The sequence below is a fragment of the Ammospiza caudacuta genome, chromosome 31 (assembly GCF_027887145.1).
Source record: "Ammospiza caudacuta isolate bAmmCau1 chromosome 31, bAmmCau1.pri, whole genome shotgun sequence".
Taxonomy (NCBI): domain Eukaryota; kingdom Metazoa; phylum Chordata; class Aves; order Passeriformes; family Passerellidae; genus Ammospiza; species Ammospiza caudacuta.
This window is the reverse complement of record NC_080623.1, coordinates 4845117-4984205: the sequence shown is the minus strand read 5'-3', so window position 1 is coordinate 4984205 and position 139089 is coordinate 4845117. Positions and strand designations below refer to the sequence as shown.

Here is a 139089-nt window from a genome sequence, read left to right as displayed (position 1 = left end):
AGCCCAGCCCGTTCCGGCGCGGCCGCAAGAAGCGCGTGCCCCACTGTGACCCCCATAACTCCCATTCTGACCCCATAACTCCCTTTTTTTTACCATTTTAACCCAGTTTTTCCCCATTTCCTCACTCCCCAGACGTGGTCCCGCTGCAGCCGGAGCCCAGCCCGTTCCGGCGCGGCCGCAAGAAGCGCGTGCCGTACACGAAGCCGCAGCTGAAGGAGCTGGAGCGCGAGTTCGCCGCCAGCCGCTTCATCACCAAGGAGAAGCGGCGGCGCATCGCGGGCGCCACCAGCCTGAGCGAGCGCCAGGTCACCATCTGGTTCCAGAACCGCCGCGTCAAGGAGAAGAAGGTGCAGGGCAAGGCGCGGCCCGCGCACCTGCGGGACACCTGAGCGGGACGGGGCGCGGAGGAACGGGGGAGAAACGGGCGGAAGGTTCAGCGTCGGACGTCGGACTCTGGGGCGGCGAGAATTGCCGGAATGTGGAAAACAAAGGGTTAAAAATGCAGTATTTATCCTCGGACTTTGGGGCGGCCAGAATCGCCGAAATATTGGGAAAAATAATCAGTTTTCAATGGGTGTAAAATTCAGCGTCGGACGTCGGACTCTGGGGCGGCGAGAATTGCCGAAATATGGAAGACAAAGGGTTAAAAATTCGATATTTATCCTTGGACTTTGGGGCGGCCAGAATCGCCGAAATATGGAAGACAAAGGGTTAAAAATTCGATATTTATCCTTGGACTTTGGGGCGGCCAGAATCGCCGAAATATGGAAGACAAAGGGTTAAAAATTCGATATTTATCCTTGGACTTTGGGGCGGCCAGAATCGCCGAAATATGGAAGACAAAGGGTTAAAAATTCGATATTTATCCTCGGACTTTGGGGCGGCGAGAATTGCCGAAATATGGAAGACAAAGGGTTAAAAATTCGACGTTTATCCTTGGACTTTGGGGCGGCGAGAATTGCCGAAATATGGAAGACAAAGGGTTAAAAATTCGATATTTATCCTTGGACTTTGGGGCGGCCAGAATCGCCGAAATATGGGGAAAAAAAATCAGTTTTCAATGGGTGGAAAATTCAATATTTGTCATCGCGCCCTCAGGACTTTGGGGTGGCCAGAATCGCCAAAATATGGGGGAAAAAAATCGATTTTCAGTGGGTGGAAAATTCAATATTTATCGTCGTGACGGTGGAACACTGAGGTGGCCACAATTGCCAAAATATGGGAAAAAAAGGGGTTAAAAATTTGTTATTTATCATCGTGCCCGCAGGACTTTGGGGCGGCCATAATCACCAAAATATGGGACAAAAAATTGGTGGAAAATTCAATATTTATCCTTGGACTTTGGGGCGGCCAGAATCGCCAAAATATGGATTAAAAAAGGGTTAAAAATTCAATATTTATCCTTGGACTTTGGGGCGGACGGAATCACCAAAAACAAGGAAAAAAAAATCGATTTTCAATGGGTGGAAAATTCGATATTTATCATCGTGCCACAAGGACTTTAGGCTGGCCAGAATTGCCAAAAAAGGAACCAAAAAAGCATCAAGAATTTGGTATTTATCCTCGTGCTGGCGGGACTTTGGGGTGGCCGAAATCCCCGAGAAAAGGAGAAAAAAGTGTTAAAATTGAATATTTGTCCTCGTGCCGGAGGGACTTTGGGGTGGAGAAAACCCCGAAAAAGGAAAAAATCCCAGTGTAAAATTCAATATTTATCCTTGTGCTGGGGGACTTTGGGGTGGAGAAAACCCCGAAAAAAGCCGAAAATCCCGAAAAAAGCCCCAAAACCGAAGGCAGAAGAGCAAAACTCGGTATTTATTTATCCCGGTGCCCGCGGGGAATTTAAGGAGAAAAATCCCAAAAAAAGGAAAATTCCGACCCCGAAACTCCGAAATCCCAGCGCGGGATTCGGGGGGAAAAATCGGAATTTTGGGCTGAGAGTGGAAATTCCCGATTCTCCCGCTTTTTTTTTTTTTTTTTTTTTTTTTTTTTGCCGTTATTTCTGTGGCAAAAAAAAAAAAAAAAAAAAAGTGAAAAAACTCCCAAAAATCGCCCAAAAAATCCCCAAATTTTCCCCAGGGCGGCGTCGGCTCCGCTTGTTTGAGGATGGAAAAATCAGAATTTTTAGGGATGGAAAAATCCAATTTTTTAAGGATGGAAAAATCGGGAATGGGGAAAAATCCCCAGCGAGGTTTGGGGTCGGATTTGGGGGATTTTTGTGGATTTTTTGTGAATTTTGGGGTTCTCCCCCGCGGGTTCGGACGGGGAAATTGGGAATTTCCGGCCGGATTTTGGGTTTTTTTGGGGGGAAATTTGGATTTTTTGGGGTTGTGCTGTCGCTGTCAGCTCGTGGTGTCCGCCTTGTACCGATCCTTGGAAATAAATCGCTTTTTTTGGTCGTTGTTTTGTCTGGAAGACAAAAAAAAAAAAAAAAGAGAAAAATATTTCTGTTTGTGCGGCTTTTTCAGCACCCGGAGGGAATTCCTGGGAAAAATGGGGAAAAAATGGAAAAAAAGCAGGAAACTGGAGGGAAAAAAACAGGAAAATTAGATTTAAAAAAACAGGAAAATGAGGGGGGAAAAGCAAGAAAATGGGGGGGGGAAAGGAGAAAAATTGGGGAAAAAAGGAGAAAAAAAGGGAAAATTAAAGGACGGGAAGGGCAGAAAATAAATGCGAGGGGGTTGAAGTGAGAGCTTCAAAATGGGATTTTTATTGCGTTTAATTTCTATTTATTTCATTTTTCTTGAGGGTATTTTATTAAATTAATTTTTATTTGGTCTGGTTTTATTTGATCTATTTTTATTTAGTCTAATTACGTCTATTTTAGTCTATTTTAATCTATTTTGGTATATTTTTATTTAGTCTTTTTTTTATTTAGTCTATTTTTGGTGCATTTTTAATTGAATCTCTTTCTAGGTAAGATATTTTCATTGAATTTAATTTAATTAACCTATTTTAATTCAATATATTTGTGTTCGACCGCGTTTTTATTTCACGTGTTTTGATTTCATCACCTTTAATGTGTTTTTATTTCATGTGTTTTTATTTCATTGCGTTCTTGCCCAATTTAAATTTTATTGGATTTTTTTATCTCTTTATTTTTTCCTCCCTAAACTCCCCCGAGGGGAGGGAAAAATGCCCAGAAATTGTTTAAAATCCCGATTTTTTTTTGGCTTTAATTTGCCCGAAATGCAGCAAAAATCGAGTGCGGAATCGGGATGGAAATGGGGGGAAAAATCGGAATTTTAGAGGCTGCAAAAGCGCTCGTGAGGGTGGCAAAATATTCAATTTATTGTATATTTAATATCAGTTTATTACCGATTTTACATCTATTTAATATTTATTTCTGTGTTCCTTCCAGGCGCGTGGATCTCACCCCCAATATTCCATTTTTTTTTTTAGGATTTCGGGGCGGATTTTTCCTTTTTTTTTAGGATTTTGCCATTTTTTCTGCATTTTGCAGCTGTCAATATTCGGGTTTGGGTGTGGGAGAGCCGGGGTTTCCATAATTCAGAATTTTGGGGGTTTTATTTTGGTTTTTTTTTTTCCCTTAAATCCCGCCCGAAATAGAAATTTCCATCAGGGTTCGGTGGAAACTTCCAGAAATATTTGGGTTAAACAGAGACATTCGTAGGAGAAGGAGAGGAATCGGTGAATTTATAGAAATAGACGATTAAAACAATTTAAAATGGGGCAATTTGGGAATGGGGAAAAATTTCTGATTTTCTTCCAAGGGTGGGAAACGGAGCTCGGGCTTGGGACGGAAAATGGGAAATTTTGGGCTCAAGTTTTGGCATTTTGGGCTCAAGTTTTGGCATTTTCAGGATCATTTTGGGTCAGTTCCGGTTCCATTTTTGGTCAATTCTGATCTCAGTTTTTGTCACTCCTGGGTTCATTTTTTGGTCACTTTTGGGTTCATTTTTGTCACTTTTTGCCTCAGTTTTGGTCACTCTGGGCTTTGATTTTTATCAAATTTGGCTCAATTTTTGGTCCATTTGGATTAAACTTTTGGGGTAATTTCTGGTCAATTCGGCTTTAATTTTCGGTCACTTTTGTGATCATTTTTTATCAGTTCCAGTTTAATTTTTTGGTCACTTTTGGGTTCGTTTTTTGTCACTTCTGGGTCAATTTTCGGCCATTTCGGGTTCATTTTTTGTCATTTTCAGGTCGATTTTTCCTCCTGCGCCTCCTTTTCCTTCTCTTGGCCGAACTTTCATTCCCGAGCCTCCAAAAACCGGGAAAAACCCCCAAAAATGGCAAAACAGAGAAATCCCTTTGATTTATTCCTCCTCAGGGTGATTATTTGGGGGATTTGGGTGGAAAAATTGGGGAAATCCAGGGATTCCTCCTCCTCCATTTAATCCAGATGGGAAAAAATGAATTTTTGGTTGGAAAAATCAAAATCATCCCCGAATTCTTTCCTTAATTTCCTTTTTTTGGGCGTTTTTCACCCAGTCCTTCCTCCCGCTGCTGATTTGGGATTTTTGGGGGGTTTCCCTTCATTTTTTCCCCAGAAAATTTGGATTTCTGAGCCAAACCTTGGAAATCTCCAGCTCCAATCCTCAGTGAATTCTCCCAGCCAGGAGATTCTGAGTGATTTTTTTTCATTTCTTAATCGATCTTTTGAATTTCTGATTTGGAGTTCTAGGAGGGATGTGGATTTTGGGGATAGAAATTCCCGATCCGGGGCCGAGCTGAGGGGAAAAAGGGGCAAAAGTTGGGATTTTCGGGGTCGTGACAGCGCCTGGAGGGAAGAGGGGAAAGTGAATTAGAGTTGTTTAAAATTAATTGGAATGGATTGGAATGGAAGAAAATTGAACTTAAATTCATTGCAATGGATGAAGATGGAATTTGAATTCATTGCAATGGATTGGAATGGATGAAAATGAATTGGAATGGATGAAAATGAATCGGAATTCATTGCAATGGATGAAAATTGAATTTAAATTCATTGCAATGGATTAGAATGAATGAAAATGAATTGGAATTCATTGCAATGGACGAAAATAATTCGGAATTCATTGGCGTGAATGAAAATCAATGAAAAACGGGAAGAAAACGGGAATTGGGTGGGAATTCTGTCCCCGAGTCTGTTCGGGGTTTGATTGCAAATGGGGCAAATTCAGGCAAATTCGGGTAAATCCGGGTAAATCCGGGTAAGTTCGGGTTAGTTCGGGTAAATTCAGATAGATTCGGGTAATTTGGGTAAGTTCGGGTAAGTTCAGGTTAGTTCGGGTCAATTTGGGTAAGTTCGGGTAAGTTCAGGTTAGTTCGGATCAATTTGGGTAAGTTCAGGTTAGTTCGGATCAATTTGGGTAAATTCGGGTAAGTTCGGGTTAGTTCGGATCAGTTCGGGTAAATTGGGGTAAATTCGGGTAAGTTCAGGTTAGTTCGGATCAATTCGGGTAAGTTCAGGTTAGTTCGGATCAATTTGGGTAAATTCGGGTAAGTTCGGGTTAGTTCGGATCAGTTTGGGTAAGTTTGGGTAAGTTCGGGTTATTTCGGATCAGTTCGGGTAAATTGGGGTAAATTGGGGTAATCTCTGCTAAATTCAGAGATTGGTGTGAATTGGGCTCAGCTCGGGTGAAGTGGGGTCGTTTCGGATGAGTTCGTGTGCAGTCGGGCCGTTCGGGCCGTTCGGGCCGTTCGGGCCGTTCCGGATTTTTCCCGCGTTTTCGGCCCCAAACTCGCTCCCGGGCGGCGGTGACGTCAGGGGCGGTGACGTCACGGGGGTTACCCTTGACCTTGACATCACGGGGGAGGTCCGGGGACCCCGGGCCGCGTTTGGTTTAACCCGGGTTTGGTTTAACCCGGGTTTAGTTTAACCCGGGCTCGCTTTAACCCGGGTTTAGGTTAACCCGGCCCTGGATCTCCTTTATTTTTCCTATTATTCCTTTATTTTTTCCATTATTCCTTCCTTTTCCCTGTTTTTCCTTTCTCCTATTATTTCTTTTCCCATTTATTTCCATCCCTCCTGTTTTCCCTTTCTTTATTTCCTGTCTTTTATCTCTTAATTTTTCTTTTTCCTATTATTTCCTTCCTTTTTCTATTCTTTCCCTTTTCTTTAAACCCGATTTTATTTCTATTTATTTCCTTTTCTTTTTTCTATTTTCCCTTCCTTTTTTCCCTTTCATTTTTCCCATTTTTTCTCTTTATTTTCCCCCCTTTCTTATTTCCTTTCTCTTTTCTATTTTCCCCTCATTTTTCCTTTTATTTTTCCCATTTTTTCCCTTTTTTTCTCCCTTTCTTTTTCCCATTTTTCCCATCATTTCCCCTTTTTTTCTCCCTCTTTATTCCCGCTCCCACCCCGACATTTCCCCGTTTATTTTTTTTTTCCCCAAAATCCGGTTTTTTAAGGCTCAAATCCCCCCCAGGATCGGGAATTTCTCCCATTTCAGCTCCAGGTGAGTGCAGCTCCCGTTTTTCCCGAAATCCCGCAAAAACTTGGCTTCGAAAGACCAAAAGAGAGGGGAAAGAAGGGGAAAGAAGGAAAAAAAAGGAGAAAAATAGCGGAAAAATTAAAAAGGGAAAAAAAAATTAAAAAGAGGAAAAAGGGAGAGGAAAGAAAGGGAATAAAAGGGAGAAGAAAATGAAAATAAAGAGGATTTTTTATTATTTTTGGGAGCTTTGCCAAGGAATTTTTCCCGAGGCGTTTCCAGCGCCGCTTCCCGGGGTTTTGGGTTTTGTTTTGGGTTTTGGTTTTTTTGGGTTTTGTTGGGTTTTTGGTTTTTTTCCCTTTCTTGTCTGCTCCGCCTCAAAGTGGGGAAAATTCCATTTTTTTGGGGATTTTTGGGAACCGAGCCCGGAATTGGCCGCGCCTCGGGTCCCAAAAATTCCATTTTTTTCTCCTCTTTTCCCACGAAAAATGGGATTAAAATTGATTAAAAATCGCTTTTTTTTTTGGGTTCTTTAGGTCGCGATTGGGACGGAGAATCCCGCGGGGTTTTTCAGTTTTTCGGGGGGATTTTTTAGGAATTCCAGGGAAAAAACCTCGAATTTCTGCCCTAAAAGCAGCGCTGGAGTCAAACCCGAAATTGCCTCCCCGATTTGGGGTTGGATTTTCCGCTGGCAAAAATTGAGAAAATTTGGGAAAAAAATGGGATTTTCCATTAATTTCCCTCTTTGGGACCTGAACTGGAACCGCCCGCAGAAAATTCCCATTTTTTCCATTGAATTTTATTTTATTTTATTTTATTTTATTTTATTTTATTTTATTTTATTTTATTTTATTTTATTTTATTTTATTTTATTTTATTTTATGGTCCGATCCCGGTTTCTCGGCTTTTTAATGGGATGTAATTTTATTTTTTGGGGCTCAATCCGATTTCCAGATGGAAAACTCGGGATATTTTAATCTATTTATTCCATTTTTAATCGGCGAAATTCGGGACATTTTATTTCATGTATTCCATTTTTAATTGGCGATATTCGGGATATTTTAATTCATTTATTCCATTTTTAATTCGGATTCCTCGCGCTAAAATTCCCTCTCCGGGCCGAGCCGAGCGCTGGGAATAAATTGAATTCACGGGGGAAGAAAAATCCCCAAAAATTGAAATTTTCAGCGCCAGACCCCTTTTACTGCCGGACAGTGACCTTGAACTGCGCCGCCGTTCACGGCCCGCCCGCCATCGCCTTTTCTTCGCCTTTTCTTCGCCTTTTCTTCGCCTTTTCTTCGCCATTTCCGGCGCTTCCCCCCCAAAAGCGAGCGAAAATTCAAAACAAATTCTCTTTCCAGGGACGTTTTGCCGAAAAATCGGGATTTTTTTTCGCAGCGGGGAAAAAGGAAATTTTAATTTATTTTAAATTTATCTCTTTTTTTTCTTCTTCCCCATTTTTACAATATATATATTTTTTATTTTTTTTTCCATTTATTTAAAATATATTTAAATTTTTTCCCCCATTTATTTTAAATATATTTAGCATTTATATTTAATTTTATTTGTATTTATTTTTTTGCTGATTAAATCAATTTTTAATTCTTTTTTTTTTTTTTTTTTTTTTTTTCCCGGGGTTTTTTGAGTTAAAAAAGGAATTCCAAATCCGGGGGGTTTTTCCGAGCGATTTAAGCGGGAATTGGGATTTTTTCTGTTCTTTTTTTTACAAAAGGCGTCCCCGGGGTTTTCTAAGTGATTTTTCCGAGCATTCCCAGCGCAGAAAAATGAGATTTTAATGGGAAAAATCCCCCTGGAAAGGCGGGAGCGCCGCCGAGGGGTTTTTAGACTTTATTTTATTTCCATTTCTGGCTTTATTTCGGTTTTTTATTTCCATTTCTGGCTTTATTTCGGGTTTTATTTCTGGTTCGGGAGCTCAGGCCACGCTTGGGATGTTCGGGGCTTTCGCTGCTTGGAAAATGAGGAAAAATGAGGAAAAACCACCAAAACCCCCCAAAATAATTCGCTTTTCTCGGCCCGATTCTCCCCCGCTCAACCCCGCAGCGCCGCCCCCAAAACCGCGGGTTTTAAATTGGATTTTTGACCGCAAAAACGCCCAAAGTCAGGAGTCCGAAACCCCTGAAAAATCGGGATTTTGGGGCAGAAATTCGCTTTTCCAGCAGGGAACGCAGCCCCGGGCAGGGATTTTTGGCGGAGGGGAAGAATTTCAATTTTTCTTTTCGCGCAGAAAAATAAATAAAAAATGCAGCGAACAAAAGGGAGGGAAATGATTGAAAATGATCCAGAGGCTTTTGGTTCTCGCCTCGTACCTGGAGGGGGAAAAATTCCTTGGCAGGGCTTGGAAAGCGACCAAAAAAGGGGAAAAAATTAAAAAATAAATAGAGAAAACCGCCCCAAAAAAGGGGAAAATATAAAAATTAAATAGAGAAAATCGCCCCAAAAAGGGGGGGGGGAAATAGGGGAAAAAAAAAAAAAAGAATCAAAAAGGGGGGAAAAATAAAAAAAAATAGAGAAAAACCGCCCCAAAAAAGGGAGAAAAATAAAAAAATAAATAGAGAAAAACCGCCCAAAAAGGGGGGGGAAATAAAAAAATAGAGAAAAACCGACCAGAAAAGGGGAAAAAATTAAAAAATAAATAGAGAAAAACCGCCCCAAAAAAGGGGAGAAAGATAAATAAATAGAGAAAAACCGCCCAGAAAAGGGAGTAAAATAAAAAAAAAAAATAAATAGAATAAAAGACGTCCCAAAATAGGGGAAAAAAAATAAAAATAAATAGGAGAAAAACCCAACCAAAATAGGGGGGAAATATAAATGGAAAGAAATAAGAAAGATATCGCGAAAAAATAATTTTTAAAGCCCCAAAAGAAGGGGGAAAGAGGGGCGGGCGGAGTTTTCCAGGCTGGAAAAAAGCTGGGGAAAAGCGGAATTTCGGGTTTTTCAAGCGGAATTTCGGGTTTTTCCACCTCTGCACGAAGAGAAAGCGCCCGAGGAGCCGCGCCTGATTTATTTGGGGTTTTTATTCTTTTTTGATGTTTTCTGGGGTTTTTTTTGAGGGAGTTTGGAGCCTCCAGGAGGGGAAAAACCTGAATTTATTTCGGGGGCAATGCCTGAAATGAGCAGTGGGAGGGAAACGGGAGCTGGGGCGGTTTCACCTCCCGGGGAGGATTTTGGGGAGGAAAACTCGAAATTCCGGCCGGGGGCAGGAAAAGCAAAATAAAGGTGGGGAAGGGGCAGGGAAAAAAGGATGAAAAATGGCCAAAAGGGGAAATTGCGCCCCAAAACGCCGCAGGTCCCGCTCGGAGCTTCTGCCCTGGGTTTATTTCCCGTCCCTGCATTTATTTCCCGTTTCTCCATTTGTTTTCCCGTTCCTCGATTTATTTTGGGGATTTTTTGAGTTTATTTCACGCTGGAAGGAGCCGGGATCGATTTTTATTTTTATTATTTTTTTTTCCTTGGTTTTCCAGGGAAGAAGGGAATGGAAAAAAAAATGAAAATAAATGGAATTAAATTGAATTAAATCCCCTCCGCGCCGCTGGCAGGGCGCTGGAAAATGCGGATTTTGGGGGAATTTCTGGGGGGAAAATGGGGGTGAAAAATCAGAATTTGAGGGTTTGGGCCTTGCAGGGGATAAAGGAAGGGAAATAAAAGCAATAAAATGAGGATTTGTCCCCAAAAAAGAAATCCTGGAGAGGCCGGGAAGGGGCTGGGGCAGCCCCGGAGCTGAGGGGACACGAAAATGAGGGAAAAAAGGAAATAATGATCAAAAAAATGGCAAAAAAAAGGTGAAATAATGGTAAAAACGGTCCAAAAATAACAAAAATAATAGAACAGTGATGAAAAATGATCAACGATTTTATGGGATGGACCAAAAATTATAAGAAAGGATGAAAGAATGATAAAATTATTAAAGATGACATAAATGGTAAAACAATGGCAAAAATTAACAATAAATGATTGAAAAGGAAAAAATAAAGATAAAAATGACCGAAAATGGTGTGAAACGGCCCAAAATGATAAGAAGACACAAAACGATGACAAAATTTATGAGCAAACGACAAAACAACGATAAAAATGAACAAGAAATTTGATAAAATCCGATAAAGCAATGATCAAAAATGGATCGAAAATGACCAGAAAATTACGGGAAACGACCAAAACCCGATAAAAAATGACCAGAAAGTTATTCCAAGAGGGAAGGAATGATTTGAAATGAACAGAAAAGCTGATCCAGAGCCCCAAACTGTGAATTTGTGTGACACAAAATCCGATGGCGATTTATCGGGCGACGCTTCTACCCAATCGAGGAGGCCGTTAATTAAATAATGAATGAATTAATTAATGCGCGGAGCCCGCGCCAGCGCCGATCCCCTCCCGCCCCGGAGCGGTTTTGGGGTGAAAAACGCGAAAATTGCGCTTTCAAAATGGGAATTTTGGGGGTTAAAAATGGGGATTTCGGGGTGAAAACCCCGCGAATGTGGCGGGTTAAAAATGGGATTTTGGGGGTGAAAAACGCGGATATTGCGCGTTCAAAATGGGAATTTTGGGGGTGAAAAACGCGGATATTGCGGGTTCAAAATGGGAATTTCGGGGGTGAAAAACGCGGATATTGAGGGTTAAAAATGGGGATTTTGGGGGTTCCGGCAGAGACGGAGAGGATGGAAAGGGTAAAAAAAAAAAAAGGAATTAAATTGGGGTTGGGTTTGGGGATTTTAATGGTTGGGTTTGGGAGGGCGGGGAAAAATGGGGGGAAATGGGGGGAAAAAAGGGAAAATGAGGGAAAATAGGGGAAAGGAGGGAAAATGAGGGAAAAGGAGAAAAATAGGAAGGGAAAGGAGGGGAAATGTGGGAAAAGGGAGGGAACGGGAGGAAGAAGGGAGGGAAGAGAAGGAAGAAAAAGGGAGGGAAATGGAGAGTAAAAGGAGGCGGAAAGGGAGGAATAAAGGAGAAAAAACGGAGAAATAAAGGAGAAAAAACGGAAAAAACGGAGGAATAAAGGAGAAAAAACGGAGGAATAAAGGGGAGAATTGGAAGAAAAAATTGAGAGAAAATGGAAGAAAAAAGGAGGGAAAAGGGGGAGGATAAAAAGGATGGAAATGGAGGAAAAAGACGGAAAAAAAAAAAGGAGAGAAAAGGGGACGAAGAAAGGACGAAAAGGGGAGGAAAAGGGGACGAAAGAGGAGGGGGAAAATGAAGGGAAAATGAGGAAAAAAGGGAGGAAATCGGGAGGAACTCGGCGCTGTTTTGTCTGGGCTGCCGAGGGGAGGGGACACCGGGGGGGGGGAGGGGACACCGGGGGGGGGGGGGGGGAGGGGACACCGAGGGACCCCCGGGCCGGGCGGGCCCCACGTGACGGCGGCGCCGGGGCCGATGGGCGCGGGCCGAGCCTTTTAACGGCGCTCCATGGCCGGGGCCGCGGCGGCCGCAGCAGCGCCGGAGCCCCGCTCGGGGCCGCTCTGCCCCGGCTCCGCCCGGTTCGCCCCGCTCGGGGCCGCTCTGCCCCGGCTCCGCCCGGTTCGCCCCGGTTCCCCCCGCTCCGCGGCTGCCGAACCCCATTTTGCCCCCGGTTTCCCCGGTTCACCCCGCTCCGCGGCTGCCGAACCGCGTTTTGCCCCCGGTTTTCCCCCGCTCCGGGGCTGCCGAACGCCGTTTTGCCCCCGGTGTCCCCCGGTCCCTGCGCGCTCAGGGACCGCTGAACCCCCCTCTGCCCCCGCTTTCCCCCATTTCCCTCCCTTTGCCCCGGTTTTCCCCCATTTTTCCCGGTCTCCCCGACTCTCCCCCGGTTTCCCTCCGGTCCCTCCCGGTTCTTCCCGGTCCCCCCTGACCCCCTGATTTGGCCCGGTTCCCCCGTTTTTCCCCGGTTCCCTCCACTTCCCCCGCTGCCCCCGGCGTCGCCCCGGTCCCTCCTCTTCTCCTTTTCACCCCATTTTCGCTCCGTCCCCCGCGATCCTCCCGTTTTGCCCGCTGTTCCCCCATTCCTTCCTCTTCCCTCCGGTTCCCCCTGATCCCTCCGGTGTCCCCCCGGTGTCCCCCCGGTCCCTCCTCTTCTCCCCTTTACCCCGTTTTCTCCCCGATCCTCCCGTTTTCCCCGGTGTTTCCCCGATTTTTCCCCCACCCCGTTCCCCCTGATCTCCCCGGTGTCCCTCCCCGGTGTCCCCCCGTTCCTCCCGGTCCCTCTTCTTCCCCTTCTCGCCCCATTTCCCCCGGCATTTTCCCGGTCCCTCTTCTTCCCCTTCTCGCCCCATTTTCCCGCTTTCCCCCCGCCTTTCCCCCGATCCCTCCGTTCCCTCTTCTTCTCCCTTTCAGCCCATTTTCCCCCCGGTTCCCCGCGCCGTCCCCGCCGCTCCGGGGCCGGCCCCGCGGGCCATGGGCGAGCACAACCTGCTGAACCCCGGCTTCGTGGGGCCGCTGCTCAACATCCACACGGGCGACGCCTTCTACTTCCCCAACTTCCGCGCCGCCTCCGGGGCGCAGCTCCCGGCGCTGCCGTCGCTGCCGTACCCGCGCCGCGACAACTTCGCCTCGCTGCCCGCCTGGGCCGCGCCCGCGGAGCCGTGCGCGCCCTACGCGCAGCCCTACCTGGGCTTCGGCCGCGCCTGCGAGCTCGCCCGCCCCGACGACGCCAAGTGCTGCTATCGCGACAGCGGCGACGGCGGCAAGGGCCGCGAGGGCCGGGACGCGGCGCTGCTGCCGCTGGAGCCGCCGCCGAGCGCCGGGAGCGCCCCGAACGCCGGCGGCCATTTGGGGAACAACCTGGGGAGCCTGGGGAGCCCCGGAGCGGCGTTCGGCAAGTTCGAGTTCGGCGGCGCCGAGGGCGGCGCGCAGGACGCGCAGGGGTGCCCCGGGCTGGAGGCGGACCCGGCGGCGGCGCTGATCGGGGACGGAGGGAAGGGAGACCCGGCCGGGCTGCTCTCGCCGCTGGGAGCCGGAGGGAACGGTGAGAGAGCGGGAATTGGGGTGAATTTTGGGTTTTTTGGGGCTTTTTGGGTGGGTGTTGGAATGGGTGCCCCGGGCTGGAGGCGGACCCGGCGGCGGCGCTGATGGGGGACGGAGGGAAGGGAGACCCGGCCGGGCTGCTCTCGCCGCTGGGAGCCGGAGGGAACGGTGAGAAAATGCTTTTTGGGGTGAATTTGGGTTTTTTTGGGGTTTTTGGGGGGTTTTTTTGGTGCTTTCGGTTTGTTTTTGGTGGGGACTGGAAGGGTTTGTCCCCGGGAATGAAGGGGACGCGGCCGGGCTGCTGTCACTGCTCGGAGCCAGAGCGAACGGCGAGAGAACGGGAATTTGGGGATTTTGAGGGGTTTTGGTGTTATTTCGGGGTTTGGGGTTTTTCGGGGCTGAGTTTTGGGGGTTTTGGGGTTTTTTTTTTTGGTGGGTATTGGACTGCTTTGGGAAGGGGTTCCCCGGGAATGAAGGGGACCCGGCCGGGCTCTGTCACCGCTGGGCGCCAGAGGGAACGGTGAGACTGAGGGAATTGGGGTTTTTAGGGGTGTTTTTTGGGGTGAGTTTTGGGGATTTTGGGGCTTTTTTTGGTGGCCATTGCAAGAGTTGTCCCCGGGAATGAAGGGGACCCGGCCGGGCTGCTGTCACCGCTGGGCGCCAGTGGAACTGCTGAGAGAACGGGGTTGGGGTTTTGGGGTGGGTTTGGATTTTTTGGGGAGTTTTTGGGGGTGGGTTCGGGGTTCTTTGGGGTTCTTTAGGGTTTTGGGGTCAGTTTTGGGGATTTTGGGGCGTTTTTTTTGAGGGTATTGCAAGAGTTGTCCCCTTCATTGAGGGGATGCGCGGGGCGTGTGTCGCCGTTCAGCTCGGTCTAGAGCTGGTGAGACAGCGGGATTTGGGGTTGTTTTGGGGATTTTGGGGTTTTTGGGGTGGTTTTAGGGTTTTCATTTTCCTTTGGGAGATTTTTTGGGGTTTTTTGGGAGGATTCTGGAAGGGTTCTCCCCAGGAATGAAGGGAATGGAGCAGGGCGCGTGTCGCCGCTCAACTCGGGCTGAGCTGGTGAGAAAACGGTGGTTTGGGGATTTTTTGGGGTGGTTTTTGGGGTTTTGGCGTGGTTTTGGAGTTTCTTTGGGGTTTTGGGGGTTTTTTTTAGGGTTTATTTGGGGTTATTTTGGGGTTTCAGAGGATTTTCTTGGTGGGTTTTGGAAAGGCTTTCCCCGGGAATGACGGGGGTCTGGCGGGGCTGGTGTCGCCCATGAACGCGGGGAGAGGTGCTGAGAAAATGGGATTTTGGGGTTTTTTTGGGGTATTTTTTGGATATTTTTTGGTTTTTTGGAGGGTTTTGGGTTTTTTGAGGGGTTTTAGAGGGGATTTTTGGAGGGTTTTGGGAGAGGATCTGGCGGGGCTGGTGTCACCCCTGAGTACGGGGAGAGGTGCCGAGAAAATGGGGTTTGGGTTTATTTTGGGGCATTTTGGGGGTGCTGAGAGAATAGGAATGGGGTTTTGGGTGGGTTTTGGGATTTTTTAGAGCTTTGGGGTTTTTTTTGGAGGTTTTTTTTGGGGGGGGGGTTTTTAGACGTTTTTTGGGTGGGTGCTGGAAGGATTTTCCCCAGGGACGAGGGGGACACGTCGGGGTTTGCGTCACCCCCAACGGCGGGGACAGAACGGGAATTTTGAGGGATTTTGGGGTGGATTTGGGGTTTTTGGGGATTTTGAGAGGTTTTTGGGAGGTTTTGGGGTTTTTTTAGGGGATTTAGAGGGATTTTGGGGGAGTTTTGGGATAAAAGGACGGGCTCGGTTTGGGGTCACCCCTGAAGGTGGGGAGCGCTGGCGAGAGCCTGAGATTGGGGATTTTGGGGGTTTTTTTGGGGTTTTGGGGTTTTTTAGTTTTTTTTCTGGGTTTTTGGTGTTTTATTTTTGGTTTTATGAGGGATTTGGAAGGGATTTCTGAGAATTTGGGGTTTTCTGGGGTTGGTGTCACCCTGAGCACAGGGAACCTGAAAATGGGATTTGGGATTTTCTGGGGTTATTTTGGGGGGGTTTTAGGATTTTTTGATTTTTTTTTGGTGGGTGTTGGAAGGGATTTCCCTGGGGATGAAGGGGACGGAGCGGGGCTGATGGTAGAGCCCGGAAATTGGGTTTTTTGGGGGATTTTTTGGGTTTTTTTGGGTGGTTTGGGGGTTTTTTGGGGTGGTTTCGGGGTTTTTGGAAGGATCTTCTTAGGGTGTGTCCCTGGGAATAAAGGGGACACGGCGGGGTTGGGGTCACCCCGAATGGCGGCACCGCTCAGGTCATAAAAAAGGCGGGTTTGGGTTTTTATGGCATTTTTGGGATTTCGGGGTTTTTTTTGGGGTGTTTTGGGGTGGTTTTGGTGTTTTTGAGGGTTTTTTAAGGGGATATTGGGAGGATTTTGAGGATTTTTGTTCCATGAATAAAGGGGACAAAGCGGGGCTGGGGCTTTGCAGGGTGGTCAAGTTCTGAAAATTGGAATTTTGGGGCGTTCTTGGGTTGGTTTTTGAGGTGTTTTTTTTTTTATTATTATTATTTTTATTGATTTTCAAGGGGTTTTTGGCCGCTTTTGGGAGGAATTTGGGGTTTTGTGGGGTCGGGGTCGCCCCAAATGCACAGAGCGGGGTTCGGGTCCTAAAAAGGGGGAAATTTGGGTTTTTTGGGGGGGATTTAAAGGGTTTTCCCAGGGAATTTGGGGTTCGGAGGGGTTGGTGGCACCCCTGAACCCCAACAGGGATGGTTGGGGCCTGAAAAAAGCGGATTTGGGGTTTTTGGAGGGGGTTTTGGGGTTTTTGAGGGGTTTTGGGGTTTTGGAGGGGCTTGGGGCGTTTTGGGGGTGTTTTTGAGGAATTTCGGGGTTTTTTTTTTTTGGTAGGGATTTTTTGGGGGGATTTGGAAGGGTTTGGGGATTTATGGTTTTTCTTTTTTTGGAGGGTTTTTTGAGGGATTTTTGGGGTTTTTTTTTTTGGGGGGGGTTTTTGGAGGGGATTTGGGGTTCGCTGGGGCTGCTGCCGCCCCTGGAGCCTGGAAATGGTGGCAAGGTCCTAAAACCCGAATTTTTTGGGGTTCATTTTCCCGGTTTTGGGAGAAATTCGGGGTTCGGCGGGGTCGGTGTCAGCCCTGAACCTTGGCAGCGGCGCGAAGGAGCAAAAAAGGAAAATTTGGGTTTTTTTGGGGTTTTCTGGAGGGGGTTTGGGGTATTTTAGAGGGATTTTGGGGTGTTTTAGAGAGGTTTTGGGGTGTTTTAGAGGGATTTTGGGGTGTTTTAGCGGGATTTTGGGGTGTTTTAGAGAGGTTTTGGGGTGTTTTAGAGGGATTTTGGGGTATTTTAAAGGGATTTTGGGGTGTTTTGGAGGCGTTTGGGATGGGGAATTTGGGGTTCGGCGGGGTTGGTTCCACCCTGAACCCCGACAGGGCTGGAATTGGGATTTTTTGGGGGATTTTGGGGTGTTTTGGGGTGAAATTTGGGGTTCCGGGCGCTGTGGGGTCAGGCCGCTAGGGGTAGCAGCGAAATCCCGAATGTTTGATGGGGTGCCGCCGCCGCTTTTAAGAGAAAAGCCGTAAAAAAGGAAATTTCCCATAAAAAACGCGGCCGGGGCGGCGGCGGCGGCCGGAGGGGCGGAAAAAAGGGAAAAAAACGGGAAAAAACGGGAAAATCCCCCCAAAAAAACAACATCGGGGAGAGAATTTGGGGTCACGGCGGAGGGGAAATGGGGAAAAATTGGGGAAAAATGAGATTTTGAAAGAAAAACCGACCCGGGGTTGGGGGCACGGGTGGGGAGGGGGAAAAGGGAAAAAAATAAAGAAATAATTAAAAAAAAAACCCCAAAATCAGAAGTCCCAAAGCTGGGATTTGGGGACAGTCCCCGATTTTGGGGTTTTTCTCCCCATTTTTGGGGGAATTCTGAATTTCCAGCGGCCCCGAAGCTTTGGGGACTGGGAAAAAGGGAAAAAGGGGAAAAAAAGTGGAATTTTGGAGAGAGACTTTGGGGGGGAAACGGGAAAAAAGAGGGTTTGGGGAGGATTTTAGCGGAAAAAAGGAAAATTGAACATTTCAGGGAGGTTTTTATGGAAAAGGGAGATTTTGGGGAGGTTTTTTAGGGGGAAAAGGGGAAAAGGGGCTTTTCGGGAAGGGTTTTTTTAGGGGAAAAAATTCCGGTCTTATTTTAGGGGAAAAAACAGAAATGGAGCATTTCAGGGAGGTTTTTTATGGAAAAGGGGAATTTTGGGAAGTTTTTTTTAGGGAAAAAAGGAAAATGGAGCATTTCGGGGAGGTTTTTATGGAAAGGAAACATTTCAGGGATGCTTTTTTCGCGGGAAAATGTGAATTGCAATAAGTTCTTTTAGAGAGAACAGGAACATTTCGGGGAAGTTTTTTAGCAGGAAAATGAACATTTCGGGAAGTTTTTTTTTTTTTTAGAGGGAAAATGAACATTTCGGGTAAGATTTTTAGAAGGAAAAAACCGAATATTAAGCATTTCAAGGATGCTTTTTTTAGCGTGAAAATGAACATTTCGGGAAGGTTTTTTTAGCGGCAAAATGAACATTTCAGGGAGCTTTTTTTCAGAGGGAAAAAATGACCATTTTGGGTAAGAACTTTAGAAGGAAAAATCGAATCTGAAGCATTTCAGGGACGCTTTTCTCGCGGCAAACCCTTACAGACCGTCACGGCGCCTCTTTTTTCCCCAAAAAACCGCTGAAAAAAATCGACATTTTCGGTGTGGAAAACCCATTTTTTTCGGGTAAAACCAATTTTTCGACGGGGAAAATCCCTTTTTTGACGAGGAAAACCCTTTTTTTTTTTTTTCGGGGAAAATTCCATTTTTTGACGGGGAAAACTCATTTTTTGACGGGGAAAATATTTTTTGTTTTTGGGGAAAACCCATTTTTTGGACGGGGAAGACCCATTTTTTGCCGGGGAAAACCCGTTTCTTTTCGGGGAAAATCCATTTTTTAACGCGGAAAATCCATTTTTGCCGGGGAAACCCCGGGTTTTTTCGGGGAAAATCCATTTATTAATGCGGAAAATCCATTTTTTTGCCGGGGAAAACCGTTTTTTTTTCGGGGAAGGCCGGTTTTTGCTGTGGAAAAAGCCGGGCTTTGGTGTTTCCCGCAGGCGCGCCGTGGTACCCGCTGCACACGCGGTCGCGCAAGAAGCGCAAGCCGTACTCGAAGCTGCAGCTGGCCGAGCTGGAGGGCGAGTTCCTGGTCAACGAGTTCATCACCCGCCAGCGCCGCCGCGAGCTCTCGGACCGCCTCAACCTCAGCGACCAGCAGGTCAAAATCTGGTTCCAGAACCGCCGCATGAAGAAGAAGAGGCTCCTCCTCCGCGAGCAGGCGCTCGGCTTCTTCTAGGCGCAAAAAACCCGGCGGAAAAAGCCCCAAGTTCGGCCGAGAAAAGGCCGAAATTCCGCCCGAATCGGGGTCGGGACGCGGAGGGGGAAAGGGGAAAATTGGAAAATTGAGGATTTGTCCCCCAAAAAACGACCCCGAGAGGACTCGGAGTGGTGAGGAGGAGCGCGGGGAGATGGAGATGGAAACGAGAATGAATTGTGAATGTCGAGAATGGAGAATTGGATGGAAACGAGAATGAATTGTGAATATCGGGAGTGCGGGAAATGGAGATGGAAATGAGAATGAATTGTGAATGTCGGAAATGGAGAACTGGATGGAAATGAGAATTAATTGTGAATATCGGGAATGGAGAATTGGGTGGAAATGGGAATGAATTGTGAACGTCGGGAATGGAGGAGAATTGGGTGGAAATGAGAATTAACTGTGAATATCGGGAATGGAGAATTGGGTGGAAACGAGAATGAATTGTGAATGTCGGGAGTGCGGGAAATGGAGATGGAAATGAGAATTGAGGAGGATTGGACGGAAATGAGAATTAATTGTGAATATTGGGAAATGAGGAGAATTGGAAACGGAGATGGAAATGAGAATTAATTGTAAATACTGGGAAATGAGGAGGATGGGACGGCAACGAGAATTAACTGTAAATATCGGGAATGGAGGAAATGAGGAGAATGGGATGGAGATGGAAATGAGAATGAATTGTGAATATTGAGAAATGAGGAGAATGGGATGGAAATGGAGATGAGAATGAATTGTGAATATCGGGAACGGAGGAGAATTGGAAATGGAGATGGAAATGAGAATTAATTGTAAATACTGGGAAATTAGGAGAATTGGATGGAGATGGAGATGAGAATGAATTGTGAATATCGGGAAATGAGGAGAATTAGAAATGGAGATGGAGATGAGAATGAATTGTGAATATGGGGAATGGAGGAAATGAGGAGGAGGAGGAGGAGGAAGGGGAGGTTTTGGGGAGCAGGCCCGGCTCGGGGAGGCGCGCCCGGAATTCCCGGATTTCACCCCAAAATCCCGGCCCGGGATTAAGGGAAGGGTTTGGGGTGTAAAGGGGGGAAAAGCGGCGGAAATTCGGAAATTTCTGGGGGGAAATGGAGGAAAAAGGAGGCGGCGACAGAAGGAACCGGCGATAGGGCGGAAAATGGGAATTCAAAACTGGAATGAAGGAATTTGGGGGGAAAATGGAAAAATCCAGGTGGTGCCACAAAGACTCGGTGGTTTGGGTGGAAAATGGGATTTTTTTTTGGTACAAATGAAGGAAATTGGGGGGAAATGGAGCTGGAATCCTAAAGGATCTTTAATTTGGGTGGAAAATGGGAATTTTTTTTGTTGGGATGAAGGAATTTTGGGGGAAATGGGAAAGTCGAAGTGCGGTCATGAAGAAGCTTTAATTTAGGTGGAAAATGAGGTGTATTTTTTTTTTTTTTGGGTCAAAATGAAGGAAATTGGGGGGAAATGGGGAAAATCGAGGCGGTGCCCTGAAGAATCTTTAATTGGAGTGGAAAATGAGATTTAAATCCTGATTTAAATCCCGATTTTTTGAGCTTCTCGGGGAGCAGGAATGGGATTTTTCCCATTTTTTTCTCCTCAGTTTTGGTGGAATTTTCGCTCGAGGAACGTTCGGGATTTCCGGGATTTGGGGAAGGGAATTTTGCTGCGATTTTGGGGGGAAAGAAGGCGGGAAATTGGGGGAAAAAATCGGTAAAATGGGATTTTTCAGCGGAGGAGGAGGAATTTGGGGCAATTCCATGGAAAATCGGGATTTTCCCACCGCCCGTTCACGGTCACGGCCGCGCCACCTTTATGGGCGAATCCCGAAAAAAAAAAACAAACAAACCCGGGAAAATCCAAAAAACCCCGGGAAAATCCCCAAAAAACCCCGGGAAAACCCCAAAAAAACCTTTTGGAAGGAGAATTTCCATTTTCCTGCCCCTTTTTTCCTCCTCCAGCGTCTCCTTCTCCTTTTTCCCTGTTTTCATCCATTTTTCCGATTTCCCCACTTTTTTTCCATTTTCCCCTCATTTTTCTCCCGATTTTTCCCAATTTTTCCCATTTTTCCCCTTTTTTTCCCCATTTCCCCCTCTCCGAGCCGCCTCGGGGCCGTGCAAGGAATCCCCGAGCGCCCCCAGATCCCCATTTTGGGGCCGTTTCGCGTGCAATGGGAAAATTCCATTTTCTGGGGGGGATTTTGGGGTTTTGGGGCTCCCCGAGGAGATTTTGGGGCCGTTTCGCGTCCTGGGGGCGCGGAAATCACCGGAAAAATCCAAATTTTGGTGAATTTCGGGTCCCGAACCCCTCCGGGAAGGGGAGGAGGGCGGGACCTCGGAAATTTGGGGGATTTACCCCAAAAATGCCAAAGGGAGCCGCGACCCTCGGGAAATGCAAATGAAATGAGAATGAAATGGAAATAAAGGGAGAATTGGACGGAAAACTGGAAAGAAAAGGAAAATCAAAGGGAAGAGTGAGAATGGAATGAGAATAAAGTGAAAAAGTGGAAATGAAATGGAAATGAAATGGAAATATGGAACTGAAATGGGAATGAAATGGAGTGAAAGGAAAATGAAATGGGAAAAAAAAAGGAAATTAAATGGAAAAATGAGAATGGAACGGCAAAAATGAGAATGGGGTGGAATACAGCGAATAAAATGAAATTTTAATGTGGATAAAGTGAAAATATGGAAGCGGAAGGAGAGCGAAATGGAAAAAGAAGGGAATGAATTGTAAAAAATAAAAATAAAATGTGAATAAAATGTGAATAAAGGAAATGGCGATTCCCGAGTCTCCCCCGCGGTATCGGCAGCGAAAATGCCCAAAAAATTCCCAAAAATTCCCAAAAAATGCCCCAAAATCGGGAACTTTTGCCCCATCCCGGCGTTAATGAATGCCGGCATTAATTAATGAGCGCGGTCCGTGCACAAAACTGCGGCTGCGGCAATTAACGGCGGTAATTAATGAGGGGTTCATTAATGAATGAATGCGCCGAGGGGAAGAAAGAATAAAGGAACGCAGCCCAAAGCCGCGCCGGGACCCTGTAATTTATTTTATTTTATTTTATTTTATTTTATTTTATTTTATTTTATTTTATTTTATTTTATTTTATTTTTAGTTTTGTACTTTTTTTAATATTTATTTTTTAAATTTTGAAGTTTTTAAAAATAATATTTCTATTTCTATTTTTGCTTTATTGCTAAATTATTACTTCTTTTCTTTGTTATAATTATTGTTGTTATTATTGTTATTAGCGATTAAAATGAAAAACCGCCCCTGAAACTCATCAAAAACGAGAGAAAAATCAAAATATTCGCGGGGTTTTTTTTACTTTCTAAGGGTGACAATAATTTTAAAAGGCGACGAAGTTAAATGTGCCGAGAAATTCAAAATATCGAGAGGAAAAAATGGGGGAAAATCCCCGGAAAACAGAAATTCTGGGAGATATAAATCTGGAATTCGGATTTTTTTTGGAGAAGCCTGAACGAGGGGCTGCTCTGGGGAATTTGGGATCCTTTTTCCAGCCTGAAAACTCATCCAAAATTGGGAATAATTGGAATTTTCAGAGCCTCAATTCCAGCGAGAAACCCGGCGAAGAAACGGCGAAAATGCTGGAAAAAAACGGGGAAAAAATCGGGAAAAAATCAGGGAAAAAAATTCAGGATTAAAAAATGGCTTTTTTCATTTGCTGGCTGGGCCCGGAGGAGCCGCGGGGGTTTTAATTAACGAGAATTAATTAATGAGCGAATCGGGGCATGAATGGAGGAGCCTCGTTGAGGGGAGATGGATGAAGGCCGCGGGAACCAGGCCGGGAATGGGGAGAAAACCCCCAAATTAAAGAGAAAAAGAGAAAAACCCGAAATAAAAAAGGAAAACCCGAAATAAAAGAAGAAAACCCGAAAAAAAAAACCAACAACAAAAAAACAAAAAAAAAAAACAAAAAAAAACCCCTCCAAATAATTTTTGGCTTTTTTTTATTCCCTTCCCCCCCTTTTTAATTCCCCTTTTTCTCCCTTTATTTTTTTCCTTTTCCCCCCTTTTTTATTCCCATTTTTTCCCCTCCCCATCCCCCCCTTTTCCCCTTGAATTCCCGCTCCTTTTTTCCCCATTTCCCCTTTTTTCCCCATTTCCCCTTTTCCCCTTTTCCCCTTTTCCCCTTTTCCGCTTTTCCCCTTTTTCCCCTTTTTCCCCATTTCCCCTTTTTCCCCATTTCCCCTTTTTCCTCTTTTTCCCCATTTACCCTTTTTCCCCTTTTTCCCCATTTCCCCATTTCCCCATTTCCCCATTTCCCCATTTCCCCTTTTTCCCCATTTCCCCATTTCCCCATTTCCCCATTTCCCCATTTCCCCTTTTTCCCCATTTCCCCTTTTCCCCCTTTTTCCCTTTTTCCCCTTTTCCCCCTTTTTCCCCTTTTTCCCCTTTTTCCCCTTTTTCGCCTTTTTCCCCTTTTTCCCCTTTTTCCCCTTTTTCCCCTTTTTCCCCATTTTCCCTTTTCCCCATTTCTCCCTCCCGAAGGGCTCGAGGCCTTTTGGGCTCTTTCGAATCCATTTTGGGCCTTTTTGGACCTTGAACCCATTTTTAGAGTCCTGTAGCACCTTCGAGCCATTTTGGGGATTTTTTTTTGACCTTGAATCCATTTTTGGGATTTTTTTTTGACCTTCAATCCATTTTTGAGGACTTTCATGACCTTGAATCCATTTTTGGGATTTTTTTTTTGACCTTGAATCCATTTTTGGGGATTTTTTTTTGACCTTGAATCCATTTTTGGGAATTTTTTTTTGACCTTGAATCCATTTTTGAGGACTTTTATGACCTTGGATCCATTTTTGGGATTTTTTAGCACCTTGGATCTTTTTTTGGGATTTTTTTTTTTTTTTTTGACCTTGGATCCATTTTTGAGGACTTTCATGACCTTGGGTCAATTTTTAGGGTTTTTATGGACCTCGGATCCCTTTTTGGGGTCCTACCCCGAAATTTCCCCCTCAAGTCCTCCCTTCCCTCCTTTGCCCCCCTAAACCCCAAATTCCAAACCCCAAAATTCCAAAAAACCCCAAACCCCCAAAAACCCAAAATTCCCAAACCCCCCAAATCCCCAAACCCCAAAATCTCAACCCCCAAGCCCCAAAAATCCCAAACCCCAAAAATCCCAAACCCCAAAAATCCCAAAAATCCCAAAAACCCCAAATCCCCAAACCCCAAAAATCCCAACCCCCAAAAATCCCAAAACCCCAAAAATTCCAAACCCCGAATCCCGAAACCCAAACCTCAAAAACCCAAATCCCCAAACCACAAAAATCCCAAACCCCAAAAATCCCAAACCCCCAAATCCCCAAACCCCAAAAATCCCAAACCCCAAAAAACCCCAAAACCCCAAAAACTCCAAATCCCCAAATCCCCAAAAGCCCCAAAAACTCCAAACCCCAAACCCCAAAAACTCCAAACCCCCCAAAACCCCAAAAACCCCCAAACCCCCCCAAATTCCGCTTTTCCAGGCCCATCCCCTGCCCGCTTTTATTGGGGTTTTATTGGGATTTTATTGGGATTTTTATTGGGATTTATTGGGGGGATTTGGGGGGGTTTGGGGGGTTTGGGGGATTTGGGGGATTTGGGGGATTTGGGGGATTTGGGGGGATTTGGGGGATTTGGGGGATTTGGGGGGATTTGGGCACATTTGGGGGATTTGGGCACATTTGGGGGATTTGGGGGGATTTGGGGGGTTTGGGGGGGTTTGGGGGGTTTGGGGGATTTGGGAAATTTGGGGGATTTGGGGGGTTTGGGAGGATTTTGGGGGATTTGGGCACATTTGGGGGATTTGGGGGGTTTGGGGGGATTTGGGCACATTTGGGGGATTTGGGGGATTTGGGGTATTTCGGGATTTGGGGGGATTTGGGGGGATTTTTGGGATTTTTGGGCTTTGGGCGCCTTTTCTGCCGCGTTCCGCGGCGTTTCCGCTCTCGCCCGGCCGGGCGGGCAAAGTGAAGGTCAAGTTAAGCTCGGCCCAAGCGGCGCCCGCTCCCTTTTGTCCCATTTTTTCCCCTTTTTTCCCCTTTTCCCCCCATTTTTCCCATTTCCCCACCCTTAATTTTTAATAAAACCCCAATTCCGCCCCCCCCTTTGCACCCCCAAATCCGCAGGTTCGATTTTTGAGAAGATTTTCCCCCAAAAATTCCGATTTTTTTCACCCTCCACGAGGCATTAAATCTTTTATTTTTCCCTCCTTTTTCCCCCGATTTTCGCCCTTTTCCTCCATTTTCGGGAAGATTTTTCCTCTTTTATTTTTGTCCTCCACGAGGCTTAAAATCAATTTTTTTCCTTCTTTCCCCCCATTTTTTTCCTTTCCCCCCTTTTCCCCCATTTTCCCCCATTATTTTCCCCCATTATTTCCCTTTTTCCCCCATTATTTCCCTTTTTTTCCCCATTTTTTCTCCTTTTTCCCCCATTTTTCCCCTTTTTCCCCATTTTTTCTCCCGTTTTCGCCGCCGAGGGGATGAAAACGCGGCAGGAAAATCCCAATTAAGGTCAAAAACCCGAAAACGGCGAAATTCGCTCGGTAAGAGAGGGAACGAAAGGGGGGCAGGGAGGAAAATGGGAATTTTTCCTTAAAAAGTCCGGGAAAAAGAAAATTCTAAAACAATTTGGGATTTGGGGGTGTTTGGGATCTTTGGGGGTGGGAGGGAATGGAAAAATCGGAATTTGAAGCGGATTTCGGGGGATTTCAGGGGATTTTTGGGAGATTTTTGGCTCCGGGAAAAGCGGGAAAAGCGTTTGGGTCAAATAAAGAAAATCCGGGGGAAACAAAAAGGGAAAAAATCCCCCAAATTCTCCCCAAATCCTCCTCATTCCCCTCTTCCCCGGAGCTGGTTCCACCCCAAAACCCGGAAAATGGAATTAAAATAAATAAAAATTTAAAATAAATAAAAATTTAAAATAAATACGGGGTGGGGGAGCGAAAATCGCCAAGAATGGAAATGAAATTCCCCAAACGCCCCAAAAACGAAGGCTCGGGAGGGAATTTGGGGGATTTTGCCCCAAATTTGACCCCAAATTTCGCTCCCAGGGTGGGGCCGGAGCCCGAGAATGAACAACGGGAAAATTCCAATTCTGGGGGATTTTTGTTCAATATTTTGGGGCTTTTTTTGTTTTTTTTTGGAGGGATTTTTTCCCCCCTCTTTGTTTGGATCTCTTTTCTCTTTATTTGGATTTTTTATCCTCTTTTTTTTTTTTTTTTTCGGATTTTTTTCCTTTGTTTCCCTTCTCGCCCCTCCCCGAGCACCAAAAAATGGGAAAATTTCCAATTTCCCTCCCAAAAACCCCAATTATTCCCCGATTTCACCCCCAGATTGCCTCAAAAACCCCCAAAATTTTGAGTTTTGCGGGGAATGAAGAAATTTCGGAGCCATTTCCGGCCCCGAGCCCGGGATTTGGGGGGAAAAGTGCGAATTTTATTGGGAACTCCTGGCGACCCAGCGGGGACGGGAAAATGAGAATTTGCCGCTTTTTTGACCCAAAATTTATCCCCTGAGAGGTGGAAAAAATAAACCCGCGAAGGGTTTCATAAATGGGAACCCCGAATCGCGGGAGTTTATCCCAAATAAAACCCCAAAATCGGGGAAAAAAAACCAAAACAACGAAATGAAAAACCCCAAAAACGGAAGGAAAAATAATCAAAAAATAGAAAAATAAAAAATGGATTCCTTGGGAATGAATCCCCGAGGATTTTAGGGATGAAAAATGCCCAAAAAAATCCCAAATTTAATTCCCAAATCTTCATTTTGGGGCCGTTCCTCCCTGAACTGGGGTCTCGGGTTAAAAAAATCGCATTTTTCCACCCCAAAATTCCGATTTTTCCACATTTTTACCCCCCTAAATTCCCGGTTTTTTTGGTGTTTTTTCCCCAATTTTGGCGGCGCTGCCGAAGCTTTGCCGAGGAACGGCGGGAAAATAAAAGAAAATCGGAAATCCCGAGGTTTCGAGTGGTTTTTTGGGTTTTTTTTGGGTTTTTTGGGGGGTTTTTGGGGTTTTTGGGGTTTATTTCGGGGTGAAAAGCGGCGGGATTGCGCTCGGGCTTTGTTCCCTTCCCGACCCAAAGTTTGGGAATTTCACCCCAATTTCCCCCAAATTTCGCCCCTCGGAGCGGGGCTGGGGGGCAAAAATGGGAACGGGAGGGAAAATGGGGGGAAAATGGGAAAAAATGGTGAAAAATGGGAATAAATGGGGGGAAATAATGAAAGAAATGGAAATAAAGGGTGGAAAAGCGGGAAGAAATGGCGGAAAATGAGAATAAATGGAGAAAAATGGAAATAAAGGCTGAAAAATGGAAATAAAGGCTGAAAAATGAGAATTATTTCTTCCAATTTTTGTGATTTATTTTTATTTTTAAATTATATTTTGCCTTCGTGATTTATTCCATTCTCTGATCATTGATTCCTCTCCTAATTATTTTATTTCTTTTTTTATTGTTTGTTTCACTTTGGCGTTGTTCCTTCCTTTCCTTCGTTATTTATTTCATTTAAAAAAGTCTTTATTTCATTCTTTTATTGTTTATTTCCATTTTTAAAATTCTCTGTTTCCTTTTCTCGTGATTTCATTTTTATTTCATTTATTTCCTTTTCTCGTTATTTATTTCATTTTCCATTGCCTTTATCACTCCTTTTGTATTATTTCCACTTTTTGGGTGGTTTTTAAGCCCCTACTTTTTAATATTTTTTACCTTTTAAACTTCTTTAAACACATTTTTTAAATTTTTAGCCCTTTCAACTGTTTTAAATCCATTTAAAATATATTTCCCCTTTAAACTCCCTTAAATCCAATATTTATTTTTGTTTCCTTTTTAAACTCTTAAAAACCATTTAAGATATATTTTTTTGCCCTTTAAACTCCCTTAAATCCCATTTTAACTTTTTTTTTCCTTTTAAACACCCTTAAATGTATATTTTTTTATAATTTTTTGCCTTTTAAACACCTTTAAATCCCATTTTTAATATTATTTTTCCCTTTAAACGCCCTCAAATCCGATTTTTAAAATTACTTTTGCCTCAAACTCCCTCAAATCCCATTTTTGTATGGTTTTTCCCTTTCAACACCTTTAAATCCCATTTTTAAATATGATTTTTCCCTTTAAACACCGTTAAATCCCATTTTAAAATATTGTATTTCCTTTAAACACCCTCAAATCCCAATTTTGAACATTATTTTCCCCTTTAAACTCCCTTAAATCCCATTTTAAAATATTATATTTCCTTTAAACACCCTTAAATCCCAATTTTTAACATTATTTTTCCCTTTAAACTCCCTCAAATCCCATTTTTTAACCACTTTTTCCCCTTTTCTGCCCAGCTCCCACCCCGAACAAAGAATCCTTTCTGCACCACCGCCAAAATCCCCCTGCGGCCGAATTTGGGCCGAAAAACCCAAATATTATTGAGAAAAAAAAAGAGGGAAATGGAGAAAACAAAGAAGATTTCTTGGGAAAAGTTCAAGTCCAGGCTGAGCCCGCGGCCAAAGAAAACTCGGATTTTCCTGGGCCGATTCCCGGGGGTTTTTAGGAAGGGAAAAAGCCCCGAAAATTCCGAATTTTGGGGCTTTTTTTGGGGGGGGCTAAAATCGCTTTTAAAGGGCGGGGACCGTTCGCGGTTTCTGGGGAAAAACGGGGCCGGAATTTGGGGATTTTGGGGTTTTCTGAGGGGATTTTGGGGTGTGGGGATGGGGGAAATGGGAAATTGGCTTTAATTTGGGTGCAAAGCAGGGGAAAATGGGAATTTTCTTGGATTTTGGGTGGAAAAGGGGGGGGAAAGGGAATCTTGCGTTAATTTGGGGTAGGGAAATGGGAAATTTGCATTGATTTCGGTAGGAAAATGGGAATTTTACATTAATTTGTGGTGGGCGAAGCACCCGGTGGAGGGAATGGAGAAAAATGGGAAATTCCCATTAATTTTGGGAGGGAAAAGGACGGGGGGGAAAAAAGGGAATTTTCTGCTCATTTTGAGTGGGAAAAGGGGGGGAAATGGGGAATTTTGTGGTGGGGAGCAGCCCCCGATTGTGAAAATGGGAGAAAATGGGGGGGAAAATGGGGGAAAATGGGGGGGAAAAATGGGGGCGGAAATGGGGGTGAAAAATGGAAAAAAAAGGGGAAAATGGGGGGGAATAGGGGGGAATGGGGGAAAAATGGGGGGAAAAAAGGGGAAAATGGGGGGAGAATGGGGGGGAAATGGGGGGGGGGAATGGGGTGAAAAATGGGGGAAAAATGGGGGGAAATGGGGGGGAAAATGGGGGGAAAGGGGGGGGAATGGGGGGAAAAAAAGGGGAAAAAAAGGGGAAAATGGAGGGGGAAATGGCGGGAAAATGGGGGGGGGGGGGAAATGGGGGTGAAAAATGGGGTGAGAAAATGGAATTTCCACCTTTAATCGTGCCAAAAGCTCCAAGACCCCGCGGCTCCTCCTTTCCCATCCCTGCGGCTCCAAAAACCAGAAAACCACAGATTCCCAATTTCGGAGGGTTTCATTTTATTCCCTCTGCGTTTCCCAGCCCCGATCGGGTTTTGGCCGCTCTGCCCCGTCCCCGCCGCTGCCTCCCCTTTATCCGCTCCGGGGCCGCGATCTCGGCCGGGGCTGCCGGGCCCGGAGCGCTTCGGCTTCCGGCGCTTTTGGCTTTTTCCGCTCCGCGGGGCTCTCGGGGCTCTGCCCGCGGCCACCGAGCCCGGCCCGGCCCGGGCGGCCCCGCGGTCACGTCCGGTGTCAAATTCAAGGGCTGGGCCCGGGCGGCCAAAGCCCGCCCCGAGCGCGGCCCCGAGCGCGGCCCCGAGAGGCCGAGCCGGCAGCAAGGGCGGGCCGGCAGCGCCAAAGCCGCCTGGGAACCCCGGAGAGTCCCCCTTGTGCACCCCAAAATCTGCTTTTAAGCCTCCCAAAAAACCCCCATTTTACACCCCAAAATCTGCTTTTAAACCTCCCAAAAAATCCCCATTTTACACCCCAAAATCTGCTTTTAAACCTCCCAAAAAATCCCCATTTTACACCTCAAAATCTGCTTTTAAACCTCCCAAAAAATCCCCATTTTACACCCCAAAATCTGCTTTTAAACCTCCCAAAAAATCCCCATTTTACACCCCAAAATCTGCTTTTAAACCTCCCAAAAAATCCCCTTTGTGCACCCCAAAATCTGCTTTTAAACCTCCCAAAAAATCACCCTTGTGCACCCCAAAATCTGCTTTTAAACCTCCCAAAAAATCCCCTTTGTGCACCCCAAAATCTGCTTTTAAACCTCCCAAAAAACCCCCATTTTACACCCCAAAATCTGCTTTTAAACCTCCCAAAAAAATCCCCATTTTACACCCCAAAATCTGCTTTTAAACCTCCCAAAAAATCCCCTTTGTGCACCCCAAAATCTGCTTTTAAACCTCCCAAAAAATCCCCATTTTACACCCCAAAATCTGCTTTTAAACCTCCCAAAAAATCCCCATTTTACACCCCAAAATCTGCTTTTAAACCTCCCAAAAAATCCCCATTTTACACCCCAAAATCTGCTTTTAAACCTCCAAAAAATCCCCATTTTACACCCCACAATCTGCTTTTAAACCTCCCAAAAAAATCCCCATTTTACACCCCAAAATCTGCTTTTAAACCTCCCAAAAAATCGCCATTTTACACCCCAAAATCTGCTTTTAAACCTCCCAAAAAATCCCCATTTTACACCCCAAAATCTGCTTTTAAACCTCCCAAAAAAATCCCCATTTTACACCCCAAAATCTGCTTTTAAACCTCCCAAAAAATCCCCTTTGTGCACCCCAAAATCTGCTTTTAAACCTCCCAAAAAATCCCCATTTTACACCTCAAAATCTGCTTTTAAACCTCCCAAAAAATCCCCTTTGTGCACCCCAAAATCTGCTTTTAAACCTCCCAAAAAATCCCCATTTTACACCCCAAAATCGGCTTTTAAACCTCCCAAAAAATCCCCATTTTACACCCCAAAATCTGCTTTTAAACCTCCCAAAAAATCCCCATTTTACACCCCAAAATCTGCTTTTAAACCTCCCAAAAAATCCCCATTTTACACCCCAAAATCTGCTTTTAAACCTCCCAAAAAATCCCCTTTGTGCACCCCAAAATCTGCTTTTAAACCTCCCAAAAAATCCCCTTTGTGCACCCCAAAATCTGCTTTTAAACCTCCCAAAAAATCCCCATTTTACACCCCAAAATCTGCTTTTAAACCTCCCAAAAAAATCCCCATTTTACACCCCAAAATCTGCTTTTAAACCTCCCAAAAAAATCCCCATTTTACACCCCAAAACCCGCCTTTAAACCCCGAAAAATCCCTTTTTACACCCCAAAATCTGCATTTAAACCTCCCAAAAAAATTCCTTTTTTTCCCCCCAAAACCTGCATTTAAACTCCCAAAAAATCCCTTTTTACACCCCAAAAGCTGCATTAAAAACCCCATTTTACACCCCAAAACCTGCATTTAAACCTCCCCAAAATAAATCCCTTTTCCCACCCCAAAACCCAGCTTTAAAATCCCAAATCCCCGCCCCTAAACCCCAGTTTTGCCTTTAAAGCCCTGAACTTGGCTTTGAACCTCAAAATTCCCCTTTTAGGCCTTAAAACCCCCAAATCCTCCTGTAAAATCCCACTTTGGCCTTCCAAACCCTAAATCGGCCTTGAAATCCCAAAAAAAACCTTTCACACCCCAAAACCGGCCCCGAAAACCTCCCACAGCCGCCGTTGAGACCCAAAATTGCATTGAGAATCCGCGAGTCGCCTTTTCACTCCCCAAAACGCGGCTTGAGAACCTCAAAACCCATTTTTACACCCCAAAATCCGGTTCGAAACCCCAAAAACCCATTTTAACACCCCAAAATCCTCCTTCAAACCCCAAAACCCATTTTTACACCCCAAAATCCGGTTCGAAACCCCAAAACCCATTTTAACCCCAAAACCCGCCTTCAAACCCCTAAACCCATTTTAACACCCCAAAATCCAGTTGGAAACCCCAAAACCCCATTTTAACACCCCAAAATCCGCCTTCAAACCCCTAAACCCATTTTTACACCCCAAAATCCAGCTTCGAAACCCCAAAAACCCATTTTAACACCCCAAAATCCAGTTCGAAACCCATTTTAACACCCCAAAATCCAGTTGGGAACCCCAAAAACCCATTTTAGCACCCCAAAATCCGCCTTAAAATCTCCCAAACGCGGTTTTAAACCCCAAAACTCGGCTTGAAATCCTTTTCCCTCCCAAACCCCAGAAATTCTCCCCCTCCCAATGGGGTTCTCTCCCATTTTGGGTTCATTCGGGGCTTTTTTGGGGTTATTTTGGGGTTTATTTGGGGCACTTTTTTGGGTTATTTTGGAGTTCATTTGGGGCTTTTTTGGGGGTTTGTCTGGGGCTTTTTTGGGGGTCCATTTGGGGCTTTTTTGGGGTTTATTTGGGGCTTTTTGGGGGGTCCATTTGGGGCTTTTTTTGAGATTTATTTGGGGCTTTTTTGGGGTTTATGTGGGGCTCTTTTTGGGGTTATTTTGGAGTTTATTTGGGGCTTTCTGTGGTTTATTTGGTGCTGTTTTATAGGTGTATTTGGGGCTTTTTTGCGGTTTATTTGGGACTTTTTTGGGGGTTTATTCGGGGCTTTTTTTGGGGTTTATTTGGGGCTTTTTTGGGGGTTTATTCGGGGCTTTTTTGGGGGGTTCATTTGGGGCTTTTTTTGGGGTACCAGCATTTTAGGACCGGCTCAAATTCCCCCTCCGGTTACAAGCCCGCTCTCAGAGCTTCTAAAAACCCCCAAAAATTTGAATTTTAAACCATTTTTTTCCCCCCCGTTTTAGAGGGAGATCTTCCAGGAGAGGGAACTAAAAAATAATAATTAAACCCATAAAAAATGCCCGCAGCTCCAGAGCCCGGCGTTCACATCGCCCATAAAAACCGCGCTTGAAGCCGCGCTGACACTTTCATTAAAAGTTTTGCCCCAAAACGCCGTAAAAAAGTACAAAAAACCCAAAAAATCCAAAAAACCACGGGATTGGGAACGGGGAAAAATTCCGGGATTGCGGCTGGGAGTGGCGACGTTTGATTTGTTTGGATTTCGCGTTTTATTTCCACTTTTATTGGGATTAAAAAACCTCATCCCGCCATTCCTGCGACGTTTATTTGTGTTCCCAGCCGCCCCGATCCCCTGTAAAAAATGGGGGGAAATGGGATTTCGTGGGATTTTATGGGATTTTTTTTATGGGAACGGGGAGGACAAAGCCAAAGGAAAAGGGTGGGGAAGCCCCAAATTCACGGGAATTATTTGGGGGCGGCCGCGAGCTCCGAGAATTCCCAAAAAAAAAATCCCAAAAAATTCCCCCCAAAAAAACCCCCCAAAAATTCCCCAAAATTCCCGGGATTTTTTCTCTTTAGGAATTTTCACCAGCGGGGCTCTTCCCTCTTAAAAATCAAATTTTTCCCCCATTTTCCCCCCGATGGCTGCGGAATCTGGGGATATTTGGATTTTCAGCCGCTGCCCCGCTCCCCCAGGGAGGTTTTCCCCATTTTCCCATTTTTTCCCAATTTTCCCACTTTTCCCCCAATTTTCCCACTTTTTTCCCAATTTTCCCACTTTTCCCCCAATTTCCCCACTTTTCCCCCTGGACTTCGGCGGAAAAAACCCAACCGAGGGTGGGTGGGAGAGAAATAAATGGAATTGAACTGGGGAGAGCAGGAGCACCTTGGGGGCGGCTTTGGGGTGAAATTCTCAATATTTGGGGGCGAAATTCCCATTATTGGGGTTGGATTTGTAATTTGGGGGTGAAATCCCCATTATTTAGGGGCGAAATCCTCTTTTTTTTTGGGGTGGATTTCTCATTTTATTTCGAATTTTTATCTCAGGGACTGAAGCGAACCCAAAGCAGCCGTCGAGTCTTTTCCTGCTCCTGAAATTTCCCTTTTCCCCCTTAAATTTCCTGCTGTATTTGGGACAAACCTCCCTAAAATCTTCTCCTTTTATTGGGAATTTTCATCCCCTTTCAAACCAATCCCGGCTGGGACCAATTCCGGCCCAAATTCCCATTTTTTATTCAATCCCACCCCAAATTCCCACGTTTTATTCCGTCCCATCCCAAATTCCCACGTTTTATTCCGTCCCATCCCAAATTCCCACGTTTTATTCCGTCCCATCCCAAATTCCCATTTTTTATTCAATCCCACCCCAAATTCCCATTCCAAAAACGCTGGAAATGACAAGAATGTAAAAAATAAGAATAAAAACCCGAATTTCCCGATTTTTTTTCCAGGGGGAAGGTTCAGAATTCCCAGCCCAGGTGAAATCCCGATTTATTTATCCCGAATTTCTTTATCCCGAATTATTTATCCCGAATTATCTGGGGGAATTTCGGAGACCCCCGGCCCCGCAGCAAATTCAGATTTTTCCCCTTCCCGAACGATTTTTAAAATTCAAATCCCCATTTTTTTATTAAATTTGGCCAATTCCTGGGCAAACCCTCCCAATATCCGGCCGCGCTCCGAAATTTCGATTTTTTTGGGGATAAATTCCAGCGGGACGGGGCTCACAGAGGGTTCCGGGCACGAGACAAACGACTTTAATCAAAATTCGCTTTTTTTCCTCTCTTTTTAATTTGAATTCGGGACCGGGCGCGGGCGGCGCCGCCATCGATTGGCGATAAATCGACAATAAATTGACAATAAAGCCGCGCATGAAAAATTCAACAGCGGGATAAATATTTCAGAGAAAAAGGGCGAGTTTGGAATATTGATCAGACGGAGACTAAATTCCTTTATTTTCCTGCAGAAACCGCGAAATCCGCATCGAAATTCATTCAAAATACCATTTAAAAATCATTAAAAATATAATTTAAAAATCCATTTTTAAAATTTTATTTTAAAACCATCTGAAATTTATTTTAAACTCATTTAAAAATTCACTTATAATTCAGTTTAAATTCATATAAAAATTCATTCATAAGTAATATTAAGGTCATTTAAAAATGATTTAAAATTGATGGAAACTCCGGGCCTGCTCCGCGTTCGAAGTTGGGAAATTGGCGCGCTCCGGATCGGGGATTTTTTTCCATAAAAATCACGCGGGGAACGATAATTAGCGTTTGTTAGGGGCTCGTTAATTAGCGCTAATTCCCGCGGCCGGCGGGGATTTGTAATTTCGCTGAATTTCCGTTTATTGGGGAAAAAATTCCCCCTGAAACCGCCGAGGATTTTATGGGGCCGCCTGAAGGTTCACCAGGCATGGAATAATAATAATAAATTAAATTAATCAGAGTGATTAAAAATTGATAAAAATGGGAATTTCCGGCCCTTGGAGCGGGAGGGAAAATGGGGGAAAAAAGGGGGGAAAAGGGAAAAATGGGGTGGGGAAAAGGGGGAGGGGGGAGGAAATAAAGGGGAAAAAGTGGGAAAAAAAGGGAAAATGAGGGGGAAAGGGAAGGGAGAAAAAGGGAATGAAAAAAGGGAAGGGAAAAGAGGGGAAAAAGAAGAAAAAGAAAAGAGCGAAAAGGGAGGGGAAAGATAAAAAAGGAGCGAGGAAGTGAAAGGGAAAAAGTGGAGAAAGAGGAAGAAAAAGGGGGGACAAAAAAACTGGAAAAAAGGGAAGAAAAGGAGAAAAAGGGGAAAAGAGAAAAAAGTAGCAAAAAGAGGAGAAGGAAGGAAAAGGGGAAGAAAAATGAAGGAAAAGAACAAGAAAGAGGAAAAAGGGGAAAAAAACAAAAATAAAATTGGAAGGAAAAGCGAAAGAGCGAAAAGAGAAGAAGAGAAAGGGGGAAAAGGGAAAAACCAAGAAAAAATTGAAGAAAACGAAAAAGAGCGAGAAAAGAGACAGAGAGATAAAAAAAGAGCAAAAAGGGGGAAAGAGGGGGGGAAAAAAAGAGCAAGAAAGGGGGAAAGAGGAAAAATAGAAATAAAAAATTGGAAGGAAAAGAGAAAGAGCGAGGGGAGAGAAGAAAAAAGAGTGAGAAAGGGGAAAAAAAGAGAGGAAAAAAGGAAAAAATCTGAAGAAACAGAAAAAGAGTGAGAGGAGAGACGGAGAGGGGAAAAAAAGAGCAAAAAGGGGGAAGGAAAGGGAAGGAAAGAAGGGGATAAAGAGGGGGAAAGGGCGAGAAAGGGGGAAAAGAGTAAGAAAGGGGGAAAGAGGGAAAAATGGGAAGAAAAAGAGAAAGAGCAAGAAAGGTGGAAAGAGGAGAAAATGGGAGGAAAAATAGAAAGAAAAAGAGGGAGAAATGGGGAAAGATGAAAACTGGGAGGAAAAAGAGAAAGAAAAAGAGCGAGAAAGGAGGAAGGAGGAGAAAATGAGGAGAAAAATGGGAAGAAAAAGAGCGAGAAAGGGGGGAAGATGAAAAATGGGAAGAAAAAGAGAAACAAAAAGAGCGAGAAATGGGGAAAGATGAAAACTGGGAGGAAAAAGAGAAAGAAAAAGAGCGAGAGAGGGGGAAAGGGAAAACTGGGAGGAAAAAGAGCGAGGAAGGGGGAAGGAGGAGAAAAAGAGAAACAAAAAAAAAAAGCGAGAAAGGGGGGAAGATGAAAACTGGGAGGAAAAAGAGCAACGAGAAGCGCGAGAGGAGGAGGAGGAGGAGGAGAAGGAGGAGGAGGAGGAGGAGGAGGAGGAGGGCGATAAGAGCCTCGGGAAAGGAGGGGATCCGACCCCCCGGCGCCCGCCGAGCGGGGCCGAGCGGGGCCGCGGAAGGAGCGCGGTGCCGGTGCCGGTGCCGCTACCGGTGCCGCTGCCGGTGCCGCTGCCGGTGCTCGGGCCCGGCTCTTACCCTGGCGCGGCGCCGCCAATTTCTGCGGTTCGCGATTGAATTGAATTCAATTCCCGCTCCGCGGGCATCACGTGGAGCGGCTGAGGCGGAGCGCCCGTCACCCGAGCCTCCCCAAAAATCCCCTTTCCTCTTTCTTTTCTTTTTTTTTTTTTTTTTTTTTTAATTTATTATTATTCCGCCCTCCGCGCTGCTTCGCCCCCCCTCCTCCTCAAAAACCAAAAAAAAAAAAAAAAAAGGGACAGAGAGAGAGACCCTTAAAAAAAAAAAAAAAAAACACACCAAAAAAAAAAAAAAAAAACCAAAAACGAGGAGCCCGAGGAGCGCGGCCGAATATAAAATAACAAATCCCCCCTCCCCAAAAAAAAAAGCCCCGAGCGGAGCGAGCGAGCGGCGGGGCCAGCCATGTTCAACTCCGTCAGCCTGGGCACCTTCTGCCCCTCGCAGGCGCGCAAGGAGCGCGGCCCCGGCGGCCCCGGCGGCCCCGGCGACTTCGCGGAGCGCGGCGCGAACCTGTGCGTGCCCGGCTGCGCCTACTACGTGCCCGAGCTGCCCGCGGTGCCGCCGTTCGCGCCGGGCCGGCAGCTGCCGTACCCGTACCCCGCCGTGCCCCGCGAGGTGCCCTACGCGCTGGAGCCCGCCCCGAAGTGGCCGCCCCCGCGCGGGAATTACGCGGCGTGGAGCTCCGCCGAGGAGCTGCTGCACCGCGAGTGCGTGCCGGCCGCCGAGGTGCTGATGAAGAGCGAGGGCTACCACCATCACCATCATCACCATCACCATCACCAGCAGCAGCAGCAGCAGCAGCAGCAGCAGCAGCACCAACCCGCGCCCGCGTTCTACCCCGGCAAGGGCTCGGCGCTGCCGCAGGGCTTCGAGCGCTTCCTGGAGAGCGGCGCGGCCGAGAGCGCGGACGGCGGGAGGAGCGCGGGGGGAAACGCGCACGACGAGGAGGAGGAGGAGGAGGAGGAGGAGGAGGAGGAGGAGAACGCCAAGCCCGGCTCGGGCGCGGCGGGCGCGGCGGCCAAGGAGGGAGCCAAGAGCGGCGCGCAGGGTGCGTGAAAGCGGCTTTGGCGCGGGGATGACCCGGGTTTGGCGCGGGGATGACCCGGGCTCAGGGTGGGTGAAACCGGGCTTAACGCGGGGAGAAACCGAGTCTAACGCGGGGATAAACCGAGTCTAACGCGGGGATAAACCGAGTCTAACGCGGGGATAAACCGAGTCTAACGCGGGGAGAAACCGAGTCTAACGCGGGGAGAAACCGAGTCTAACGCGGGGAGAAACCGAGTCCAACGCGGGGAGAAACCGAGTCTAACGCGGGGAGAAACCGAGTCCAACGCGGGGAGAAACCGAGTCCAACGCGGGGGTTAACGGCTTTAACGCCGGGAGCTCACGGTAGGTATAGAGCCAAGATTAACGCGGCGGGTTCGGAGGAGGTGAAACCGAGTTCAGGCTGGGTGAAACCGAGTTTAACGCGGGGATAAACCGAGTTTAACGCGGGCAGCTCAGGGTAGGTAGAGCCGGGTTTAGCGCGGGGGGTTCAGAGCGGGTTAAACCGATTTTAACGCGGGGCAGCTCAGGGTAGAGCCGGGTTTAACCCGGGGCAGCTCAGAGGCGGTAGAGCCGAGCTCAGAGTGGGATAAACCGAGCTAAAAGCAGATAGAGCCGAGTTTAACCCGGGGCAGCTCCGAGCGCGTTAAACGGAGTTTAACGCCGTGGAGCTCGGAGAAGATAAAGCCGAATTTAACGCAAAAAGCCCAGAATGGGTAGAGCCGGGTTTAACGGCGGGAGTTCAGAGCAAACGGAGCCGAGTTTAAGGCAGGAAAGCCCAGAAAATGTTAAACCGGGTTTAACCCAAGACATCCAGAGCAGACAGACCCGAGGTTATCGGTGTGGGCTCAGAGCAAACGCAGCCGAGTCTAAGGCAGGAAAACCCAGATTAGGTTAAACCGGGTTTATCGGTGTGAGCTCAGAGCAAACGGAGCCGAGTTTAAGGCAGGAAAACCCAGATTAGGTTAAACCGGGTTTATCGGTGTGGGCTCAGAGCAAACGGAGCCGAGTTTAACCCGGGGCGCCCCAGCCCGGCCGCGCTTTGCCGAGCCGCGTTTTTATGAGCACTTTTATAAGCGCGGCCGCGGTTTTACGAGAAGGCTCCGCAGCCGCTTTCTTCTTTCTCTCCCTTTTTGGTTTTGTTTTTTTTTTTTTTTTTTACGATGTCGGCAAAAAAAAAAAAAAAAAATAAAAGGGAGGGGGAAAAAATAATCAAAAAAAGCGGCGAGAGAACAGGAAAAAAAAAAAAAAAAAAGGAACGCGCCGCTTCCCCCCCGCTCCCGGCTCTCCTTAATTCATTTCTAATCAAACCTCGCCGCGAAGCCCCTGTGCCCCGGCCGGGCGAGGGGCGGCCGGGATTTGGGGCAAAAATACGAATTTCCCCGATTTTCCCGGGTTCGTCCTCCCCTCGCAGCCCGGCTTGGTCAGGACAGGATCTCCCTTCGCGCCGCCTCAAAGCGGATTTTAAATTCCATTTAAAATTCCATTTAAAATTCCATTTTTATTTTATTTTATTTTATTTTATTTTATTTTATTTGGTTTAGTTTGGTTTGGTTTCCCGCTCCCCGCGCATCCGGGAATCCAGGAAGGTTTTGGGGCGGATTTGGGGCATTTTTGGGGATGTTTTGCCTTTTGGGGTGGATTCTTGGTCTATTCTGCCTATTGATATTTGTTGGGGGCTTTTTTATCTTTTGCGATTTTTGAGGGGGGGCTCTTTTCCCTTTCGGGACGGTTTTTTGAGCTGCTCTGGCTTTAGGGATATTTTTCGGGGTTATTTTCCCTTTCGGGATTATTACGGGAGGATGTTCTGCCTTTTGCGCTATTTTTTGGGGCTGTTTTCCCTTTTGGGATGATTTTTGGGGCTGCTTTCCTTATTGGGATTTTTTTGGGGGGCTGTTTTCCCTTTTGGTTTTTTTTCCGGCTCTTTTCCCAATTGTGATTTTTTGGTGCTGTTTCCCCACTTAGGATTTTTTTGCTGTTTTCCCTTTTAGGATTTTTTGGGGGCCGTTTTCCCCATTGGGATTTTTTTCCTGTTTTTGGGATTTTTTTTTTTTTTTTTTTGCTGTTTTCCCTTTTAGGATATTTTGGTGCCGTTTCCCCATTTGTGATTTTGTTTTTTGCTGTTTTCCCTTTCAGGATTTTTTTGGGGGGGCGTTTTCGCTATTGGGATTTTTTTTGCTGTTTCCCCATTTGTGATTTTTTTTTGTTTTGTTTTGTTTTTTGCCGTTTTCCCCATCTGGGATTTTTCCGGGCCCGTTTTCCCTCTGGGCGCCTCCTCGCATCCCGAATTCCCCCCGGGCTCCCCTCGCGTGCGCGGCGAGGGCTGGAATTGATGAAAAGCTCGTGCGGCGCCGATAAGGCCGGGCTGAGCCGGGCCGGGCTGAGCCGGGCTCGGCCTCGGACCCCAAACACCCAAAGAAACCCCAAAAACCCCAAAAACCCCAAAGAAACCCCAAAGAAACTCGCCAGACCCGGCTCTGCTCAAATAACCCCAAATAAACCCCAAAGAAACCCCAAAAACCCCAAAGAAACCCCAAAACCCCCAAAGAAACCTACCAGACCAGGCTCTGCTCAAGTAACCCCAAATAAACCCAAAGAAAACCCAAATAAACCCCAAAAACCCCAAAGAAACCCACCAGACCCGGCTCTGCTCAAATAACCCCAAATAACCCCAAATAAACCCCAAATAAACCCCCAGACCCGGCTCTGCTCTCAAAAACCCCAAATAAACCCCAAAAAAACCCAAACAAACCCCAAATAAACCGAGCCTAAAACCCACGAACCCGCCTCTACTCACAAAAACCCAAATAAACCCCAAAAAACCCAAATAAACCCACCAGACCCGGCTCTGCTCAAATAACCCCAAAAAAACCCAAATAAACACAAAAAAAACCCCCAAATAAACCTCAAAAACCCCAAATAAACACCAAAAAACCCAAATTAAACCCCCCAGACCCGGCTCTGCTCAAATAACCCCCCAAAAAGCCAAATAAACCCCAAAAACCCCAAATAAACCCCAAAAACCCCAAATAAACCCCCCAGACCCGGCCTGGCTCCCAAAAACCCCAAATAAACCCAAAACCCCCCAGATAAACCCAAAAGCCCCCCGATAAATCTCCGGCCCCGGCTCTGCTCCCCAAATCCCCAAATAAACCCCAAATTAACCCTAAACCCCCCAAATAAACCCAAAACGCCCTAAATAAAGCCCAAATAAACCCAAATCCCCAAATAAACCCCAAATAAACCCAAAACGCCCCAAATAAACCCCAAATAAACCCAAAATCCCCCAAATAAACTCCAAATAAATTCCCGGCCCCAGCTCTGCTCCCCAAATCCCCAAATAAACCCCAAATAAACCCAAACCGCCCCAAATAAACCCAAAACGCCCCAAATAAACCCCAAATAAACCCAAAACCCCCAAATAAACCCAAAAGGCCCCAAATAAACCCCAAATAAACAGAAAACCCCCCAACTAAACCCCAAATAAACCCCAAACCCCCCAAATAAACCCCAAATCCCCAAATAAACCCCAAATAAACCCCAAACGCCCCAGATAAACGCCCGGCCCCGGCTGTGGTCCCCAAACCCCAAATAAACCCCAAATAAACCCAAATCCCCAGATAAACCCCAAATAAACCCCAAACCCCCAAACGCCCCCAAACGCCCCCGATGAATCCCGGCCCCGGCTGCGCCCCCCAAATCCCCAAATTAACCCCAGATAAACCCCAAACGCCCCCAAACGCCCCAGATGAATCCTGGCCCTGGCTGTGCTCCCCAAATCCCCAAATAAACCCCAAATAAACCCCAAATAAACCCCAAACCCCCAAATAAACCCCAAACGCCCCCAAACGCCCCAGATGAATCCCGGCCCCGGCTGCGCTCCACAAATTAACCCGAAATAAACCCCAAATAAACCCCAAATAAACCCAAACGCCCCCGATGAATCCCGGCCCCAGCTGTGCTCCCCAAATAAACCCCAAATAAACCCAAAACGCCCCAAATAAACCCCAAATAAACCCAAAACCCCCAAATAAACCCCAAACGCCCCAGATGAAGGCCCGGCCCCAGCTGTGCTCCCCAAATTAACCCCAAATAAACCCCAAACGCCCCCAAACGCCCCAGATGAATCCCGGCCCCGGCTGTGCTCCCCAAATCCCCAAATAAACCCCAAATAAACCCAAAATGTCCCAAATAAACCCCAAATAAACCCAAACCCCCCAAACGCGCCCGATGAATCCCGGCCCCGGCTGTGCTCCCCAAATCCCCAAATAAACCCCAAATAAACCCAAAATGTCCCAAATAAACCCCAAATAAACCCAAACCCCCCAAACGCCCCAAACGCCCCCGATGAATCCCGGCCCCGGCTGCGCCCCCCAAATAAACCCCAAATTAACCCCAAATAAACCCAAAACCCCCAAATAAACCCCAAATAAACCCAAACCCCCCAAACGCCCCAAACGCCCCAAACGCCCCCGATGAATCCCAGCCGGAGGAGTCCCCAAAGGCGCCCGGGCCGCGCCCTCCCAGGAGCCCCGACCGCAGCCGCGCCCTCCCCTTCCGTCGCTTCTTGGGGTCCTGGATCATTTCGGGGATTTTTGGTCACTTTTGGGACACTTGTTCCCTTTAGGGCAGTTACTCCTTTGCAGCTTGTTTATTATTTCAGGGTATTTATTCCGTTTTGGGAGTGTCCGTTAATTTTTGGCGTGTTTATTCCTTTTGGGGTCATTTGTGCCCTTTTGGGGTCATTTATTTCCTTTTGGGGCATCTATTCATTTGTGGGGCATTTATTCCTTTTAGGGTGATTATTCCTTTTGAGGTTGTTTATTATTTCAGGACATTTATTCATTTTTTGGGGTATATATTGATTTTTGGGGGATTTATTTCCTTTGGGGCATCTATTCATTTTTGGGGTATCCATTCCTTTTAGGGCAATTATTCCTATTGGGATTATTGGTTATTTCAGGATATTTATTCTTTTTCTGGAGTATTTATTCATTTTTTGGAGTATTTATTCCTTTTGGGATATTTATTCCCTTTGGGGTATTTACTCTTTTAAAGGTCATTTATTCCTTTTGGGGTTAATTGTTCCTTTTCGGGTTATTTATTCTTGATTCCTTTTGGGGTTTTCCGTCCTTTTTGGGATTATTGCTCCTTTCAGGATATTTATTCCTTTTTCGGGCCTCCCATTCCTTGGGTTTTTCCGGATCTTTATCCCATTTTCGGGCTACCCATCCCTCTGTTAATGACGTATTTCCTCAGGCCGTTTATCCCATTTTCGGGCCACCCACCCCTTTCTTAGTTCCTTATTTCTCAGTATATTTATCCCATTTTCGGTCCTCCCATCCCTTTCTAAATAACTTATTTTTTCACTATATTTATCCCATTTTCTGGCCACCTATTCCTTTTTTTATCACTTATTTTTTCGATATATTTGCCTCTTTATCTGGCTACTCACCCCTTTTTAAATTATCAATTTTCCCACGCTATTTATCCCATTTTTGGCCCACTCACCCCTTTAATAATTCAATTTTCCCCAGTATATTTACCCCATTTGCAGCCCAGCCAAGCCTTTAATAATTCCATTTTCCCCACGTTATTTAGGACATTTTTGGCCCTTTCACCCCTTTAATAATTCCATTTTTCCCAGTATATCTAACCCATTTTCAGCCCACCACCTCCAATTTCCCTTTAATTTCACCCCAAATTTCCCTTTTATCCCATTCCAAATTTCCCTTTAATTCCACCCCAAATCTCCCTTTTATTTCACCCCAAAATCCCTTTTATTCCACCTCACATTTCCCTTGTCTCTCACCCCACATTTCCCTTTTACCTCACCCAAAATCCCTTTAATTCCGCCCAAATATTTCCCTTTTCTCTCACCCAAAATCCCTTTAATTTCACCCTAAAATCCCTTCTATATCAGCCCAAATTTCCCTTTAATTTCACCCCAAATTCCCCTTTTACCTCGGCCAAAATCCCTTTTATCCCACCCCAATTTCCCCATTTCCCTTACCCCAATTTCCGTTTTACCTCACACCAATATTTCCCATTTACCTCACCCCAAATCTCCCTTTTTCTGTCACTCAAAACCCCTTTAATTCCACCCAAACATTTCCCTTTTTTCCCACTCCAAAATCCCCCTAATTCCACCCAAATTTCCCCATTGCCTCACCCAAACATTTCCCTTTTTTCCCACTCCAAAATCCCCCTAATTCCACCCAAATTTCCCCATTGCCTCACCCAAACATTTCCCTTTTTTCCCACCCAAATTTCCCCATTGCCTCACCCAAACATTTCCCTTTTTTCCCCACCCCAAAATCCCTCTAATTGCCCCCAAATTTCCCCATTACCTCACCCAAACATTTCCCTTTTTCCCACCCAAATTTCCCCATTGCCTCACCCAAACATTTCCCTTTTTTCCCACCCAAATTTCCCCATTGCCTCACCCAAACATTTCCCTTTTTTCCCACCCCAAAATCCCTCTAATTGCCCCCAAATTTCCCTATTACCTCACCCAAACATTTCCCTTTTTCCCACCCAAATTTCCCCATTACCCCACCCAAACATTTCCCTTTTTTCCCACCCAAATTTCCCCATTGCCTCACCCAAACATTTCCCTTTTTTCCCACCCAAATTTCCCCATTGCCTCACCCAAACATTTCCCTTTTTTCCCACCCCAAAATCCCCCTAATTGCCCCCAAATTTCCCCGTTGCCTCACCCAAAATTTCCCTTTTTCCCGCCCCAAACCGCTCTAACTGTCCCCAAACGCGTTGCAGGCGCTCCGCGGGCGCGGAAGAAGCGCTGCCCGTACTCCAAGTTCCAGATCCGCGAGCTGGAGCGCGAGTTCTTCTTCAACGTCTACATCAACAAGGAGAAGCGGCTGCAGCTGGCGCGGCTGCTGAACCTCAGCGACCGCCAGGTCAAGATCTGGTTCCAGAACCGCCGCATGAAGGAGAAAAAGCTCAGCCGGGACCGCCTGCAGTTCTTCTCGGGGAACCCCTTGTTGTGAAATCCGAAATTACCCCGAAATCACCCCAAAAACAGCCCCAAACCCAGCCCAGAACCGCCTGCAGTTCTTCTCGGGGAACCCCTTGTTGTGAACCCCAAAATATCCCGAAATCACCCCAAAAACTGCCCAGAACCGCCTGCAGTTCTTCTCGGGGAACCCCTTGTTGTGAACCCCGAAATTACCCCGAAATCACCCCAAAAACAGCCCCAAACCCAACCCAGAACCGCCTGCAGTTCTTCTCGGGGAACCCCTTGTTGTGAACCCCAAAATATCCCGAAATCACCCCAAAAACAGCCCCAAACCCAACCCAGAACCGCCTGCAGTTCTTCTCGGGGAACCCCTTGTTGTGAACCCCGAAATATCCCGAAATCACCCCAAAACCAACCCAGAACCGCCTGCAGTTCTTCTCGGGGAGCCCCTTGTTGTGAACCCCGGAATATCCCGAAATCACCCCAAAAACATCCCAGAACCGCCTGCAGTTCTTCTCGGGGAACCCCTTGTTGTGAACCCCGAAATTACCCCGAAATCACCCCAAAAACAGCCCCAAAACCAACCCAGAACCGCCTGCAGTTCTTCTCGGGGAGCCCCTTGTTGTGAACCCCGAAACAACCCCAAATAACCCCGAAATCGCCCCAAAACCGACCCCAAAGAACCCCAAAACAGCCCCAGAAGCGCCGCGGCCTCGCGGGGGACAGCGACCGCCTCGGAGCTGAGCAGTTCCCCTTTCATTCTGATTTTTTCTGATTTTATTTTGATTTTTTTCTGATTGTTCCTGATTCTATTCCGATTTTTTTTCTGATTATTTTTTCTGATTATTTTCTGATTTTTTTTTCTGAATTTTTTTTTCTCATTTTTTCTGTTTTTTTTTTTTTTTTTTTTTCTGATTTTTATGTATATTTTTTTCCTAATTTTTTCCCTGATTTTCCCTATTTATTTCTGGGTTTTTCTCCGATTTTTTTTCTGCTTTATTTCTGTTTTGTTCTTTTTTTTTTCTGTTTTTTTTTTCATTGTTTTATAATTGTTTTCTGATTTTTTCCTATTTATTTCTGGTTTTTGCTATTCTTTCCCCTGGGTTTTTAATGTGGGGTTTTTTTAGATTGTTTTCTGATTTTATTTTCTGATTTTACCGATTTTTCTGATTTTTTCCTTATTTTTCCCTATGCTCCCTGATTTTCCGTGATTTTATTTCTTATTCTCCTTATTTCTCCTTATTTTTCCATGCTTTCCCCTATTTTTCCTGTTTTTTTCCTGATTTTCCCCCTTAATTCAAGGACTTGAACTCCATGGACTTTATTTAATTTTATTTTTCCCTTTGGTTTTTTTTGCCCCCCTGGACAGTTTGTGATTCCTTTTTTTATATATATATATATAATTATTATTATATTATTTTTTATTTTATTCTCCTTCAGGCACACGGGAATTTCAACCCAAGCAGCCCGGAAATTGCCACCCCCAAAAACCCCCAAATTTGGGGGCCAAAAAGGAGCATTTCCCCCAAACCCCCAAACGCAGCATCCCTGGGGGAGAACGGCCAGGAAAATCCATTTTTGGGGCAGGAAAATCCCATTTTTGGGGTGGTAAATCCCATTTTTGGGGCAGGAAAATCCCATTTTTGTGGCGGGAAATCCCATTTTTGTGGCGGGAAATCCCATTTTTGGGGTGGTAAATCCCATTTTTGGGGCAGGAAAATCCCATTTTTGTGGCGGGAAATCCCATTTTTGGGGCGCGAGCCCCAGCTGCAGCGCTGCGCACACCAAGCCGGGCGCGGCTCCGTTTTGTGTTTTGCTTTTATTCCCATTTTCCTTCTCGGAGGAGGAGCGGAAGAAGCGAGGAAAGCTCGGGAAAAGGTGAAAAAGCTGAAAACCGGGAATTTGTGTGAATTTGTGTGAATTTGTGCGGATTTGTGCGGATTTGTGCGGATTTTGCGGATTTGTGCGTGCGTGCGGAGGGAGGCGCGGAATAAAGAGCTCTCGGCCCGTTCTCCGTCGGGTTTATTTGACATTTCAGCGCCTTTCCCCCAAAGCCGCCCGGCCGAAATCGGGAATTTCCTCCGCAGCCGGCCCCAACCCCAACCCCAACCCCAACGCTTTCTGGGGGGCCCGCTCTGCTTTTATTCCTCTTGATTTTTATACTTATTTTTCCATTTTTTATGTATTTTATTGTAATTTTTTATTATTTTTGTGTTTATTTTCTATATTTTATTTTATTTTATTCTTATTTTAATTTATTTTTGTTTTCATTTTATTTTTATTTATATACTTTTAAACATTATTTTTATTTTCATCATCTTTATTTTTAAAATTATTCTTATTCCCATTCCTATTATTATTGTCATTTTGTTATTCCTATTCCCATTATCCTTATTATTATTATTTTCTTACCTTTATTCTTATATTTTATTACTCCTAGCTTTATTCTTGTTCCTATTCCTATTCTTACTGTTATTTTTATATTTTATTATTCCTATCCTTACTCCAATTCCTATCCTTCTTCTTATTATTAATATTTTATTCTTATTTTCCTATTCTTGCTACTGCTTTTAGTATTTTATTATCATTCTTAGTCTATTATTATTATTATTATTATTATTATTATTATTATTCCTCCTATTTTTGCCCCAACTCTCCCACTCCTCCCCCATTTTAAATTATTACCCCTCACAATTAAAATAAATTTTTTTAAAATTAATTTTATTTTTTAGCCCTTTCCAGGACCTCGCTGTCTTTGAAAAAAAAAAAAGAAAAATTCAAGATACCCCAAAATAATCCAAAAATACCCCCTAAAAATACCCCCCAAAAAATTTCCAAAATACCCCCTAAAAATTCAAAATACCCCAAAATAATCCCAAAATACCCACTAAAAACACCCCCCAAAAAATTCCAAATATCCCCCAAAAATTCCAAAATACCCCCTAAAAAATCAAAATCCCCCAAAATGCCCCAAACTGCCCCAAAAGAGGCCAAAAGGGGGAAAAGCCGCGGGGCGTTCGGGGCCCAACGGCAAAGTCAAGTTGTGCGCGCAGCAAGTTCACAGGCAACGCTTCGCCTTCGCGCTTTTTGCCTTTTGCCTTTTTCTTTTTCCCTTTCCCCTTTTTCCCTTTTCCCTTTTCCCTTTTTCCCTTTTCCCTTTTCCCTTTTCCCTTTTCCTTTTTCCCTTTCCCCTTTTTCCCTTTTCCCTTTTTCCCTTTTTCCCTTTTTCCCTTTTTCCCTTTCCCCTTTTTTCCCTTTTCCCTTTTCCCTTTTTCCCTTTTTCCCTTTTCCCTTTTCCCTTTTTCCCTTTTTCCTTTTTCCTTTTTCCCTTTTCCCTTTTCCCTTTTTCCCTTTTTCCCTTTTTCCTTTTTCCCTTTTTCCTTTTTCCCTTTTTCCCTTTTCCCTTTTCCTTTTTCCCTTTTCCCTTTTCCCTTTTCCCTTTTCCCTTTTTCCCTTTTCCCTTTTCGTTGTTTTTTGTGCGCCCAGGGCGGTTTGGGCTCGGAATCGCCAATTCCGGCCCCGCCGCGCTTTTATGGACTCAGGGGTGGAGGTGGGGGGAAAAGCGAGAAAAACCCAAAAATTCCGATTTTTTCCGTTCATTCGGCGCTCCCGGAGCGTCCCCGGCTCCTTTCAGGACCCGCAGTAAAGGGGGAAAAACAACAAAAAAACCCCAAAAAACCCCAAAAATTCCGATTTATTCCGTTCATTCGGCGCTCCCGGAGCGTCCCCGGCTCCTTTCAGGACCCGCAGTAAAGGGGGAAAAACAACAAAAAAAACCCAAAAAACCCCAAAAATTCCGATTTATTCCGTTCATTCGGCGCTCCCGGAGCGTCCCCGGCTCCTTTCAGGGCCGCCGTAAAGGGGGAAAAACAACAAAAAACCCCCAAAAAAGCCCAAAAATGCGCTTTGATGGGGCCGCGTTTTATGGGGGGAAAATACGGAGGAAAAACCACAGAAATGCGGCGGGTGCGGGCCCGCGGCAATTAAATCGCAATTAAATCCTAATTAAATCCAAATAAAACCCAAATTAAATCCGGGCGAGAGCTGCGAGGGAGAGGCCTGGGCTGGTTCTGATTAAAACGGGGAAAAAAGGAATTTTATTTCTCTTCATTCCTCTTTATTCCTCTTTATTTCTCTTTGTTTTTGTCTTCATTCCTCTTTATTCTTCTTTATTTCTCTTTGTTTTTGTCTCCATTCCTCTTTATTCTTCTTTATTTCTCTTTATTTCTGCTATTTTTATTTTTTCTCCTTTTTTTTTTTTTTTTTTTTTTTTTTTTTTTTTTTTTTTTCTATTTTATTTCCCTTTGTTTCCCTTCGGTTTTGCTGCTTCTGCTGGGCCCGAAAAATTGGAAAAAAAAAAAATCAAATTTTTTTTTTGGGAAGGGAAAATGGAAACAAACACAAAGATCAGAGGCGGCTTCGCGGCCTGGGGGAAAATACCCCCCCCAAAAAAAAAAAAAAGAAAAAAAGAAGCAAAATAAAGCAAAAAAAATTTAAAAAACCAAAAGAACCAGTTTGAAAGATGGTAAAGAAGGTAGAAGGAGAGGATAAAAATTGAATAAATAAAGGTAAGGAAAACAAAGATAAATGCGGTTCTAAAAGCCGAATTAAAGCCAAAAAAAAAAAAAAGAGGAGGAAGGGTAAAAACAAAAAAGGTGTTTTTAAGAAGGAAAAAAAACCCCTCAAAATATGAATCAAAACGAGCCAAAAAAAAAAAAGGGGAGGGGAAAAATAAAATTAAAAAGGGTTAAAAATAGAAAAAAAAGCAAAATGAAACCCAAATAAAATTTAAAAATAAATGGGAGTAAAGGGGGAAGAGGCCGAAGTGGGGATTCCGCGCGCGAGCGGCGGCACAAAGGGCCCGTCTAGACACCGTAATTAGCGCGGCGCGTTAATTGCCCCGGCCCGGCCGCTTCCGCACTAAAGCCGCCCCGAGCACGATTTCACTTCATTTACTTCTGCATTTGTTTATTTTGCATTGATTTACCTCGGCATTTATTTACTTTTGCCCTTTTAGTCACGTTTTCCCCATTTCCCCCCCTTTTATTTCCATTTTTCCCCATTTCCCCCCCTTTTATTTCCATTTTCCCCCCATTTCCCCCCCTTTTATTCCGATTTTTTCCCCAAATTTTCCCCTTTTGTTTCCATTTTCCCCCTCTTATTTTAATTTTTTCCATTTCCCCCCCTTTATTCTAATTTTTGCCCGTTTTCCCCCTTTTATTCCATTTTTTTCTTTTATTTCAATTTTCTGCATTTTCCTGCTTCTATTCCCATTTTCTCCCCTTTATTCCCATTTTCCTCCATTTCCTCCCCTTTATTTTCACTGTTTCCCATTTTCCCCCTTTTATTCCTCCTTTACTCCCATTTTCCCATTTTTGTTCCCATTTCCCCCCTTTTATTCTAACTTTTCTCAATTTTTCCTTTTATTCCCATTTTCCTCCATTTCCTCCCTTTTATTTATATTTTCCCCTCCATTTTGGGTGTTATTCCCCCTTTTTCTCATTTCTTCCCCTTTTTCCCCATTTTTATTTTCTCCCCTCTCCCTCGCCAGGCCGAATTCAAAGTTGGATTTTATTTTATTTTATTTTATTTTATTTTATTTTATTTTATTTTATTTTATTTTATTTTATTTTATTTGGGGTTTTTTCCCCCAAGGAAAAGGCGCTGGCGGCCATAAAATGAAATTTATGGAGCGTGCAGGGAAAGCTCCTTAAATATTCCAGGGCAAAAAAAAAAGGAAAAAAGGGCAAAAAAAGAGGTGAAAAAAAGGAAAATCGTGATGGGGCCGAGATGCGAATTGAGGCGAGAGTAGAAAAAACCCCCCAAAATTAGAAATATTCGGATTTTCCATCCAAGTCCTGGGGATTTTGGGTGGAAAAAGAGAATTCTGCTGTCTCTGAGCTCCAACCCGCGATGAGGATGAATTAAAAATTGAGGTGAGAGTTGGATAAAATCCCCCCAGAATGAAAATATTCGGATTTTTCTGTAAAATTCGCGGGGTTTTGGGTGGAAAAACGGGAATTTCGGTGCCTTTGAACTTCAGGGAGTCAAGGGCGCCGCCTTCGAGCCCCGCCCGGGCCCAAAACTCCAAAATCCCCAAAACTCCAAAATCCCCAAAATCCCCAAAATCCCAAATCCTCTTTTTCCACCCAAAATCCCCAAATCCTCTTTGTCCTCCCCAAATCCCCAAACCCCCGAAACCCAAATCCCCAAAATCCCCAAACTCCCAATCCCCAAATTCGCTTTTCCCACCCAAAATCCCCAAACCCCCAAATCCCCAAATCCCCAAATCCCCTTTTTCCACCCCGAATCCCCAAATCCCCAAATCCCCGAATCCCCAAATCCTCTTTTTCCACCCAAAATCCCCAAATCCTCTTTTTCCTCCCCAAACCCCCAAACCCCCAAATCCCCTTTTTCCCCCCCAAATCCCCAAATTGGCTTTTCCCACCCCAAACCCCGAATCCCCTTTCCCACCCCAAACCCCAAATCCCCTTTTCCCACCCCAAACCCCGAACCCCAAATCCCCTTTTCCCACCCCGAACCCCAAATCCCCTTTCCCCCCCCAAACCCCAAATCCGCTTTTCCCACCCCAAACCCCGCACCCCAAATCCCCTTTTCCCACCCCAAAGCCCGCACCCCAAATCCGCTTTTCCCACCCCAAACCCCGCACCCCAAATCCCCTTTTCCCACCCCAAAGCCCGCACCCCAAATCCGCTTTTCCCACCCCAAACCCCGCACCCCAAATCCCCTTTTCCCACCCCAAACCCCAAATGCCCTTTTCCCCCCAAACCCCGAACCCCTTTTCCCCCCCAAACCCCAAATCCGCTTTTCCCACCCCAAACCCCGCACCCCAAATCCCCTTTTTCCCCCCAAACCCCAAATCCCCTTTTCCCACCCCGAACCCCAAATCCCCTTTTCCCACCCCAAACCCCAAATCCCCTTTTTCCCCCCCGCACCCCAAATCCGCTTTTCCCACCCCAAAGCCCGCACCCCAAATCCCCTTTTCCCACCCCAAAGCCCGCACCCCAAATCCGCTTTTCCCACCCCAAAGCCCGCACCCCAAATCCGCTTTTCCCACCCCGAACCCCGCACCCCCTTTTGCCCCCAACGCCCCCGGGCCGGGCCGGGCCGCGTCCCCCGGGCAGAACCGCGCGATTCCCCCAGGATTGGCAGCAATCGGGATTTCTGCATTTCCCGGCTTTTTTCCTGGTTCTTTGTTTATTTTTATAACTCCCGCCGAGTCCCTTCCTATTTTTGGACATTTTTCCTTTATTTCTATTTTTTGTTATTTTATTTTCAATTTTTAACCTATTTTATTTTCACTTATGTCTCTTATTATTTTTATTTTTTTCTAATTTTATTAGTATTTTTCTTATTTGAAATTCCTACTTGATATTATTTTATTATTTACTATTTATTATTTAAAATATAAATTATTTCTAATTAATATTTAATTACATTTTAATTTTTCTTATTTATTTTTCATTGTTTTCATTATTTTTAATTCCTATTCTTAGTTCCTGCATTTTGAATCCTATTTTTATAGTCGTATTTTTTATTCCTGCTTTTTATTCCCTTTTAATCCCTTTTTTCCAAACTTTTATTCCATTTTTATTCCAATTTTCGCTTCCTTCCTCCTTAATTCCTGTTTTGAACTTCTTTTATTTTATCCTCTTGTTTTTAATTCCTATTCTTATTGCCGCATTTATTTGTCTGCCCAAAAAAATTCTTTTTTCAATAAACACATAGAAAAATAGAAAATAAATAAATAAATCGAGAAATAAACAAATTATTAGAGAAATAAATAAATTAATGGATAAATCTAGAATTAAATGCATAAATATAAAAATAAATAGAGATTTGGCCTCTTGAAAATACAAAAAAACCCCAAAACAGCGCCCTAAAAATCCAAATAAAATAAATATACAGCCCAAATAAATGAAATTTAAGCCCTAAAAAAAGTGCAGAATTAGGGGGAGGCGACGCGGGGATTTTGGGGAGGAAATCGAGGTTTAAAAAGGACAAAAAATCCGAATTTTGGGGCATTTTGGCAGCAAAATGGCGGCGGGGCCGAGGCACAAAACCCCCTCGGGAATGCGGCTGGAAATCCCCCCAAAAAAACCCCAAAAACACCCAAAAAATGCGGATTTTGGGGCGGAAAAAATCCCCCGAAATTGGGATTTCATGGGGGAGGAAAAGCGGCGAAAATCGCGGAAAATTCGGATTTTTATTGGGATTTTTATTCGATTTTTATTGGGATTTTTGCCCCTCCAAGGGGGCCCCGCGGCGCCGTCTGATAAAAAATCAAAAACGGCTGCGAGGGGAGAAAAGGAGGGAGAATTCTCGGAGGGACGGAAAACACCGAAAAATAAATGTTAAAAATTAAATATCTTCGGTGAAAATCCCATTGAATCCGTCAAAGGGTAAAAAATCCCATTACTTCCTTCAAATCTGGCCAAAAATCCGATTTTTTCCACTCAAAAATTCAATTTTTCACCTTTAAGTATTCCAAATAAACTCAATTTTTCCCTTTAAATACTCCAAATGAACTCAATTTTCCCCATCGGATCTTCAAAATAAATTCAATTTTTCCCCTTCAATTCTTCCAAATAAACTCCTTTTATCCCCATCAGAAAATTCGATTTTCCTTCAAATATTAAAAACCTGTCAATTATTCCCTTCAAACCTCTAAAAATTCAATTTTGCCCCTCAAAAATTCAATATTGGCCTTGAAATGTGATATAAAAATGGATTTTTCTTTTCACGCGGGGTTGGAAAGGCCGAAATTGAATTTATTGCCATGGGCCCGCAGCGGATTCCTGAAGTTTGGGGGACAAAGGAGGGAAAATTCCATTTTCCTAAAAAATCCATTTTTTAGGATTTTCCCATTTTCATTGTGCAGCCGGAGCCTCCCGGCCCCATAAACACCGAAATAATCGGAATTTCCAGCAGCTCCCGCCCCATTTCTGCGCCTCCTTCGACAGCCAAAGAAAATCAAATTTTTATTTGTTTCTTCAACCCGAAATCGAGGGCAAAAACCGGAATTAAACGCAAAAAAAATCGGATTTTTTGGGGAATTTTTGTGGTATTATTGGGGACTTTTTTTTGGGCGGATTTTTAAAAAATATTTTTGGGGAGGGTTTGGGATTTTTTGGGGATTTTTTTGCAATTTTTTGGGGTGACTTGAGGGCATTTTAAGGGGATTTTTTAAATGGGGTTCCTTGGGATTTATTTCTTTATTTTGGGGGTTTATTTAGGATTTTTTTAATTATTATTTTTGGGATTTTGGGAGGATTTTCTGGGGTGTTTTGGGGTTTTTTTAGGGGGGATTTTTTTAGGAATTTTCTTTATTATTTTTGGGGCTTTTGGGGGAGATTTTCTGGGGTATTTTGTTTTTTTGTTTTTTTTTTAGGTTTTTTTTTTGGGTGGGATTTTTTGGGGGTGTTTAGGATTTTGGGGGGATTTTGTTTAGGATTTTCTTTATTATTTTTGGGGCTTTATGGGGGGCATTTTTTTGAGGGATTTTAATTTCTTATTTTAAATTTTTTTGGGTGATTATTTTGGGGATCTTTAATTTTGTATTCTAGTTTTTGGTTTGTTTTTTTTTTTTGGTGGGGGGGGGGGGGAATTTTCCGGGATTTTTTTTATTTTTTGCCCTTTTTGTCTGGAATTTTTTAATGTATTTTTTAAAATTTTGGGGGCTTTTTTGGGGGGATTTTTTTTGGGATTTACTTTAAATTTTTTTCTGGGTTCGACGGCAGCGTGGGGGGTAAAACAAACTCGGCAAACGCTTCCAAAGTTGGGGATTTGGGGCTGCAGGAAGGAAATTGTAAATTTTGATGGATTTCTGGCGCTGAGCCTTCGCAGCTCCTCAGCCAACAAATAAAAAAAGGCCTTGAGGCTTTTCCCCTTTTTTTATATTTTTATTTTATTATTTCAAGTTTTTTATTTTTTGGCGTCGCTGGTTTTGTTCTTCTTTCCCCCCCTCGGGCCATAAATCAGAATTATTTCCGGCCCTGGGGGGAAAAAAAAATAAAAATTGGAGGTGATGGTGAAAGGCGAGAACAAGTTCCTGGAAAGGGGGCGAAAATCGGGATAAAATCAAGGGAAAGTGGGTAAAAGTGGGGAGAAAAAGCAGAATAAAACTGGGGAATACTGGGGGGAAAAATCAGAATAAAACTGGGGAATATTGGGGGGAAAAATCAGAATAAAACAGGGGAAATTGGGGAAAAAAAATCAGAATAAAGCGGGGGAATATTGGGGGGAAAATTCAGAATAAAACTGGGGAAATTGGGGGGGGAAATCAGAATAAAATAGGGGAGGAAAAATCAGAATATACCTGGGGAATAGGGGGGGGGGGAAATTCAGAATAAATCAGGGAAATATTGGGAGGAAAAATCAGAATAAAACTGGGAAAATTAGGGGTGAAATTCAGAATAAAATAGGGGAAAAAAATCAGAATAAATCAGGGGAATTTGGGACAGGGGAACGAGAATAAAACAGGAAAATTAGGGGGAAATATCTGAATAAAATATGGAAATTTGGGGGGAAAAAATCCGAATGAAATGGGGGAAATTCGAGGGGGAAAACAGGAATTTAATGCCATTATTAATGGCGCCCATAGGAATCCTAGAATGGCATGTTTGAGGTGAAAAAATCCGAATAAAATGGGGAAATTTGGGTGGAAAATATCGAGGTTATTGTGATTATTGAAGGCGCCCAAAGGCTTCCTAGAAGGGGGAGAAAAAGGAATTTTTGCCATTAAAAATGGGAATAAAATGGGAAAATTCGGGGCAAAAATCCCCAAGGAGCGCTCGGGGAATAATTCCGGTGAAATGATGGCGTGGGGAATAGAAAAGGGGGGAAAGAGGAGCAGGAAAAGGAAAATTTTCATTTTTTGGGGATTTATTGGCCCAAAACCGTCCTGAAGTGACCCCAAATTGGGTTTCGCACTCCAAAGGGAGGAGGAAAAGCGAAATTCCCTTTTTTTTTAGGGTTTGCAGGACCAAAAACCCTGAAATGAGCCCAAAAATTGTCCCCAGTCCCAAGTGGGCGAGGAAAGGGGAAATCCTCAATTTTTAAGGCTTTTTTTGGCAAAAATCCGCCCTGAATTGGCCCAAAAGGGGGAAAATCCTCGTTTTTCCCATTTATTTTGACCCTAAACTGCCCCAAAAATTCTCCCGCATCTCCAAGGGGACGAGGAAGGGAAAAAAAATTCCAAAATTTTCGGGTTTTTTAGCCCAAAAAAGGCCGGGTTGGAATGGCCGAGAGCCCGGGCACGGCAGGGCCGCAATTCCCAGGAAATGGGGAAAAAATGGGGAAAAATAGGGAAAAAATAGGGAAAAAATGGGGGAAAAAAAAATTCCCGATTTTCCTGCGCTCCCTTCTGGGGTTTTGCTGCCGTTTTGGGGATTTTTTCCCATAATTGGAATTTTCCCCTCGGGTCCCACTCGGGCCGATGGATTTGATTCCTCTCCCCTCATTGAAATCGGATTTAATTGGATTCGGGATTATTTGGGGTTTTCAGCAATAAATCGGATTTAATTGGATTCGGGATTATTTGGGGTTTTCAGCAATTTTCCCTCTCCGGGAATTTTCCCTCCCATTTTTTCCCTCCCCCAAAAAAATGAAATCCCGAGTAAATGCCAGTAAATAATTTGATTTTTTTTGTTATTTATTCGCCACTTTGCGTCCCAAATGCGAAACGGCCTTAAAACCTCCCAGAAATGGCAAAATCCGCTCCAAAATCCGCTGTAAATGCAGATTTCTCTTTAAAATTACCTTTTCAGCGCTTTTTCCCCACCAATTTTTGAAGGAGTTTTGCTCCGGGTATTCCTGCACGAAGGAGAAAATTCAAATTATTGAAATCCGTCAAACCGGGATGAGAAAAGGGAAAAAAATGGGGAAAGCTCTGAGATAGAGAGAAAAAAAATGGGGAAAAAATTGAATTTATTGTCCAGGCTGAGAACGCGGGGAGAAATTTCGGTGTCCCAAAAACGCGCGGAAATTCTGGGGCAAAATGAAAATAAAAAATGGAAAATAAAAAGGAAAATATAAATCAAACTGACGGGGAAAAAGGAAATAAAATTAAATGGGGGGGGGGGGGGAATATGAAACCAGAGGGGAAAAAATTAATTTGAAGGAGGGGGAAATAAAATAAAAATGAAAACGGCGGGAAAAAATAAAATAAAAAGGGGAAAAATGAAAATAAAAATGAAAACGGCGGGAAAAAATAAAATTGAAGGGGGGAAATGAAAATTAAAATGAAACAGAGGGAAAAATTTAAATTAAAGGGGGAAAAGTGAAAATAAAAATGAAAGAGAGGGGAAAAATAAAATTTAAGGGGGAAAAGTTAAAAAATAAACAGGCGGGAAAAAAATAAAATTAAAGGGGTAAAAATTAAAATAAATAATAAACCAGAGGGGGGAAAATTAAAATAAAAAATAAATAGGCGGGAAAAAATAAAGAGGGAAAAAATTAAAATAAATAATAAAGCAGAGGTAAAAAACCTAAGATTAAATGGGATTGGAGGGTGAAAAAAGCGGAATAAAATGAAAATCCGGCGCTGGGCTGGAATTTCATCGCCCGTGGATGAAAGTTTGGGAAAGAGGAGGCGGAATTTGCCCGGATCCCATAAAAAGCAGCGATTCCCGAATTGAGGCCATAAAGCCGCAATTCGCTTTTTTCCCCTTTTTTGGTTTTTTTAAATCTTTTTTTCTTTTTTCCGAACCGAGGGAACCAAACGGCGCCGGGGCTTTTGGGCCGAAAACTCGGGATTTTGGTGCATTTGATGGGGGAGAATCCTTGGGATAAAATCGGGATTTTGGTGCATTTGATGGGGGAGAATCCTTGGGATAAAATCGGGATTTCGGTGCATTTGATGGGGGAGAATCCTTGGGATAAAATCGGGGTTTTGGTGCATTTGATGGGGGAGAATCCTTGGGATAAAATCGGGATTTTGGTGCATTTGATGGGGGAGCGGAACCGGGCGGGGATTTGGGGGAATCTCTGGGAAATCTCCGGGCGAAGTTTCCCAAGGAAGGCCCGGAACGTGCCCCGGAATTGCCCTGAACCGTCACAAATCGCCCCAAACGGTCAAGTTCCACTTTGCTTTAATCTCCTTTTTGTTTCTCCTTTCCCTGCATTTTATTTTCCCCCTTTGTCCTTTCCTTTTTATTATCATTTTCCCCTATTTTTTCCTGTTCTCCCGCGCTTTTTGTTGCTGTGTTTTGGGGTTTCGGGGTTTTTTTGGGTTATTTAATGAACTTTGCGTTTTCTTTTTGTTTCCCTTGGAAGTGACTCTGAACCCGCCTCTTTCTGCCCCGTCATGATCTTGAATTCCCGGCTTTTTTCCCTTTCCCCCCCCCCCCCATTTATTCCCCGTTTTCCCAATCCCCAAACGCTGCAAAAACCCAATTTTGGAGCAATAAATAAAATAAAGTTGGAGGCCACCGCCAAAAACCCCAATTCCGGCGGGTTTGGGCATCAAAATTTCGCTGGGAGATGAAAAATTCCCCAAAAAAATCCCAACTTGAGGAGCCTCGGTGGGAGGAGAAAAAAGTGCAAAAAGGCAAAAATCAGGGAGAAAAAAAAATTAACTTAAATCCGCAATTCGCTGCAGAAAGCAATGAAAACTCCGTTTGAAAACTGCAGGGAAAGAATGAAAATTAAATTAAACTAAATTAAATTAAATTAAATTAAAGCCCGCCACAACCCGGAGAGTTTCGCTTTAAAAATAAATTTTTTTCCCGAGTATTTTCGGCTGGATCGGAGAATTCCCGGAGCAAAAAGGCAGCGGCGCTTGGGCTCTCCAAATTCCGCTTTTTTGCCCCAATTCCGCCTTTTTTCCCCGTCTCTGGTGGGATTTCCCCCCCTTCCCCCCGGTGCGGTTTTATCCCAGAAATTCCAGACTTCGGGGAATGAGGGCGGATAATTAAAAAAAGCTGCTCGGGCCGGGCGAGGGGAGGCGAAGCTGCAGCGCGGCTGGGAAAGGAGGAAAAAAAAAAAAAAGAATTAAAATTCAAAATACGCACCAAAAAAAAAAAAAAGGCAGGAAAATCAAAGAAAATTCGGATTTTTCACCCTTTTTTTTTGCTCCAAAAAAATCCGAATTTGCTTCAGGGAACTGTGAGAGAAATTGGGAATTTCGGGGATTTTCCTCCAGATTTTTCTCTCCCCGATTTTTTTCCTAAAAGGGCCCAACCCCAGCGCGGCCCCAAATCCCCCCATCCCCCCCCAACCCCGCAGAACACGAAAAATTGGGGAAAAAAAATCAAATTTTGGCTCCGGGTGCGAGGGGGAGGAAGGAGCGGCCGGGGGAGGAAGGCGAAGGAGGAAGAGGAGAAGGGGGCGAGAATTAAACCCTGATTAAACCATCATTAAACTGGTTTTTTTTTTGGCCGCAAAAAGCGGATTTTCCACCGATGCACCGCAGACAGAATTAAAGAACCGAAAACCCAAACAAACAAACAAAAAAAAAGTATATGTAAACCCCAACACATATTTTTATTTTTTCACTCAAATCTCCCCCGTTCATCAGCGCTATAAAACCGCGCCGGGGGCGAATTTCGGCCGGGAAATGGATGGGAAATGAGGATTTTATGCCGGTTTTTTTGCCCGTTTTTTGCCAGGTTTTTTGCCGATCTTCGCCGGTATTTTTGCCTGGGTTTTTTTTGCCAGTTTTTTTGCCAGTTTTTTTGCCGGTTTTTTGCAGGATGCTTTGCCGGTTTTTTCCCCCCTTTTTTGCCTTTTTTTTACCGGTTTATTTGCCGGGTTTTCTGCCGATATTTTGCCGCATGTTTTGCCGGTTTTTTCCCCGGGTTTTTTGCCGGATTTTTTGCCGGGTTTTTTTTTCCTCCTTTTTTTGCCAATTTCCCCCTGTTTTTTGCCGGTATTTTTCTCGCTTCTTTTGGCCAGTTCTTGCCAGGTTTTTTTGCCGGCTTTTCACGGTATTTTTGCCGGTATTTTTGCCGTGTTTTTTCCAGGTATTTTCCCCGGTATTTTTGCCGTGTTTTTTGCCGGGTTTTTCCCGGTATTTTTCCCGGTATTTTTGCCGGTGTTTTTTCCCGGTGTTTTTGCCGGTTTTTTACCGGGTTTTTTGCCGGGTTTTTTCGGGCTTTTTGCCCGTGTTTTTGCCGGGTTTTCCCCCTCCTTTTCCGGCCAGGTTTGGCCCGTGTTTTGCCGCTGTTTCCCCGCTTTCGGGGCGCTCCCGTCGGGGCGCGGGCAGATGTCGCTGTTGCTCCACGGAGCAGCCGCGGCCGCCGGCGCCACCTTGACCCCCGTGACGCGCGCGCCGTCCGGGTCCCCAAGGCCATTTTCAATCCTCATTGGCCTCGCGTCACGTGGGGGGGCGGAAAAAAAAAAAAAAACCCACAAAAAAAACACCCCACACCAAAAAAAAAAAAAAAAAAAAAAAGAAAAGAAAAAGAAGAAGCCCAAAATTCAAAGAAATAAAAATAAATAAAAAAAAAAAAAAAAAAAAAGAGGCGGGGGGCGGCACGGCGGGGAGGGGGGCGGTGAGGGCGATGCGTGCGTAATCACCCCTCTCGATTTTTTTTTTTTATTATTTTTTTAAACTTTTTTTTTTTTTTTCATCCCTTCCCCCCCCCCTTTTTTTTTTTTTTTTTTTTTTTTTTCCTCTCTCTCTCTCTCTCTCTCTCTCTCTCTCTCTCTCCTCCTTCCCCCCCCCTCTCTAAAAAAAGATGTCAGCCCCCGGCCGGGCAATCGGCGCCGCCGCGGCTGCCGCGCAGGCAGGGCCATGTCGTGCCCGGCGCCGGGCGCGTTCCTGCCGCCGCCGCCGCCGCCGCCCGAGCCGTTCGCGCCGGGCCCGCCGCTCTTCCCGCCGCCCCGGCGCCTCCCGGCCGCGCCCGAACGCGGCGGCCCCGAACGCGAGGCCTCGCCGGGCCCCTTCCCGCCCTACCTGGAGCCCTGGGCCGAGCCCGAGGCCGCCTTCGCGCCCGAGCCGCCGCCGCCGCCCTGCGCCTTCCCCAAGGAGGAGAGCGGCTGCTGCCCGTTCGGCCGCAAACGGCCCGGAAACGCCGCCAACGCCGCGTTCTGCCGCCGGCCCGGCCCGCCGCCGCCCGAGGGAACCGACGCCGCCTTCTACCGCTACGCAGAGCTGCGGGAGAGCCCCGAAAGCGCGGAATTCCAGCCCGGCTTCCGCGGGGAGCGCCTGGAGGCGCCGCCGCTCCCTCCCCCCGGATCGCCCCGATTCCCGCAGAACTTCCCCCAAAACGCCGAGCGGGAGGTCAAGGCGGAAAAGGGCAGGGAGGAGGCGGAGAAGGAGCGGGGGAACGGCGCGGACGGAGAGAATTCCGACGGCGAGGCCAAAGGTAAGGGCGGAAAATTCCGCGTTTCTTTCAACGGCGCTTTGGGGCGGAAAGGGTTAAATTGGGGCCGGGACGCGCTCGCTGCTCCGCCGCGGAAATTGGGGCCAAAATGATGCGGATAAAATAAAAGAATTGGGGGTAAAATGATCCGGATAAAATAAAATAACTGGGGGTAAAATGATCCGGATAAAATAAAAGAATTGGGGGTAAAATGATCCGGATAAAATAAAATAACTGGGGGTAAAATGATGCGGATAAAATAAAATAACTGGGGGTAAAATGATCCGGATAAAATAAAAGAATTGGGGGTAAAATTATCCGGATAAAATAAAATAACTGGGGGTAAAATTATCCGGATAAAATAAAATAATTGGGGTAAAATGATCCGGGATGGAGGGGAAAAAAATTAAATTTGTATCCGGCCTCAAGTGGGGGTGTTCAAAAATGCAAATATTTAAATATTTGTAAATAATTGGGAGTGAAATGATCCGGATAAAATAAAAGAATTGGGGGTGAAATGATCCGGGATGGAGGGGAAAAAAATTAAATTTGTATCCGGCCTCAAGTGGGGGTGTTCAAATATATAAATATTTAAATATTTGTAAATTTGGGTTTTGGAAGGGAGAAAGCGGAGCAGAGAGCGCGGGGTGCCGGAAAATGATGGAAAATGCGAGTTTGGATGGAAATTTGGTATTTGGTGTGGGAAAAGGATGGAAATTCGTGTTCGGTGCAGAAAATGGATGGAAATTTGGTGTCTGATCCCAGAAAAAGGATGGAAATTTCGTGTTTGGTATAGAAAAAAGATGGAAATATGGTGTTTGGTGCCAGAAAGAGGATGGAAAATCGGATTTTGGTGTGAGAAAAAGGACGGAAATTTGGTGTTCGGTGGCAGAAAGAGGATGGAAAATCGGATTTTGGTGTCAGAAAAAGGATGGAAAGTCAGAGTTTGGTCGAGAAAACGGATGGAAAATCCGAGTTTGGTTGGGAAAATTATGGAAAAGGGAGTTTGTTGCAGAAAAAGGATGGAAATTTGTTGCTTGGTGTCAGAAAAAGGATAGAAATTCGGAGTTTGGTGCAGAAAAAGGATGGAAATTCGGGGTTCGGTGTCTGGAAAAGGATGAAAAATCGGAGTTTGGTGCAGAAAAAGACTGGAAATTCGGATTTTGGTGTCTGAAAAAAGGCTGGAAATTCGGATTTTGGTGTCTGAAAAAGGCTGGAAATTCGGATTTTGGTGTCTGAAAAAGGATGGAAATTCGGATTTTGGTGTCTGAAAAAGGATGGGAAATGGAGTTTGGTGTCTGAAAAAGGCTGGAAATTCGGATTTTGGTGTCTGAAAAAGGATGGAAAAGGGAGTTCGGTGTCTGAAAAAAGGCTGGAAATTCGGTGTTTGGTGTCACATAAAGGACGGAAATTCGGATTTTGTGGTCTTTGCTTTGGAACCGCGGAGATTTTTTGGGGTTTTTGGGGCTCTCGGGGCTCTCGCTGTGATTTTTCCAGGGGTGTCGAACCCCGATTTTCTCCCCCTTTTTCCAAGGGCAATTCTCCATTTCCCCCACCCGGGGCGAGGATCGGATTCCTCTGGCGCTGAGAGAAAAAAAAAAAAAAAAAAAAAAAAAAAGAGAAATAATTAAATAAAAATAATTAATTAAAAAAAAAAAAAAAGGAGAAAATAAAAAGGACGAGGAGCGGAATTGGCGGCTCCTCCCAGCGCTGGGAAGAGGCTCCGGGAGAGGGAGAAAAAATGAAAAAAATCTTTTTCCGAGGGACCGTGTTCGATCTCTCCGCGTGGCGGGCGCGGGAGCGTTCGGGCGCTGCCGAGCAGAGGCTTCGGGTCTGGGCTTTGGGATTTTCGGGGTTTTTCACCCCATTTAACCCCAAACCGAGCAAATCCAGGGGCGGGTTCGGCCAGCGGGGTTGATGGGTTTGGATTTTAGGGGGAAAAAAAAAACAAACAAAAATCTCAGGAAAATCCCGCTCGGATCTAAGCCTGGATGTGCCTGTGTTGAAGGGATTAAAAAATCCCCAAAATCCCCGGTCCCACCAAAACCTCTCCTCCCGCGCCAAAATCGGCCTCGGAGGGAGAAAAACCCCAAAATTCTCTTTTTTTCACCTCTTTATTTTGAATATTTCCTATTTCTGGTTCGGCAGCCGGAGGGGAAATGATTTTATCTGAGGGCTGGGCTGAGGCCGCGCCCAAAAAAAAAACCCCGAGAAGCGAAAAAAAAAAACAACCCAATAAAAAACCCCATCAAAACAAAGGGAAAAAAAGGCAAAGTCAAGGTTATCAAAACGCCGCAAAGCGAATCCGCCACGAAAGCGCCGGGAGAGGTTTTGGGGGGAGATAACCCAAAAATAAAAAAGGTTTTTTGTTATTTTATTATTTTGTTATTTGGGGGTTTTTTTTTGGGCTGGTTTTGTTCCGTGGGCGGAAAGGATGGGAATAGAAATACGTAAAAACAAAAAGGGACTATATAAAAATATAAAAGTGGAAATAAAAAGGGATTTCTCGGTTCGGGGGTTGGGTTGGAGGGGGATGCTCCGGGCTGGGCACATTCGGGATTTTTTGGGGTCTCTGTCCCCGAAATTTGGGGCGGATTCGAGCGATTTCTGCTCCTAAAACCCTCCCCAAGCTGCGATTTTGTTTTAATTTTGATTTATTTTTTTTTTAATAATGAAAACCCCATTTCTGGTGGAATTTTAATGTTTGGGGGGAGGGCACTTCCCCGTTTTGGGGGCACCCGAGGTCCTGAAGGGCGAACCCCGAATTTCCACGGAATTCCCCCAAAAGCGGGGCCGAGGATTTGCTGCGATTTTCGCGGGTTTTGCCCCAAATTCGGGCTCAGCCGCGTTTTCCCTCCTCACGCCCGAATTCAAGGATCCCGCGGGGTTTATTTCGGGCCAAAAGTTCCCCAAATTCCCCGATCTGCCCCAGCTGGTGCCCCGGAGGGGAGAGCTGCGAAAATTCATTTATTTCACCCCAAAATGTTCCCGCACCGCGCGGATTTCAGCCCCGGGAAGCGCCGAGAAAGAATTTGGGGTTTTTGGGGTGATCTTGGGGAGCCCGAAATTCATCAGTGACCGCAGGGGATGTTTAATTAGCGCTGGTTAATTACCGGGGGGGGGGAAGGGAGATTTTAACTCCGCGACCAGTTTATTCCATAAAAATCCTTTCATTTACCACCCAAAATGTGATTTATGTCCCCTAAACCCGGGTTGTGTACCCCAAAATCCCGATTTATCTCCTCCAAAGGTGAATATTTCCCCCGAAATCCCGATTTCTCACCCCAAAATCCCGATTTCTCTCCCCCAAATCTTGATTTATCTCCTGCAAACCCAATTCCTTTCCCCAAAATCCCGATTTCCCTCCCCAAATTCTGATTTATCTCCTCCAAACCCGACTCTTCTCCCCAAAATCCCGATTCTCCTCCCCAAATTCTGATTTGTCTCCCCTAAACTCGATTCCTTCCCCCAAAATCCCATTTCCTTCCCCAAAAACCCCATTTCCTTCCCCAAATTCAATTATTTCCCCAAAAACCCCATTTCCTTCCCAAATTCAATTATTTCCCCCCAAACCCCCATTCCTCTCCCAAAATTCTGGTTTTTTTCTCCTCCAAACCCAATTTATCCCCCTAAAATCTCATTTATCACCCCAAAATCTCATTTATCACCCCAAAACTCGATTTATCTCCCCCAAACCCAATTTATCTCCCTAAAAACTCGATTTACCCTCTTCAAAACCCATTTTTCTCCCCAAAATCGCGATTTTTCTCCCCCAAAATCACGATTTTTCTCCCCCAAAATCACGATTTTTCTCCCCAAAATCCAATTTTTCTCCCCAATCTCGGTCTCGTTTTTAACCCCCAAACCCGCCCCAGCACCGCCCCAAATCCTCCATTTAAACCCCAGTTTAGGGCCGAATAAATCTTTATTTTAACCCAAATAAACCTCGATTTAAACTCCATTTCGAACCCAATAAACCTTTATTTAAACCCGATTTTCGAGCCGGGAAAAACCCATTTTTTTAAACCCGATTTTGGGGGCGAGTAAACAAATTTTCAACCCGATTTTCGAGCAGGAAAACCCCAACATTTAACCCCATTTTCATGGCGAATAAACCTTTAGATAAACCCCAATTTCGGGCCCCATAAACCTTGATTTAAACTCGACTTTCGAGCCCCGAAAACCTTTTATTTCACCTTGATTTCCGCGCGGTCAAAGTCTTGTTTTCGCCCGAATTTCGGTGCAGTAAAAGCCATTATTTTATTTAAACCCGATTTCGGACCCTCGCGGAGCCGGACTTTATTGACGGGAAAAAGCTTTATTTGAACCCGATTTTCATGCCGAATAAAGCTTTATTTAAACTCAATTTTCTGGCGGAAAAACCCTTCCATAAACCCGATTTTCGGGCCTAATTCAGCCCCCAATTCTGTGAGTTAAACCCTCGTATCAACCCGATTTCCCGGCGGAAAAAAAAAACCCTAAATATCCCAAATTTCTCATGGATAAACCGCTTATACAAACCCCATTTTCTCGCGGAAAAAATCCCCCAAATAACCCCATTTTCTCGCGGAAAAACCCCTTTATATGAACCCCACTTTCGTGTCGAATGAACCTTATTTAAACTCGATTTTCGTGCACAATGAACCCTGATTTGAACCTGATTTTTCTCGCGGAAAAAAAACCCAAACAAATCAGCCGCTTTCTCACGGAAAAGCACCCAAACAACCCCATTTTCTCCCGGAAAAAACAAAAACAAACCCAAACAATCCCATTTTCTTGCTGCAAAACCGCATTTTCTCGAGGAGAAAAACCCCACACCCCCATTTTCTCGCAGAAGAAACCCAAACAACCCCATTTTCTCTCGGAAAACCCCAATTTTCTCGCAGTAAAAACCCAAACAACCCTATTTTCTCCGGGGAAAAAAAAAAAAAAACAAACAACCAAATAACCCCATTCTCCCTCGGAAAACCCAAATTTTCTGGCAGAAAAAAAACCCAAATAACCCCATTATCTCTCGGCAAATCCCCCCAAAAACCCCATTTTCTCCCGGAAAAAAAAAAACCCAAATATCCCCATTTTCTCTCGGAAAACTCCCATTTTCTCCTGGAACCCCGTCCCAAAAAAAAAAAATTCTGCCCGAAGACCGCCCAAACCCCCATTTTGTCTCTGATAAAAACCCCAAATAACCCCATTTTCTCCCCGAAAGAAAACCCCAAATAACCCCATTTTCTCTCTGAAAAAACCCAAATAACCCCATTTTCTCCCGGAAAGAAAACCCCAAACAACCCCATTTTCTCTCTGATAAAACCCCAAATAACCCCATTTTGTCTCTGATAAAAACCCCAATAACCCCATTTTCTCCCGGAAAAAAACTCAAATAACACATTTTCTCCCGGCAAACTCCCATTTTCTCCCGGAAAACCCCCCAAACCCCCCATTTTCTCCCGGAAAATCCCCCAAACACCCCATTTTCTCCCGGAAAGAAAACCCCAAACAACCCCATTTCCTCCCGGAAAAAACCCCAAACACACCCCATTTTCTCCCGGCAAGGAAACCCCAAATATCCCCATTTTGTCTCTGATAAAAACCCCAAACACCCCATTTTCTCCCGGAAAATCCCCCAAACCCCCCATTTTCTCCCGGAAAATCCCCCAAATAACCCCATTTTCTCTCGGAAAATCCCCCAAATAACCCCATTTTCTCCCGGCAAACTCCCATTTTCTCCCGGCAAACTCCCATTTTCTCCCGGAAAATCCCCCAAAACCCCCATTTTCTCCCGGAAAATCACCCCCAAACCCCCCATTTTCTCCCGGAAAATCCCCCAAACCCCCCATTTTCTCTCGGAAAATCCCCCAAACACCCCATTTTCTCCCGGAAAGAAAACCCCAAACAACCCCATTTCCTCCCGGAAAAAACCCCAAACACACCCCATTTTCTCCCAGCAAGGAAACCCCAAATATCCCCATTTTGTCTCTGATAAAAACCCCAAACACCCCATTTTCTCCCGGAAAATCCCCCAAACCCCCCATTTTCTCTCGGAAAATCCCCCAAATAACCCCATTTTCTCCCGGCAAACTCCCATTTTCTCCCGGCAAACTCCCATTTTCTCCCGGAAAATCCCCCAAACCCCCCATTTTCTCCCGGAAAATCACCCCCAAACCCCCCATTTTCTCCCGGAAAATCACCCCCAAACCCCCCATTTTCTCCCGGAAAATCCCCCAAACCCCCCATTTTCTCTCGGAAAATCCCCCAAATAACCCCATTTTCTCCCGGCAAACTCCCATTTTCTCCCGGAAAATCCCCCAAACCCCCCATTTTCTCCCGGAAAATCACCCCCAACCCCCCATTTTCTCCCGGAAAATCCCCCCAAACCCCCCATTTTCTCCCGGAAAATCACCCCCAAACCCCCCATTTTCTCCCGGAACACCCCCCAGACCGCCCCCATTTCCCCCCGGCAAGGACGCCCCGGTTCCCCGGGCTGTCCCCGCGCTGTCCCCGCGCTCTCCCCCGGGCTGTCCCCGCGCTGTCCCCGCGCTGTCCCCGCGTTCCCCGCGGGCGGGGCGGGTGACGGACGCGCTGTGTCTTTGGCAGCGGCGGCGGGCGCGGGCGCGGGCGGAGCGTGGCTGGCGGCGCGCAGCGGGCGCAAGAAGCGCTGCCCGTACAGCAAGCAGCAGACGCTGGAGCTGGAGAAGGAGTTCCTGTTCAACATGTACCTGAGCCGCGAGCGCCGCCTGGAGATCAGCCGCAGCATCGCGCTCACCGACCGCCAGGTCAAGATCTGGTTCCAGAACCGCCGCATGAAGCTCAAGAAGATGAACCGCGAGAGCCGCGGCCGCCAGCTCGGGCTGGGCGCCGCCTTCGGCCTCGGCTGAGCGCCCGCGGGGCCGCCGCGCCTCGGCCTGCGGCCTTTTCCAGGGCTTTTGGGGAAGTTTTTTGAATTTTTTTTTTTTTTAATTTTTGGGGTTTTATTTTTGCTGCTTATTCTGTACTTTATTGTTATTTTATTGCTTTATTCTGTTATTTTATTCTGTTATTTTCTTATTTTCTTATTTTATTTTCCTATTTTATTCTGTCATTTTATTCTGTTATTTTCTTATTTTATTCTGTTGTTTTCCCATTTTACTTTCTTATTTTCCTCTATTTTCTTATTCTCTTATTTTCCTCTCTTGCTTTCTTATTTTCTAATTTTATTCTGTTGTTTTCCTATTTTATTCTGTCATTTTATTCTATTATTTTCTTATTTTATTCTGTTATTTTCCTATTTTATTCTGTTATTTTCCTATTTGATTTCCTTATTTTAGTCTATTATTTTCCTATTTTATTTCCTTATTTTATCCTGTTATTTTCCTATTTTGATTTTCTTATTTTATTCTATTATCTTCTTATTTTATTCTATTATTTTACCTTGGTTTTTTTTTCTCATTTTATTCTGTTATTTTCATTCTGTTCCTCTCTGCTATTATTTTCTGGTTTTATTTTATTATTTCATTTCTCATTTCATTCTTTCCTTCTATTATTTCATTCTTTCATTTCATTATTTAATTTCCCTATTTCATTCTTTTATTTCGTTAATCCATTTCCTTAATTCATTATTTTAGTTTATTATTTTATCTCTTTATTTCCTGCCTTTATTTTATTTTGTTTTATTTTATTTTGTTTTGTTTTGTTTCTCTGTTATTACTTCCCTTTCTCATTTCATTTTATCATTCTATTTCATCGTTCCATTTTATTATTTTATTTTACTTTCTCTGTTAGCATTTCACTTCATTCTTTCATTTCCTTATATCATTTCCTTCTTTCATTGCAATCTTTCATTTCATTACTCCATTTAATTTTATGTCCTTATTTCGTTCTTTTATTTCGTTCTTTTATTTCGTTCTTTTATTTTATTTTATTTTTTTTATTTTATTTTTTGGGGGTTATTTTTGTTTGTTTGTTTCACTCGCGCCCGCAAAAAAAAACAACAAAAAAAAACCCGAAACGGCGAGAAATGCTCCGAACGCAAAGGACCGGGAGTGGTTTTGGGGCTCTGAGCGCCACGAGCGGACTCGGCAGCCCGGGGGAAAGGAAAGGTGGGAAATGAGACAGTGCCAAAAACAGAAACCGTGGAAATCCCGTCTTTGCCCAGGATTTAAGTTATTTCCGTGCCCACCAAGCAGAAAGACTTTGCCCTTTTCCCCAGGTGTGCTTCTGATCTTTAGGGGGGAATAAATAAATAAACCCCTCCCAAAGTTTTTCTTTTTTTTTTTTTTTCTTTTTTTTTTTCTCTCTCCCCGAATCCTAGCGTGGCTTGGTTGTTGTACAATAAAAAAAAAAAAAAAAAAAAACGGCGGAAAAAAAAAAAAAAAAAAAGCGACAAAAAAAAAAAAAAAAAAAAAAAAAAAAAGAGAAAAAATTGGATTTTCTGCGGGCGTGGGGAATTGGAGGGGAAATCTCCCGCCCGCAGCTCCTCGCAGGGAAAGCGAAATGAAATAAAAGATCAAATAAAATAGAAAATGAAATATTTGAGGGGAATGGAGAAGGAAAAAAAGGGCGGGGGGGAGGAAAGAAAAAAATTAGTTAAAAAATCAGAGTATTGGGTGGTCTGATGATGGGGGGAATTTATAAGAAAAGAGGATAAAAAGTCCATTTCTGGTGGCTGTGGTGTTCAAATACATCCTGTACGTGTTACCCTGTGCATGTATCTTCATTTTTCGGAGCCGAAATAAATTTCATACAACCGTGGACGAGTGGGTTCCTTAAAAATGCGCAAAAAAAAAAAAAGAAAAAAGGGAGAATAATTTATTTATATTTTTGAGACGGGTGGGGGGGGGGGGTTGGTGAAGAAGAGCCGCTTCATCCCCACCTCCCACCGCCACCACCTCTCTCTCTCTATATATATATATAAAGATTTTATTTTTTATTTATTTATTTTTAATTTTTTTTCCCTCCTCAAGACTCATCCCTTTTAAAGCTTCGCGGCGGCTGCGGAGGAGCGCGGCGCGGGGGGGGGGGGGGCTGGGGAGGGAGAGATCGAGAGATTTTCTTCTTTTTTTTTTTTTTTTTTTTTTTTTTTTTTTTTTTAATCCAAACGCGAGCCCCCGCCGCCGCAACGCTGATTTAAATATTATCCAGGTGACCACAATAAGTCAAGGTCATAAAACAGCGGTGTCAGGACGGCCCCGGCGAGCGCTGGAGGTGGATTTTATGATCCGCAAATATAAAATGTGCCGCGGCAGTAAAAGGCGCATTTAAAGGTGACGGTGCGGGAGGGAAGCGAGGCAGAGGCGGCGCCGCGGCCGCTCGGGATGCGCGGCTCCCTCCGCGCCGCGCAGCTTTGGGGACCCGGAGCTCCGCGCATCTTCGGGGACCCGCGGCTCCCTCCGCGCCGCGCATCTTTTGGGGACCCGGAATTCCGCGCTTGGGGATGGCGGCCGCAAGGTAGGACGGCGGGTTGCTCCCCGTTATTCCTATTTTTATTATTATTATTATTATAACTATTATTATTATTATTGTTATTATTGCGGTGGTGATTTTTTTCTTTTTCCCCCCGCCCCGCCCCGCAGCCTCCCGCGCGGTCCCTCCGCGGGGCTTCGCGCGATTTCCGCGCCGAAATTCCCCGTTTTTCACCTCATTTTTTACCCCCCCCCCCGCCCATTCTCCACTCCCCAATAACCTCCCTGCCATGGAAAGCGCGGAGGCTGCGCGGAGGGCGGAGATTGCGGCGATTTCGGGCGATTTCGGGCGCGTTCGGAGGATTCTGATGATTCTGAGGATTCGGAGCGCGGTTTGCGCGGGTGCGGAGCCCGCGCGGGTTCGGGTCCCGCTGCCCGGGCCGCGATTTTGGGCTGAATCCGCGCGGTTTCAGCGCTGGGGAGCCGCGAGAATTCCGCATTTCCGCGCCCATTTCCGCGCCCATTTCCGAGCTGATTCCCCCCAAATTCTCCGCGATCAAACCCATTCCCACCAAACACCGGCGCGCTAAACTCGCCCTTTCCGCTTGGTTTTCACCAATTTCGCCATTTCCGAGCATTTTCCGGGCATTCCCGAGCTGCGGATTTCGGGCAGGGAGAGGCGCCAGGGGGGCGAAGGGAGCCCAGCAACAAAGGGGCGAATTTCCTCCATTTCCTCCCCCCTTTTCCCCCTTTTTTCCCCTTTTTTCCCCCTTTTTCTCCCAGCCCCGTCTCCCCTCCCTCCCGCTCCTCCCCTGGCCGGGGTTGTTTTGTTTTTTTTTTTTTTGCCCTTTTCCGCCCGTTCTGACAGAAATCCGTGGATGCCAGCGCAGCTGATCTGTGGTTTAGGTAGTTTCATGTTGTTGGGATGGGCTTCGGGCTCGGCAACAAGAAACTGCCTTAATTACGTCAGTTCGTCTTCATCAAGGGCAGCACCCGCAGCTCCGCCGGGCGCCCTGAAAAAAAATAAATAAAAACCAAAATCCCCAAAATCCGCCCCAAAATCCCCGTCCCGATGGGGACGGCGACCAAACCCGCGCCGCCCCCCCCCCAGCGCGCCCCTCGCGGGGGTTTTTGCCCCTTTTTCTTTCATTTTTTGCCCCTTTTTCTTTCATTTTTTGCCCATTTTCTTTGATTTTTACCCCCTTTTCATTTGATTTTTTGCCCCTTTTTTTAATTTTATTTTTTTGCCCCTTTTTATTTGATTTTTGCCCCCCCCCCCTTTTTTTTCCCCTTTAATTTTTGGCCCCTTTTTTATTTGGGGGTTTTTGGCCCCATTTTTATTTGGGGTTTTTTTTTTGGCCCCGATTTCCCCCCTTTTGTTGCTGGGATGATGAGGACAAAAGCGGCGATTTTTGCGCTTTTCCACCCCAAAATTGTCAGCGATGACTGGCAGAGCCCCAGCGCGGGGTGATGCCTTAAAAAAATGAGACAAAAAATAAAATTATTATAAATAATAATTTTAACACTCCCCAAATTTAAATTCCCGCCCCTTTTCCTCCCTCCCTGTGGCGGCTTTTGAATCCCTAAAGTTATTTTTTTAAAAATTCAATTTTTGAGCTGGGAATGCGATTTGGGGAATTTTTTGGGGGGTTTGGCTGAGGAGGGGGCGTTGGGAGCGCTGAGTTTTGGGGGGTCGCCCCCAGAGCCCCCTTTTGCCGATAATCCCCAAAAAACCCCCCCAAAACTCGCAGGTGAAAAAGGGGGAAAAAAAGCAAAATTCGGGGGCTTTCAACTCCTGCTGCTGCCAGGGATTAAATTTAATATTCCTCCCTTTTTTTGCTCGCTTTAATCCGGATTTCCAGCAGCTCTGGATCGGGAATTCAGGAATTGAATCCTCGGGGATAAAAACGTGGAAAAAACTCAGGAATTGGGGCCGGAGGAATTCGGGAGTTTGTGCTGCAGGAGCAGAGAGGGAAAAAGCGAATTTCCCCCTTTTTCCCCCTAAAATGTGCGGTGAAAGTTGGGAAACTTGTGACGGCGCTTGAATGCTTAAAAAAGAAATGTTAAAAATGGGAAATTTGGGAGCGAAACGGAGCAAAAATCGCGCGGAAAGAGGAATCGGTGAGGTCTGACAGCGCCAAGGGGCGAAGGTGAAATTCTGAGGGGGAAATTGGCGATTTCGGGAGCCGTTCCCCGCTGGTTTTGGTGCATTTTGTGTGCGGACACCCCAAAAATGAGAATTGTGCCGCAGCCGGGGTGAGGCTGAGCGGCGCAGGTCGGAATTGAGGCGGAATTGGGAATATTTGGGGTTTTGGCTGCGGGCAGGTCGCGGGCCGGCCGGAATTGCGGCTTTTTGGTGTTTCTTTGGCTGCTGCTTGCGATTTTTTTGGTGTTTCTCCCAATTTTGGTTTCTCCCGAGGCTGCTGAGGCTGGAGTTGATTCCGATGGCGAAAATTGCGATTTTTCCCCCTCAAAAGCGGGCTGGGGGCTGTGGCCCAAAGGAGAATAAAACGAATGAATTATCGAATATCTGATTTTTATGCTCTGTTTGGTGTTAAAAATGCTCGGTTTGAAGCGCGGGGAATCGCTGATTTTGCTGGTTTGGGGTATTTTCCTCATCCTGGGTGCAAAAACCGGAATCGAACAGCGGCTAAAGAGGCAAAAGAAGCGGAAAAAAAAAAAAAAAAAAAGAAAGAAAGAAAAGAAGAAAAAAGCGACCCCACGCTGGTTTAAATTAATATTTCAACAGGAACCAGGTTGATTACTGGTAGGTTTGACCGTAATTATTTGATATTAGCGCTGCGATAATTGGATGATTTAAAGGATTCATTACATTTATGACGAGTTTCGCCTCCTCGGGATTAACAATCCGCGGATTTCTCCCCATTTTTCCTCCCAACAGCGTGAACCAGACAAAACCAATTTCTGCTCTCCGCATATTGAGATTGATTTTTATTTCCGAGCCACCCCTGGAGAGAGACAGAGAGAAAGAGGGAAATAATAATAAAAAAAAAAATAAATAAATTCCTTTTAAAGATGTAAAATACGCTCAGCAACCCCGACCCCAGAAAAGCCATAAAAAGGGAAAATCTCCCCCACTGCTTTTTAATTATGGAATTCGAGCGGGGCGGATTTACGGCCCCGAGATTTTCCTGGGATTTTTAATGGAAAACCGGGAGCGCTCGCTACTCTCCGTGGATTTTTTTTTTTAATTTTGTATTTTTTTCCTTCATTTTTGGCTCCGTTCTCCGCGTTAATTCCGCTTTCTCTGTTTTTGGCGAAATCTCCGATTTTTGGCTGATGTTTCCCGGATCCCGGCAGGTGGAACCGCAAATCCCAAATCCCGAATTTCTGTGCGGGCGAGCATCGCCCCGGGCTGCATTTCCTCCTGTCTGAGACACCCAAAAGTGATTTAAAAACCACCCAAAACCCGACCCCAAAACGAGTTAAAAGCACCCCAAAAAGCGCCGGGGTCGCGCTGGTGAATTTTGGGGATTTTTGGGGAGCTGGGCTGGATTTTGGGGGGATTTGAGCGATTCTGGTGCCTCGTTGGGGCGGATTTGGGGTGGGAAAAAAAACCCTCAAGGTTTTTATGGGGAGAGAAAAAGAGAAAAGAGGCGGAAAAAGGGGCTGGGAAATGGTGGGGAAAACGCAGGAATCGGGCAAAGGCTGCGGCGCGGAGGGACCCGCGCAGGATCCGCGCTGGGATTGGGCAAAATTGCGGGGATGTGGGGGAGAAAAAACCCTAAAAAATCATTTAAAAACCTCTAAAAAAAAAAACTTTAAAAAATCATAAACAACCTAAAATAACCCAAGGAAAAAAAATTCCTAAAACCATACAAAACCTCTTTTTAAAAACCTAAATAAAGCCTAAATAAAAACCTAAATCAACCCTAAAAAAAAAAAAAAAAAAAAACTTTAAAATCCCTAAAACAACCGGGGGAAAAAAAAAAACTTTTAAACCCTTAAAAAATATTTTTAAAAACCTTGAAAAGAAACCTGAAAAAAAAATTGAAAAAAACCTTGAAAAAAAATCTGAAAAAACCCCTAAAACAACCCCGAAAAAAACCCTTTTAAACCTTGTATAAAACCTTGAAAAAACCTTGAAAAAACCCTTGAAAAAAACCTTGAAAAAAAACTGAAAAAAACCCCTGAAAATAACCTTGAAAAAAAACTTGAAAAAAACCCTGAAAAAAACTCTGAAAAAAACCCTGAAAAAACCTTGAAAAAAAAACTGAAAAAAAAAAAAACCTGAAAATAACCTTGAAAAAAAACTTGAAAAAACCTTGAAAAAAAAAAAACTGAAAAAAAAACCTGTAAAAAAATTTGAAATAAACCTGAAAAAAAACTTGGGAAGAAAAAACTCAAAAAAAAACCTTGAAAAAAAAACTGGAAAAAAAGCCTGAAAAAAATCTTGAAAAAAAAAACTAACACCCCCCCCCCCCCCAAACCCAAAAAACCCCTAAAAACGCCTCAAAAAAGCCGATTTTTCGGCTCAGGCGGAGCCGCCTCCGCGCCCTCCCCCGCCGCTGTTTTGGGGCCGTTTTGGGGCCGTTTTGGGGCTGCTTTGGGGCTGTTTTGGGGCCGGTTTTGCGCCGTTTTGGGGCAGTTTTGGGGCTGCTTTGGGGCCGTTTTGGGGCCGTTTTGGGGCTGCTTTGGGGCCGTTTTGGGGCCGTTTTGGGGCCGGTTTTGCGCCGTTTTGGGGCAGTTTTGGGGCCGTTTTGGGGCCGTTTTGGGGCCGGTTTTGCGCCGTTTTGGGGCAGTTTTGGGGCTGTTTTGGGGCAGTTTTGGGGCTGTTTTGGCGCTGTTTTAGGGCAGTTTTGGGGCTGTTTCGGGGCTGTTTTGGGGCCGGTTTGGGGCCGGTTTTGCACCGTTTTGGGGCAGTTTCGGGGCTGCTTTGGGGCTGTTTTGCGCCGTTTCGGGGCTGCTTTGGGGCTGCTTTGGGGCTGTTTTGCGCCGTTTTGGGGGCGGTTTGGGGCAGTTTTGGGGCTGTTTTGGCGCTGTTTTGGGGCAGTTCTGGGGCTGTTTCGGGGCTGTTTTGTCTCCTTCGGGCCGGGGGGGCGCAGACAAAGCGGGGGCGCAGACAGAGCTCGCGGCCGCGGTTATCTCTGCTAATTACAGCCTGTCTGGCGCGGCTCGTAAATGAATAAACGCGGCGGCGGGAAGAGCCCAGAAATGTTTCTGCAGGCGCTCTTGGCCTCGCCTCTCTGGGTTCAGGCTTGTTCCAAGCTCGTCCTTCCGTTTATTTATTTGATTTTTTTCAATGCTGGCGGGGTTGTGATTTTAGTTTTTTTAATGGTGGCGTTGTAATTTTATTTATTTTTTTAATGGTGGCGTTGTAATTTTATTCTTTTGAATGGTGGCCTTGTAATTTTATTTATTTTTTTAATGGTAGCGTTGTAATTTTATTTTTTTAATGGTGGGGCTGTATTTTATTTTTTTTTTAATGGTGGGGTTTGCATTTTATTTATTTTAATGGTGGCGTTGTAATTTTTTTTTTTTAATGGCGGGGTTTGTATTTTATTTATTTTGATGGTGGCGTTTGTAATTTCATTATTTATTTTCTCTCTCCCCCCCCCCTTCCCTTCTCTTGACCCGCCGCACTCCAAAAAAGAAAAAAAAAAATTAAAATAAATTAAATTAATAGGGAGGCTGCGCAGAAAAACGCTGATTTTCCGCCTCTGGGTGTTGCGGAAATTTTGGGGTTTTTTTTGGGGGGGGGAAAAATTCCGGAAAAAGCCTCGGGGTGTCGGGGAATATCCGCTGAAATTTGGGGGTTTTTTTGGGGGGCAAAAGCTCCGGAAAAAGCAGCGCTGAAGCGATGCTGGGGAGCCGCTTTGGTCGCGAATCGGAATTCGCTGCGCGCCCGCGGGAGGAGCGCGGACCCGGGGGGACCCGAGCAGGTAAAAAAGCCCCGGGGCGGAATTTTCCCGGAAATTTTCCCGATTTCGGCACCTCCGAGGCGTTTCCCAGCCGCGCCGGGGGCAGGTTTGCCCTGCGGAATAAATAATTTCATTTTTCCTTTCATTCTCCTCTATTTTCCGTCGTTCTCTTTTCCCCCGAGGGCTCGAGCCGGGAGGGGAGCGCAGCCCGAGGTCCGCGGGCGGCCCCCAAATTGATGAAATTGAATTTTTCCCCCCATTTCTTCGCTCCAAAACACAACCGCGGGACAATCGAATATTCCGCAGCCTCTGGCGCATTGCGGGCGATTTTTTTTTTCTTTCTTTTTTTTTTTTTTTTCCCCTTTTTTTGGGTTTTTTTCAAGGAAGGAGGAGGAACAAAAGGGAGCGAGCGAGAACTTGGGCAGGAGGAGAGGAGAAAAGGGACGGAAAAGGGACAAAGAGAGGCAGGAAAAGCGAATTTTTGCTCGGGGTGAAGGTTGGCAAAGCTCGGGGCGGACCCGCCCTCCCCGGGCGCCGATTTGGGGCGAAAATCCCGAATTTCGGGAAAATCCGACCTTGACTGTGGGAATGGAGCGGCGGCTCCGAGCGGGGGTTTGGGGAATTTGGGGATTTTGGGATTTTTGGATTTTGGGATTTTGGGAATTTGGGAATTTTGTCCCCACCCGGAGCTCTCCGGGGGTCCCGGGGACCCTCTGGAAAAAGGGGGAAAAGGGGAAAAAGGAGAAAAAAGGAGAAAAAAGGAGAAAAGGGGGAAAAGGGGAAAAGGGGGAAAGGGAAAAAGGAGACAAAAGGAGAAAAAGGGGAAAAAGGGGGAAAAGGGGGAAAGGGAAAAAGGAGAAAAAGGGGGGGAAAGGGGAAAAAAGGAGAAAAAGGGGGAAAAGGGGAAAAAGGAGAAAAAAGGGGGAAAAGGGGGAAAGGGAAAAAGGGGAAAAAAGGGAAAAAGGGAAATCTCCGAATCTTCCCCCAAACCCGGGACGGCTGCGGCAGCCTCTGCAAAAAAAGGAGACTTTAAAAAACCCTAAAATTAGCTAAAAAGGCAAAAAATCGCCCCAAAAGCAGCGCCAGCCTGGCCACCAGAGCGTTTATTATTGTTATTTTCCTGTCCTGCCCCTCCCGCCCTTTTTTCTCCCTTTTTAATTTTAATTTTTATTTCTCTTTAATTTCAATTTCTGCTCCCTGGGGTTATATTTTTGCCCGATCCGGGCAGAATTTCTGTGAGCGGAGGAGGAAGATCCCGGCTCGGGGGAAGTTTTGAGGCTCCAGGGCAGGATCTGAGCCCCAAAAATGCGCCAGAAATGGCCAGAACGGGGCTCGGACAAAAGCCTGAATTTCCTGCGGCCGCATCTCCGCTCTCCCACCTTTTTCTTTTTATTATTATTATTATCATTATCACCATTATTTATTGTTATTATTTTATATTGGGATTTTTTTTTTTATCTCCGCCAGGAAATAATAAATCTCGGAGCCCCGGGCTGAGCGCTGTCGGAGTTTTCTCTCTTTATTTTTGATTCCAGAGCAGGGAAGGATCCGGGATTCGCCGATTTCCCCCTCAGTTCCCGGGAATCTCCCCCAAAACCGCGCGATTCCAGCCGGGAAAAGGGGAAAATTCCCGGGGCTGCCCCCCGGAACTTCGCCCCCTCCCACGGCGACGTTTTCCCCTCCTTTATTGGAAAAAAACTAAAATTTAATAGGGATTTTTATATAGATTTTTATAGGGATTTTATAGGGTATTTATATAGATTTTTATAGGGATTTTATATAGATTTTTTAGGGATTTTATAGGGTATTTATATAGATTTTATAGGGATTTCATACAGATTTTATAGGGATTTTATATAGATTTTTATATAGATTTTATAGGGGTTTTATATAGATTTTATAAGGATTTTATACAGATTTTATAGGGATTTTATGGGGAGAGGCGGAAATTTTCCTGGGGGGGTTCCCACCGTGGTGAATTTTATGGGGTTCCCCATCCTGGGGGCAAAACGCTGCCTGAAAACGCGGTTTTAACCCCAAAACGAGCTTTCCGCCAGTTTTTACCCCAAAATCGCACTTTTAAACGCCAAAATCGGCGTTTTTAGCCCCGAAATCGCCGGGTTTAACCCCAAAATCGGCGTTTTTAGCCCCGGAATCGCCGCTTTTAGCCCCGTCCGTACCCCCGCCCTCGGCGAGACCCCCGGGCGGGTTTTGGGTGGAAAAACCCCCTTTTCCGGCGGGCGCAGAAATGCCGATTTCTGCACGCGGAAATCCCGGGAAGCGGCGCCTTTGTGTGACACCGGCTCCATCCCGCGACCTTGCCGGGCTCCGCAACCGTTTCCCGAAGGGTTCCCCCCAAAATCCCCGCAGGAATCCCCCAAATTTCCCCGCAGGAACCCCCCGATTCCCCGAGGGTTTCCCGAATTCCCGGCGTTTTCCCCCAAATCCCCCGAGGGTTTCCCGTTTTTCCCCCACCCCGGGGCTCTGAATCCCTCCCCGGGCTCCCGCTCCCCTCCTTCCCCCTCTTCCTCCCGCATTCTCCTTTTGTGACGATTCCTCCCCAAAATTTCCCCCGGAACGGGAAAATCCCCGCCGCGTTTTGCCCCCACTCCCCCCGCGCGCTGCTCTCCGCGTGGAAAACGGGGGGAAATTGGAGGAAAACGGGGAAATTTGGGGTCATTTTGATGATTTTTTTGTTATTTTTTTGCCCCTCGGCCAGAGGAGGCCGGGGATTAACGGGGCTGGGGAAAGGCCGAGGAGGACCCGGAGCTTTGGGAATATTTTCAATTTTTGGGGCTCTCAGGAACCCCCGAACGCGGCCAGGGGGGAATTCTGGAGGGGGGCAGCCAGGCCAGGACGTTCTTTGGGGAGAAATCCGCAGTTTCCGCGCAGAAACTCCTGATTTTGGGTGAAAAAGGTGAAAATCCCGTTTTTCCAGCAGATCTGGGAAATCCGTTCCTTTTTTTTTTTTTTTTTTTTTTTTTTTTTTTTTGGTGTTTTCCGCAGGGTTTTTGCGCTGGGGAGGATTTTGGAAGAGTTCGGGGTAAAAATTCCTCATTTTGGGATCATTTTGGGCTCATTTCGGGCTTTTTTTCCCCCGTCCCAGCCCCTCGATTTTCCTCCGCCCTCGCGCAGCCCGGACGGGGGAAAATGGGTGAAAATCGCGGGGATTTGGGTGCGCGGGGCTCCGGCAGAGCCGCTCTGGGCGCTGACACCGGGAACACCCCCCTGGTGCTCATTTTCCCCTTTCCTCCCCAAATTTCCCCATTTCAGCGATGCAGAACGCACACACACGAAAAAAATCCTTTTTTTAAATCAAAACCTTTCTGTTGTTTTTTTAAAACAAAACGCTGAGATATGATTTTTTTAAAAAAGGATTTTTATTTTATTTTTCTTTTTTTTTTGCTTCCAAATGATTCGCCCGAATCCCTTTTTTTTGAGGGGGGGAACTGCGCTGGGCGGGAGCTCCTCACCTGTCCGTCCGTCCGTCCGTCCGTCCTCACAAAAACCAAGGTTATTCCCTCAAAACGCAGCCGGGCAGTTTTGAACTCCTCCGCTCGCTCTGGTACCAAAAATAAAATATAAAATTAAAAAAAAAAAATCACACCAGAACACAAAAAAAAAAAAATTCCAGGCGTCACCCAAAAAAAAAAAAAAAAAAAAAAAGGAAAAATAATTTAAAAAGGCAAAAATAAAAATTAAAGTTAAAATAAAAACAGAGTTCGTGTGCCCAGCACGCGCTGCCGCTTCCTCCGCGTCCCCCCCGAGCCGCGAACTCCGAACTGCGCTTTTATTTAATGAACGACACATTTATGAACAATCAAACGATCCTCGTAAAAATTTTATTGAAGCACATAAAAAACATCCCCGGCTCCTCCTCGCAGCCTCTGCCTGGCCGAAGCTCAGCTTTCCCTTTTTTGGATTTTTTTTTTTTTTTTTTTTCTTTTTTAGGGGCTGGAGGAAGAGGTTTATTTTTATTATTATTATTATTATTGTTGTTGTACAACCTTTTCCTGGATTTTTAAAGCGCTCAGGAACGATCCGTAATTTGATTTTCCGGCCGCTGCAGAAGCTCCTGGCTCGGAGCGGATCCCGGAGCAGCCCCGGCGCTGCCAAAGACGACAAAAGCCGCTTCGCTTTTTCCCCTTTTTTTTTTTTTTTTGGTTTTTTTTTTTTTGTTGTTGTTTTTTTTTTTGCCTTTTCCCCCCCTTTTTCTGCTCCGATCTCCCCGTTTTTCCCCGAAATTCGCTCGGATCCCCTCGGGGAGGGGAATCGCGCGGGGAAATCGCTGCTGGGGCACCTTCCGCCGTTACCTTCCACCTTGGCCGCCTCTCGCCGCAGCCCCGGGCGGGATCTCCCCCCTCCCGAGCATCCCCGGCCGAGCGCGGCTTCCTCCTCCTCCTCCTCCTCCTCATCATCATCATCATCTCCGCCCCCGTTTCCAGTTTCCAGCCTCTGCTTTTCTTTTTTTTTTTTTTTTCTTTTCTTTTTTTTTTTTTTTTTTTTTTTTTTAAGGGAAAAGCCGGGTGGCGTTATTACATCAAAAATAATAATTAAAAAAAAATAAAAATAAATAGAGAAGGGGATAGGGGGAAAGAAGGGAAAAAAAAAAAAAAAAAGGGAAAAAGAAGGGAAAAAAAAAAAAAAAAAAAAAAAAAAAAAAAAAAAAAAGCCCTGCGGATTGATCCGGGCGATATTTTTGGGTAAATACAATCACGTGAGGCCCGCGCAGCCAATGGCGCGGTGGGAGCGGGCCGAAAAAAATAATTACCTGCCGCGATTGTTCCATGAGCAGATAAAAAGTACAACATGCGCTCCGTACAATAACGCGACGCATGTAAAACAGGGGCCGGGCGAGCCATGGCGGCGTCGGGCCCCGTCAGCGGCGGCAGCTACTACGTGGACTCGCTGATCGGCGCCGCCGAGCCCGACGAGCTGCTGGCCCCGCGCTTCGCCGGGCCCGGCCCCGCTCGCCCCGCGGCGCTGGTGCCCCCGGACTGCGCCGACTTCCCCTCGTGCAGCTTCGCCCCCAAGCCCGCCGTGTTCGCCGCCTCGTGGGCGCCGCAGCCCGCGGTGGGCTACGCGCACCCCGCGGCGCCCTACGGGCCGCAGGCGGCCGAGCCGCCCAGGTACGTGCGGACCTGGCTGGAGCCGCTGGCCGGCGCCGCCGTCTCCTTCCCGGCCTTCGCGCCGCGGCCCTACGGGCTCAAGGCGGACGCGTTCGGCGCCCCGCGCCGCGCCGAGTGCGGCCCCGCCGACGGCCGCGCCGCCTACGCGGATTTCGTGTACGCGGCGCCCGGCGAGCTGCGGGAGCGAGCGGCGCAGAACGTCCCGTCCTCCCCCGAGTGCGAGGCCGTCGCCGCCGGCAAACACAAAGAAGAAAAGCACGAATTAGACCCCAGTAAGTTTCCGAGTCATTCTCGTTTACGACCGCGGAAGGCATTCGTGCGGCTTTCCAGGACCCCGCTCAATAAAATGAAATTACCTTAGGGAGAGGCAGAGAGAGGAGAGGGGCAGAGCGCGACCCTGAAAACTCCAGAGCCGCGGGAAGGGTCTGGGGCTTTCGCCGAGCCCGCTTTGGTTCGGGCTCTTTTGGGGTTTTTAAAAATTTTTAATAATCCCCTCTTCATCATCTTATCAATAACGCCTAATCCCCCTTTCATTCTTCTGTATTTTCCGTTTTTTATTTTTAATTATTCCCCTGCTTTGACCCCCCCCCCACTCCCGCTTTAAATTCCCCCTTCATTCTCCTCTATTTTCCGATTTTTTTAAATTTTTAATTATCCATCTAACGGGGCTGCTTTGATGCCCCCCACTCCCACTTCAAATTCCCCCTTCATTCTCCTCTATTTTCCTTTTTTTTTTTTTTTTAAATTTTTAATTATTCCCCTAACGGGGCTGCTTTGATGCCCCCCACTCCCACTTTAAATTAAACCAATAATAATAATAATAATAATAATAATAATAAATAACTCGAGAGAGGGGGTGAAGCAGAGGGAGAGAAAAGCGAATTTGGCTCCCCGAAAATTTTCCTCTCCCACTTTCCAGGAACGAGGAAGAGTTTGGGGATGCCCCGGAGCGAGCTGAGCGGATGTGGGGGCGGATTTTGGTGGTTTTTTTTTCCCTTAAAATTTATTTATTTTAGGGAGGGCAAGGGAACGTCTCGGGGTGAAGGCAGAGGCGCCCCCGTTATCTCCTGGAAAAAAAAAATCAATAAAAGCTCCGGATATTCCTGGATTATCCCCAAAAACTAGAAAATCCTCCTCCACGTGGGAATGGAGGGAAAGGTGAAGCCTGGCTGGGGGCGAGGCAGGAATGGGGAGAAAAATCGGGGTTTTAGGGCCAGCTGAGGGGGCAGGAGGCGGCGAGCGCAGGAGCTGCTGAGGAGGGAGGGGAGAACTTGAAAAAGAAAACAAAATTACCCAAAAAAACCCCAAAATTCAAGGCAGGAATCAGCAAAAAAACCCCGAATTTTCCCAAGGGCAGCGAGCAGGTATCGGCCGCTGCTGGGAGAGCGAAAATCGCCTGGATTCGCCCCGAAACCCGGCCGAGGGGAGCCGGGGAGGCTTGAGGGGAATCTGGGGGTGATTTTGGGGTGATTTTTGGGGCATTTTGGGGCGGCACCCCCGGGGCAGCTCTGCAGTGCCAGCCGGGCCGGTGCCCCCGGGGCTGGGAAATTGGGGCTGCCCAAAACGCCCCAAACCACCCCAAAACCTCCCCGGGCTGCCCAAACCGCCCCAAAACCACCCCAAAACCTCCCCGGGCTGCCCAAACCACCCCAAAACCACCCCAAAACCACCCCAAAACCTCCCCGGGCTGCCCAAAACGCCCCAAACCACCCCAAAACCTCCCCGGGCTGCCCAAAACGCCCCAAACCACCCCAAAACCGTCCCAAACCGCCCCAAATCACCCAAACCACCCCAAAACCCCCCAAACCACCCCAAAAGCGCCCCAAATCACCCCAAAAACCGCCCCAAATCACCCCAAAAACCGCCCCAAATCACCCCAAAACCCGCCCCAAACCACCCCAAAAGCGCCCCAAAGCCGCCCCAAATCACCCCAAAACCCGCCCCAAATCACCCCAAACCACCCCAAAAGCGCCCCAAAAGCGCCCCAAATCACCCCAAACCACCCCAAAAGCGCCGCCGCGGGGAAAAGCCGCGGCCCCGCGCCCGCGGCGCCAAAACCCCTTAAAAAACCCAATTAAAAACCCGCCCCCAAAAAGCCCCAAAAGCACCCCAAAAAATCCCGGGGTTTTCGCGTGTCACGCCGGAGTTATTAAAAACCAGAGGCGGCTCCGCGGGTCCGGGGCAGCTTCTGGGGGAAATTCTTGGCGAGCTGGGGTTGTAAAAAGAGTTTATGGGCCTATGAAATGGTGGGAATTTTGACTTTTTATGACTTGTTCCTCGATTACCGCCAGCAGCAGCAGCAGCAGCCATGCGCATCGTTAATATTATTATTATTATTATTATTATTACTACTATTATTATTATTTTAAACCCGGCGCTCCGCTTTTATTTTTTTTTTTTTGTATTTTTATTAATTTTTTTTTTTTGCTGAATTTTTTTCTTTTATTGTAAAAAAAAAAAAAAAAAGAGAGAAACAAAAAAAGTGATAACGAGCAGCGAAAAGAGAAGAAAAAAAAAAAAAAAAAAAAAGGAAGTGGGTCCCCCTTCCAAAACAAACAGATTAAACCCCTCGCGAGGGTCGCTTAAAATATTTAGGTAAGAGCTGCTAATTAAACAGAGCTGCTAATTAAACAGGGCGCGGAAGGGGGAGGGAGATATTAACAAGGAAAGGAAAAAAAAAAAATTCAAATTTTATACGCTGATTTTCCCCCTTAAAAATTAAAAAAAAAAAAAAAATTTAGGAAATTTACCCCCCCCAAAAAAAAAAAAAAAAAAAAAAAAAAAAAAGAAGAATATATATATATATATATATATAAAAAAAAAAAAATCTTCTTTCTCAGACAACCCCGTGGCAAATTGGATTCACGCGCGCTCCACGAGGAAGAAACGATGCCCTTACACAAAATATCAGACCCTGGAACTGGAAAAAGAGTTTTTATTCAATATGTACCTCACGCGGGACCGGAGGTACGAAGTGGCGCGGGTGCTGAACCTCACGGAACGCCAGGTCAAAATCTGGTTTCAGAACAGGCGAATGAAAATGAAGAAAATGAATAAAGAGAAAAGCGATAAGGAGCAGCAATGATAATAATAATAGTAATTAATAATAATAATAATAATAATTAACAGAATTATTAAGAATTATAAATTAAAAGGAAAAAAAAAACAACAAAAAAAAAAAGGTCGGGCGGAGAGAAACGAGGGCGGAGAGGGGAGAAAGAAGCGGCGAAAAAAAAAAATAAAGCAGGAAAAAAATGGGAAATAATTATTAAAAAAAAAAAAGGGGGTGGAATGTTTCTGATTTTTGAATGTGCGGATGGATGTTTAGAGGTAGAGGTTTGGGGATCTGAGGATTTTTTAAAATGCGGCAAAAATCAGAAAAAAAAAATTTAAAATAAAATAAAATTAAAATGTGCCCGGGTGGGGTTTGGTTTTCTCTTCCTTTCTCCCGCCTTGCTCTGCCCTCAGCAAACGCGGCACGAGAAGTACTTGAATTTTTTTTATTTTGCTGGTTTTTATTATTATCATTATCATTATTATTATTATTATTATATTTTATGTCCTAAATTAAACCTTCACCCAGTATTTTGAATTTTATTTTTTTTCCCCGGTTTTATTTTATATTTTTTTTATTTTTTCTTTTTTAAATCTCGCGCGAATATTTTGTACAAAAAAAAAAAAAAAAGGAAAAAAAAAAAAGGGGGGGGGGGAAAGGGTTTTAAAAAAACGAGGAAAAAAGAGGAAAAAAATACAAAAATGGAGGGGATGGTGGCTCCCGATGCTGATGTTCTGTCGCGGTGTTTGAACGTTTCTGCTGTACCGATTTTTGTGTATTTTATTCTCGTCTCAGACCCGTTCTGTAACATTTGTTCTGTTGCCTATTGTAGAGCAGCTCTGTAAATATACCTTAAAAAAAAAAGAAAAAAAAAAAAAACCCACCCCAAAACAACAACAAAAAAAAAGGCAAAAAAAAAAAAAAAATCGGCCTTGGAGGTGTCTTTTTCTTTAAAAGCAGCCCCGAGCATCCCCCGGAGGATTTTTAATTTTTTTAAATTTTTTTTCCCTTTTTTTTTTTTTTTTTTTTTCCCCCCCCCCTGCGTTTTCCGCGCCCCGAACGCGGCGGTAAAAAAGCGCTGAGGTAAGGGATCGGCGCGCCGTCAATTTGGAGATTGCGATAATTAATTGCGCTAATTTACGGCCGCGGGCGATCGAAGGATGTGCTGGGGGAAAAAAAAAAAAAAAAAAAAAAAAAAAAAAAAAAAGGCGAAAAAAAAGCGAAAAAAAAGCAAAGAAAAAGCGAAAAAAAAGCGAACCCCCCCCCCCCCCCAAAAAAACCAACTGTGGGTGAATGGAGGAGCTGATTCAGGGCTGGAAATAAGGGGGGGGGGGTGTGGAAATAAATTAAATAAATCAAATTAAATAAATTAAAAAATCCAATTAAATATCCCGGGGTGAGCGCGAGGAGCGGGGGGAGGGAAAAGAGAAATCGCCGATTTTTTTTTTTTGGGGCGGAAAAGGCCAAAAAAAAAAAAAAAGCAGAGCCGAGACCCCCCCCCCCCACACACACTCCTTTTATATTTTTGATGCGGGAGGGGGGAAATTATTTGAAAAATATAAAAATAATTTGGGGGAAGGTGAAAAAAGGCGAAAAAAGCCCCGGGGGAGGAAAATCCGGGTCCGTGCCCGGCCCCTCCTCCCCTGGCTGCGGGAAAAGGGAGGAAAAAAAGGGGAAAAAAGGAAAAAAAAGGAAAAAAAGGAGCAGCGAGGGCGTTCAATGAGAAAAAGCCGCGCTCGAGGTGCCTTTCTTTAATTAAATCAGCGCCGCCATCGCCCTAATTAGGAGCAGACCGGTGCCGTTTCTCCCCCAGATCTCCCCCGCCTTATTCCCCCCAAAAAAATTTAAAAAATGAAAAAATTAAAAATCTGGAAGCGATTATTGCTGCTGATCCGCTGAAATACCGCTGCGGAATATTTAAATATCGCTCTCTAACATTTAAATATCGCTCTGTACCATTTAAATATTGCTCCGGAATATTTAAATATCGCTCTCTAACATTTCCCCGATTCTGAGGATTTTGGGTTTTTTTCCCGTTCGTTCCTGCCCCGTTTTGTGCCGCTTTTCCCGGGGTTTTGTCACCGAACGAGGCACGAAAATTCCTTTTTACGATCCCGGTTCCGTGCCAGAGGAGAGGGAAAATTTTAAAAACAACCACAAAAAACCTTAAAAACATCAACGAGCGCGCCGTGAAAATTTCTTTTTTTTTTTTTTTTTTTTAGCCGAGCGGGAGATTTATGGCCGAAAAAATAAATAAAATAAAACAGAAGGGGGAAAAAAGGGAAAAAAAAAAAAAAAAAAAGGGAAGGAGGAGGGGGGGGATGTTACTACTGAAAGGCGATTTTTGACGAAATTATTGCGATTATTTTCGTGACGATTCTTTCCCGTCCTCTCCGCCCGGAATAAAGAATAAAAGCGCCGCCCTCCCCGCCCGTTTTAGCGTCGTTAATTAATGGATTAATTAATGAGTGGATGGATGAGGAGCCGGAGGCCGCGGGGCAGGAGCAGCTTTGGGGCCGCCGGGAGGGCCGCGGGCACCGGGGGCTCGCTCGGGGCCGGAGCCCGAACCCGGCCCTGGATCCCATTTCCCGGCTCTGTCCCCATTTCCCGGCTCTGTCCCCGTTTCCCGGCTCTGTCCCCGTTTCCCATTTTCTGTCCCCGTTTCCCATTTTCTGTCCCCATTTACCGGCTCTGTCCCCGTTTCCCGGCTCTGTCCCCGTTTCCCATTTTCTGTCCCCATTTCCCGGCTCTGTCCCCATCCCTGTCCTTGTCCCCCCTGCCCATCCCTGTCCCCATTTTCTTGTTCCCCCTCCCCATCCCTGTCCCCATTTCCTCTGTCCCTGTCCCCCTCCCCATCTCTGTCCCCATCCCTGTCCCCATTTCCTCTGTCCCCATGCCCAGTTCTGTCCCCCCTCTCTGTCCCCATCCCCCTCCCCATCTGTGTCTCTGTCCCCCATCCCTGTCCCCATTTCCCCTGTCGCTGTCCCTTCCTGTCCCCATTTCTCCTGTCCCTGTCCCCCTGTCCCCGTCGTGTCACCGTCCCTGTCCCCATTTCCCCGTCCCCACCATTTCCCCTGTCCCCATTTCCCCTGTCCCCATTTTCCCCTCCCCATCCCTGTCCCCATTTCCCCTGTGTCCCTGTCCTTGTCCCCATCCCCGTCCCCATTTCCTTTGTCCCCTCCTGTCCCCGTTTCCCCCATCCCTGTCCCCATTTCCCTGTCCCCCTGTCCCCGTCGTGTCACAGTCCCTGTCCCCAATTCCCCGTCCCCACCATTTCCCCTGTCCCCGTTTCCCGTCTCCCCGTCCCCATTTCCTTTGTCCCCTCCTGTCCCCGTTTCCCCCATCCCTGTCCCCGTCCTTGTCCCCATTTCCCCTGTCCCCAATTCCTCTTCCGTGCCCTTGTCCCCATCCCCGTCCCTGTGCCCATTTCCCCCTCCTGTCCCCGTTTTCCCCATTCCTGTCCCCATTTCCCCTGTCCCCATTTCCCCTGTCCCCATTTCCCCTGTCCCCATTTCCCCGTTTTCCCCATTCCTGTCCCCATTTCCCCTGTCCCCATTTCCCCTGTCCCCATTTCCCCGTTTTCCCCATTCCTGTCCCCATTTCCCCTCCTCTCCCCATTCCTGTCCCCATTTCCCCCTCCTGTCCCCATTTTCCCCATTCCTGTCCCCATTTCACCGTTTTCCCCATTCCTGTCCCCATTTCCCCTGTCCCCATTCCTATCCCCATTTCCCCTGTCCCCTCCTGTCCCCATTCCTGTCCCCATTCCTGTCCCCTCCTGTCGCCGTCCCCTCCCCGCGGTTCTTTTCGCTCCCTTTGTCTGCGCTCGCTGCGCGCTCCCTTTGTGGGGCTCTCGCTGCCTTTGTGGGGCCGCGCGTTCGGTCACGGGCAAGGCCCGCCGTGCCCTCCGCCCCCGAGCGCGCCCCCGCCGCCCCCTGCGCGCCCCCGCGGCTCCTCGAACCCCCCCCGGCCCCTGGGGCTGCGGCACCTCCGTTCCTGCTCCCAAAAACCCCATGAATCAACCCCAAAATCCCCACAAACAGACCCCAAAAACCCCCAGAAACCGACCCCAAAATCCCCAGAAACCAACGCCAAAATCCCCAGAAACCGAACCCAAAAAATCCCCAGAAACCAACCCCAAAATCCCCAGAAACCGACCCCAAAATCCCCAGAAACCGATCCCAAAATCCCCAGAAACCAACCCCAAAAAATCCCCGTAAGCCGACCCCAAAAAATCCCCGTAAGCCGACCCCAAAAACCCCATAAAGCAACCCCAGGAAACGACCCCGGAATGTCCAGAAACCGACCCCAAAAACCCCCATAAACCAACTCCAAAATCCCCAGAAACCAACCCCAAAAACCCTACAAACCAGCTCCAAAACCCCAGAAAACAACCCCAAAATCCCCACAAACAGACCCCAAAACCCCAGAAAGCAACCCCAAAAACCCCAGAAACCAACCCCATAAACCGACCCCAAAATCCCCAGAAACCAACCCCAAAAACCCCAAAACCCCCAAAAACTCCACAAACCAACCCCAAAACTCCACAATATAACCCCAAAACCCCCACAAACCAACCCCAAAATCCCACAATATAACCCCAAAACCCCCATAAAACAACCCCACAGACCAACCCCCAAAACCCCCATAAACCGACCCCAAAATCCCATATTATATCCCCAAAACCCCACAATATAACCCCAAAACCCCACAAACCAACCCAAAACCCCACAATATAACCCCAAAACCGCCATAAACCAACCCAAAATCCCCATAAACCGACCCCAAAACCCCACAACACAACCCCAAAACCCCATAACACGACCCCAAAACCCTGCAATATAACCCCAAAACCGCCACAAACCGACCCCAAAACCCCACAATATAACCCCAAAACCCCCACAAACCGACCCCAAAACCCCCATAACACGACCACAAACCGCCATAACACAACCCCAAAACGGCCGCAAACCAACCCAAAACGCCACAAACCGACCCCAAACCCCCATCACACACCCCCAAAACCCCCACAAACCAACCCAAAACCCCATAACACAACCCCAAACCGCCATGACACGACCCCAAAACGCCACAAACCAACCCAAAACGCCACAAACCGACCCCAAACCGCCATGACACGACCCCAAAACGCCACAAACCAACCCAAAACGCCACAACACAACCCCAAAACCGCCACGACACGACCCCAAAACGCCACAAACCAACCCAAAACGCCACAAACCAACCCAAAACGCCACAAACCAACCCAAAACGCCCCAAACGGCCCCAAAGCGCGGCCGGAGCGGCCGGGCATCAATCACGGTGGCGGGGCCGGCTCCCGGCGGCCGCGGGCGCGTCCCCAGCGGCGCTTCGGGGTTTGCGGGGCCGCCGGGCGCGCGTGGGCCCCGCACGGTGCCGGCGCCGCCGCCTCCCCCGGAGCCCAAACGCCGCCAAATCCCCCCAAAAGCCGCCCGGAACGGCGGCCCCCGCCACCGCGTGGGCCCCGCACGCCCGCCCGCCCTCGGTGCCTCCCCCGGAGCCCAAACGCCGCCAAATCCCCCCAAAAGCCGCCCGGAACGGCGGCCCCGCCACCCCCCCGGCACCCGGCGGGGCCGGGCGCCAAAAATGGCAAATCTGCCCCCAAGCCCGAGGTGAGAATTTGGATTTTGGAGCGGGGAGAATGGGGGGGGAAAGGGGGAAAATAAGGGGGAAAATAAGAGTGAAAATAAGGGTAAATTTGGGGAAAATAGGGTAAAAATGGGGTAAAAGTAAGGGTAAAAATAGGGTGAAAATAAGGGTGAAAATAAGGGGGGAAATAAGAGTGAAAATAAGGGTAAATTTGGGGAAAATAGGGTAAAAATGGGGTAAAAGTAAGGGTAAAATTAGGGTAAAAATAAGGGGGGAAATAGGGTATAAATAGGGTAAAATAAGGGGGGAAAATAGGGTAAAAGTAAGGGTAAAAATAGGGGGAAAATTGGGGAAAAATAGGATAAAAGTAAAGTAGGGTAAAAATAAGGGTAAAAATAGGGTAAAAGTAAGGGTTAAAATAGGGTAAAATAAGGGTAAAAATCAGGGTAATAATAGGCTGAAAATAAGGGTAAAAATAGGGGTTAACATAAGGTAAAAATAGAGTAAAAATAGGGGCTAAAATAAGGTAAAAGTAAGGGTTAAAGTAGGGTAAAAATAAGGGCAAAATAGGGTAAAAATAAGGGCAAAAATAGGGTCAAAATACGGGTAAAAATACAGGTCAAAATAAGGGTAAAAACCCACCAAAAAAAAAACGACCTTTAAAATACAACGCGTTTCTTGGCGTGGTTTGGGCCTTGTAGTATTTTTTTTTTCTTTTACAGCAGATATTATAAATACAAATATTGTTTTTGGGCGGGGGTGGTTTTGCAGTGCGTCGGACTTGTAATTTTTTATTTTATTTTATTTTTATTTGGGGGTTTTTTGGGGGGGCTTTTTTTTTGGGTTTTTTGCTGGTTTTTTTTGGGGGGGGGTTTTGGGAGGTTTTTTCTTTTGTTTGTTTGGGGTTTTTTTGTTTTTTTTTGTTTTTTTTTTTTATGGGAGGTTTTTTTGGGGAGGGCGCTTTTTGGGGGTTTATCTTTGGAGGTGTTTTTTGGGGGGGGGGTTTTGGTGAGGTTTTTTGGTTTGTTTTTTTTTTTTTGGGGGTGAGTTTTTTTTTAATTTTGTTGTTGGTGGTGGTTTTTTGTGTTTTTTTTTTTTTTTTTTAATTTTTGGGGTTTTTTTTTGTTTTTTTTTTTGCGGCTTTTTTTTTTTGGTTGTTTTTTTTTGTTGTTGTTGTTGGGTTTTTTTTTTTTTTTTTTTTTTTTTTTGGCGCGTACATCTTAAATCTTACCTTTTTTTTTTTTTTTTTTCTTTTTTTCCCCCCCTTCCCATCCCGCCTTTTGTGCAAAGGGACACAAAACGAGGGGCGAGCCGGGCGGGGGTGAGGCCGCAGCTGGCCAGAGGTGCATTTCCGCAGGGCCGCGGCAAAAATGCGGCTTTTACAGCCCTGTTTGTGTCCCTGCTATGCCCCCTCCGCGGGGGCCGGCGGGGCACAAAACCGCAGAAACACAAAAACACAAACCGGCCGTGGCTAGACGTCTGGCCCGAATCGCTTTATGGCCCGAAGACGGGGCGCGCCCGGCCCTTTGAAAGGCCGGCCTGGAATGTTTTGTCTACGGAGCCCCCTCGGAGCGGGAAAGGAGGGGAAAAAAAGGGGAAAAAGGGAAAAAATCGGAGCGGGAGTGGAAGGGGGGGAAAAACGGGTGGGGGTTTGGGGAAGGGGGGAAAGGGGGAATGGGGGTTTGGGGGGGAAAAAGGAGGGGAAAAGAACAGGGGAGAAAAGGGGGATTCGGGGAAAAAAGGAGGGGAAAAGAACAGGGGAGAAATGGGAGATTCGGGGAAAAAAGGAGGGGAAAAGAACAGGGGAGAAATGGGAGATTCGGGGAAAAAAGGAGGGGAAAAGAACAGGGGAGAAATGGGGGATTCGGGGAAAAAAGGAGGGGAAAAGAACAGGGGAGAAATGGGAGATTCGGGGAAAAAAGGAGGGGAAAAGAACAGGGGAGAAATGGGGGATTCGGGGGGGAAAAGGAGGGGAAAAGAACAGGGGAGAAATGGGGGATTCGGGGAAAAAAGGAGGGGAAAAGAACAGGGGAGAAATGGGGGATTCGGGGGGGAAAAGGAGGGGAAAAGAACAGGGGAGAAATGGGGGATTCGGGGGAAAATAAAGGGAGAAAAAAGGGGGGAAAAATGGGGGGGGAAATGGAGAGAAAAAAAGGGGGGGAAGAATGGGGGAGAAAAAGGGAGACTGAGGGGGGAAAAAGGGTGGAAAGAATAGGGGAGAAACGGGGGATTCAGGGGGAAAAAAAAGGAGAAAAAAAGGGAAAATAATTGGGGAGAGAATGGGGGATTGAGGGGAAAAAAAGGAGAAAAAAGGGGAAAGATATTAGGGGAGAAACGGGGGGTTCAGGGGAAAAAAAAGGAGAAAAAAAAGGGGAAAATAATGGGGGGAATGGAGAGAAAAAAAGGGGGGAAAGAATAGGGGAGAAAAGGGGGATTCAGGGGAAAGAAAAGAGGAAAAAAAAAGGGGAAAATAATTGGGGAGAACATGGGGGATTGAGGGGAAAAAGGGGGGAAAGGATAGGGGAGAAAAGGGGGATTTAGGGAAAAAATAATAGGGGAGAAAAGGGAGATCGGGGAAAAGAATAGAGGAGAAAAGGTGGGATTGAGGGGGAAAAAAAGATGAAAAAGAGGGGAAAATAATAGGGGAGAAAATGGGGGATTGGGGGGAAAAAAGGAGAAAAAAGGGGGGGAAGAATAGGGGGAAGAAGGAGGATTCGGGGGATAAAATGAGGAAAAAAGAATGGAGGAGAAAATGGGGAATTGGTGGGGAAAGAATAGGGGAGAAAAGGGAGATCGGGGGAAAAAAGAGGGGAAAAATAATGGAGGAGAAAAGGAGGATTCAGAGGGAAAAAAGGAGAAAAAAGAGGGGAAAAACTAGGGGAGAAAAGGAGGATTCAGGGAAAAAAGGGAGGGGAAATAATAGAGGAGAAAAGGTGGGATTGGGGGAAAAAAAAAGGGGAAAAGGTAATAAAGGAGGAAGGGAGAATTGGAGGGAAAAAAAAGAGGAAAAAGAACAGGGGAGAAAAGGGGAGATTGAGGGGAAAAATGAGGGAAAAGGAGGATTTGGGGGAAAGTGGGAAAAGGGAGAAATAGGGAGAAATAGGGGGAAAGGAGAATGGAGGAGAAAAGGGAAAAAGGGGAAATGAGGAGGGAAAAGGGGAAATGAAGGAAAAGGAGGAATAAAAGGGGGAAAAGGGCAAATGGGGGGAAAATGAAAAAGAAAAAAGGAAAAAAAAGCAACAAAAAAAGGGTAAAACCGAGGGAAAGGCAGGCACAAACCGAGCCGGTGAAAGCCCCAAAATCGCCGTTTTTGACCCCAAATCCCACGCGGGGCCCCCCCGGCCCCGGCGCTGCGCGGGCGCGGCCGCGAGGTGGCGCTGTCGGCCCAGGGTTCGCGCACGGCCCCTCCCCCAACTCCGCGCCCGCGGAGCGACCCCCCCCAAAACCCCAAATCCGCCTTGTTTCACCCCTCAACGCATCCTTTAATTCCTATTTTAACATCTGAAAATTGTCTTAATTTTTTAAAATTTTAAAATTTTTTAAGGGTTTTGGTTTTTTTTTTACATAATTTCATTTAAAAATCCGCTTTTTTTCATATTTCCCCCCCCCCCCCTATTTGTCCTTGGGGCGCACCCAGCACGCGAGGGCGTAAAATCCCCCCCGGTCCCGAAAACATTAAAATGCTGTAAAAAATCTCATTTTTGGGCCAGGCTGCGGCGCTGATTTCTGCTCATTTTTCGCAGCTCGTTATCGACGCCCCTCACGTCTGCCGGGTTGGGCGAGCAGAAAATGACAAAATGACATTTTCCAGTGAAGGTCAGGGCAAAAAGGAGGCGGGGGAATCGCGGAAAATCCTCAAAACCCCAGGAATGCCCCCAAAAACGCCGAGCCCGCGGCCCGCACAAAGAGCAGCTCCCAAAAAATCGGAATTTTCCCTTAAAAAAAAACAAAAACAAAAACAAAAACAGCGGGAAGCGCGGTTTTATTGTCACCACAAATCGCGGAGGGGTGAGGGGGTGTTTTCACCAAAATCACAGTGTTTATCCCCAAATTAATTTATTTTTATAGGGGGAATCCGCGCTTTTATCTAAAAAAAAAAAAAAAAAACCTAAAAATTTTTGCCCCCACCCTGAGCTGAAAATTCCGATTTATTTTTGGAATATAAATAATTCTGGGGGTTTAAAAATAGAGAATATTGATCAGAGAGGGGAAATTCTGTCCCTTGTCCTTGGCTGCTCTTCCCCGCCCTGGTTTTGGGGCAAAAGCGGCGGAATTTGGGAAAAAGGAGCGGGAGCGGGGCAGTTCTGCACAGAGCGGGAGGGTTCGGGGCGGAAAACGGGAATTTCGGGTGAAAAATGGGAATTTTGGGAGGCTGCGTGAGAATGAGTTCATTGTTCGTGCAAACCCGCCCTGCGCCGCCTTCTCCGGGGGAAAAATGGGGCGAAAAAAGCGAAAATCGGCTCAAGGTGGGCTGGGGGTTGTGCTTTAACTCGGGGAGGTGTGGGGGAAAACTAAAAAAAAAAAAATTAAAATTTAAATAATTAAATATTTTAACCCATCCTGAGGTTGGGGCCGCCCCAAATGCTGGAAATGAACCCGAAACTGTGAAATTTTTGCAGGGCAGGAAAACCTCGAGGTTTTCTGCGGAAATCGGGGTTTGAATGATTCTGGAAATAATTTGGGGTTTTTTAAAAAGGAGTGTGTGTGTGGGGGGGGAAGCTTTGGGGTGGCGGAATTTTGGGGGGATTTGGGGCATTTTTGGCGCCTCGACAGCAAAAAAATCCTTTGGGGAAAGCTCTCCTCCCCCCCCCAAGCGTGGAAAAAACCCCAAAAATGAACAAAACCCCTCGGATTTTGGGGGGATTTCCGTGGTTTTCAGGAGTTTCGTCCACACGAAAGGTTACAAGGGGCGGCCACTAAAAAACGAGGCCCGAGGGCTCAGAAATGGGCTGGAAAAGGGGGAAAATGGGGGGGAAAAAAAGTGAATTTTGGGCTGGAAAAGGGGGAAAATGGGGGGGGGGGGAAAGTGAATTTTGGGCTGGAAAAGGGGGAAAATGGGTCGGGGTGGGTTCGGTGGTGTTTTTGTTTCCGCAGCGCGCACAAAGGGCGGCCTGACTTTGCCTCCAAAGCGGAATTTTTACACCAAAAATTGGAATTTCTCCCCTCGGAATTCCGCCCGGAGCATTGGGTTAAACGAGGGGAAAAGGGAGGCGGGGGGAAATTGGGGTGAAAAATGGGAATAAACGGAATAAAACGGAATAAAATGGGAATAAAACCCCCGCGGTTTTGTGGATTTATTCGCGCCCCAGCACAGCGAGGAGAGGCCGATCCAGAGGTGGTGAGGGGGGGGGAAATTCCCGGGATTTTCGCTCATTTTGGGTTTTTTTTGGGGGGTTTTTGGTTGGTGGATTCCGAGCGGCAGCGGGACAGAGAGAAAAATGGGGGGAAAAATGGGAAAAATAGGGGGGGGGGGGGGAAAGGGAGAAGTAGGGAGAAAATTGAGGGGGAAAAGGAGAATGAGGGGGGAAATAGGAGGGAAAGAGGAAAAAGGGAAAAAAGGGGAAAAAGGGGAGAAGGGAAAAAAGGAAAATAAAAGGGAAAATAGGAGGAAAATAGAAGAAAAAAGAAGGGGGGAAAGGGAAAAGAAGGTGGGAAAAAGTAAAAAAGGGGGAAAAAAAAGGAAAAAAGGGAAAAATGAGGGGAAAAGGGGAGAAAAGAGGGAATAAAGGGGGGGGGGAGGGAATAAAGGCCAAAAAATCGGGGGGGAAAGAGGAAATCTGGGAAATTCAGGGAAAAGAGAGGAAATCTGGGAAATTCAGGGAAAAGAGAGGAAATCTGGGAAATTCAGGGAAAAGAGAGGAACCCCCCCAGGGCCCCCTGCCCTGTGCATGGTGGGACCCCCCAGAAATGACAAAACCAACAAAACCAACAAAAACAACCCCAAAATCCCCCCGCTTTGGGATTTACCTGCGCGGGTGACCCCGGGGTCACCTGCAAGGAAAAGGGGGGATTGGGGATTTTTGGGGTTTTTTGGGGGGGTTTTGGGGTTTTGGGGGTTTTTTTGGGGGGGGGTTGGGCTCTGCAGGCGCCCCCTCCCCAAGAGATCGCGGATTTTTGGGTTTTTTTGGGCGGAAATGATAAAAGAGGAATTTTGGGGTCATTTGGGCGCTGCGAGGGTGAGGAGAGAGGAGGGGAGAGGGATTGGGGGAAAAAAGGGGAAAAAAACGAAAAGGAGGGGGAAAAGGGAAAAAGGAGGGGGAAAAAAAGAGGGGGAAAAGGGAGGGGGGAAAAAAGGAAAGGGAAAAAAAAAAGAAGGGGAAAAAGGAGGGGCAAAAAGGGGAAAAAAAGGAAGGAGAAAAAAGGGAGGGGGGAAAGGGAGGGAAAAAAAAGAAAAGGGAAAAAATGGAAGGGGAAAAGAAAGGATGGGAAAAAAAGGGGGGAAAAAAGAAGGAGAAAAAGGGAAGGAAAACAAAGAAGGAGAAAAAAGGGGGGGGGAGGAAGGAGAAAAAAAAGGGAAGAAATAAAGGAAGCGGGGAAAAAAGGAAAAGAAGGGGGAAAAAAAGGAAGGAAAAATAAAAGAAAAGGGAAAAAAGGAAGGAGAAAAAAGGGAAGAAAAAAAAAGGAAAGGAAGGGGGAAAAGGAAGGGGAAAAAATGAAAGAAAGGGGAAAAAAGGGAAGAAAGGGGAAAAAAGGGAAAGGAAAAAAAGGAAGGGAAAAGAAAAGAAAGGGGGAAAAAGAAAGAAAGGGAAAAAAATAAAAGGGAAAGAAAGGAAAGGGGAAAAAAGGAAAGGGGAAAATAAAGGAAAGGGGGGAAATAAAAGGATAGGGGGGGAAAAGGAAGGGGGGGGAAAAGGAAGGGGAAAAAAGATATTAAAAAAAAGGAAAGAAAAAAAAAAAAAAAGAAGGGAGAAGCAGCAGCGGGGAAAAAAAAAAAAAAAAAAAAAAAAAAAAAAAAGCAAAAAAAAAGCGCGGCACCGTCGGGATTTTGAGGAATTTGCCTGCGGTGTTAAAGGCGAGGAGCGGAGCCGCGGCGGGAATCGAGAGCCGGGGAGCGAGAGGGGCGGGCGGGAGGAGCGAGCGGCGCCCCCGACCCTTCCCCTTCCTTCCCTTCCTTCCCTTCCCTCCCTCCCTTCCCTCCTTCCCTGCCCTTCCCTCGGGCAGCGGAGCCGCCATGGAGCGACTCTGAGAGCGCCCCAGCGCAGCCGCCGCCGCCAAACGCTGCGACAGCCACAAAACTGCCCAAAAACAACAACAATAATAATAATAATAATAATAATTATATTGCGATACCAGCAAGGAAAAAAAAAACAAAACAAAACAAAAAAAAAAAAAACCAACCAAAAAAAAAAAAAAAAAAAAAGCCTCACCGGGAGAGGCCAAACCCGCCAGAGAAAAAAAAACAAAAAAAAAAAAATCCAACAAAAAAAAAACAGCAACAAAAAATTTTTTTAAATTTTTTTTTTTTTTTTTTTTTTTTTTTTTTGCTAAAGGGATGAAAGAAATATAGCCGCTCTTTAAAAAAAAAAAAAAAAAAAAAAAAGGAAAAAATAAGGAAAGAAAAAAAACCAGCGCAGGACTTGAGCAGTGAGAGGGGCAAACCTCGCTTTGCTGGGTGTTTTATTTATTATTGTTTTTTAGGTTAAAGCGGATTTTTTTTTTTTTTTTTGAGAGAGAGTTGAACCCTTTCTTTTTAGGATTAAAGCGCGTTTCTCGCAGGGCTAAAGCGGTGCTGCTTTTCAGGATTTAACTTTTTTTTTTTTTTTTTTTTTTTTTTTGAGGATTAAAGCAGCTTTTCGAAAGAATTTTCGCGGCATTAACCCGGATAATTTTTTTTTCGCTGTTTTTTTTTTTTTTTTTTTTTTTTCCACAACCCACCTTTTTTTTTTCCCCTTTTTTTTTTTTTTTTTTTTTTTTTTTTTTGAGAATCAAAGCGGGATCTCCACAGAACCGAGGCGGATCCTTGATCGGAGTTCACCGGGATTTTTTTGCAGAGTTAAACCTGGTATTTCACCGGCGTTACCCCGCGTTGCTTTGCAGAGTTACCGGCGTTTTTTACAGAGTTTAACCGGATTTTTATCAGAGTTAACCGGATTTTTATCAGGGTTAACCCTGCTTTTATTTCCAGCCTTAAACCTGATTTATTTCAGAGTTAACCCTGCTTTTATTCCCGTCGTTAACTCTGATTTTTTTTCCACAACCGAACCTCATTCTTTTCCGGAACTAAACCTCATTTTTCCCCAGAATCAAACGCGCTTTTCCCCGGATTTAAACCTCATTTTCCCCGGACTTAAACCTCATTTTCCCAGAAGCAAACCTCTTTTTTTTTTCAGATTTAGACCTCATTTTTTCCGGAACCAAACCTGACTCTTTTCCACAATTGAACCTGATTTTTTCCGGAACTAAACCGGACTTTTCTCCACAATCAAATCTGATTGTCCCGGGAATTAAACGTGACTTTTTCTCACAATTAAGCCTGATTTTTTTCCGGAACTGAACCTCATTTTCCCCAGATTTAAACCTGATTTTTTCCTTAATCAAACCTCATTTTTTCCGGAACTAAACCTGATTTTTTCCGGAACTAAACCTAATTTCCCCCCAGGTTTAAGCGTCATTTTCCCCCAGATTTAAACCTGATATTTTCCATAATCAAACCTCATTTTTTCCGGAAATCAACCTCATTTTTCTCCGGGTTTAAACCTGATTTTTTCCCCAGATTTAAACCTGATTTTTTTCGGGTACTGAAGCTGATTTCTCTCCAGATTTAAACATCATTTTTTCCACAATTAAACCTCATTTTTTCCTGCACCCAACGCTGATTTTTCCCGGGACCCAACGCTGATTTTTCCCGGAACCCAACGCTGATTTTTCCCGGGACCCAACGCTGATTTTTCCCCAGGTTTAAACCTGCTTTTTTTCCAGATTTAAGCCTGATTTTCTCCACAATTAAACCTCATTTTTCCCGGACCCAAGGCTGATTTTTCCCGGGACCCAAGGCTGATTTTTTTCCCGGAACCAAGGCTGATTTTTCCCGGAACCAAGGCTGATTTTTCCCGGGACCCAAGGCTGATTTTTCCCGGGACCTAACGCTGATTTCCCCCCAGGTTTAAACCTGCTTTTTTCCCCCCCCAGATTTAAGCCTGATTTTCTCCACAATTAAACCTCATTTTCCCCGGAACCCAAGGCTCGTTTTCCCCCGCTGCCGGCGCTGACTTTCCGCCCAGCACCAACCCCACTTCCCCCGTCCCTTCACCCGCGCTCCCCCTCCCTTTAACCCCGCTTTCCCCCCACCCCAATCCCCACTTTAAACCCCTCTTTCCCCCCACCCCAATCCCCACTTTAACCCCTCTTTCCCCCCACCCCAATCCCCACTTTAACCCCTCTTTCCCCCCACCCCAATCCCCACTTTAACCCCTCTTTCCCCCCACCCCAATCCCCGCTTTAACCCTTCCCTGCCCTCACCCCCGCCCCGCTTTTGCATGCGAGGGTCATGAGTTCCTACTTCGTGAACCCGCTCTTCTCCAAGTACAAAGGCGGCGACTCCCTGGAGCCGCCCTACTACGACTGCCGCTTCCCGCAGAGCGTGGCCCGCGGCCCCGCCGCCGCCGCCGCCGTCCTGTACGGGCCCGGCGGGGCCGCGCCGCCCTTCCAGCACCCGCCGCACCACGTGCAGGAGTTCTTCCACCACGGCGCCGCCTCGGGCATCTCGGGCTCCTCGGGCTACCAGCAGAACGCGGGCTGCGCGCTGGCGTGCCACGCCGGCGATGCCTCCAAGTTCTACGGCTACGAGGCGCTGCCGCGGCAGGCGCTGTACGGCGCGCAGCAGGACGCGCCCGCGGTGCCCTACGCGGATTGCAAAGCCGCGGCAGGAGGAGGAGGAGGAGGAGGAGGAGGAGGCGGCGGGGCCGAAGGGCAAGGCGGGCACCTGGGGCAGAGCGCGTCGCCCAGCCTGATGTTCCCCTGGATGCGGCCGCACGGTGGGTGAGAGCGAGCGCTCGGGTCCGTTCCCGCCGGGGAAAACGGCGTTTGGTTTGCTTTGCCCCGTCTGCTGCGCGCTGATTTTATTTTCTTCTTTTTTTTTTTGTATTTTTTTTTTTTTTTGTATTTTTTTTTTCCTCGGTTTTTGAGGGCTTTTTTGGGCGTTGCGTTGGTTTTTAAGGGTTTTTTTTGGGTTATTTTTATAGGGTTTTTTTTTTTGTTATTTTTTGAGGGGTTTTTTTGGGCGTTGCGTTGGTTTCTGAGGGGGTATTTTGGGTTATTTTTATAGGGGTTTTTTTGGGTTAGTTTTTGAGGGTTTTTTGGCCGTTGCGTTGGTTTTTAAGGGGGTATTTTGGGTTATTTTTATAGGGGTTTTCAATGTTATTTTTTGAGGTATTTTTTTGGGCGTTGCGTTGGTTTCTGAGGGGGTATTTTGGGTTATTTTTATAGGGGTTTTTTTGTTATTTTTTGAGGGGTTTTTGGGCGTTGCGCTGGTTTTTAAGGGTTTTTTTTGGGTTATTTTTATAGGGGGGTTTTTTGGGTTAGTTTTTGAGGGTTTTTTGGCCGTTGCGTTGGTTTTTGAGGGTGTTTTTTGGGTTAATCTTTAAGGGGTTTTTTTGGGTTATTTTTTGAGGGGGTTTTGGGCGTTGCGTTGGCTTCTGAGGGGGTATTTTGGGTTATTTTTATAGGGGTTTTTTATGTTATTTTTTGAGGGGTTTTTGGGCGTTGCGTTGGTTTCTGAGGGGGTATTTTGGGTTATTTTTATAGGGGTTTTTTATGTTATTTTTTTGAGGGGTTTTTGAGCGTTGCGTTGGTTTTTAAGGGGGTATTTTGGGTTATTTTTATAGGGGTTTTTTAATGTTATTTTTTGAGGGATTTTTTTGGGCGTTGCGTTGGTTTCTGAGGGGGCATTTTGGGTTATTTTTATAGGGGTTTTTTTGGGTTAGTTTTGGAGGGTTTTTTGGCCGTTGCGTTGGTTTTTAAGGGGGTATTTTGGGTTATTTTTATAGGGTTTTTTTTGTTATTTTTTGAGGGGTTTTTGGGCGTTGCGCTGGTTTTTAAGGGTTTTTTTTGGGTTATTTTTATAGGGGTTTTTTTTGGGTTAGTTTTTGAGGGTTTTTTGGCCGTTGCGTTGGTTTTTGAGGGTGTTTTTTGGGTTAATCTTTAAGGGGTTTTTTTGGGTTATTTTTTGAGGGGTTTTTGAGCGTTGCGTTGGTTTTTAAGGGTTTTTTTTTTGGGTTATTTTTATAGGGGTTTTTTAATGTTATTTTTTGAGGGGTTTTTGGGCGTTGAGCTGTTTTTTGAGGGTGTTTTTTGGGTTAATCTTTAAGGGGTTTTTTTGGGTTATTTTTTGAGGGTTTTTTTGGGTTGTTTTTTTGAGTGTTGTGTTGGTTTTTAAGGGTGCTTAAAGGGTTATTTTATGAGGGTTTTTTAATGGCGTTGAGTTGGTTTGTAAGGGTATTTTTTGGGTTAATTTTTAGGGGGTTTTTTTGGGTGTTGTGTTGGTTTCTAAGGGTGTTTTTTGGGTTAATTTTAAGGTTTTTTTGGGGTTAATTTTTAGTGTATTTTTGGGGGTTTTCTTAGGGTGTTGTTTTGGTTTTTAAGGGTATTTTTTGTGTTAATTGATAAGGGTTTTTTTAGGGTTTTTTTTTGGGGTGTTGTTTTGGTTTTTAAGGGCATTTTTTGGGGTTATTTTTGAAGGTTTTTCAGGGAGTTTATTTAGGTGCTGTTTTGGTTTCCAAGGGTATTTTTTGGTTAATTTTTGAGGGTTTTTTAAGGGTTTTTTTGGGGGTCGTGAGGTGGTTTTTTGGTTATTTTTGAGGTTTATTTGATGGTGCTTTTTTGGTTTGTAAGGGTGGGGGTTTTTTAGTTTATTTTTTGAGTTTTTTTTGGGGGGGGAGTTTTTTTGAGTTGTCTTTTGTATTTGGGGGGTTTTATTTATTTGTTTGTAAAGGAATTTTTGGGTGGTTTTTACAGGGTTTTTAGGGGGTTTTCTGAGGGTTTTTTTTTTGTTTTGTTTTGTTTTTCTGGACCGGAGGGGCTTGGGTTGTTTTCTTTCTGGTTTTGGGTCTATCTTTGATGGTCTCGCCAGTTCTGGTGAGGTTTGGGGCTCTTTGGGGTGAGTTTGGTGTTGGTTGGGTTGGGTTCAGTGTTTGGGGTGGATTTGGGGCGGTTTTGGTGTCAGTTGGGCTCTTTTTGGGTGGGTTTGGTGCTGCTTGGGGTGGGTTTGGCCTTTGGGTTGGATTCGGGCTCTTTTTGGGTGGATTTGGGTCAGTTTTGGGTCATTCGGACGCGACCGAGGGAGGGGAGAGGAGACAGGAGAGGAATTGGGGCAAAAGAGGAGGAAATGAGGAAAAAAGGGGCAAAAAGAAGGGAAAAAGGAAGAGAAAGGAGGGGAGGGGGAAAGGAGAAGAAAAGAAAAAGAGGTTGGGTTGTTTGGGTTGGATTTGGGTCGGATTTGGGGCTGTTTGGGCCGGAATTGCCGTGTTTGGGTTGTTTGGGGTAGGTCAGGTCGCATTTGGGGTTGTTTGGGTCGGATTTTGTGGGGTTTGGGGCATTTTGGGGCTGTTTGTGCCTCGCTGGGTGCCTGTGGGTGCGTGTGGAGATGCTGGAATGCCGCGTGTGAGCCCAATTCCCACCTTGGGGCCCAAATTTCCAATGTTTTAGCCCAAAATCCCCTCCTTTGAGGCCAAAATTGAGGCCTCTCAGCCCAAAATTCAGGCTTTGGAGCCCCAAATCCCGGCCTTTCGTCCCAAAATTCCGACCTTCCACCTCCACGTTCCGGCCTCTGCTCCCAAAATTGAGACTTTTTATGGCGGAAATTCCGGCCTCGTATCCTAAAACTCAGGCTTTCATCCCCAAACTCAGGCTTTCATCCCCAAACTCAGGCTTTCATCCCCAAACTCAGGCTTTTATCCCCAAACTCAGGCTTTTATCCCCAAACTCAGGCTTTTATCCCCAAACTCAGGCTTTTATCCCCAATTTCAGACCTTTCATCCCCAATTTCAGACCTTCCAGCTCAAAATTCTGACATTCTGGCCTCTTCTCCCAAAATCCCGAGTTTTTACCCCAAAATTCTGATATTTTATCCCAAAATCCCGAGCTTTTATCCCAAAATCCCTCTCCAGCACGCCCATCCCCACTTCCCCATAAATACATTTATTTTTCGTATTTATTTTTAAATGACAGCAACAACAACCTCAGCTTTAACCCAGATATTCGAATATTTCTATATTTTTTACTAAGACAAAACGAGGGGATTCCCTTAAAAAAAAAAAAAAAAAAAAGAAATAAAATTTAAAAAAAAAAAAAAAGCTAAAAGTAAAAGTTTGGATTTTTTTTTAGGGCTTTTTTTTATGGCTTGCCTGGAGGATTGGCTGGGAGGTTACGGCTCCCACGAGGTTGATAAGAGCAGCGCTCTTAAAAATGTCAAAAATGTCAAAAATGTCAAAAATGCCCCATTTTAACCGCTGGGAGACGCAGCCGCGGAGGCGGGACCCCCTCCGGAGGATTTCCTAATTTTTTATAGGTTTATATTTATTTTTAAATTAATTCTTGTTGTTAGTTCATGTTTATATCTGTGTTATTTAGTGCTTTTTTTTATTGGTGTTATTTAGTGTTTTTATTTTATTTGTATATATTTGGTGTTTTCCTTCCTCCGGAGGGAAAAAGTTGCAGCAGGGGAGGGGGGAAAAAAAAATTAAAAAAAAAATTAAAATTAAAATTACAATTAAAATTAAGATTAAGGTTAAAATTAAAATTAAAATTACAATTAAAATTAAAATTAAAATTAAAATTAAAAAAACCCTCAGCCTGGGGCTGCGAGGTTGGGATTAAAAATTAAAATTAAAATTAAAAAGCAATTTAAAAACAGCCAGGAAAATTCAAAAGAAATAAATGAAACCCCAGCCTGCAAACCGAGGGGAAAAGGAGGGAAATAATTCAAATTTCAGCCGCGGGTAATTCGAACCATGCGCGGCATTTTAGGGCGAAAAACAAACAATCCAAAGCGTCCAAAAAAACCCAAAAAAAGGGAAAAAAGGGAAAAAAGGGAAGAATTGTGGCTGCGGGCGAGGGGACGCGGCCCGGGGGCTGCGCCGGAGGAAAATGATAATTTATTTGGTAATTTATTTGGTAATTTATTTGGTAATTTATTTATCCGAGCTTTGACCCGCAGCCGGATCTGCGCTTTTTTCCCCCAAAATAAATGGATTTTCTCATTAGCGCCGGGCCGCGGCCGCAGCTGCTTTTATTTTAATTTTTTTCCTGCTTTGTTTTGGGGTTTTTTTGGGCGTTTTTTGCCTCCTCTATGCTGGGATTGCTGAGGAGGAGGAAAATCCGCGGGTCTGGGGCGGTTTTGGGGGGAAAAACGGAGATTTTGGACAAAAATTTGGGCAAAGAAAAAGGAGATCCCAGCCCCCGTCCCTGTGTGCGTTTTGGGGTGGATGTGGGGAAAATGGAAAGGGAATTTTGGGGTGGATGTGGGGAAAATGGAAATTTTGGGGTGAATGTGGGGAAAATGAAAAGGGAAATTTGGGGTGAATGTGGGGAAAATGGAAAGCGAATTTTGGGGTGAATGTGGGGAAAATGGAAAGCGAATTTTGGGGTTTGGGGGGAGAGGAAGAATGGGGGAAAAAGGGAAAAATGAGGGAAAATTGGGAAGAAAAGGGAGAAAGGAAAGAAAAGGGGAAAAAAAGGAAAATAAAAAGGGGGGGGAAAGGAAGGAAAAGGGAAAAAGGGAAAGAAAAGGGGGAGGGAAGAAGAATGAGGGAAAATGGGAAAGAAAAGGGGAAAATGAGGGGGAGAAGGGAAGGAAAAAGGGAAAATGGGGAGGGAAAAGGAAAGAATGAGGAGAAAAAGAGTGAAAAAAGGAGAAAAAGAAGAAAGAAAGAAAGAAAGAAAGAAAGAAAGAAAGAAAGAAAGAAAGAAAGAAAGAAAGAAAGAAAGAAAGAAAGAAAGAAAGAAGAGAAAAATTAAAATACAATTTAAAAATAAGGGTGAAAGAGGCCGCTGAGGGTTTTGAGGTGAACAATGCTCCTTTCCTAGGGAAAAATTGATTTTTTGGGGATTTTTCCCCCTTTGGGAAGGGTCTTTATGTGTGACGGGGGGGGGGGGGGAAGGCAAAAAAGGGGAAAATTTGGGTTAAAAAGGGGTGGAAAGGGGCAAAAAATGGGGGTGAGAAAAAGAGGCAAAATATGAGTGAGAAATGGGGCAAAAAGGGGTGAAAAAGGGCAAAAAAGGGGTGAGAAATGGGTAAACAAAAAGGGATGGAAAAAGGGGTGAAAAGGGCGAATGAAATAGAGGTGAGAAGGGGGTGAAAAGGGGCAAAAAAGAGACGAGAAAAGGACGAGAAATGGGGGAAAAGGGACTGAAACAGGGCCAAAGGGGGCGGGGAAAGGCGAAAAATGGGAATTTTGGCGTTTTTGCGGAGCAGGGGGAGAAGTTTGGGCTCTTTTCTGTGAGGTTTCTTTGGGCTTTTTGTGGGGATTTTGGGGTTTCTCGGGGGTTATGGGTTTTAATTTTGCGGGGTTGTTAGAGGGAGTTGGTTTCTCAGGGTTTTTTTGTTTATTATTATTATTGTTGTTATTATTATTATTATTGTTATTATTGTTATTCTAAGGGGATTTTGGGGAATTTTTTCTGGTTTTTTTTTTTTTTTTTCCTTATTTCTGGGGTTTTTTTGCTGTTGTCCTGTAGGTTTTTTGTTGTCGTTCTTTTGTGTTGTTTTTGTTTGTTTGGGTCGGGTTTTTTTTCTTTTTCTTTTTTTTTTTTTGTTGTTGTTCCTTGGGAGGGCATTTCTTTACCTTCTCAAAGCCAAACCAACCCCAAATTGTTACCATTTCCTTCCCAAAAGTCCTATACATTTTAAAACAATTCTCTTTACCCTCCCTTTTCCCCCCAGAAACCCTATATATATTTTTTAATTAATTTCCCCCCAATATATATATTTTAATTCTATTTTTCCCCCTATATATACATATTTAATTCTATTTTTCCCCACAAAAATCCTATATATATATATAAATTCTATTTTTCCTCCCAAATCCCTATATATATATATAAAAATATATATATATTATATTATATTATATATTATATATAATATATATAATATATAAAATTATAACATATATATTATATTATATAATATATATATTTTATATATATATATTGATTCCATTTCCCCCAAAAAATAAACTCTATATATTTCATTAAAAAATCATTTATTCCCCCCCAAAAAACCTATAAATTCCACAAAAAAAATCACATTTTTTCCCCCCAAACCCCCTATAAATATTATAAAAAATCACTTTTTTCCCCAAAAAAAACCCTATAAATTTATAAAAAGTTCCATTTTCCCCTCAGACTTACAGTTGCTACCAGACACTGGAGCTGGAGAAGGAGTTCCTCTTCAACCCTTACCCAAAAACCCCTATAAATACTATAAAAAATCACTTTTTTTCCCTATAAACTCCCTATAAACACTATAAAAAATCACATTTTTACACTATAAACCCCAATAAATTTATATAAATTCCATTTTTCCCGCAGCCCCGGGCAGGCGGAGCGGGCGGCAGACGTACAGCCGCTACCAGACGCTGGAGCTGGAGCAGGAGTTCCTCTTCAACCCGTACCCAAAACCCCCTATAAACACTATAAAAAATCACATTTTTTCCCTATAAATACTATAAAAAATCACCTTTTTCCCCCAAAACCCCAATAAATTAATAAAGAATTTAATTGTTCCCGCAGCCCCGGGCAGGCGGAGCGGGCGGCAGACGTACAGCCGCTACCAGACGCTGGAGCTGGAGAAGGAGTTCCTCTTCAACCCGTACCCAAAACCCCCTATAAACACTATAAAAAATCACATTTTTTCCCCACAAAGCCCTATAAATTAATACAAATTCCATTTTTCCCGCAGCCCCGGGCAGGCGGAGCGGGCGGCAGACGTACAGCCGCTACCAGACGCTGGAGCTGGAGAAGGAGTTCCTCTTCAACCCTTACCCAAAACCCCCTATAAACACTATAAAAAATCACATTTTTTCCCCACAAACCCCAATAAATTAATACAAATTCCATTTTTCCCGCAGCCCCGGGCAGGCGGAGCGGGCGGCAGACGTACAGCCGCTACCAGACGCTGGAGCTGGAGAAGGAGTTCCTCTTCAACCCGTACCTGACGCGCAAGCGGCGCATCGAGGTCTCGCACGCGCTGGGGCTGAGCGAGCGCCAGGTGAAGATCTGGTTCCAGAACCGGCGCATGAAGTGGAAGAAGGAGAACAACAAGGACAAACTGCCCGGGGCCGCCCGCGGCGACGAGGAGAAGGCGGAGGAGGAAGGCAACGAGGAGGAGGAGAAGGAGGAGGAGGACAAGGACGAGAGCAAGGAGCGGGCGGCGCCCTGAGGGCGTCGGAGGGGCCGGGGCAGAGCGGGCGATGCCGAGGGGGGCGCGGGGCTGGGGGCGGGGGGCTCTGCCCCGAGTGCTCAGCTTCGGGGCTTAAAACCCTTTGTTCCTTTGCTTCCTCCTTTTTATCCTCATTTTTTCCTCCTTTTTCCCCAATTTTTCCCATTTTTTTCTGATTTTTTCCTCCTTTTTCCCAATTTTCCCCATTTTTTTCTGACTTTTTCCTCATTTTTTTTCCCAATTTTTCCCATTTTTCCTCCTTTTTTCCAAATTTTCCCATTTTTTCTGATTTTTTCCTCCTTTTTTCCAAATTTTCCCATTTTTTTCTGATTTTTTCCTCCTTTTTCCCAATTTTTCCCATTTTTTTCTGACTTTTTCCTCCCCTTTTTTCCAATTTTTTCCTCCTCTTTTTCTAATTTTTCCCCCATGTATTCCTAATTTTTCCCTACCTTTTTCCAATTTTTCCCCATTTTTCCTATTTTTTCCCTCCTTTTTTCCAGTTTTCCCCCATTTATTCCTATTTTTCCCTCCTTTTCCCCTTTTTTCCTAATTTTTCCCTCCTTGTCCCCAATTTTCCCCGATTTATTCCTAATTTTTTCCTCATTTTTTCCAATTTTCCCTCCTTTTATTCCTAATCTTTCCCCCGTTTATTCCTAATTTTTTTCCTCCTTTTATTCCTAATTTCCTCCTTTTTTCCTAATTTTTCCTCCTTTTTTTTTCCTAATTTTTTTCCCCATTTTTCCCTAATTTCCCCCTTTTCTCTCATTTTCCTCCTTTTCCCCACCCATTTCTCCCCCGTCCTTCCACATTTTCCCCTTTTCCCCTCCCTTTCCCCCCCGTTTCCCTCTATTTTATCCCCATTTTTATCTTTTTTTACCCCTTTCTAAAATCCTTTATTTCCCCTCCATTTTCCCTTCTTCTCCCCTTTTTTTCCCCTTTAAACACCCTTTCCTTCCCCCCCTCATTTTTTAGTATTTTATCCTTTTTTATCCATTTCCCCGGGTTTTTTTTTAAATAATTCCCCTCTTTTCAATCCTTCCCCTCCTTTTTATCCTTTTCCCTCTTTATTTTTTAAAGTCATTTATTCTTTCCCCCTTTTTTAATATTTTCCCCTCATTTCCCCCCCATTTTTACCTGTTTTCCCCCCTTTTTTTGTTCCACAATTGGAGGAAAAAAATCGGATTAAAAATGAAATTACGCAGCTGAACCGAGTCCATAACCCGGGCTGGTCCCAAATTTGGGATTTCCCTTTTTCACTCTCACAGAAAATCCCCAATTCCTGCTTTTTTCTCCCATTTCCCCCCCTTTTTTCCCCTTCTTTTTCAGGTCCATAAATTGGGGGGGAAAATTGGATTAAAAATGGAATTGTGAGAGTGATTAATCCAGGCTGGGATGGAAACGCCATCGCTCGGCCCAAATTTGGATTTTGGGAGCATTTTTAATCTAAATTTCCTTTATTTGCGGTTTTGTTTTTTTTTTTTCCCATTCCCTTTATAAAATTCCATAAACGAGCTGAAAAAAGGGGGGAAAAATAGGATTAAAAATGGAATTAAAGGATAAAACCTGAAACAACCGAATTATTCCAAAGAGGGGGCGCGAAATGGGAGCAAAATGTCCCAAATTCGAGTTTATTCAAACACCTTTGACTTTGCCCCGCCTTTATTGGGGTTTTTTTTGGGGCGATTTTTGCTTTTTTAAGGATTTTCCCCCCCTCACTCTCCCCAACCACCCCGGCTTGTTTTTTCCCGAATTTTCTCGGATTTTCCCCGGAATTTTCACCGGAATTTTCCCTTTTCCCTGCGGGGCCCAGCCCCAAATTCTCCTTTTTTCAGGAATTTTTGGGAACCCGCACACCCCTCCCTTTACCTTCCATCCTTTTTCCCGTTTCCCCACATTTTTCCCGTTATTTTCCCCGGGTTTTTCCAGCGTTTTCCATGGTTTGTTTTTTCTTTTTTTTCAGCGTTATTCCATATTTTTCTAAAGTATTTTCCATGGGATTTTTTTTTTTCAGTGTTATTTCACGTTTTCCACGGTTTTTTTTTTCAGTGTTATTCCACATTTTCCCCGTTTTTTCCCGTTTTTCCCCGTTTTTTCCCGTTTTTTCCCGTTTTTTCCCCGTTTTCCCACCCGCTGTCCGTGAGCGCTCCGAGCTCTTCCTGTGCTACCTAAAGGGGAAACCTGCAATAATTTAATTACCGACCCTAATTAAGCAAACCAGGGCCAGGGGCTTCCAGACCGACAAATTCGCTCCGAAAAAATTTCAATTTAGAACAAACCAGGACGAGAGCGAGCGGCCCCGATGCAAGCTACTAAGTAGCCAAAAAAAATAATAATAATTAATAATAATAATGATAATTAAAAATAATAATAAAAATATAAAAAAAAAAACCCCTGTATTGTACTTATCACTACCTATAGAAGGAGTCATGCTTTGGAAGTATTTGTAATGCGGTTTTATTGTCGTTTGTTGCTGCTTATTTTCTTGGAAATAATTAATTCTTCATGATGATGATGATGATGATGATGAAAAAAAAAGAAAATTAAAAAAAATTTAAAAAAAAAATTAAAAAAAAAATTAAAAAAAAAAATAAAAAACCCCAACAACTGAAACTGCCTAGTTGAGAACGCACAGTATTGTTCTTATTTTATTGTGCTTATAAAGTAGCGTAGGAACCAATTGCACTGAATGTAGAGTTATTATTATTATTATTATCTATTTGTCTTGACTTTTATCTGTTCATGCTCGGGAAAACGGAAAAAATAAAAAAAAAAATTAAAAAAAAAAAAAAAAAAAAGGGAAAAAATTAATTAAAAAAAAAAAAATTTCCGGAAAAAAATATGTTCCAAAAAAAAAAAAAAAAAAAAGTCGTCGTCTGTTTTTATGTACAAAAAAAATGAAAATAATAATAATAATAATAAAAATAAAATGATGATTAAAAAAGCGAGCTTGTCTTTCTGAGTGTTCCACCTCCGGATTTCCGATGGGAAAATATTCAAAATATACATTAAAAAAGGGGGAAAAAAGGAAAAAATGAAGAAAAAAGCCAGCGTGGATCAGCATTGCGCCCAGGAATAATTCAAATTCATTCCAATGAAAGAATTAAAATTCGAAGCGAGAGCGGCGGCGTCTCTGCGTCAGCACCCACCGAAAATCCGAATTTTGGGGGAAAATCCCGAGATTTGGGGCAATTGCTGAGGATCCCGCGGCCCGCGGGGCAGGAAAACCGAAATAAAACCGAAATAAATGAAATTACCAAAATCCTCCTGAAATTCGCTGTGAATCGCCCGCCGGGAGCGGCGGGAAAATCGCAATAAAATCCAAATATTGAAGGATTTTGGCGTTTTTGGAGCTTTTTTGTCGCCTCTGGGAAGGGTCGGGTGAGGGAAATTTGGGAATTTTGGGGTTTTTGGTAAAAAACCCCACGGGAAATAACGGGGATGGGGCGGGAGGCGCCTCTTCCTGCCGGCATTTTGGGTGGAATTGCGGCGATTTTGGACAAAAAAATGGAAAAATCGGGAATTAATTTCATTAGTTTGTTATTAATTCATTAATTATTCATTCTTTGGTTCTTTTCTTTCCCTCAGAGGGGAAAAATTGCGGTTTTTATTCTCCTTTTTTTCCTCTACAGACAGCACAGAAAGCACTTTATTAATAGAATTATTCTTATTAATAATTATTTTATTAGTCTTTTGATAATTGCAATTATTAATCCCGCTATTCCCCACTGCTGCACGTTTGTATTTTATTCCATTTAATTTAATTTTCGGGATATTTGATTTTATTCCCCTCCAAAGGACTCTGCCCTCCTCTATCCAAAATGATGAAAATCCCCAAACGTTCCCCAAAATCCCCTCGAATTCGACTTTTGGGCTGAATTTCTTTAATTTTCCCCCTTTTTTTCCTCCTCGATTTTTAAGTGATGAATGAAGGGAATTCCCTGAAAGGGTTGGAGTTGGTGGATATTGGAAAGGAGAAGGAAAAAAGGGAAAGAAACGGGGAAAATTTGGGAAAAAAGGTGTAAAAAAGGGGGGAAAAAGGAAAAACCAGAGCCAAAACTCGGGACTTGCGTGGGAATGTGAATTTGCGTGGGAATGTGAATTTTCAGCCCAATTTTGCCTCTGGAATGGGGTTGAGAAGAGGAAAAACGCCCCAAAAATGGGAATTTCGAGGGATGCTCGGAAATCACCCGAAATCCCCAAATCCGGGAGGTTTCCCCCCAAAAAAATCCCGAAAAATTCGAATTATTCTGGGTTTTCTCCGTGCTAGAGGCGGGCGGGGAAGGTTTGGGGTTCATCAGCCAGAAACGCGCGGGTTTGCGCTAAAAAATCGGAATTTGGGGGAATATTCCTCGCGGTTTTCCCACCAGGAGATTTCCTACAAGGGGTCAAAGGAGGAAACCGTAAAAAAACCGTAAAAACCCGCAAAAAAAAAAAAAAAAAAAAAAAAAAAAAAAAAACAAAAAGAAAGGGGGGAAAATTAAGAAAATTAAAGATATTCTGCTTTGTCTCCTCGGAAAAAAAAACAAAATTAAAATTATCTGTACAACGCTCGGCGGGGAGGAGACGGGGAACTCATCAAAGCGGCTGAAAATAATCATAATAAAGGCGGGAAAAGCGGCTCAAAATAATCATAATAAAGGTGAAAATACCGGCTGAAAATGATCATAATAAAGGTGAAAATACCGGCTCAAAATAATCATAATAAAGCGAAAAAAGCGGCTGAAAATAATCATAATAAAGGCGGGAAAAGCGGCTCAAAATAATCATAATAAAGGCGAAAAAAGCGGCTCAAAATAATCATAATAAAGGCGGGAAAAGCGGCTGAAAATAATAACAAAAAATCGAAAAAAGCGGCTCAAAATAATCATAATGAAGGCGGGAAAAGCGGCTCAAAATAATCATAATAAAGGTGAAAAAAGCGGCTGAAAATAATCATAATAAAGGCGGGAAAAGCGGCTCAAAATAATCATAATAAAGGCGAAACTACCGGCTCAAAATAATCATAATAAAGGCGAAAAAAGCGGCTGAAAATGATCATAATAAAGGCGGAAAAAACGGCTGAAAATGATCATAATAAAGCGAAAAAAGCGGCTGAAAATGATCATAATAAAGCGAAAAAAGCGGCTGAAAATAACCATAATGAAGGCGGCGAAAGCGATTTTTTGCGGCGCGTTTGTCGTGGGGAAAGCCGAGCTGCTCCCCGTCCCCCCGCGCTGACATTTCATTATCCCCGCGCTTGGAGCGATGGAATCGCTTTTGGAATTTTAGTTTTTGGGGGGGGGGGGGGTGGGAAAAAAAAGAAAAGAGAGAAACGTTGATTTTCTCGAGCCGAACACCCGCTCGGCTGAAATGAGAAAAATTGGATTTTTTTTTATTTTTCCCCCCCCCTTTTTTCTTTTCGCGCCGGGTTTTTTATGGGGGGATTTAAATCGAAATGATCCTGGCGGCGGAATGAGCGGAATGAGAGAAATGAGCGAAATGAGCGGAATGAGCGGAATGAGTGAAATGAGTGAAATGAGTGAAATGAGTGAAATGAGTGAAATGAGTGAAATGAGTGAAATGAGTGAAATGAGAGAAATGAGTGAAATGAGTGAAATGAGCGGAATGAGAGAAATGAGCGAAATGAGCGGAATGAGAGAAATGAGAGAAATGAGTGAAATGAGTGAAATGAGTGAAATGAGTGAAATGAGTGAAATGAGAGAAATGAGTGAAATGAGCGAAATGAGTGAAATGAGAGAAATGAGTGAAATGAGTGAAATGAGTGAAATGAGCGGAATGAGCGAAATGAGCGAAATGAGCGGAATCACCGGAATTACCGGAATTAGCGGAATGACCGAAATTAGCGGAATGACCGAAATTAGCGGAATGACCGAAATCCTCCCTGAAAAACCCCTAAAATCCTCTTCAATCCCCACCGCCAACAGCCCCTCCAGCAGTAAAAAAAAACCCCAAAAAATTCAAATTATTCCCATTTTTCCGCTTGTTTTTATGCCAGAACCGGCCCCGTTTTCGCCGGCGGGTAATTAATTTAATTTTAATTCGTTCATTTTTTTATTCCGTCCCGAATATCGGCGAGACAAGGAATTTCTGGAGCGTTAATTTCCCTTTTTTTTTTCCTTTTCCCTCGCTATATTTTCATTTTTTGTGTGTGTGTGTGTGTGTGTGTGTGTGTGTTTTAAGCTCGGAGAGGCGGGGATGGAAACTCCGCCGGTTTGGGCGTTTAAAATTAGAAATTAAAAAAAAAAAAAAAAAAAAAACGCAAATTCCCGTTTATTCGGTTAAACCCGGGTTTTCCTTTAATTCACATATTTTAAAATGTTTGGGTTTTTTTTATTTTATTTTATTTCTGCTGAAATCCCATCGTTAATTTTCGGAGCGGAGGGCGGTGGCGGAAACGGCCGCAAAAATTCGCTCCCATCCAAATTTTTAAATTTTTTTTGGTGTTTTCAGTGGGGGCTTTGTGGCTTTTTGGCTTTTGCCATCAAAATTTTATTTTTTTGGGGGGTGTTTTCAGTGGGGGTTTGGTGTGGGTTTTTTCGCGGTTTTTTTTGCTTTTTTTTTGTTTTGTTTTTGTTTTTTTGTTTTTTGTTTTTTTTTTCCCCTTTTTGGAATTTATTATGGTGGGGAAAAAAAAAGGGGAAAAAACAACCAAAACGGGATCTCCATTGTGCTGGGAGCCTTCCCCCCTCGTAACTTTTAATTACCTGTTATAAAATTTATTGGTGGTTTGTAAAGCGAATAAAAGGAATTTCCCGTCCATCCGGTGGCGTTACAACCTTTGTGTCCTTCGGGCGGCCCAGACAGGCGGGAAAAAAACACAAATACAGACAAATAAAAAGGCAAATAAAGGCAAATAAATCCTCCCCCCGCCGCCGCCGCGGGCGCGTTTTATTAATTAAAATTAAATTAATTACCCGCCGGGGAAAACGGGGCCGGTTCTGCCATAAAAACAAGCAGAAAAATGGGAATAATTTGAATTTTTTGGGTTTTTTTTTACAGCCGGAGGGGCTGTTGGCGGTGGGGATTGAAGAGGATTTTAGGGGTTTTTCGGGGAGGATTTTGGGGTTTTTTAAAGGAGGATTTTGGGGAGGGAAGGGCGGGTTTGGGGTTTTTGGGGGGCGAGGACCTGGTTGTGGTTCGCCGAGCAGGCGCGGACAAGGCCAAGCCAAAATCGGCAAAATTTCCCCAAAATCCCAGATCTTCCGGCCCCTTCCGCGCCCCCCGGGCAGGGGGAAAAAAATAAAATAAAATAAAATTTAAATAATATTAATTTTTAAAAAGGAACGCACAAAAATAATAAAAATAATATGGAAAAAACAAACAAAACAAAAACAAAAAAAAACACAAATTCCGCCCCAAAATTGCCGCCCCCGCTGGGGAACACAAAAGGGGGAAAATAAAAATTCGGATTTTTTTATTTGGGACGGCGGATTTGGGCAAAGAGGGGCCGGGGAAAAAAATCCCGATTTGGGGCGGAATTTGGGGAGGAATTTGGGGTTTTCTTGTTCTCCTCAGGATCGGGAAGGAAAAGGGGAAAATTTGGGGTGGGAAATGGCAATTTTGGGGTGGAAAATGGCAATTTAGGGGGAGAAACGGCAATTTTGGGGGGGGGAAATAGCAATTTTGGGGTGGAAATGGCAACTTTTGGGTGGGAAATGGCAATTTTGGGGTGGGAAATGGGAGTTTTGGGGTGGGAAATGGTAATTTTGGTGTGGAAAATGGTAATTTTGGGGTGGGAAATGGCAATTTTGGGGTGAGAAATGGCAATTTTGGGGTGAGGAATGGCAATTTTGGGGTGAGGAATGGCAATTTTGGGGTGGGAAATGGCAATTTTGGAGTGGGAAATGGCAATTTTGGGGTGGAAATGGTAATTTTGGGGGAGAAACTACAATTTTGGGGTGGAAAATGGTAATTTTGGGGTGGGGAAATGGCAATTTTGGGGTGGAAAATGGTAATTTTGGGGTGGAAATGGCAATTTTGGAGTGCTGGACACACCCGGAGCAGGGAGGGCAATGCGGCCCCGCTAAATTCCCATTCCCCCCCTTTTTTTTTTGTGCGTATTTTCCATTGACTTAAATTCATTTCATCTCGCTGTTTTATAGATTTATTCCCCCACCGCAGGCGCGCTGCGCTTTTTGCATTTTCTCCTTTTTTTCGCCCCTTTTCCCCCGATTAACCCCTACCAGGAAAAAACGAAAATCAAAATCAACATTTCCCCCCAGCCCCAGCGAGCGACCTAAACCCAAAAAAAATTCAATCCGTTCGAACCCTTAAAGTGAGATTTCCACCAACGCCAGCGGGGCATGGGAGAGGTAAAAAAAAACCCCAAAAAACCAACAAAAAAACACAACAAAAAAACCAAAATAGGGTTTGAAAAGGGTAAAAGCAAAGGGGTAAAAGCCGGGGAAATCGGGGCGGAACATGGCGACGCAGCGTTTGCACTCGTCACGCAGAAGTGCGGCGCATTCCGGGTTGTTTGCGGAAAATTTACAGCTGAGCAATAAAAGTTTACGACTGGATCCCAAGTTGGATTGGCCGCGGGAAGTCATGTGGAGCCCGGCCGTGAACGTGAACTTTTTCTCGCGGCTGCTCGCAGGACTCCCCGCACTCCGGCTGCCTCCGACCGCCCGGCCGCTCCGGCGCTGCGCGGCCTTTGCGGCCAAAATTGCATTTTTGGGGCTTTTTTGGGCCCTTCGGGGCGCGTCTGGGGGGGCTCAGCGCGCGTCCGGGCCGCGCGGCGGCGGCGGGTTGGAGTTGGATTTTAATTTATTTATTTTATATATCTCTAATTTCGTCTTTCGGTTTCGCCTTCAATTTCATCTTTAATTTTATCCTTAAACATATTTTAAATGTCTTTTCAAATTCATCGTTTAATTCGTTTATTAATATATTTTTAAATTTGTTTTTTAATGTGTCTTTAAATTTATTTTCCAATGTATCTTTAATATCTTCAATATTGTCTTTAACTTTACCTTTAAATTTACCTTCAAACGTATTTTTAAATGCGTTGTTTATTGTATCTTTAAATGTATTTTTAACTTTAAATTTGCCTTTAATTTTATCTTTGATTTAACCCTTCATTTACCTTTAAATTTTCCTTTCACTTTATCTTTAACCTTATCTTTAAACCCATCTTTAAATCTATTTTAAAACCAATTTTTAAAATCCTTTTTTTTTTTTTGCTTTATTTTTAACGCGTTAATTTAATATTTAATTATTTTTTTTTCCTCTTTTTTTTTTTTTTTTTTTTTTTTTTTTTTTTTTTTTTTTTACCGGGCTGCAAGCCCCGATATTTCAATTTTTTCCCTTATTTTTTCCCGGGTGTTTTCCGGCGGTTTTTGCCCGCACGGGGCCCCCAGGCCGGGATTGTTTTTGGGCATTTCGCCATTCCCGGCTTTGCGGCCGGCGCCGCCTCCTCCCGGCCCTCCCTCCCTCCCCTCGGGGCCGGCCCGGCGCCTCCTCCGCGCGCGGCGCTCCCAAAATCGCCTTTTTTCACCCCATTCCCCACCCCAAAATCCCCTTTTCTCCCACCCCAAAATCCCCTTTTCTCCCACCCCAAAATCCCCTTTTTTCCCACCCCAAAATCCTCTCTTTCCCCCCCTCATTCCCACCCCAAAAATCGCCTTTTTTCCCCCATTCCCCACCCCAAAATCCCCTTTTTTCCCACCCCAAAATCCTCTCTTTCCCCCCCTCATTCCCTACCCAAAAATCGCCTTTTTTCCCCCATTCCCCACCCCAAAATCCCCTTTTTTCCCACCCCAAAATCCTCTTTTTCCCCCCATTCCCCACCCCAAAGTCCCCTTTTTTCCCACCCCAAATCCCCTCTTTCCCCCCCTCATTCCCTACCCAAAAATCGCCTTTTTTCCCCCCATTCCCCACTCCAAAATCCCCTTTTCCCCCCCTCACTCCCCACCCCAAAATCCCCTTTTTTCCCACCCCAAAATCCTCTTTTTCCCCCCATTCCCCACCCCAAAATCCCCTTTTTTCCCACCCCAAAATCCCCTTTTTCCCCCCTCACTCCCCACCCCAAAATCCCCTTTTTTCCCCCCATTTTCCCCCTTTTCCCCCTCCATTTCCCCCCCCATTCCCCACCCCAAAATCGCCTTTCCCTTCCCCCATTTTCCCCCTTTTTCTCCCCATTTTCCCCCTTTTCCCCCCCATTATCCCCTTTTTTCCCCCCTCATTCCCCACCCCAAAATCGCCTTTTTTCCCCCCATTTTCCCCCTTTCCCCCCCATTTTCCACCCCAAAATCCCCTTTTTTTCCCCCTCATTCCCCACCCCAAAATCGCCTTTTTTCCACCCATTTTCCCCCTTTTTCCCCCTTTTTCCCCATTTTCCCCCTCCCCGTTCCTGCCGGCCGAGCTGTTTGGGTTTTTTTTTATTTCTTTTTCTTTTTGCGCTCTGCAAATCGAATTTTCGGGCGCTTTTTTTGCGCCGTTTATTTTTGGTTTTTTTTTTTTCCCGTTTTTTTTTATGTTGGCTGCGCGGAGCCGGAGCGGCGGGAAGAGGGAGAAGAGAGGAAAAAAAAGGAAAAAAGAGGAAAAAAAGAGGAAAAAGGAGGAAAAAAGGCCGGGCAGGAGGGAAGGGGGAGCCGGGAGCCCGGTAAGTGTTCGCCCATTGGCTCAGATGATGCAGAGCCCGAGGATGATGATGGTGGTGATGATGATGATGATGATGATGATGCAGCGGGCGGGGGAAGGAGCGAGGCGGAGAGAGTGACAGAAAAATAAATTAAAAAAAAAAAAATAAAAAAAAATGAAAACACCGCCAAAAAAAAAAAAAAAAAAAAAAAAACTCTAAAAATACAAAAAAAATTCTCTAAAAATACAAAAATGAAAAAAAAAAACCCACAAAAACCACAAAAACCACCGGCGATTTTCGGTCGAAAAAACAAACAAACAACCAAAAAAACGAACCAAAAAAATCGGATTTTTTTCCCCTCCCTCTCGACGCCTCGCTCCGGCACGGTTCGGAGCACGGGAGTTGAAATCCCAAATTGGGGTTGGTTTGCGGGGAAACGGCGCAAAACCGAGGTTAAAACGGGAGCGAACTGAGGGGAAACGTTTAAAAACGGAGTTTAAATGTTTAAAATGTTTAAAAACGGAGTTTAAATGTTTAAAATGTTTAAAAACGGAGTTTAAATGTTTAAGATGTTGAAAAACGGAGTTTAAATGTTTAAGATGTTTAAAAACGGAGTTTAAATGTTTAAGATGTTTAAAAACGGACTTTGCCGGAAATAATGAAATGACGGCGTGAGGCGGCCGCGCATGCGCGGAGGGGCGGCGCGGGCAGGGCCGTCGTTAACGAGCTGCCGCTAATTAATGAGCTGCCCGTAATTCATTAATGCGCTGCTGGTAATTGGGGACAGCCCCGGGGCCCTTCCCGACCCCCACTTTGCCCTTTTTTCGGGGTTTTTGACGAATTTTTAGGGGTTTTTAGGAATTTTCAGGATCTTCCCCCAGTCCCGGTCCCACCCCGCGGCCTGCACGGGGTTAATTAGCGAATTAATGAATTAATTAATATTCAGCCGCAGCTCATTAAGAATTAACCCTTGCAGCCCCAAAGCTCCTCTTGCCCTGCGCTTTTCTGGCCTTATTTAATTTGGATTTTTGGTGTAAAATTCTCATTTTGGGGATTTCTTTGGGGTTTGCTGGATTTGTCTCCATGCAGGGCCCTCCCCCTCCCTCCATCGCTACTTTTAATTTATTTTTAATTTATTTAAATTTATTTTTATTTCTAGTTCTATTTCTAGTTTTTATTCTTCTATTTTACATTTCTTTAATTCCTATTTTTTTTTCTGCTTATATTTCTCGTTTATTTATCTCTCTTTCTATTTCTGTTTTTTATTTCCATTATTATTCCCATTTTTATTCCTATTTTCATCCCCATTCTTTATGTCTATATTTATTTCCACATTTAATTTCTATTTTCATTTCCCATTTAATTCCTGCTTCTACTTCTATATATATTTATTTCTATATTTTTCCTTTTATTTATTTGTATATATTTATTTGCTTATATCTATTTCTATGCACTTTATTTCGAGATTTCCACTTTTATTTCTCATTTTATATTTGTATATAAAATACAGATATATTTTGTATTTTGTATTTGTATCCCTCTTTATATTTCTATATATTAATTTCTATATATTAAATCTATATATTAATTTCTATATATTAATTCCTATATCTTATTTCTCCTCTATATCTCATTTTATTGCTATTTTCAGTTTTTAATTCCTATTTTAATGTCCATTTAATAATCCATATTTCCTTTCTCTTGTTTATATTTTAATTCCCTTTAAATTTCTTTCTGCGCTTTATTTTTTTTTTTAATTCCTATTTAAATTTTTTTTAAATTTAATTTAATATTTATTTTTATTTTTCCTGCCCTTTTCTCGCAGATTTCATTTCGCCTCAAGGAGGGGCCGCGTTCCTTTTATTCCCACCTTGGGGCACCTTCCCCATCCATCACCTGATCCCTCCCCTTTCCCTCAGAAGCCCCAAAAAACCCCAAAAAACCCCAAAAATCCTTAAAAACCCCAAAACCCCAAAGAAATCCCCGGCACTCCCTCCATACATGGAGTTATTGCCATTTTCGGGACGTAAAAATTGAAAATAATCTGAATTTTCCAGCGGGGTCTTCAGCAAGGCTGGAAAACCCAGCCCAAGGGGGGGGGGGGGAGGGGATTTGGGGGAAATTCTGGAAATTTTGGGGGTGGTGGAAAGGGAGGGGGATTTGTGGTGAAAAAGTGAGATTTTTCTGTGTGTAAAAATGAGATTTTTGTGGTGAAAAAAAGAGGTTTTTGTGGTGAAAAAATGAGATTTTTGTGGGTGAAAAAATGAGATTTTTCTGGTGAAAAAATGAGATTTTTTGTGGTGAAAAAAAGAGATTATTGTTTTGAAAAAATGAGGGTTTTTGTGGTGAAAAAATGAGATTTTTCTGTGGTGAAAAAATGATATTATTGTGGTGAAAAAAATGAGATTATTGTGGTGAAAAAATGAGGGTTTTTCTGGTGAAAAAATGAGATTTTTGTGGTGAAAAAATGAGGGGTTTTGTGGTGAAAAAATGAGATTATTGTGGTGAAAAAATGAGATTTGTGCGTGTGAAAAAAAAGAGATTTTTGTGGTGAAAAAAAATGAGATTTTTGCGGTGAAAAAAAATGGAATTTTGGGGTGACAAGGGGGGGGCTTGGGGGTGAAAAGGTGGCTTTGGGGTGGGAAAAGTGGCTTTGGGGTTTCGGGGAGTTTCTGCCCCGCCGTTTTTTGGGGTGGCTCCGCCCTCGTTGTTGTTTTGCTGTTTTGCTGTTTCGCTGTTTTGTTGTTTTGCTGTTTCGCTGTTTCGTTGTTTCGTTGTTTTGTTGTTTTTTGCTGGTTTTTTGCTGTTTTGTCGTTGTTGTTTTTGGGCGATTTCGCACCCAGAGAAGGCCCCGGGGCTCCGGGGCTCGGCGCGATCCCGGCGGGGGGAGGGAAATTCCAGCGCCGCCGTCCCTTTATTCCATTTTCCCCTCATTTTTCCCCCAATTTATTCCCCCTTTTTTCCTTTTTATTTCCATTTTTTTTCCCTTTTATTCCTTCCCCCTATTTTTTTCCCTATTTTTTTTTTCCTATTTTTTCTTATTTTTTCCTTATTTCCCCCCTCTTTTTTCCCCTTTTCCCGGTGACTCTCATGCTCCTCACACCCCATTTTATTCCCATTTTTAACTCCCTCCAAACCCCAACATTCTGGGGCGAAAAACGCCAGGAAAGGAGGCAAAAAAAAAAAAAAAGTGGGAGAAAAAAAAAGGGAAAAAAGGGAAAAAACCCCGATTTCCCCGGGTTTTGTTGGCGCCGGAGCGGAGTCGTAAAGAGAATTTTATGAGCAAACAATGAGCGTTTATTGGAACCACACGACTGCAGAAATTGGAGCTTTAAAGTTGCTTTTTATGAGGGTTTTTTTTTTGGGTTTTTTTTTTTTTTGCTGTTTCTCACCCAAATTTCGCCTCTCCCTCCCCCTCCTGGATTCCAAAAAAAAAAGACAAAAAAAAAAAACAAACAATAAAACCCCAAAAAATCGAATTTTTCGCGGTGTTTTGGCGTTTTCTGGTGGGGAACGCTTCTGGGATGTCGGCTTTGATTGATGCCCTTGGAAATTGGGTTTTTCCTGTCTTTTTCTCTTTTTCTCGGGTTGTTTTTGGGCTGGAGAGCAGAGGGAATTAATTTGGTGCCGTGTGGATTTATTGGGAGCCGCGGTTATCGACGGAAGCGCAGGAAACCGCGGGTTCTGCGCCCGTGCGTCGGGGCGGGAAAATGGAATTAAAATAAATTAAATTAAATTAAAATAAATTCAATTCAATTCAACCGGGCAGGGTCGGGATTAAATCAAAAGGGAGAGGGCGCCGGGAAAATTAAATCTGGGGAGAAAAATCGGATTTAAAATAAAAAATTAGGTGGGAAAATGAAATAGAAAATGAGGTTGTGCAAGGGGATTAAACGGGGAGAAATTTAAGTCAGGAAATTAAACGGGGGGAAAAGAAAATTGAAGGTGGAGAATTAAATGGGGAATGAAATTTAAATGGGAAAATTGAGTGGGAAATTAAGATTTAAACGGGGGAAATTCAATGGGAAATAAAGATCGACTCGATGGAAAATAAACATTTAAATGGGGAAATTCAATGGAAAATAAAGACTTAAATGGGAAATTCAATGGAAAATAAAGATTTAAATGGGAAAATTGAGTAGGAAATTAAGATTAAAATAGGGAAAATTCAATGGAAAATAAAGATTTAAATGGGGAAATTCAATGGAAAATAAAGTTCAACTCAACGGAAAATAAAGATTTAAATGAGAAAATTCAAATGAAAATATAGATCAGTTCAATGGAAAATTAAGATTTTAATGGGGAAAACTCAATGGAAAATAAAGATTTGATTGGGAAAACTCAATGGAAAATAACGATTTAAATGAGAAAATTCAAATGAAAATAAACACCAATTCAATGGAAAATAAAGATTGAATGGGAAAACTCAATGGAAAAGAAAGATTTAAATAAGAAAATTCAATGGGAAATAAAGATTTAAATGGGAAATTCAATGGAAAATAAAGATGAACTCAATGGGAAATAAAGGTTTTAATGGGGGAAGTTCAATGGGAAATAAAGATTTAAATGGGAAAATTGAGTAGAAAATTAAGATTCAAATAGGAAAATTCAATGGGAAATAAAGATTTCAACGGGAAATTCGATAAAAATCAAGATTTCATCAGGAGCTGGCGCCCGGGTTGATTTCGAGGATTTCTTTCCATTTTTAGCGGAGGTGGAACACGGGACGGGCGCGATAGGATCTTCCCCCGCGGGATTTATTGATTTATTGATTTATTCCCCACCGGGAAAATCCAAATTATGCCAAAGGCGTGGGCGAATCCGCGAAAACCTGGAAAAAAACCAAATTAAACAACAGCAAAAAACCTGGAAAAAACAAATTAAACAACAGCAAAAAACCTGGATTAAAACGAAATTAAACAACAAAAAACCTGGGAAAAAACCAAATTACACAACAGCAAAAATGCTGGAAACACCAAAAATTCTTCAAAAGAGGCGATTTCCTCATTGTTTGGCAAAGGAATTCCCCCAAACTCGCGGATTTGAGGGGAAATATTTTGATTTTTCAGCGCGGTTTTGGGGCGATTTCCATGGGAATTTGGATTTTTGGGGAGCTGTGGTTTTGTCCTGGAGATTTGGGGTGGAAAATGGATTTTTTGTTGGGTTTTTTTTTTACCTCCGGGTCTGGGTTTTGGGGAGTAAAGGCGAGGGGAGCTGCAAAAATTGAATTTAAAAATTCGTCAGAAAAGGAGAAATCGGTTTGGGGAGGGGCTGCTGTCAATATTTGGATTTTTGAGGCGATTTTGGGGGATTTTGTGGCTGATGCTGGACGGAGTTTCCTCCTTTTGTGGGAAAAGAAAAAAATCAAAGTTTGCGGCGGTCGGGGGCAAAAATTTAAAATATTTCGGGGAGGGTGGGAAAGTGGGGGATAAAAGGAGAAAATCGGGGTGGAAATGAGGAAAAAATGGGGAAAGGGAATAAAAGGAGAAAATAAAGGGAAAATAAAGGGAGAAATTGGGGAAATGGGGAGGAAAAGCTGGAAAATAAAGGGGAAAAAAAAAAGGAGAAAAATGGGAAAAGAAAGGGAAAAGAAAGGGGGAAGAAGGGAAAGTAAAGGGGGGAAAAAAGGGGTAAAAATGGAGAAAAATGGGAAAATAAAGGGGAAAAAACGGAAAGTAAAGGGAAAATAAAGGGTGAAAGAAGAGAAAGTAAAGGGAAATAAAAAGAAAAAGAAGTGAAGGAGAAAATGGGAAAAAGGAAAATGAAGGGGAAATAAAGAGAAAAAAGTAAAAGGGAAAGTAAAGGGGGAAAAGGGAAGGGGAGGGGAAAAAAAAGAGGGAAAAAAGGGAAATAAATAGGGGGAAAAGGGGAGGAAAAAGGGAAATAAAGAGGGGGAAAAGGGGAGGCAAAATGGGAAAATAAAAAGAAAAAAAAAGAAAAGTAAAAAGGAAAGTAAAGGGGGAAAAAGGGGTAAAAATGGAGAAAAATGGGAAAATAAAGGGTGAAAGGAGAAAGTAAAGGGAAAATGAAAAGGAAAAAAAAGAAGTGAAGGGGAAAATGAGGAGGAAAAAGGAGAATAAAAGGAAAATAAAGAGAAAAAAAGTAAAAGGGAAAGTAAAGGGGAAAAGGGGGTGGAAAAAAGGGGAAAAATAGGGAAAAAAAGTAAAAAGGAAAGTAAAGGGGAAAAGGGGGGGAGAAAGGGAAAATGAAGGGAAAATAAAGAGGAATAAAAGGAAAAGTAAAGGGGAAAAAAAGGAAAGTAAAGGGGGAAAAAGGGGGGGAGAAAGGGAAAATGAAGGGAAAATAAAGAGGAATAAAAGGAAAATTAAAGGGGAAAATACAGGGAAAGTAAAGAGGAAAAAGGGGTGGGAAAAAAAAAGGAAAGTAAAGGGGAAAAGGGGGGAGAAAGGGAAAATAAAGGGAAAATAAGGAGGAATAAAAGGAAAAGAAAAGAGGGAACAAAGGGAAAGTAAAGGGGAAAAAGAGGGGAGAAAGGGAAAATGAAGGGAAAATAAAGAGGAATAAAAGGGGAAAATACGGGGAAAGTAAAGAGGAAAGAAAGGGACAGTAAAGAGGAAAAAGGGGAGGAAAAAGGGGAAATAAAGGGGTGGGAAAAGGCCCCAAAAGGCCCCAAAAGGCGGCGGCGGGGCGGGCGTGGGCCGCAGACACAACGGCCATAAAACGCGTTTGGGCTCCGGCCCGGGCCGTGTCTGACACAAAAACACCCAAAAACCGGGAAAAACACCCAAACAACCCCGAAACCCAAACAAAACTCTAATTAAAGGGTGGGAAGACGGACAGAGACAAAACAAAAATATAAATAAACTCAAAAAAAACCCCCATGAAAAGCTAAGGAAACTTTTGTAAAAGTACAAAAAAACCCTAAGAAACCTTAAGAAATAAAACAACTGAAAACCTTCTTCAAAAAGCCTAAAAAAAAAAAAAACTAAAAAGCTTTTTAAAATACCTAAATAAAACCCCTAAAATATTTTAAAAAGTGTAAAAACCCCTAAAAACCGGTTAAAAGCCCACAAAAAAGCTTTAAAAAATCAAAATAAAACCAAGACAAAACAAGGGATAAGAGAGACAGAGAGAGGCAAAAAAAAAAAACTTTAAAAACCCCTAAAAGTATCCCTAAATATCCTTAAAAAACCCTAAAAAAGCCTTTAAAAACTCTAAAAAACCCCTAAAAAAGCGGTTAAAAGCCAATAAAAAAGCTTTAAAAAATCAAAATAAAACCAAGACAAAACAAGGGATAAGAGAGACAGAGAGAAGCAAAAAAAAAAACCTAAAAAACCCCTAAAAATATCCCTAAATATCCTTAAAAAACCCTAAAAAATCCTTTAAAAACTCTAAAAAACCCCTAAAAAACCGGTTAAAAGCCCACAACAAATCTTTCAAAAAATGGAAACAAAACAAGGGATAAGAGAGACAGAGAGAGGCAAAAAAAACCTAAAAAACGCCTAAAACCACACCTAAATATCCTTTAAAAAACCCTAAAAAAAAGTAAAACCACCCCAAAATCCAAAAAACCCAACAGCAAAAAAAAAAAAGGGACGGAGAGACGGAGAGAGAGAGAAAAAAACTCTCAAAAAACCCCCAAAATCCCTAAATAAACGCTTAAAAAACGCGCTAAAAACGCCGGAAAGGCCCCCAAAAAGAGCAGTAAATGGAATTATTCCGGTCCCGCGGGGCACCCGGGGCTGGCGCGGCTTTCTGGGGCCCCCGGGAGGGGAAATTTGGGGATTTTGGGGCGGATTTGGGGATTTCGGGGCGGATTTGGGGATTTCGGGGCGGATTTGGGGATTTCGGGGCGGGTTCGGGGCCGCTTTTGAGCAGCGCCCCCAAGCGCCCGGAGCTCGCCGGCCTGGCCCGGCCCGGGCCTTTCCTTGAGATTTTTTCCCCTTTTTCCCCTTTTTTCCCCTTTTTTAACTCGTTCTCCCGCCTTGGAATTGAGGGCATTTGGGGGAATTTGGGGGTCGGGCCGCGGATTCCCCTCACGGCTTCCCGAGCCCCCAAAATCTCCTTTTTCCACCCCAAAAAAATTCAATTTGCAGCGAACTTTTCCCTCTGACCTCTCCCCCCTTTCCCCATCCCGAAATTCCCAAATCCATTAAAATCTCCTCGATTTCTCTTTCTCCTCCCCCCCGGGCACCTTCGGGCACGAAATTCAATTTCTTAAACCATTTTTTTTTTTACCGTTTTTTACGTACGTTGAACATTCTGAAGCCATTTTTAAACCCTCTTTAACCTTTTTTTTTTTTTTTTTTTTTTCCCCCCACATTTTTTACGACTTTTCCGTTCCCTCCTCTCGGCTTCTAAATCACCCCGAGCCATAAAAAGCGATAAGGCTCCAAAATTGATAAGAAACAGCCCCGAACCGGTTCCTCTCCGCCCCCTGCAAGACGCGGGAGCACCGAGGGAAACGCTGAAATATCGGGATTTTCCGCGCCCTTAAAACGCCTCAACCCGCCCCAAACAAACGGCCCTAAAAATAAATAACGGCGATTAAAGCGATTTATTTCCGATTTTATTTTTATTGTCATTATTCCCCGGGCCGTTATTGCGGTCCTCGTTCCAGCCCGGCTCGCTGTGATTAAACCCGCGCCCGCTTTGGGGGAAAATACAGAAAAATTGGGATTTTTTTTTTTTTTTTTGGTCGATAATGGCGATTTTTTCACCCCGGAATTTTGCGCAAAATCCCCAGTTTTTGTTTTTTTTGGGGGGGGGGGGGGTTTGCCCTTTTTCCCCCATCAGCAGCACTTCTAGATTCGCCTTTGATAAAACAGGAAAAATTCGCTTTTTTAGCGTTTTTTGCCCCAAAATCGCCCCCGGCCGTGGCCGTGACGTCACGGCCGCCCTCTCCTATTCCCCCCTCCCCAAATTTCGGGGATTTTTTGGAATTTTCCCCCCAAAACTTCACTAAAAAAATAAAATAAATAAATGATTTTCCAGCAGCCAGCCTGGCTCTAATTTTATTTATCCGCCCGGAAATTCCTCCCTGCTGCCTCAGCCGCTTTTCCACCCCAAAAATTTGGGATTTTCAGGCGTGAGATGAAACCCAAAAAACCCCAAATTTACCCCAAATCCTCCCCTTCAGGAATATCCCCATTTCCTATGGGCAAACCCCCGATCCGCGGCGATTTTCCCACTAAAATCCGAATTTTCCTCATTTTTCCCCTCGCTTTTTTTGGGTGTTTAACCACCAAAATAAATTAATCACCGCACATAATTATTTCTGGGGGGGGGGGGTCCCCCGTTGGTTTTTTCCGCTTTTTTTTTTTTGCCTCTAAACTTTGATTTTTTTTTGTGGGAGATTTTCCGCAGGGAGTTTTTATTTTTTCTTTTTTGGCCTCTCTTTTGTTGGGGATTTCGCCAATAAATCTGGGCAGGAGCAAAAATCACGAAATCAATCATTCCCCTCCCCCTGCCCCAATTAAAAGCAAAATCCTACCACGAAAACCCCTCAAAAACAGGAAAAATAAAACCCCAAATTTTCCTTAAAGTTGCCCCAAAATCGCTTTGGAGCCTGGGGTTAAAATGAGAATTTTCCGGATTTTTTCCCATCCCCTCCTCCCCCCTGGACGTGTTTTGACATTTGCCAGAATTCCATTTTTTTTTCCCCCCTCCTTTTTCCCACATTTTTTTTCCCCGAATATTTTTGCAGCCGCTGAGGGATTTAAGCTGCGAAAAAAGCAAATTTCCCCCCCCCCCAAATAATTGTAATTATAATAATAATTATTATTCTCTGTTTTTGCCCCAAAAGTCCGAGGACTCGCCCCAAACTTTTGCTGCGCTTCCCCAAAATGAGCCTGAAAATGAAATAAAATGAAATAAAGTGAAATAAAGTGAAATAAAATAAATTTCTTCCTCCAAGCGGGGAAAAAAAAAGGGAAAAAATGAAAGGGAAAAGGCCCCAAAAAGCCTCATTTTGCTGCTAAAATCCCATTTTTATCCACCCAGGAGCTTTAGATTCCAAATAAATTAAATTAAATCAGGAGAGGGGCTTGAAATTAGATTTTTGCACGGAGAAATTGGGGGGAAATGCGATTTTTTTAGGTAAAATTATTTATTTTCTGGGTGGGATTTTGGGGTAAAAATTGGATTTTTTTAGTGAGCAAAGCCAGGCCAGCCCCTCCCCATGCGGCGCCAAAATCCAACTTTAAACCCCCAAAAAACGCCAAAATTCCCGGGGAAAAGGGGAATTCAGCAATTTATTAATTAGAATTATTGATTAAGATCTGCCCAAACCCCGAGGTTTTCACCCCAAAAACGCCGCGGCCCCTCAGGGCTGGGCGGGAGGGCAAAAATCCCGATTTTCCTCCTGGAATTTGGGGTTTTTCCCGTTTCCCCCCCTTTTTTGGGGGGCGCTGCTCCCCAGATTTGATGGATTTTGGGGAAAATTTTAAAAAGGGAGATTTTCACCCAAAAAAAAGGAGATTTCACCCCAATTAAAGGAGATTCCAGCAGGGAAATAAAGGGAAAATAAATAAAAGGGGGGCTCACAAACGTCAAAGTAAAGGCGAGAAAAATGGAGAAAAAATGAAAAACGAGAGGGGGGGAAAGGGGAAAAAAGGAAAAGGAGAGAAAAGAGCGGAGACTGAGGGGGAAAAATGGGGGAAAAAAAGGAAAATTCGGGGAAAATGAAAGCTTGGAACGGCCCCCTCAGGCGCAGCCGCGACCGCAACGCGGGGGGGGCGCTGCCCCAAATTCGCCCAATTTCACCCCAAAATCGCCCAATTTCACCCCCAAAAACCCCGAATTTCACCCTAAAATCTCCAATTTTCACCCCAAAATCCCCAATTTTCACCCCCAAGTCCTCAATTTTCACCCCAAATTTCTCATTTTTTACCCCAAATCCCCCCCCGATAATCGGAATTTTGAGGGGCGGGGTCGCGTCCTGAGCCTCGGGATTGACCCCAAAAAGCCCCAAAAATCCCCCAAAAAGCCCCAAAAATCCCCAAAAAAATCCCCCCAAAAGCCCCCAAAAGCCCCAAAAAGCCCCCAAAAGCCCCTAAAAGCCCCCAAAAGCCCCAAAAAGCCCCAAAAAGCGCAGGTTTGGGTTGGCCCCGGGCCCGGAGCGGGGCCAGGGCCGGGATTTGGGGTCAATTCCTGCGCGTTTGGGCTTTTGGCAGCCCCGACCCCTCCGATCTGGGGCGGATTTGGGATTTTTGAACCCAAATTTCCCCCGCCCTAAATCAGCTCATCGGCGCTGCGAGCGGGGGCGGGGAGAGAAAAATTTTAATTTTTTTTTGGGGGGGGGGGGGAATTTTTTCCCTTTTAATCTTTATTTCCCCCCCCCCCTTTTTTCACCCCGCGAGCGCCGCCAGAGCGGCTTCAAAAAACGTCAATTAAAAAAAAAAAAAAAAATGGGAATATGAGGGCGAAAATGAGGAAATTTTGGGGATTTCGGCCGGTTTTTTGTTTTTGTTTTGGTTTTTTGGTTTTTTTTTTTTTTTTTTGCCGGGAACAAAGAGCAAATGCTGCGGGACTTGTCCATATTTCCAGCGCTGTGTCGCACTTTTAATAAAACATCTGTTCTTGCTTCTGCTGATGAGTTCCCGTAATTGTTTGCAGACCCAATTCCGCCGGAATTCTCCCCACAAATCCCCCCTCTCCCCTCCCCTCGCCGCGCGCTTTTTTGGGCACCAAAATATCAAAAATAATAAAAAAAAAAAAAAAAAATCAAAAATATCTCCTTTCAAACTGGGGGCGAAAAACCCCAAAAATCCGCCCCCCCCCCCAAAAAAAAATTAAAAAAAAAAAAATCCGCTGCAAAACGCCAAAAAATTCAGTGAAAAATCCGATTTTTTGCCGGTTTCTCTATGGGTTTTTTAAATTATTTTTTATTTAATTTTAGGGAGGGGGGGGTTTGTTTTTTTTTTTTTTGAGCCAAAAAATAAGAGTTTGGAGGGTGGATGTGTTTTGGGGTGGTGTTTTTTTGTGTTGGTTTTGTTTTTTGTTTTTTTTTTTTTTTTTTTCCGGCAGCTGCTTTCTGCTGTCTATAAATCGAGCGGACTTTTAGGACTCGCCCTCTGTTTTAGAGAAGTCGTAAAACACTTAAAAAACTCAAAAAACTTCCCCCGGCTCCGGTCCCACGCTCGTCCCGAGGGTCTCCAGGCGAAAGAAAAAAAAAAAAAAGCAGGGAAAAAAAAAAAAAAAAAACTAAAATAAAAATTAAAAAATAAAAATTAAAAAAAAATTAAAATTAAAGAGGCAAAAAAAAAAAAAGCGAAAAAAAAGGGGGTAAAACACAAAATATTCAGGGGGAAGGAGCAGCAAGGGGAGGGGAAAAAAACAGGGAAAATGAAAATTTAGGGGGAAAAGGGAAAAGGAGGCGCTGGAAGGAGAAGTTTGGGGTGGAAACTCCTCCGAAGTTGTGGCCCTGCCCCAGCCCGGCCTTTGGGATGCCCAAAATTCCCCAAAATCCCCCAAAATTCCCCAATCTGGGGGTCCCTGCCTGCCCCAAGCCCCCCCGAGGTCGGAACCCCAAAACAAAGCAGCAAAACCCTCCCAAAATTCCGATTTTTTTCCCCCCCAATTCTGGGGGGATTTTGGAAAAGCAGAGGGAGAAAAAAGCAGCGGAAAATTGAAAATTTTTTTTGGGGGGGGGAAAAAACGCCCGGAATTGTCCCCAAGGCTCCCAAGGCGGGAGCTCCCCCCCAGCCGCCACTTTTGGGGCCAAAATTTGGGATTTTTTCCCCCTTTTTTGGGCTCTCCAGGGCTGGGTTTGGTGGTTTTTTGTTTTTTTTTTTTTTTTTTTGGGTGTTTTCTGCGGTTTTTTTGGGGGTTTTTTTTGGGTGTTTTTGTGGTTTTTTCGCAGTTTATGGTTTTATTGCTACCATTGACGACTTGGCTTTGTTAGCCAGAGGAAAAAGAGCATAAAATCCTCCGGCATCCGGGGGGGAATTTTCCCCACCCCAAAAAAAAAAACAAAAAACCCCGGGGGCTGCGCTTTGTCACCCAAAAAAACCTCAAAAAAAATAAAAAAAATTCAAAAAAATTAAAAACGTCGAGATTCGGGGCGAATTCCCGGCGCTTTCCCGGCGATTTTTGGGAATTTATTTTTTTTGGCCATAAACCCGAGGTGGTTTAACAACAAAAAAAGAGGAGGAGGAGGAGGAGGAGGCCGAGGGGCTCCTCTGGCAAAAATCGGAATTTTTGGGGGGATTTGCGGCGATTTCGGTGCCGGGCTGAGGTAGGGGCGGATCTGGGGGGGATTTGGGGGATTTTGGGGGATTTTGGGGGGATTTCGGGCGGGATTCGGGCTCGGGGTCCCCCGGAAAAGTTGGGGAAGCGCCGGAAGCTCCGGCCCGGCCCAAATTCGCTTTTTTTCCGCCTTTTTCCGCCAATTGCCCTCCCCGGGCAGGGGCAGAAATGGCCCAAAACGCGGCGAAATCGCCCCAAAGTGGAGCGCGAACCTCGGCGCCCGGCCCGGAGAGGGTCTGGGCGTTTTTTTCCCTGAATTTTCCCTTTTTTCCCCAAATTTTTGCCTTTTTGCGGGAGTTCGGGAGCGCTCCCGATCCCGCGTTATCCACGGAGAGGTCGCCATGTTTGTCCCCCCCCTTTTCACCCTTTTTTAAAAAATTTTTTCCTCTTTTAAAATTCAATTATTTTCCCCTTTTTTTCCTCCCCTTTAAATGCGAATACTCCGAGCGGGAGGAAAAAAAAAAAAAAAAAAAAAAAAAAAAAAAAGGACAAAAATTAATTAATTTTTTTTAAAATTAAAAATAAATAAATTAAATAAAAATAAAAGACAAACATATTAAAAAAATAAGAAAGAAAGAAAAAAAAAAAAGAGGGAAAGAGAGGATAATTTATGGCTTAATATTCTGTGTTCGCCCGAGATTTATTGCTGGGAATTCGCCGCCGCTTTTTTTTTTTAATTTATTTACTTCTTTTTTTTTTTTTTAACGAGATATTTGAGCGCAGCTTTCTTGGAAAGAACAATAATTATGATAATCATTAAATTATAAAGAGAAAATATCATAGTTATGATAGGGGACGAAAAGAAGAGTGTTTAGCGGTGGTAAAATATGGGAGGGGGGATACAGATATGTTTATATAAGTTTTTTGGGGGTTTGTTTTTTGGGGGAGCAAAATAAAGAAGAGGAAGGCGGGGCGGGGGGAAATAAATAAAACGGGGAGTAAAAAAAAAAAGGGATTTTCGGAATTTTAAGTTGATTTTTTTTTTTTTTTTTTTTGGGGGGCGGGTGTGATTTTTTTGATAATTTTTTTTTTTGGGGGGGGGGAGGGGAGGGGGTGTGATTTTTTTGATAATTTTTTTTTTTTTCTATGGGGGGGTGGGGGGGTTGTCGGACTTACTTTGCATGCGCACTGGGTTTCGGCGGGGGCCCGGGCGGGCAGGAAAAAGCCAAAAGCCATTTTTTCCCCATTTTTGACACGCGCCTCGCCATTGGCCCGCGCCGGGTCAGCTGACGGCGTCGCTCTGTCCGTCCGGGAGCGGAGCCTTCCCTATAACCACCCCACGCTCCCCGCCGCAAAGCCGAGACCGAAATAAATAGTAAAAGAAACCGGGATTATTAAAAAAAAAAAAAAAAAAAAAAAAAAAAACCAAAAAAAAACCAGGGAGACAGGGAGAGAGGGAAAGGAGGGATTTAAAAAAAAATTATATATATATATATATAAAAAATAATAATAAATGTATGTATTAATTAATTAATTGTGCTGGAAAGGCGGGGAGAGAGAGGGAGGAATAGATGGGAGAGAGAGGGAAAAATTAAGGAGGGAATATAAGGAAATACAGAGGAGGAGTAGAGGGGGAAAAAAATAGAGAGAAAAATAAATAAAGGGGGAAAAAAGAAAAATAAAGGGGGGAAATAGGAAAATAAAGGGGAAAATAGAAATATAGGAAGGAAATAGAAGGGAAAGAGGTAAAGGGGAAATGACAGAGGGGAAATAGAGGGAACAGGAAAGGAAGGAATAGAGGGCGGACAGAGGAAATAATAAAGGAAATAATAGGGCGGGAAATAGAGGAAGAAAGGGGAGGAAATTGAGGGGTAGGGAGGAAAAATAGAAGAGGAAAAATAGGGAAATAAAAGAGGAAAGGGAGGGATGAGAGAAAAAAGATTAGAGGAGTGAAGGAGGAGAATAGAGGAATAAAGGAGGAAAACAGAGGAATAAAGGAAGAAAATAGAGGAATAAAGGAAGAAAATAGAGGAATAAAGGAGGAAAATAGAGGAATAAAGGAGGAAAATAGAGGAATGAACAGAGGGGGAAACCGCGAAAAATAGGGGGGAAAGGGAAAAATAGGGAAAATAGAGGAAAAATAAGGAAAAATAGAGGATAATAGAGGAAAGTAGAGGAAAAATTAGGGAAAAATAGAGGGAAAATAGAGGAAAAATAGAAGAAAAAATAGGGGGAAAATTAGGGGAAAATAGAGGAAAAATTAGGGAAAAATAGGGAGAAATTGAGGGAAAATAGCAGGAAAAAATAGGGGAAAATAGAGGAAGAATACGGGAAAAAGTAGGGGAAAGACAGAAGGAAAAATAGGGAAGAACAGGGGAAAAATCGAGGAAAAAATAGAGAAAAAATCGGCCAAAACCCAGAGAAAAATCGGGGAAAAAATAGAGAAAAACTACTAAAAAAAAAAAGCAAAAGAAGAGCGAAGTCCGGCGCAGCGGCGGCAGCGGCGGGAGCGGCGCCGCGATGAACTCGTACTTCACGAACGCGTCGCTGCCGTGCCACCTCGGCGGCGGCCAGGAGGTGCTGCCCAACGTGGCCGCGCTCAACTCCGGCTACGACCCCGTGCGCCACTTCGGCGGCTACGGCGCGGCCGCGGTGGCGCAGAACCGCCTCTACTCCTCGCCCTTCTACTCCGCGGCCGCGCAGGACAACGCCGTGGTGTTCGGCTCGGGCCGCCCGCCCTACGAGTACGGCTCGGGCGCCTTCTACCAGGACAAGGAGGCGCTGAGCAGCTGCCGCCAGAGCGCGGTGGGGCCGCACGGCGCCCCCGGGGCCATCGCGCAGGAGTTCCCGGGCGGAGAGCAGGGCCGGGCGGCGGCCGCCGAGCAGAAAGCCGGCATCCAGATCTACCCCTGGATGCAGCGCATGAACTCCCACAGCGGTGAGTCCCCCCTTTCATTTTAACTATCTTATTTTATTTTATTTTATTTTATTTCATTTTATTTTTATTTTATTTCATTTTATTTCATTTTATTTTATTTTATTTTATTTCATTTTATTTCATTTTATTTCATTTTATTTTATTTTATTTTATTTCATTTTATTTTATTTCTATTTTATTTTATTTCATTTCATTTCATTTCATTTCATTTCATTTTTATTTCATTTTATTTCATTTCATTTCATTTCATTTCATTTCATTTCATTTCATTCTTATTTCATTTCATTTCATTTCATTTCATTCCATTTTACTTTTATTTTTTATTTTTATTTTTATCTTACCTACCGGTTTCACCACTAAATAAATTAAATAAACGCGGCGGGTTTTTACGGCCCGTTCTCGCCGCTCCCTGCCCGGCGATGGGGGGGCGTTTTTATGGCGCCATAAAAACGATAATTCCGCGCGGTTTCGCGGCGGGGCCTTTTTCTGGGGGCTTGTTAGGATCGGCTTTAATTAAAAGGTTCTCGCCCCGCCGCGGTGAAATATCGGCGGTCGTAAAGCGGCGATTAAAGGAGGGGGGATGGAAATGAAGCGGCGCGGCCGGGTCGGCTCAGGGAGTGGAGCGGGGGGAAATAAATGCGAGCGGGAGGAAAGTTTGTGACATTTGGGAGTTTTAAAGGGATTTTTTTTAGGGGTTTTCTTTAGGGTTTTTAGGGTTTTTTTTTAGGGATTTTTTAGGGATTTTTAAAGGGATTTTAAAAGGGATTTTTAGGGGTTTTTAAGGGATTTTTAGGGGTTTTTTTAGAGATTTTTAAAGGGATTTTTAAGGGATTTTTTTTAGGGTTTTTTAGGGAATTTTTTTAGAGTTTTTTAGGGATTTTTTAGAGATTCTTTAGGGATTTTTAGGGTTTTTTAAAGGGATTTTTAAGGGATTTTTTAGGGTTTTTTTAAGAGTATGTTTAGGGATTTTTAGGGAGTTTTTTAGGGAATTATTTTAGAGTTTTTTTAGGGAATTTTTAGAGATTTTTAAGGGATTTTTAGGGTTTTTTAAGGGATTTTTTTAGGGATTTTTAGGAATTTTTTAGGGATTTTTAGAGGTTTTTTTAGGGACTTTTTAAGCGATATTTTTTTGTTTTTTTACGGGTTTTTTTTTAGGGATTTTTTAGGGGGTTTTTAGGGTTTTTTAAAGGGACTTTTTAAGGGATTTTTAGGGATTTTTTAGGGAATTTGTTAGGGGTTTTTTAGGGATTTTTTAGGGGATTTTTAGGGATTCTTTTTAGGGATTTTTTAGGGTTTTTTTTTAGGGACTTTTAGGGGTTTTTAAGGGCTTTTTTAGGGGTTTTCTAGGGTTTGGGGGGTGACACGCGCTGGGGCCGGGGGGAAGCCGCCCCTTCCTCGCCGTCCCCGGCTGCCCCCAAATCCAGGGAGCGCAGGGCAAGTCTGGGCTAAAACCGGGCAAAATCAGGGCTAAAACATTCAAAAACTGGGCTTAAAACCTCAAAACCTGGGTTAAAAGCCTCAAAACCTGACCTAAAACCCCCGAAATCCCCAAGATCCCACAAAATCTGGGCTAGGACCCTCAAAATCTGCGCTAAAACTGCAAAGTCTGGGCTTAAACCCTGAAAAATCTGCGCTAATACCCCACCAAAATCTGCGCTTGAACCCTCGAAACGCGGCCTAAAGCCCCAGAATATCCTGGGCTAAAATCTGCAAAACCTGGGCTGAACCCCCACAAAATTCTGGCCAAACCCCTCAAAATCTGGCCTAAAACTGCCCAAAATATGGCCTAAAACTGCCCAAAATCTGGGCCAAACCCTGCGAAATCTGGGCTGAACCCCCATAAAACCTTGGGGAAAACCCTCCAAAATCTGGGCCAAAACCCTGCGAAATGTGGGCTAAAAACTTGCGAAATCCTGACTGAACCCCTCGAAATCTGGGCTGAACCCCCATAAAATCCAGGCTAAAACCTCAAAATCCGGGTTGAACCCCTCAAAATCCGGGCTAAAGTTTTGTAAAATCTGGGCTGAACCCCCCAAAAAATCCAGGCTAAAGCCTCAAAATCTGGGTTCGACCCCCAAAAAATCCAGGCTAAAGCCTCAAAATCCGGGCTAAACTTTTGTAAAATCTGGGCTGAACCCCCACAAAAGCCGAAAAAAACCCAAAAAACTCAAAACCTTGGTTAAACCCTCAAAAATCTGAACTAAACCCCTCAAAATCCGGGCTGAACCCCACAAAATCTGCCCGAAACCCCTCAAAACCTCGGCTAAACCGTCAATAATTTGAGCTAAACCCTCCAAAATTTGAGCTAAACCCCTCAAAATCCGGGCTAAGCCCTCAAAAATCTGCGCTAAACCCCCACGAAATCTGGGCTGAACGCCCACAAAATCCGAACTAAACCCCTCAAAACCTTGGTTAAACCCCCAAAAATCTGGGCTGAACCACCCAAAATCCGAACTAAAACCCTCAAAACCTTGGTTAAACCCCCAAAAATCCGGGCTGAACCCCTCAAAATCTGGGCTGAACCCCTCAAAACCTTGGTTAAACCCCCAAAAATCTGGGCTGAACCCCTCAAAATCCGAACTAAAACCCTCAAAAACCTTGGTTAAACCCCCAAAAATCCGGGCTGAACCCCTCAAAATCCGAACTAAAACCCTCAAAACCTTGGTTAAACCCCCAAAAATCCGGGCTGAACCCCCTCAAAATCCGAACTAAACCCCTCAAAACCTTGGTTAAACCCCCAAAAATCTGGGCTGAACCCCCTCAAAATCCGAACTAAAACCCTCAAAACCTTGGTTAAACCCCCAAAAATCCGGGCTGAACCCCTCAAAATCTGGGCTGAACCCCTCAAAACCTTGGTTAAACCCCCAAAAATCCGGGCTGAACCCCCTCAAAATCCGAACTAAACCCCTCAAAACCTTGGTTAAACCCTCAAAAATCTGGGCTGAACCCCTCAAAATCCGGGCTGAACCCCTCCAAATCTGCTCTAAACCCTCAAAAAATCTGCGCTGAACCCCCACGAAATCAGAACTGAACCCCTCAAAATCCGAACTGAACGCCCCAAAACCTTGCCCAAACCCCCCCAAATCTCATCTAAACCCCCCCAAATCCCGCCCCGAAGCCCCGGGTTAACCCCTGAGGCCCCGACCCCCCGTGCCAAGCCCGGGTTTAACCCCATGGAATAAAGCAGCGCTTTAATTTCATTTTTTATTGATTTCTGGGCCTGCTTTCTGACGAGTTTTGGGGCTGTTTTGTCTGACGACTTTTAGACACTTTGGACGATTTTTTAATCTGGTTTTTTTTTTTTTTTTGTTTTTTTGGGGTTTTTAGGCTGTTTGACGGTCTTTCAGTCTGTTTTTCTGACTGTTTTTATCAGGCAAAAAAAAAAAAAAAAAAAAAAAAAAGCAAAAAAAGCGCAGATTTTTATCCTGTTTGGCGGATTTTAAATTTTTTTTTTTTTTTTTTTTTTTCTGACTGTTTTTAGGCTGTTTTGCGTGACGATTTTTAGTCCGTCTGACGATTTTTAATTTTTTTTTTTTTTTCCTGGCGGTTTTTGATCTGTTTGGTCTGAGGACTTTTAATCTGTTTTGTTTGACGATTTTGAGTCAGTTTGACGGGTTTTAATATCTTTTTTTTTTCTCTGACGGTTTTTAGTCTGTTTTGTGTGACGGTTTTTAGTCTGCTTGACGATTTTTAATTTGGTTTTTCTGACGATTTTGAGTCAGTTTGACGGCTTTAATTCTGCTTTTTTTTTTTTTTTTTTTTTTTCTGACGATTTTCGGCCTGTTTGACTGTTTTTATCCACTTTGACGGTTTCAAATCCGTTTTTCCCTGGCGGCTTCCAGTCTGTTTTGTCTGAGGACTTTATTCTGTTTTGTTTGACGATTTTGAGTCAGTTTGACGCTTTCAAATCTGATTTTTCTGACCCTTTCCAGCCTGTTTTGTCTGAGGACTTTGGGGCTGTTTGACGGTTTTAAATCCGTTTTTTTTTCTGACGGTTTTTAGTCTGTTTTCTCTGAGCATTTTGTCTGACGGTTTTGAGTCAGTTTGACAGGTTTCATTCTGGTTTTTTTTTTTTTTTTTCTGACAGTTTTTAGCCAGTTTGACGCTTTCAAAACCTTTTATTTCTGACGCTTTCCGGCCTGTTTTGCCTGAGCATTTCACCTGATGATTTTGGGGCTGTTTGACGGGTTTTTACTCCGCTCTTTCTGACGCTTTCCAGCCTGTTTTCTCTGAGCATTTTGCCTGAGGGTTTCGGGGCTGTCTGACGGGTTCTAAATCCATTTTCCCTGACCCTTTCCAGCCTGTTTTGAGCGAGGGTTTTGGGGCTGTTTGACGCTTTTAAATCCATTTTTCCTGACCGTTTCCAGCCTGTTTTGTGCGATGATTTCGGGGCTGTCTGAGGGGTTCTAAATCCATTTTCCCTGACCCTTTCCAGCCTGTTTTGTGCGATGATTTCGGGGCCGTTTGACGGTTTAAAATCAAATTTCCCTGACCCTTTCCAGCCTGTTTTGTGCGAGGGTTTCGGGGCTGTTTAACGCTTTAAAATCAAATTTCCCCGACCCTTTCCAGCCTGTTTTGTGCGAGGGTTTCGGGGCTGTTTAACGCTTTAAAATCAAATTTCCCTGACCCTTTCCAGCCTGTTTTGTGCGATGGCTTCGGGGCCGTTTGACGCTTTTAAATCCATTTCCCTGACCCTTTCCAGCCTGTTTTGAGCGACGGTTTCGGGGCCGTTTGACGCTTTTAAATCCATTTCCCTGACCCTTTCCAGCCTGTTTTGAGCGACGGTTTCGGGGCCGTTTGACGCTTTTAAATCCATTTCCCTGACCCTTTCCAGCCTGTTTTGAGCGACGGTTTCGGGGCCGTTTGACGGGTTTCAAGCCCGTTTCCTCGGAGCGTTTTGCCTGGGGGTTTCGGGGCTGTTTGGTGGGGTTTTTCCCCCCCTGTTTTCCCCGACGCTTTCCAGCCCCGTTCTCTCTCTCCAGGCGTGGGCTACGGCGCCGACCGCCGCCGGGGCCGCCAGATCTACTCGCGCTACCAGACGCTGGAGCTGGAGAAGGAATTCCACTTCAACCGCTACCTGACCCGGCGGCGCCGCATCGAGATCGCCAACGCGCTGTGCCTGACCGAGCGCCAGATCAAGATCTGGTTCCAGAACCGCAGGATGAAGTGGAAGAAGG

The 139089-nt window shown here is 44.7% G+C and overlaps 7 protein-coding genes across 7 annotated transcripts in view; all 7 read left to right on the top strand.

Moving 5' to 3' along the window:
* HOXC13 (homeobox C13) overlaps nt 1–389 on the top strand; it is a 7431-nt gene extending 7042 nt beyond the window's left edge. The window contains exon 2 of the mRNA XM_058822014.1: nt 133–389. Within this exon, the coding sequence (XP_058677997.1) occupies nt 133–389 (257 nt within the window). The remainder of the gene's footprint in view (nt 1–132) is intronic.
* A 12366-nt stretch (nt 390–12755) lies between these two features.
* HOXC12 (homeobox C12) lies at nt 12756–18689 on the top strand. Its single transcript, XM_058822019.1, has 3 exons — nt 12756–13166; nt 13215–13326; nt 18451–18689. Exons 1-3 carry the CDS (start codon nt 12756–12758, stop codon nt 18687–18689), a joined length of 762 nt encoding a protein of 253 aa, XP_058678002.1.
* Nucleotides 18690–36852: 18163 nt separating this feature from the next.
* HOXC11 (homeobox C11) lies at nt 36853–44504 on the top strand. Its single transcript, XM_058822015.1, has 2 exons — nt 36853–37498; nt 44272–44504. The coding sequence occupies exons 1-2, from the start codon at nt 36853–36855 to the stop codon at nt 44502–44504; spliced, it is 879 nt and encodes a 292-aa protein (XP_058677998.1).
* A 15726-nt stretch (nt 44505–60230) lies between these two features.
* Nucleotides 60231–67712, top strand: LOC131569749 (homeobox protein Hox-C10-like). Its single transcript, XM_058822011.1, has 2 exons — nt 60231–60804; nt 67393–67712. Exons 1-2 carry the CDS (start codon nt 60231–60233, stop codon nt 67671–67673), a joined length of 855 nt encoding a protein of 284 aa, XP_058677994.1. The 3' UTR covers nt 67674–67712.
* A 13129-nt stretch (nt 67713–80841) lies between these two features.
* On the top strand, nt 80842–84790 carry HOXC9 (homeobox C9). The gene is made up of 2 exons (XM_058822016.1): nt 80842–81458; nt 84027–84790. Exons 1-2 carry the CDS (start codon nt 80918–80920, stop codon nt 84269–84271), a joined length of 786 nt encoding a protein of 261 aa, XP_058677999.1. The 5' UTR covers nt 80842–80917; the 3' UTR covers nt 84272–84790.
* Nucleotides 84791–99353: 14563 nt separating this feature from the next.
* Nucleotides 99354–107243, top strand: HOXC8 (homeobox C8). Its single transcript, XM_058822010.1, has 2 exons — nt 99354–99840; nt 106933–107243. The coding sequence occupies exons 1-2, from the start codon at nt 99354–99356 to the stop codon at nt 107241–107243; spliced, it is 798 nt and encodes a 265-aa protein (XP_058677993.1).
* A 25605-nt stretch (nt 107244–132848) lies between these two features.
* HOXC6 (homeobox C6) overlaps nt 132849–139089 on the top strand; it is a 6393-nt gene continuing 152 nt past the window's right edge. The window contains exons 1-2 of the mRNA XM_058822017.1: nt 132849–133912; nt 138895–139089. The exon at nt 138895–139089 is cut by the window's right edge and continues 152 nt beyond it. Coding sequence (XP_058678000.1) covers nt 133495–133912; nt 138895–139089 — 613 coding nt within the window. The 5' untranslated portion in view covers nt 132849–133494. The remainder of the gene's footprint in view (nt 133913–138894) is intronic.

Bases quoted from the DNA above. Each gene is read 5' to 3' on its own strand.
- LOC131569749 (XM_058822011.1), top strand. From the start codon at position 60,231: ATGTCGTGCCCGGCGCCGGGCGCGTTCCTGCCGCCGCCGCCGCCGCCG. The intron at 60,805-67,392 runs GTAAGGGCGGAA...TGTCTTTGGCAG, and splicing joins TTCCGACGGCGAGGCCAAAG to CGGCGGCGGGCGCGGGCGCG.
- HOXC12 (XM_058822019.1), top strand. From the start codon at position 12,756: ATGGGCGAGCACAACCTGCTGAACCCCGGCTTCGTGGGGCCGCTGCTC. The intron at 13,167-13,214 runs GCGGCGTTCGGC...GGCGGCGCGCAG, and splicing joins GGAGCCTGGGGAGCCCCGGA to GACGCGCAGGGGTGCCCCGG. The intron at 13,327-18,450 runs GTGAGAGAGCGG...TGTTTCCCGCAG, and splicing joins GCTGGGAGCCGGAGGGAACG to GCGCGCCGTGGTACCCGCTG.
- HOXC8 (XM_058822010.1), top strand. From the start codon at position 99,354: ATGAGTTCCTACTTCGTGAACCCGCTCTTCTCCAAGTACAAAGGCGGC. The intron at 99,841-106,932 runs GTGGGTGAGAGC...TTTTTCCCGCAG, and splicing joins CCCCTGGATGCGGCCGCACG to CCCCGGGCAGGCGGAGCGGG.
- HOXC9 (XM_058822016.1), top strand. From the start codon at position 80,918: ATGGCGGCGTCGGGCCCCGTCAGCGGCGGCAGCTACTACGTGGACTCG. The intron at 81,459-84,026 runs GTAAGTTTCCGA...CTTCTTTCTCAG, and splicing joins AAAGCACGAATTAGACCCCA to ACAACCCCGTGGCAAATTGG.
- HOXC11 (XM_058822015.1), top strand. From the start codon at position 36,853: ATGTTCAACTCCGTCAGCCTGGGCACCTTCTGCCCCTCGCAGGCGCGC. The intron at 37,499-44,271 runs GTGCGTGAAAGC...AACGCGTTGCAG, and splicing joins AGCCAAGAGCGGCGCGCAGG to GCGCTCCGCGGGCGCGGAAG.